At 44.2% G+C, this 139,046-nt stretch overlaps 1 protein-coding gene across 1 annotated transcript; it reads right to left on the reverse strand.

Annotated features, from left to right (window-relative positions):
• Positions 1-44,980: 44,980 nt before the first annotated feature.
• NT5C3B (5'-nucleotidase, cytosolic IIIB) lies at positions 44,981-115,904 on the reverse strand. Its single transcript, XM_069237659.1, has 9 exons — positions 115,731-115,904; positions 92,505-92,603; positions 82,695-82,764; positions 82,554-82,600; positions 81,442-81,527; positions 80,784-80,873; positions 64,240-64,402; positions 46,918-47,118; positions 44,981-45,545 (listed from the first exon to the last, which is right to left on the reverse strand). The coding sequence occupies exons 1-9, from the start codon at positions 115,731-115,733 to the stop codon at positions 45,435-45,437; spliced, it is 870 nt and encodes a 289-aa protein (XP_069093760.1). The 5' UTR covers positions 115,734-115,904; the 3' UTR covers positions 44,981-45,434.
• Between the last annotated feature and the right edge of the window lie 23,142 nt (positions 115,905-139,046).

Below are 139,046 nucleotides of genomic sequence, written 5' to 3' on the forward strand. Positions count from 1 at the left end.
AGCTACATGGTCAACACCACATACATTCACTAAACACTACTGTGTAGACGTGTTATCACAACAACAAGCCACAGTAGGTCAAGCTGTTCTAAGAACATTATTTAAAACAACTTCAACTCCTACAGGCTAACCACCGCTATTTTTGGGAGGACAAACTGCTTAGTAGTCTATGCACAGCATGTGTATCTGCATCTACACATGCCATCGAACGGAAAATGTCACTTACCCAGTGTACATCTGTTCGTGGCATGTTCTGCTGCAGATTCACATGCAACCTCCATCCTCCCGGACGCCTGTAGTTGCTTAAGTTAAAACATTTGTATATACATTTAAATTTGCATGGACATCTCTTACTTTATACCTATATACTCTACTACTCATTCCTTTACCCTTTATGGGAAACCAATCTCACAATGGAGTCGATGCCCATGCACAATAGACCTGAAGAGGAGGAGTCACTCGATCCCGTGACTCAAAAAGACTTCTTAGAAGAAAAACAACTTGTAACACTCTGAGCCCAACACTAGGGCCCATATTTATACTTTTTTTAGCACCGCATTTGCGGCCCTTTTTGACACAGAAACAGCGCAAACTTGCAAAATACAATTGTATTTTGCAAGTCTGCACCGCTTTTGTGTCAAACAATGGCGCAAATGCGGCGCAAAAAAATTATAAATAGGGTCCTAGATGTCAGAATCCATATGCACAGCATGTGAATCTGCAGCAGAACATGCCACAAACAGATGTACACTGGGTAAGTGACATTTTCCATAAATATATATAATAATTACCTACTGGCGTAGGTATAGTTAGGACCATGTTTTCATAGAAAAAACATTTTTTAACTTGCCTAAATCTTTGGCACAGTTTGACGAAGCTTCACACATTTTTTTAAAAAGTGCCCCAGTGATTCTTGTTGTGCATGGAAAGTTTTGGGCTGATGCGTCAAGTGGGGCTGAGAAAAAGGGGAGGAGAGGGCAAAAAAGTTGAGTTGAACACGATTACAGCCTGAACCTCTGGACAGAATGACACCAAGTTTGGCAGAAAGCTAGCTGTCGGTACACAGATTGTTATTTTAGTTATTTGGTGTAAATCTGTTTGGTAGTTTTATAGAAATTAAAGGTGAAATACATTTTTTATATCTAGTGCCTAGGATGCTTTGTGACAATTGCGGTGTATTCGCAAATGAGTGCGCGATCAGGAATGCTGTGATCAACCTGTCTAGAAAGTTGCATCTGCCATTTTATGTAACGGGACATGGTCCCGGGGGCTGAAAATAAAAATAAGAGGCATTAAAGTGTCAGGGTGGTGGTAGCCTGACCACAGGAGGGCAAAATAGGAGTGTTTGTAGGTGAAAATCTGACCTTACAATGTTTTTTTTTTTCATGCAGAGCGATGTTCGTGGATACGCCGCAATGCTCAGTGCGGCCCCCATGTAACGTCACGATGAATCAGCAAATATCGACAACAACAAAAAAATATATAGAGACTTATTTATAAACTAATTCATTCTCTCATAGTAGCAGTCAGACACTCAATTACCCACTCACAGACCCACTCAAACCCTTATGCACCCACTCACAGACCCACTCTAACACTCATGCACTCACTCACAGACGCATTCAGACTCTCATGAACCCACTGATAGACCCAGTCAAACACTGATGCACCCAATCACACATGCAGATCCTCATGCACCCACTCACAGACCACTCAGTCACGTACCCACTCACAGACCCACTCAGACACTACCACCCACTCACATACTGTGGCACCCACTGACAGATCCTCATGCCCCCGCTCACAGACCCACTCTGACACTCATGCACTCAGACCCTCATGCACCCACTCACAGATCCACTCAGACACCTACTCGCAGACCCAGACACACACCCACTCAGACTGACTCACCCACTCACACTCCTGGTCACATACACACTTGGAGCCTCAAACAGCCACTCACAGTCCCACTTAGAGACTGACACACCCATTGACAGACCCACTCAGACCCTCATGCATCCACTCATAGACCTACTGTGACACTCGTGCACCCACTCACAGACCCACTCAGACACTGACACACCCACTCATAAACACAGTCAGACCCTCATGCATCCACTCAAAGACCCATTCAGACAGTCACATTCCCACTCACAGACCCACTCATACCCTTATGCACCTACTGAGAGACCCATAGAGACCATCATGTACCCATACAGACACCCACTTGGACAAACTTTGACACTCATTGAAAGAGGATGTAAGAGAGTTATGTAGCAAATGAAAGACCTAGTCAGTCTGTTACACACAGTAACAGACACAGTGAGAGGTCTTAAAAGATTTTAGAGAGTAATTTTGAAGGTGATCTTCCTAGTGTGTTGTATAAAAATTGCTATGCATATACATTTTTAAACAGGAAATGAAGTAGTACACAGTAATAGCCATGTGTGGCATGGTTTCGGAGCCATATGCACCAGTGTTTAAATTAACATGTAGTAATTACAATTACTTCACGTTAAAAAAAAAAACCTCAGAAATCCACTGAAAAAAACGAAAGTTACAGGAATGTTATAGTTAGGAAATATAATTTTGAAAAAACGTACAAATTCACTAAAAAAAATTAAGGTTACAGAGATGTTATAGTTAGGAAATAGAATTAAAAAAGCCTTAGAAATTCACTGAAAAAACAAAAGCTACAGGGACGTTATAGTTAGGTTCTCAATTTACTCATACAAAACTGTAGAAATTCAGCCGTTATAGTTACCTGAGCTAACTATAACTTGCACCCCTATAATGCATTGCTTATAATCTCACATATTAAATCACTCATGATATGGTCACATCACTGATGACATTCACATAAATGCTTACACACCCACTCATACCCCATGACTCTCCTACTTATTCACACACCCATAACCCTACTAACGTAGACATGCTCATACAGTCACTCATACCCCTATACAATCATCCATTCATACACACTACTCACATACTTATTCACAGACCCATAACACTACCACCACATACACCCACCCACTAACACATCCACTCACTAAGCCATACAATACTAACTCAGCTATTGTCACAGCAATACAGATACTGACACACCCACATACTTATACAGACACTCACAGACCCACTCATACACCTGTACAACCACTCACATAAACTAATAGACCCACACAGCTACTAACATGCGCAGTCACACATACAGTCACACACTCACTCTTAGCCATGCAGCCACTCACACATCCACTTACTATTCCATACAATCACTAATACAGCCACTCACTTATGCATACAGATACTCATAAACCCACCCATACAGTCACTCACTCAGTCAATAACACACTCAGTAACTTATCCATACAAGCACTCACACACCCATTTACTCACCCATGCAGTCGCTCACACCCACCCACTCACTCATGCAGCGACTCAGTCACCCACTCACTGACACAAGTACTCACACGTCCATTCACTGTCTCATACAGTCACTGACACAGGCACACAATTATGCATACAGCCACCCATACACCCACACACAGTGACTCACCCACTGACTGACTGATACAGTCACTATCACTCCATCAGTCACCCATACAAGCACTCACACACCCACTCACCTGTACAGCCACTCACTCAACCAATGTGCCCAGTCACAAATCCACTCATTCATCCATTCAGTTACTTACACATCTACTCACTCTTCCATACAGGAATTGGCTTTACCACTCACTCGCCCACACAATTTCTCACCCACCCACTCACACATCCAGTCACCTACACTCACTGGATGATGTAATCAGTGATGTACTTTGAGATGTCATCAGTGATGTCACCTCCTCTGGCCAGACGGCTACAGAAAATGTACCTTCTTACTGGCTGCACCTTAAATATTTCTGTCTTGCAAACTTTCGTCGAGTTAGCTAAAACCTGCAGAACCTCACACCATTCTGTAATGGAAGTCTAATGCAAGCCTCTGCGCCCCTAAATTGCACCACCAACCTGACTCATATATGCTGATTAGGATTATGAATTATGAGGTTCACAAATGCACAATTCAGGCTTTTGGCCTGTGCCAGGACATGACCCAAAAGAGAGAACAAAGTGTAATGTTAGATTCTTGAATTTCTATAGCAGATGGGGACTCTACTAATATCGATATATCATAATTTTGGTTGGTTTCATCTCAACAGCAACGAAAAAAGGTTCCTTACAAAATATCACATACAACTCAGGATTAACAGTCTAAAAACAAAACCATCTAGGTTCTCAGTATTTTCTATAATATTTTCCAGGGAACACAACTGCAAAGCTATAGTCCCAACACAAACACCTATGGGGCCTGATGGCACAACTTAACCATATCTTACTCCATATAAGTGGAAAAGACTGCTTTAAAAGGCCCGACCCACCAGCAACTATTTATACAATGTATATACTTGGTCTCACTAATTAAATTAAAAAATGTTTACTCTCTACCATTAAACCTCCCGGGATCCCCCAAAACACCAAAGCATTCACCCCTGCCACAATTCTTATGAAAACTCTTGAACCATCTGTTCATCACCATGTACCAGTCTTCTCTTTACCCCTCCAATATCCATCTTGCCCTTCTTCATCTTGCCTTTCCCTGAGCAAGGGTCCTATTTGTTATATGTCTCGCCCAACGCTGAACTGGATTTGCCTTCCCCGTAACCATCCAACCGTGGGCTATCCTTCATCCTCCACTGCCGAGAGGAACCCCCTGAACAGGAGCTTCCTGCCCTCTTCTTCCCAGAAAAAGAAACCTAAAACTCCCTCAACCCCAGGCATTTCCAAAATTGCATGCATCCATTCCCTAAGTTCTAACCGATAATACTCGCCTCCAGTTAATGACAGGTGAACTCCATCAGACCTAAATTGCATATAGTGATCCATTTGTCACTGATTGTATAATGAAATTAAACTTTTACTGCACAAAAAACCCTTGTCTCACAATCTTTTTACAGTATTTCTTATTTGCATGAAAATTTAGCATGGGAAATTAGTACCAGCAGATCAGCTTTCATTACCTTAAAATGGCCTTCACCTGTCAGTGGTACAAAGTAATTCTTCCTAATATGCATAAAGAGGTCCAGACACACCATATCCTGAACCAGCTCTGATAGCAATGGTAAAAGCGGCTCCCACTGCATGCCTCTATCCCCACCACCGTACTGATTTTCTTCTTCCATCCAGTCTTAGCGTGCACCTAAAGGGTCTTGCGCCTGCATGCCTCACACCCACAATGTAAACGAATACCCCATGATCCAACAGCTAACATGATATGGCCCTAGAAGTACAACCTGCAGCAAAACAATAGGGACCAAGAAAATCAGATATCAACATAACACAGTACTCTGGGTAATAAATAATACAGCAAACTGGCCTTCACCAGCCAATGCAAAAAAATCTCAGTCTCTGTATAATGCAGTTTATCTGCCTCTATGGTAGCCCCAATCCTAGAGAAATGAGTACCAAATTGCCTGGGTGGTTAACCTAATCTCCTCAATGCCAACTATACCACTCTCAAAAACCTGAAAAGTAGAAAGCCTATTCCCATCTAGATGACAAAAAACCTAATTCGCAGACACTTCACAATCCTACTGAGCATTACGCCTTTCCCAGAACCTCCTTAAACCTAATCTAACAATCACTTCTATTCTAATATGTTTCAAATTGCTTAAACTAAATACTCAACAAGCCCATACCCACATTGACTTCATATATCAACAATCCTTTTCAGCAATCATTTCCAAAATTTGAAAAAGAATCCAAAGAATAACCAAACCATACACCGCCTAAACAGTGACACCTTGAAACAAGAATACCAGCACTGATCTAGCTCCTTTGAAATGCTTCTCAATAGCTCCCCTCAAACTGTGTCTCCGAAAATGTATTGTCCCCCCCTCCTTCACTCATCCTGCCAGTATCCTTTTCCAAACGCACCCAAATATGACATACCCCAAAAATAGTTACCATAAATGGAAAACCTACAAGCCTGAACTAGGCGCTGATGAGAAAACACTAGTAATGATATAATATACTGAACTGCATTGCTCCACCTTTACTCCACATTCATCCCTAAATTACCCTGCCCCGATCTTCCCCCCCTGACTCACTGATCACAAATTCTCACCATCCTTCTCTGTAATTCCTTGTAGAAGATGGCCGAAAGCAGTTTCTCGACCAAAGCCAGAATCTTCATTCCTCTAGAGCCCACAATTCTGGCTTCATGTGTTCTCTGCCTCTCCAATGAGCGCCAACAGAATCTTTGGCACTGTGAAGAAAAACCATCAATAATGCTATTGTCCACACCCGGAAGATGCCTACCCCTAAAAAAGAATTTTAAACCTCAAACAACCCAAAATAAAAACACAATTTAAGAACGCTAAGGTCATTTGCTGTTTGCTTATTAACTAATGCCACCACTGCAAAGTTAACAATAATAAAAATGTTTATTTTGTCTCCCTGATCCACCCCAAGCCAAAGCCAACACAAAAGGGGAAAATAATACTGTGTCCATGATTGATCCTACTCTTTGACTACTAATCTGCACACCATCTTCCATCCCAGAACAAACCAAAATCCCCTGCTCCCACTGTATCAGGAGATATCTCAGTCTGCCAGTACAGCTCAACATTAAATGTCAGTATAGTAACACCACGGATATTTGTCAAAAATATTTCAGTACCTAAAGATTTGCTCACAAACCTGCTGATAACTTCACACTATGATGCAGTAACAGCACACAAAAAAGTGCCATAGCCCAGCTGCCTACAAAAAAACCTTCCCGCTCTCAGAATTCTGGTCGCAAAATGTAAATGCCATAGCAAGGCTTGGCTCTTATGCAATTCTCACTTTTGTGCTCTCAACCCTTTCTCTAGCAGCTATACCATGTCAACCACCTTCTCTTTACGGAAGCATGTCTCCAGGTATACCGAATCCAACTCAATACTCAAAAATGTCAGTTTTGTACTCAGCACCCCTCTATCTTTTTGGGTGTCAATTGCACTCCCATTTCCCTTCTCAAATCCAGAAACTGATAACGCTCTTCCAGAAGCGCGATCACTATTTCTGCCTACAAACAGGATATCATCCAAGTAGTGTGTTACCTGCTGAAAGACTGTTAGCTGTAATGCTTATTGCAAAAACAAACTAAAAATTAAAACAAAAATACAGCAAGTAGCACAACCCATGGAAATAAATGTATCCACATAAATGCCTTCTCCTCTCCTAAACCCAAAACATTAGGTGTAATGGTAGTAACCTAAATGCTAATTTAATATCACATTTTGTAGGGCGCGGCCATGCTGGTGTCTAAAATGGCTGCCTACTGTGCAACTTCAGGGTTGAATCCACTAATTCCTGGTCCAAACAAGGCAATCCATTTGCATCATTGCCCATGACCTGAGGGTACAGCAAACTTTGACTCTGTGGGGTACGAGGTAGAAGGAGGCCCGACAGCAACAGGGGCCGCTGGTGAACCTGAGGCCATGGCAGCGGGTCCCCTGCTGTGTCGCAGGGATTACTGCCAGGCGAGGGACGTGGTCCAGCAATTTCCAGGTGGCCAGAAGTGCTGTGGCAATGAATGCCAATGCACATGACCAATGGCAGTCAAGTCCGGGATAATGAATCTCGTAGGTGGTGGTGGATGGGCCGTGACAGGCTCTATCTCTTCTGCGCACACGGTGCCTGAGCATTGTGAGTACCTACCTGATGCTACACTTAGCAATTGTGGCCACTGACTGTGTTCATTGATACTTCCTCCGGTGTGGCCTACCATCAGAGTACATTCACCAGACTTGGTCTAATGTGAAGCATTGCTAGAAACTGAAACACAGGGGCACCTAGGCATAACAGGCTAACAGCTTGGGACTGTGGCACGTTTTTCCCCTTGACGCTTGGTGCTCACATCGCTGGCTACCACCATGGGGAAAGACTACCCTAAGCAGGGTAAACTGCAATTCGAGCATAAGAAAGCATTGCAAAAGTCCACACAGGGATCAGACACTGAGATGAGCCTCTGAAGGTTCTTCACATGGAGGGGAAAACACACTATTTCTGGAAATCGGCTGCGGGCTACAGTCAAGTGGCGGCAAGATAGACTCTGTGGCCAGCAGACTAGATAGACTCACTGAGAGGCTAGAAAGACCAAATCTGAGTTTCAGTGCCACAGAAAAGCATATCTCCGATCTGGAGGATGACAGAGTGGCCAAGAGACACCGGATAAATAAGATGGAGAAGTTTCTATCCCAAGCTGTATCCAAAAACGAAGGTCAAAAAGCGTGAATCCTCCGCAATAATATACAATCCTCTGGCATATCTGAATCCACCAACATGGCCGCCTGAACACATTCATTGAACGACTGCTCATCAACTTGTTTGGCGCGGTTGAGTTCTCCTAGACCTTTCAGGTGCAGCAAGCGCACAGATCGCTTGAGCTGCGGCCACTCCCAGAGGCTCCAGCCCAACCCCTGATAGCCCGCATACTTAACTTCCGTGACCATGACATGGTCCTCTACCTGGCACGTGAGAAAGCCCGCTACACTGCCAGGGTTCCATATCTATCTTCTCAGACTTCACCCAATCGGTGTAGGAGGCCTACACTAAGGTGATCAAGTATGGAAATCTCTACCTCTCATTTAAAGATCGACCTGGATGGTAAAACCCATGTCTTCTCCAAACTCAGTAAGTTCTACAAAAAACACCTCAAATATAAAAGATAGAGTTGGGGGCCACCAGCGGATTAGAGCCCGATGTCGGCAGTGAAGACTATTGGAATACTGACTGAGTGGAAAATTGAGCCTGAACGATGGGATGAAGGTTACAGTTGCGGACTATTCATTAACACCATCACCAGTCTGCATCGCATTACATATAGACTCAAGTTACTCCAGTCTTTAACAGTTCTCGTTGTAGCCTCATACCTAAACAAATACATTTCAGGCTAGTCTGGGTGCGCAAAAACACTGGACCAAGGTATATACTGCTAGAGGGTGTCCTTAAGGGACAGAAAGTAGCACTCTTCAATGCATATGAACCAAATGTAGATGCACCCGAGTTGTTTCATGACATCCGATGGCTTTACAGCATGCAGACACTGCTACTGTACTATGGGGTGGAGATCTTAACTTTGTCCTCAATTTAGAAAAAGCATGCTACCAGAGTGCTAGGGGAGATTATGGAGCATCTTGGCCTGGTTGATACATGGAAGCTATGTCATAGTACACTTTCTCCTCAGCCCTAAAGGGTCACAATCCTGTATCGACTATTGACTCACTACACATTCCATTACATCCTCGATCACTGACATCACACACCTTCCGCCTACACCACACAATCACTTTCCTGTCAAACTGGAGCTCCATGCCCCCCAGTGCCCTCCTGGTGATTCCCCAGTGGAACACTAATCGGCGAGCTCTTCAGGAACGAACCGCGCGAGGCATTAGTGGAATACTTACGCTTAAATGAAGGCTCAGTTTCCATACACTACACACCTGGGAGGCCTTCAACTTGTACATTGGAGGCATAGCAATCTCCAAACACACGGGGGTGCTCAAAGTCATATGTACACAATTAACAAAAACTGAACAGGGAATTATTCCCCTAGACCTGTCTAGTACATCATCGACTCCCAATGAATATCTACATGAACGCCATCATCTATTGTAGATTTACAGAGAATACACGGACAATGAGGTAACATTGCTAGGTAAATATACAAAGACCCACCGACACTGTTAGGGTGAGACACAGGAGGACATTGTCCAAACTTCTGAGGGGCTACTTTTACTCAGTGCTTAATTTGTAAATAAAAAGGTGCCGGTGCCCAAAGCCCTCCTCTTCAACACGCGGCTGCTGCAATTAAATGTGCAAGCACAGGATACTGAGGCGCCGTAATCCTGAAGCCATCTCGGGCCTCATTAATCCATAGAAAACCACTCCCTGCCCCTCCGCTCACTCTAGCAGCTTTCTACTTTCTCTCTTTGTGAAGGTTTTTTGTTTTTCCCTTCCTCCATCTTTTCTATAAGTGTCTTTTGCTCCCAGCAAATGCTTGACGCAGAAGAATAAGCCCCGGACCTCAAAAGTAAGTGCCGGTGCTCAGCACCGGAAACAATAAGCACAAATTAAGCACTGCTTTTACTGAACACATATAACTGACTTACACACCGAAGCAACAGAAACACTTTTCATCAGTGAAGCCATCTCTGCCGAGTTTGCCTATTACTACGGTCAGCTCTACACCCCCTCCCCCCAACTCCCCCAGGGGCCCTCGAATCCCCCACCGTCATTCAGTAATATCTCAATGACAGTGCTATGGAGTGGTTGGACTATGGGCACCAGCAATTTCTGAGTATTCCTATCACCATTGATGAGATACTGACAACCATCAATAGCCTCCTGGGCCTTCAGGCAGCGTACTGAATGGACTGACAAGTGAATTTTTAGACGAGTCCTTCAAACATCTTCTTGTTCCTCAACTACTGAACGTTTATGCGGACGCAGTACAGACAGGGGTTCTTCACCTTGTTCCATTAAGCAGTGATTAGGCTGCCACCCAAACCTGGAATGGGCCCTACATCCTGCGCCTCCTATAGGTCACTGTCCCTTATCAAACCTTGACAACCAAATCCTGACACAGGTGATCGCTACCAGACTATTGTTATTAATGGAGCTAATGACCTCCTCAGCCTAGTTTGAACTCGTTCCAACCTCTGTATCATATTTGCAGTGCTGAACCCGGTAGCCCCCACGTCCTGGCAGCGGCGGTCTTGCTTGTGGAGGAAAAGGCTTTTGATTCACTTCAAAGACTTGGAAAAAGTGGGTACCACTACCAGCTTCACTGCACTCATTAGGTTACTATATACAAACCAGGTCGCTTTCATCCTAGTTAATGGCACACAGACTGACTATATTCCAATATATAGGGCCACCAGGCAGGGATGCCCACTCTCCTTTCTGTTATTTGTGCCAGCCATGGATCCACTTCCACACATCCTACAGGAACGCCATCTATCTAGAGGTCTGACCTTCCACACAGGGCACCTACTCTTGTCCATGTACGCAATTGATATCTTCTTGCTCATCAGAGACCCTGCAACCAACCTCTCAGCCCTCATTTGTGAGATTACATAATTTGGTCTCCACTCTGACCTGGTCATTAGTTAGACTAAGTCCGATCTCTTCCCTCTTACTGACAAGGATTCCTATTGATTTCTCTATCTGCTAGATCGACAATTTGGTTAAATCCCGAGGTATATTACTACATCGAGATAAAGACATAGGGCCTGATTTAGAGTTTGGCGAACGGATATCCCATCTGCCGTATTACGATCTCCATAGGCTACTATGGAATCGTAATACGGCAGACGGGATATCTGTCACGCTTGTGACGGAGTAACCCCTCTGCCAAACTCTAAATCAGGCCCACAGTCTTGCGTCATAACTATGGTCCTGTAATGGACAGGGTAGATAAAATTACCCTTACCCGTGTCGTTAGCAGGTAGAGTCACTATTATTAATACAACATACCCATTCTACTCTCCAGGGCCCTTTTTCACACACATTGCAGCACTCTGACCAAACTGATCTGGGCCAGGAGGCAACCTCGCATTAGCTGGAACGCGCTATCACTCCTGTATGCTGAGGAAGGCCTGGAAGTGCCAGACCTTGAGCTCTATTATGTAGTGGCACAGTGTCATTATGTCAGACAATGGTACCATCCTGCCCCTAGACTCCAGTTTTTTAAAGTCAGAATGTGACTGTAGGAAAGTAGCCTCTTTCTTGGCATGGTTACCCCTTTTTTCTGTCTGATGTCAGTGTGCTTGACTGTGTTCACAGGGATCCTGCTAACTCAGGGCCCCAGTGATTATGCTCTCTCTCCCAAAACTCTGTATCTCACCCACAAATACATACCGGTGCCTCTTTATAAGTCCCTAGTATATGGTACCTAGGTACCCAGGGCTTTGGGGTTCCAGGGAATCTCTATGGGCTGCAGCATATATTTTGCCACCCATAGGGAGCCCATGCAATGGTGTCTGCAGGACTGCCATTGCAGCCTACGCGAAAAGGTGCAAGCACCTTTTCACTGCCATGTTTCACTACACCAGGTCACTTATAAGTCACCTTTATGGCAGGCTTTCCAGCCCAGAGGGCAGGATGCAAAGTACCTGTGTGTGAGGGCACTCCTGCACTAGCAGAGGTGCCCCCACAAACTCCAGGCCCATATTCCCGGACTTCGTGAGTGCAGGGACGCTATTTCACACATGTACTGTACATAGGTCACAACCTATGCCCAGCTACATAATGGTAACTCCGAACATAGGCATGTTTGGTATCAAACATGTTTGAATCATACCCCATGGCTTTTGCAAGCATTGGTTGTATGATTCCATGCCCTCTGTGAGCTCCTTAGAGGACCCCCCCAGTATTGTCATTACAGCCTTCTGAGGGTTTACAGGCAGACAAAGCTGCGGCCACCTCCTACACTGGTTTCTGCCCTCCTGTTTGAAAAGCTCGAGCCCAGTAAAGCAGAACAACGGATTTTCTTAGGGAGAGGGGTGTTACACCCTCTGGCTTTGGAAATAGGCGTTACAGGCTTGGGAGGGGTAGCCTTCCCAAGCCACTGGAAATGCTTTGAAGGGCACATTTTGTGCCCTCCTTGCATAAACCAGTCTACACCGGTCCAGGGACCCCCAGTCCCTGCTCTGGCATGAAACTGGACAAAGGAAAGGGGAGTGACCACTCCCCTGTCCATCACCACCCCAGGGGTGGTGCTCAGAGCTCCTCCAGAGGGTCAGTGCGGTTTTGCTATCTTGGATTCAAGGTTGGCAGGGAACTGTGGGAGCATCTGAGTGGCCAGTGCCAGCAGGTGACGTCAGAGTCCTCCCTTGACAGGTGCTTACCTAGTTAGGTGACCAATCCCCCTTTCAGTGCTATTTAGGGTCTCTCCTTTGGGTGGTTCCTCAGATTCGGATTGCAAGAGTCCAGCAGGAATCCTCTGCATCCTCGACTTCGACTTCTGACCGAAGAAACTGCATCTGGACTCTTCAAGACCCTACAACCTGCAACAAAGAAGCAAAACGCCTCCTGCATCATCGTATCTCTGGCTCCTTCCAGCAACTGCAGCAATTTTCTGGTCGTGCATCCTCTAAGGACAGCCCGTCTTTAGGCTGCAACAGAAGAAAGAAGGAATCTCCCTTGGAGTGAAGGAGTCACTCTCCTGCTTCTGCAGGCATCAACTACAACCGGCTGCATGGATCCTCTCTCCTGCTGAGCTGCGTGGATCCTGCATCATGGGTGGTGGACTGAAGTGGTCCCGACGGTCCTTTCTTCCAGCTTTTGGTGGAGGGAAGACCTTGCCTCCCCACGCAAAACAGTACCCCATGCACTGCGTCCTTTGCAGCTGGCAAGGCTTGTTGGCATCCTTCCTCCAAGATCTTTATGCATCTTGAAGCTCTGGCCCCTAGCACTCCATCCTGCGACGCACAGCTTCCTGAGTGGTTCTCTGGCGGGGTGGGAGCCTTTGTTGTGGTGCTGCGTGGGCCTCTTCTGCAACTTTCTTGTCCCCGCCCTGTGGGACTCCTGTGTGCACTGCCCGGTCTTCTGTGGGCTCTCTGAGTCGCTGAGGGGCCCCTCTGACTACCCCTCCTGGGTAGAGTCCACCTGGTCCTTCCTGGTCCCAGGCCGTGCCATTTTCCGCTAACCACAAGCTTTGCGTGTTACAAGGCTTGTTGCCGGATTCCAACAACTCAAACACAACTGCATTCCTCCATCCGATGTGGGACATCACTTGCATCCTCCAGGAACCAGACTTCATCTTCTAGGGTGCAGTGCTGACTTTTCTTCTTCACCAGTGGTTCACCTTTGGCACCTTATCTGGGTTAGCAGGGGCTCCTGCTCTTCCTGGACTCTTCTGTGCTTCTTGGACTTGGTCCCCTTCTTCCACAGGTCTTCTTATCCAGGAATCCACTGTTGGTGTCTTGCAGTCTCTTCTGGGTTTTGCATAATTATTCTTCTCGTTTCTGTGTGTGTTCTGGGAAAGTTACTGTGATTTACTTCTGCTTTCCTGGTCGCTGGGGTAGGTTGTGGTATTTACCTTGGGGCTTTTCTAGTACTCCCAGCTCTCCTCTACACACTACACTTGCCTAGGTGGGTGACCAACTTTTGCATTCCACTTTCTTAGCATATGTTTTGTGCCCCCCGAGGCCCATTTCTAAATATTGTGATATTCACTAATTGCACTGTTTTCTAACTGTTTTTATGCCTATTTCTGCATACTAGTATATATAATTTGTGTATTACTTAACTCCTAAGGGAGTATAGTCTCCATGGTATTTTTGGTATTTGTGTCACCAAAATAAAGTATGTTTAATTTTGTAACACTGAGTGTTTACTTTCATGGGTGTAAGTACTAAGTGTGACTACAGTGGTATTGCATGAGCTTTGCATGTCTTCTAGATAAGCCTTGGCTGCTCAACCACGGCTACCTCGAGAGCCTGGCTTCTAGGCACTGACTACACTAATAAGAGATACCTGGACCTGGTATAAGGTGTAAGTACCATAGGTACCCACCACACACCAGGCCAGCCTACTACAGTGACCAACCCGGAAATACACCGCTCAACGTACTGCTTCCATCCAGACTTCCCTGGGACCCACAGGAAATAAAAACCATTGCAACAACCTTCTGGGGTTGGAAGAGAATTAGTCGCCATCTGGGATACCACATACTTTACTCACCAGCAATCCCCCTCTCGTGCAACCCATTGCTACCACCCACCATGCAAAAGATAGTACAACACACCCTGCTACACTGAGGAGCGAGGGAAATCCCCAGCACAAATTTGGGACATTAGAACAACTCACACATGACTCCATTCCCCCTAGATCGCTTCCTACACCAGAGACTATAACACTAAATCCAAGCTCGCCTACCAGGTTTTCCTGACCAGCCTACACTTCCCCCCCTCCCACATTGACTCAGATTGTACGCTCTACCAAAGCCACCAAATGGGTGTCCCGCATGTTCACAACAAATTCTAAAGCACACCCAGACTTCTCGGACTGCTCATGAACCACCTGGGGCAGGGAGCTGGAATTGAAATCACTGTGACCCAAAGGGCATACTACTGTAAAGCAAACCAAACTGGTGTCAATGAATCACAGACATAAACTTAGACACTTTAAATTCCTACACAGACTCTATTCCACGCCAGCAAGGCGAGCCAGGCTAGACCCCACCCATTCCCATGGATGCCCAAGCTGTTTGCATGAGGGGGCTGATTTTATTCACCTGACAGTGGAGTAACCCGGCATGAAGGCCTTCTGGGGGGGTGGGGGGGGGGCACCTGTCACACTGGTGCATCTGGTTGACCTGCAGCTAGACTCACACTTCTGCTCCCTCTCCTGGGCTTTGTAAAACCACTGGGAATATGCAGATATATCGCAATCGCCTTACATTGGGCGAAACAAAGAATTGCTGTTTGCTGGGAGTGTACCCATGTACCACGCAAACAAGTCTGGATATGAGACTTAGTACAGTTTAACACTCATAGCCAAGTCTTCGCTGACCTACAACCCCCGAAGTCCAGACCAAGAGACATCAGGAGGCCTCTGAAATAATTTCTAGCGCGTGTTACTGACTCAGATGCAGGCTCCAACACACGTCGATGGTGGAACAACCCCGGAATCATCTTTAGATGACCCACAGTAACGAGGCCCCCTTCATACTCAGACATGTTAACCAACCTGCTCCTTGCGGGTCCACACCTACTAAACTACACTGATCCGGGTAGATCCCCGTAAATGCAACCACTCCCATCCACAAATGTACGGTGGACTCACATGTACATTGTCATGTCGACTAAAATGCACTACTGTATAATGATCTGTGAACTACATATGCAGTAATGTATTACTGTTATGTAATTCCCACACCCTTTTCTTACTTTCTTAGTTTCTATTTTGATTTCCTCCTTGGTTGTAAAATAAAAAAAAAACAATTAAATAAAAAAAGTATCAAATTTTGTCATCTCTACCCCATTGTATTCCCACACCCATTCTAACAGTGTCAGCTACTGTTGCATATTGTACTGACAAATCCACATAAGAAATAAGCCATTAAATGGGTCTGCCCAGGAGAGGTGCTGTATTAATGCATGCATCAATTTAAGGGGGTGGCCAAAGTAGGCAATTGCCCAGGGACTCTATCTTCCAAGGCCCCCACAGAAGTGAACATTCTGTTCTTTTGACCTTTGTCTACGGTTTATTTCACTATCCAACCCACTCCCCCCTCTCTACCTGCTACACCCCTCATTTTGTCTCTGTTTACCCAGTGTCATCTTAAGGATTTTTGTGGTCCCGGGAAAGACATATAGGTGGTCATTATGAACATAGCGGCAAACGCCGCCCCGTCGGCGGGGGCAGTAACTACCGTCAACAAGCTGGGGGTCCAGACCACCAAACAATGAAGCACATGAGAAAAAAGTAGCGGTCTAGCCACACACTGCCATCATTGGAGTGGTGACGAGGACTGAGGAGGCCGCCCACAGGCCAGCAGAAAGGTCCTACCCGCCCACGAAATAATGAAGCACAAGACCGCCGTCAGTTCTGGGGCAGAAACCACCCCGTGGCGGAAACAAAAAAAAAAAAATGAAACACTCACCGGAGGTACACACAACATGCAGACGCAGACATGGAGAGAGAGTTGGAAATAATGCCAGTGCTGCTCCTTGCCATATACCTCCACGAATGTGACCGCCGACGAAGACGACGACGGTAAGTGCCGCAACCTAGTACACATGGGAAGAAAGGGCACAGTTACACACCCACCCCACCCACTCTGCAACACATTCCCAACCCCTCACACCATCCCACATTATACACACCAGAACAAGATGTACTTACCCAACACAAAGCAACAAAGACCTGCACCAAAGTACACAAGTGCACACCACGCCCCCACAACGAAACGATGAACAACGCCACCATATTGTGCCAACAGCACCACTGGGCACTCAAACTTTAATACAACTAGAAAAATGTAATGTCCGAATAAGGCCATTGGCCAGTCCATTCCGAATAACCTAAAGGGCCCCAATAGGCCGGACTTGACTCCCACATGTGCACAGGGTACTCCACTGTAAAGGGACATCAATGGGGCAGCCAGGCACCTCAGGGAACAGGGGCAGTGGGTGGCGGGGGTGGGTGACGTACATCTGGAAAGGGGGGGGGGGCTTGGGCTTACGTTTGGGAGGTGGAGTGGGGTGGCAGAGGGACCTGAGGCAACACAGGGCTTCTTCCTCCCTGGGGAAGGGGCACAGGAATGGGAAGGGCGGACTGGGGTGGACTTTGACGAGGAAGGAGTGGACTGGACAAGGAGATGGGCACGTTTAGGGATGAGACAGGGTGGGCCAGTGGGTTCAAACAGGTCAACACAGGAGAGGAAAAGTTTCTTAGTGGCAGTTGGGGTGGATTTGGAGGTAGGTCTGGGAGTGGAGGTAGAGGGAGTGCTTGTAACAGGTGTAGGTGTGCCGGACGTGGATGCAGGTGCCTGTAGAATATGCTGATGTGTGGTGGATGTGTGTTGTGTGGGTGTCTGCGACCGTTTGAGTGTTTTGGGAGGGAGGGGTTGACACAGTGAGACAAGACAGGCTGCCAGTGTACATGGATGTTGTCTGGGTGTCTGCAGGTCTGGTGAGTGTGCTGCATGTGTCAGTCAATGTAGTTGTGGTGAGTGCAGGTGTGGTGTATGAGGTGGATGACTGGATGTCAGATGTTGTGGTGACTGCAAGAATGGGGGCTGCAGCAGTGACTGAGGGTGCAGTGCTTGTGGGTGTGCATGTTGAGGTGACACAGGGAGGCGGGAGAGGTGGACACAGTGGGGGAAGTGGATGTTGTTTTGTGCGTGCCTTTGTATGTTGGGTGTGCGTATGCCTGTGGTGGGAAGTGTGGTGCTTGTGTTGGTCTGTGTGCTTCTTGTGTGTTGATGTGTGTGCATGGTTGTCTGCACGTGTGCTTGGGATGGGTGAAGGGAGTGGGATGCTGGAAGGGGTAGTGGTGGTTAGAGGGGGGACGGAAAGACCAGGGATACTGGCTGCCGTCACAGAGGATGCCAGAGCCTGAAAAGATCTCTGTGGGCCAGACATGGCATCGTGAATACCTTCCAGGTATGCATTGCATTGCTGCATCTGGGATGCTAGGCCCTGGATGGCATTCACAATGGTTTTCTGCCCTACAGAGATGGTCCTCGGGAGGTCAATAGCCTCCTCCATGAGGGCAGCAGGGCTGACTAGGGCACGGGATGAGGTGCCTGGGGCGAAGGAGACGCCCACCCTCCTGGGTGAGCGGGCACGAGCAACTGGGTGGGGAGCAACTGGGAGGGCAGAGATGGCATGGGGGTGGCGGAAGATGTAATAGAATGGGTGGGCCCACTAGGGTCTGCCACCACTAGGAAGCTCCCATCGGAGGAGGTATCAGAGTCACTACTGCCAGTGGTAGTTGCCTCCCCGTGGTACTCCCCTCTCCCTCCAACCCACTGGTCCCCTTGGCCTCCGCCGACTCTGCCTCCCTGGAACCGTGGGCTGCTGCATCCCCACTCGCCGGTACCACTGCTCCCTCGCCAGATGATGCTGATATACACAAAGGACACAAGAGCACAGGGATGGGGAGACAAAACATGAGAGAAATCTGTAAATACCAGAATTAATGTACATTCCTGGTTCACACACACTCCCATCCAGGTCACGCACCTACACGCACCCCTGACTAGTGGCCACTACCCCATTACCCACAGGAAACACAGACCTGAGAAACTGTGTGGACTACACACATGGGGGACCATGCCCAGCCAATGCACCCACTAGTCAATAAGCCCACAGAGCATCCAAGAGTACAGAAAGGTGAACACCCATGGGCCTAGATGGACCGGCCACACCTGCCCCACAGCATTTCCGGGTCTATGGGGAGGGGCAGGACTGCAGGAACACACCTGTCAGAGTGCCTGGCACTAGACAGCATACATACCACAGCACCCAAACACATCCATCAGAGTAGTATTAAACAGTGTTGGTACTCACCCCCTTGTGGCTGCTGTGCAGGCATACAGGCATCCGCCCCGTCACGCACATCAAAGCAAGACATCTGCCAACTCACCTGCTCCTCTGGTCGCCCATATAACTTGGCATACAGGGGTAGGACCCTGTCCACCAGCTTCTCGAGCTCCTCCGTGGTGAAGGCCGGGGCCTGTTCTCCTGTGACTCGTGCCATTTCAGTGACCAGAGTCAGGACACAGCAGCACACTTAGTGGAGTTCTGCCCTGCACGGGAATCAGGAGTCAAGTGTCATGGGTCTGACGACATGGCGTACGTTCCGCGGCGGTTTGCACAGTCACCGCCGGCGGCGATCATGATAGGCCCAGGCTCCCCATTGACAACCATGTAATCCAATGATTGGGTGCATGACAGTGAATACCGCCTTTCGCCATGGTGACTACCGCCAGCGGAATAATGTCACTTCCACTCCCTCAGACCTGGATGGCAGGAGGCTGTCATCTTGCTACCACCATGGAAATATATCCTGGCCAGGGTCCCCATTCAGGCCCTCCAATTATCCAACCTTAGTCGCTTGCTCACATGAGTGTCTGATCCTCATATGCACCCATCTTATGAAATGTTTCCGAACTGGAATGCCATTACAACAGAGTTGACTCTGCACACAGGTGCCTGACGTTGTACATAATACATAGCATCTGTGTGTGTAACCTACGTATTGCACATACATTAATACAGTAACAACATGTGTTGCACGTGTATGTGTGCCCCTCATATGTGTTCTTTCCTCCCCCATAGGTACAGACCCATGTGGCGAGGGAGGGCCCCATCTGTGTACAGACCTCTTTTTGATTTGGAAACCATGGATGATTGTCACATCATTGTCACCTACAGACTCAATCTTGCAACAATCCGTGACCTATGTGCTTTACTGGATCCTGTATTTAGACCAGCTAATCGGAATCAGCATGCCATCTCTACTGAAGTGCAAGTGCTATCTGTACTCCATTTTTTGGCTACAGGCTCATTTCTGGTGGTAGTGGGTGCAGGGTTCTCACAGCCAATGTTTAGCCACATCCTGTTAAAATTCCTGGATGCATTAGTCCAACACCTGCAGACATATGTCCAATTTCCCAAAAGGGCTGAACTCCCTGCCATCAAGTCTGGATTTTATGCCTTTGCCAACATCCCCCATGTGATAGGTGCCATTGATGGAACCCACATAGCTCTCATTCCCCCTAGAGAGAATGAACAGGTGTACAGGAATCGAAAGAACTTCCACTCCATTAACATACAATTGGTGTGTACTGCTGACCAGTACATTTCACATGTAAATGCCAGGTTTCCAGGATCAGTCCATGATTCCTTTGTCCTGAGGAACAGCAGTGTCCCACACTTGATGGGACAACTACAAGGGGACAGAGGATGGCTCATAGGTGAGTGTGTATGACACTGGATCAGTACATAGCTGACAACCAGCCTCTATGCAAGTAATGGCAGTTTGTTAAAGTGCTCTTTCACCCACTTTTGCAGGTGATTCTGGGTACCCCAACTTGCAATGGCTCCTGACACTGAGGAATCCCAGGACAGATGCAGAGAGGAATTATAATGAGGCCCATGGACGTATTAAGAGGGTGATTGAGGGCACTATAGGTCTCCTAACGGCTAGATTTCGTTGCCTCCATCTCTCTGGGGAATACCTGTGCTATGGCCCTGAGAGGGTGTGTAGAATAGTGGTGGCCTGCTGCATGCTGCACAACTTGGCTGTGAGGAAAGCTATCCCCCTTCTAGAGGAGGAGGGTGCTGTCCAACCGGACCTACAACCTCAGAGAGGGGATGAGAATACCGGTGAGGAAGAAGAGGGGGAAGATATCAACTCCAGGAACCAGCTGATCCGCCTATACTTCCAGTGCCTATGAGGTACTGTTCACTGATGCTATTGTCTTCCCTCCATAGTGTCAGTCTAACTCATGTGATTAGTGATGTGGTGTCTGTAGTCATTGACACTGTTAACTGAAGACTGAAGTGGCATGTGCCAGGGAACCCAAAATTGTGTACATTGTGATTTACTTCAGACACTACAGTGCGTGGGTTTCCCTTCCTGCAATAAAGGTATGGTTAGGAAATTGACTGGCTAATGCATACACACTCACAATTGTATACTCATTATGACAGCGGACATACGAATTGGTGTAGATGTGTTTTATTAAGTGTCACAAATTTGTTAGTTTGCCCATATCCATACTCTGGTGCATGGGCTCAGCTGTTGGTGGCAGTGGGTACTGGTCCATTTGTCCCTTGGTAGATGGTGTGTTGGTAGTGGCAGGTCAACATGGTAGCACAGTGGCACACAAGGGAGACAGTTCAGGGCAGAGTCACTTCCTAGCGGTTGCTTGGTCTTGGCTGATGTTCCAGTGGCATGTCTGGGTCTGAGGGCATGTTTGAGTGACTGGAGCTGGGCTGCAGGGCTAGGGGTGCTAGTCTCCTGTGTGTCCTGTGGCAGTGCCACCAGTCCAGTAGCTGCAGCAGATGTAGATGGCAGGGCAGTGTCCTGGCTAGTGATAGGGGCTTGCAGGTGGGTGGAGGTCTCAGGCTCCATCCTTTGGCCTCCTCTGGGCCACTGATGCCCTCCCATTGGCCCTGCCCCCTGTGCCTGTGTCCCCTGCACAGGTCTGGCAGTCCCACTTGCACTGGGGCCATCATCATCCTGCCTGTTGGTGGGTAGAGACTCTGGCCTCTGTACATGTGGTCCACCAGTCTGTGCCCGGGACACACTAGTGTGGGGTCGTTTGGCCAGAGCTGATGGTGGTGGCTGGGTGGTAAGGCGGTCAGTGGTATCCTCGGTGGGGCTGCTGGAGGGAGACAGACCAGGACTGTGTGACTGGCCAGGGTATTCCTCACTGTCCATACATCCCTCTCCAGTATCCTGAGTGAGGCCTCAGTCTCCATGGGGGTCCTGGCACTCCTTGGCCTCTCCATCCGGGTGGCATGGGTGGTGGTGCCTGTGGGGGGGGAATGGACATGTATTTTACATGTACTAATTCGGAAATGGATGCACAGCTCTGCCCTATTTTGTGCTTTTATTCCCCTGTCAGGCCATGCAGGGTCCTTTCATGGAATTATCCTTTAATTTTGCATGGGGGTTGGATGTGCATTGTGGGTGCTGTAGTGCCATTGTCAATCCTTACAGGGGGAGGGATGTGGGCCTTTTAGTGGGTTTGTGGGCATGCAAGGTGACTGGATGTGGGTGTTGTGGCCTGGGTGGGGATGTGGTCCTGGTGGTAGTAGGGGGGTGGCGTGGTACATGCATTACCGATGTGGTGGATATGAAGTAATTGTAGTCGACTTACCTGAGCCTAGTCCTCCAGTGGAACCAGTGAGGCCCTACGGTGGCAGGATGGCCAGTACCTTCTCCTCCCAGTCGGTATAGTCAGGGAGTGTAGGTGGGGGTCCTCCACCGGTCTTCTGTACCGCAATGTTGTGCCTGAATGCCATTGACCTCCCCTTCCTGCGCAGGTCGTTACATCTCTTGCGGATGTCATCCCTTGTGCGTGGATGGTTTCCCACTGCGTTGACCTTGTTGACAATCGTCTGCCATAACTCCATCTTCCTGGCGATGGTTGTATGCTGCACCTGAGCCCCGAAAAGTTGTGGCTCGACCTTCAATATTTCATCTACCACGGACCTTAGCTCCCTATCTGTGAAAGGTGGGTGCTTAGATGGTGCCATGGTGTGTGTTATGGGTATGTTGGTGAGGGTGCTATTGTGTATTGGTGTGTGTGACCTTTGTTATGTTGTGTTCAGTGTATGCGTGTAGTGTTGTCAGTCTCATTCGTGCAATTGGCGTTGCAAAGGATTGTTGTGCCAACGACAGCAACTCCTCTGCCTTGATCGACAACCTTGCCAAGCTCGGACTCAAACAACTTGTCACAATGCCCACACACTGAGCTGGCCCCATCTTCTCCGCCAGCAGCCACATCACCTTCACCCATACCACCGAACTCCACTGGACCGACCACCGCTGTGTCCACTTCACCTTCCAGAAACCCACCGCTCACCACCACCCACAACAGATCCCTCGCTGCAGCTCTCGAAAGACCAGCTGATCTCAACCCTTGCCCCGCCACACTGCTGACCTCAACCTCAAACATTGGTTAGACGACTGCGCCGACACCCTCGCTCCACTCAGGAAACCCTCCAACAACCGCACCAGCACGAAAGCACTCTGGTTCATCGCCGACCTTCAGGCCTCCAAGCGGGAGTGCCGGAAATTGAAAAGATGTGGCGCCACGAACAAACAGAGAGCAACCACGCCGCCCTCAAGACAACCATCCACAAGCATCACCAGCTCATCCGGACTACCAAAAGATCCTTCTACAAAGACTGCATCAACAACAACGCGCACAATAGCAAAGAGCTCTTCAGCATTGTCAAAGAACTTGCCAACCCCAAGTCCTGCTCCATCGACCCCACCTCCTTCGCAAGACCTCTGCGACTCCCTCGCCACCTTTTTTCACCGCAAGATCACGGACATCCACAGCAGCTTCGACTCCTCAACCCCCACGACCACCGCGGCCACCACTAACCCCAACGCACCCAGCCACACCAACCTCTTGAGCACCTGGACCCAAACCAACGACGAGGACACCACCAAGACCATGAGCACCATCCACTCCGGATCACCCTCCGACCCCTGCCCCCACCATGTCTTCAACAAAGCAAGCCAAATCATCGCCCCCCAACTCCGTGCAATCATCAACAGCTCCTTCGAGACCACCACCTTCCCGGAGAGCTGGAAACACGCTGAAGTCAATGACCTGCTAAAAAAAAAACAAGGCAGACCCCGAAGACCTCAAGAACTACTGGCCCCTTTCCCTCCTTTCCTTCCCAGCGAAGGCAATCGAGAAGATAGTCAATAGCCAACTGACCCGCTTCCTGGAGGACAACAGCACACTAGACATCTCCCAATCCGGCTTCCGTAAGAACCACAGCACAGAGACCGCATCCATTGCTGCAACCGATGACATCAGGACCATGCTCGACAAAGGCGAAACTGCTGCTCTCATCCTCCTAGACCTCTCAGCAGCCTTCGACACCGTCTGTCACCACACCCTCTACGCACAAGGCCCTGGACTGGGTCACATCCTTTCTTTCCGGTAGAACTCAGAGAGTCCGCCTCCCTCCGTTCCTGTCTGACGCCACCAAGACTATCTGCGGCGTCCCCAAGGATCCTCTCTCAGCCCAACTCTTTTTAACATCTACATGGCTCAGCTCGCCAACACCGTCCGATCTCACGGCCTCAACATTGTCTCCTACACAGACGACACCCAGCTGATCCTCTCACTCACCAAGGACCCCGTCACCGCTAAGATCAATCTCCACAACGGACTGCAGGCCATCGCCAACTGGATGGAGATGAGCTGCCTCAAACTGAACTCAGACAAGACTGAGATCCTCATCCTCGGCTCTAACCGCTCCACATGGGACGACTCCTGGTGGCCAGCCACCCTAGAAACCGCACCAACTCCCACCACCCATGCACGCAACCTTTGTTTCATCCTAGACTCATCGCTCACCATGATCCAGCAAGTCAACGCCGTCTCATCTTCCTGTTTCAACACCCTCTGCATGCTTCGCAAGACCTTCAGATGGATCCCCATCGAAACCAGAAGAACGGTCACCCATGCCCTCGTCAGCAGCAGACTGGACTACGGCAACACACTCTATGCTGGAACAATGGCCAAGCTCCAGAAGAAACTGCAACGTATTCAGAACGCCTCCACATGCCTCATCCTCAACATCCCACGGCACAAACACATCTCAGCCCACCTCAGAGACCTACACTGGCTCCACGTCAACAAGAGACCCCCAACATATACCTTTTCTTAGGCCCCCTAAATTCTCAAGATGACCCTGGTGCTCATCATCTACTTTCTTCAGTACCACTCCAGTGGTGATATTACCAAATTATCCAGTAGTTAGTCATAGAAGGGGTCTGCCACTCGGCCTTCTTGTATTTTCTTATCAATTTTCAGCTGAACTACCAGCAGTAGAATCTTTGCTGACTGCAAGTTATCTGCCCATCTCCTTCCCCTGGGTCCTTGACTACCTAACCTGAAACTCCCCCTAAAACCCCACTCCACCATGTTGGATACATTCCTATCAGGTGAGAGCTCTAACCACTCCAAATCACATCACAAGTAGATTAACTAGAGTACGAGCCTTTTTCCTCTAAGCTGATGTAGCTGTCCCAGATTCTTTCCCTGCTGCCACCGTGCTCCAAAAGTGAGTATCTGAAAACACAGCATTAGCAGTTACTTGCAACCACATTTTACAGATTCATAAATATTATTACAATTAAAATGCTATGCACTAGGTGTTTCCTGATATAATTTGATAGCACTTGCTTTATCTTAAACAAGAAATCATTCTGTAGCAGCCTATCTTATACCATGTGTAATACAGTTTTAAAATAATGACTTACATCTTCACAGTGATTTCTGTTACAAGCTGAGACCTCATAGAACTATAGGTACATACAAAAGCCCCACTGTGCAAACCATGATTTAATTCTGTGACTTTCTGGCCTCCCTTATAGATACCTGCAGTGATTGCATTAACCAATTAAGATTTCATAATGTAAAAGAGGACATTGCCCACTGATGAGTTTACCTTGCATTAATTTTTCATTTAAGATGTGTACATTATTTTATCGGCAGTTATAAGGAGGTGAAAAAAAGAATAATAGTTACAGAATATTTTGGGTTTTTTGGTCATGTCTGATCCAACCACCACAGCGTTCAGGATCATAGTTCTCATACATTTTCTTATATGAACTGCAAATGCTGTTTGTAAATGAAGACATCATGAAAAAGTGCTAAATAAAGTGCTAAATAAATAAAGCCGGGCTTAGTGGCTTTAATAAATTTTTTCTAATACATAAAGAAGTCTATTGCCTTTATAGTAACGTCTGTAAAACAGATGAGATCTATGATATCTGGTAGACTTTTCACAATGAACCAATCAGACCTATGCCTTTAACATTGGCTTGTCATCAAAGACAAATCAGACTTACTGTATTGAGCATTAGTTTTCCCATACAGCAACCATCAAGTACATAGTAACATAATTACAAATATGTACAAAATACAGTTGTTAAAACCATATAACATCCCTAATAAGGATGATCACATTCTAAATCTTCTATCCCCACAGTATGTTCAAATAGCCTATTGTGATAATCTGTGAGATTCCATTTTACAAAATAGCTTCCTATAGGCTTTGACCACACTGAGATAACAATCCGCTATTATAAGCCTATTGCCTTTAACAGATGCTTTTCACAATAAGCCGTGCCTACTCTTATAACTTTTCACAATTAACAGATCAACCCTATAAAATTTGGCATAACTTTTCCAAATGAACCAATAAGGCCTATAGACTTAAGCATTAGCTTGAAGCCATCACCCATAAAGGTCTACGGAAGTGTGGGTATGCTACCAAACATCATGCAGGCAGTTATAACATAATTTGTAAAAATTACAGTGGGAAAAACAATATACAACCCGTCTCAAAGTTTCCCAACGAAGATTATCGCAATGAAAATCTTCTACTCCCAGGGTTTGTCTTACGCAATGATGAACACAAAACACTTGCCTCCTATGGTAATCTGTGATATTTCATGTAACTAAAAGCCTGTCTACAGCCCATTACACACAATGATAACAATGCACAATTAAAGGCCTATTGACTTTAACAAATGTTTTTTACTGAAAATAAGCAAAGACTATTCTGTCATAATGTTTTATATTAAAGAGACTGCCCTATGGCTTTGGGCAAAACTTTTACCAGTGAACCAATCTGGCTTGTACCCTTTATGGTTGGCTTGTCACCAAACAATTCAGGCATATAGGCCTTCATTACGACCCTAGCGGTCCGAAGACCCCCAGGGCTGCGGTGGCAGTCTCACAGCCGACGGGCCGGCGGTATAGACCGCCACATTAAAAGTGTGGGGGTTTGGCCTCTGCCAAACCGCCACATCTCTCCTGGTACCGCCACGACGGTAGGACAGCCAGGATACACGTACACACACACCCACACTCATCCCGCATACACACATTCACCAATACGCATACATACACGCATTCACCAACACGCATACATACATGCATTCACCAACATACATAAATACACTCATTCGCTTGCACCAACAGACAAGCATTCACACAAACATACCAACACACACTCACTTCAACAATCACACACACATACACATGCGCATTCACATACCCACACACAACACCCCACACCCTCCCACCCCACTCCCCTATCGGACGATCGACTTACCTTGTCCGGCGAGAAGGTCGTCCGCCAGGGAACGGTACCCGGTGCTTCAACCGCCAGCAGCACCCCGCCATCAGGACACCGCCACATTGTATTACTGCTCGTAATACGGCAGGCGGAGTCCTTTTGGCGTGGCGGTGAGGGCTGTGGCACCGTCTCTGCGCCGCCGACCTCCAGCACGCATGCTGAAGGTATTTCCGCCCAAATTGTGGCGGAAACCCCTCAGTATTCGTAATATGGCGGTTGGAAGACCGCCAGCACTGGCAGTCTTCTGGCACCCGCAGCGGTCTATGTAAAAGAACTCCAAAGTCGTAATGAGGGCCATAGTATTGAAAATAAGCTTTCCAACATTTCACCATATAGTCACATGATTAGAAATGTAAACAACATAACATTTGGCAAAGAAAAATACTAGGTCTCCTCAGAGGGCCTAACAAAAAATGTCAGTGTAAATCTTTCAATCCCCACGGTGTGTCAAAAGGGCTTAACCAACACTAAAACCCTTGCACTACTATGGTAAATTGTGAGATTCTATGTAATAAAAGACCTCTTTACAGAATCATGATAAAGTAATAACAATTAAATGCCTATTAACATATCTTTTTCACAATAAATAAATCAAGCCCACTGCCTGTATCATACGTTTTCATAGTAAACAGATCTAGTTTAAAGTTTTGGTCATAGGCTTGCCACCATAACCAGCAAATCCCTTCTGTATTGATCATAAGCTATCAAAAATGGCAACCAGAGAATACACACCATAATTATCTAGTTAACCATGAACCACTGTTTAATAATGCCATAGTGGCATTTTGTGTCCTTATAGGGCAAGTTCTATCCATCACAGTGGCATGCGTTGGTTCATATAGAGCCTGGCTCAATCATCTGGATAAACAAGTGAGCACAGCGGTTACAGAGTAAGCACTCTTTCTGTGGAAGCACGTAGCTTTTGAGCAAACAAAATCTGTACTCAGATAAACCAGCATCTGCGCGGAACCACAACCCCACTTTCTAGTACTCCTGAAAGCTCTTTTTAGGTCTCGCTTAAAACTGCAGCTGTCACCAGACATAATGTGATCAACCCAATAAAATTTCAGTACTATAGAGAGAAGCTTTGCTTTCACACACGCGTTGGAAGCCAGTAGTAGATGGTTTCATTGGGCAGAAATTGTGTGCTTCCACAGAAATAGTGCTTCCCCTCCACACAGTTGTGATTATTTTGTCTATTTATTCAGCTGCATGAGCTATCAACAGCGTGACTGCCTGAGCTTCAACTTTCAGGGGCATACACATGACATTGTAATGCTGTTAAAGTGTCTTTGATAACCAGATCATTTACAATATTTGTTTTTCTGTTGCAGCAGCACAGCTGGTAGGAGGGCCATCATTAGCAATGTAATCCAGTGCCAGCAGCCTCCACTTCCATCACCAACTTTAGACATTAGGGAGTAGTTTTGTGTTTGAGAGCAGTATAGGATGCCCAGGGCTACAATAATCTACATGGATGTTTATGGCTGGTTTGACAATGCAACTGTTGCCTGACCTAATTTGATATAAAAAGAGCTTTAAGTGTACTACTGAGAGTAAAGCTTAGGCTTCACCACAGATTCCCCTGAGCACAGTATTTGATTGGGATGAATGTGTGCTTCTACTAAAAAGACTGTCAGTTATAGCACTTTTTGGCTTGTGGCAAAGCTTATACTTGATACAGCAGGACTGAGATGGGTATGGTGGCATGCCAATGATTATGGCTATAGGCCAAATCGGTTTATTATAAATGTTACGCTAAAGACACTAGGTCTAACATAATTATTGTGTTAAACATTTGTTAAAGTCAATAGGTATTTAAATGTGAGTCGTCATTGCTCTGTATTTAAGCCTACAGTTATTTTGTTACATGAAATGTCACAGTTTACCTTTGAAGGAAAGGTTTTTTGTTGTTGATTACCATCGCTGACAGACCCAAGGGAGAAGAGTTGCACCATAATAATTATTGAAAGAATTTCTTCCTAGCTGTCTACCAAGATCTTGTAATTAAAAAAATTAAAATGTTTAAATAATACATGCATCCAGATAGATAGATAGATAGATAGATAGATAGATAGATAGATAGACAGATAGATAAGTGACCTTTGGTTCAGCTCTGTTCTGCCATTGATCTATTTGAACTACTATCCATGACAGTGTACTGTATGGGGTAGTGGTTCAGTAAGGAGGTTTGTTTTCAGTTTCCTCCTTTAAGGTTCCCCTTTCATTTCTTTGCTTCTCCTCCTTTTTAGTTTAATAGATTTAAGAGGATACTGCATTGTTTCAGGCACTATTATGTTTCTTTTCATTTGGAGTGTGCCACATCCCAAGTGGCTAGTTCCTTTAGACCAAGAGACCATTACAGAAAGATGTTGTTTCATTGTTTTATAATCAGCACATTGGTCCTAAATGTGGTGACCATGCTGAAATTTTAAAACAACAGAGTATTTACAATACCTCTGCAAGATGGACACCTGTTGTTATGTTTAGTTTTGTTATTGTAAGCATATGCTTGCTGTGTTTAGACCTTTAGATAGAACAATGTTGTCTTTTTTTTACTTGTATTCTTTTAATTTGCCTTAGATATATTATTGAATTTGAGTGGACCTGTGGAAGACTCAGAAGGACTGTCTGCTGTGAGTCTTTCCCTCCAAGTGGTGCCACCCTAGCCCTGGACCCTTGGAGGTGGACCTGAAGGTGCGCTACCAGCCCAGCGGTGGCCTTAGCAGACCTGACGCAGAGTGACACATCACCCTGCAGCTCCTCAGAATCACCGATGTGCGACCCGTCTCGATGGAGGCCCTTGCATCACAGCCCTGCAGCCCACCGAACTGCTGCTACATGACTCATCTTCTACGCTGAATATCGCAATGCTCCACAACCTGTTTTTAAGGTGCTTGGTTCCCTGAACCCAGTCTGCCCTCCATTGCGGTCGGCCTTAACTTGTGACTTTTTTCTTGTCCGGCACAATCAAACTACTACAGTTGAAGCTTTGTGCTTTTAGGCACTATTTTCACCTAAATCATTAAAATCGCTTATCTCCGGTTCTACTAATTGGATTTTCATCGTTGTGGTATCAAATAATTTATTGAGTTTTATTTTGTTTTCTAAATGAGTGTGGGATTTTCCTTTGTTGTGTTTTCAGTTTATTACTGTTTGAAGTGCTGTATAAATAGTTTACACATTGCCTCTAACTTAAGCCTGACTGCATTTGTGCCAAGCTACTAGAGGGTCAAGCACAGGTTGATATGGGCTTTGCTTGTGTTTAACCCTGACAAAAACACAGGTTGCTGCTTATTTAGGTTTAATGTAATCCTACTTCCTACGAGAACACTTTCCTTGGTGAAACCTGATTTCCACCCATTACAGTTTGTACGCTATATAATTTTAGCAGTAATACTACATGTCAGTGGGAAAGTTTATGTCTATTTAAATGGAAAATGTGCTAAATGACATGAGCTAAGAAACATTCCTGCCCCTGCCCTGATGACAACGTTATTAGTGAATTAAGAGGCAAGTCAGAAGTCACATGTGTGCCCTATATGTGCTCTAGAGTCTTATACATGGAGCAAAATGTTATTTTACTAAATCAGACAAATACATTTTTTGTACAACACACATGATGAACTCACATGTTTGAAGGTGCTCTCAAATGTGATAATGAAAAGAAAAGCGACTGTGAAATACAATACAATCTGAGACCAGTTTATGGGTATAGAATATTATTTTTAGGTTGAGAATATTACTCAAGTCATTAGATCTGCAGATCTGGTAACATTTATATGATTTTTGGAGCCCCGAGGTTAAACCAATTTCCACTGTTTATGGAAATGCTGGTGGTTTACAAGAGGGCGCAAAAGCATTGAAAGCAGCGAGTAGTTATTGTAGCACATTGATGTTATGTGCACTAGAATCCTTGTGGTTCTGGGCAGGCTCTGAACAAGTAGTACTTAATGTGCGGGGGTGTTAAGGTGTGGTTAACGGAAAGTATGAGGTAATGAATAGTGCGTGATTGTATGCTGAGGAATAAAGTAATGTTTTACAGCCGCTCCTGTGTGGCTTAATTAATGTACATGCTCCCAGGCTGGGGAAGACGATACATCTGGTGACGAGTAGGGGAAAAGTACCCAGGAAGACAAGACTGCTCATCCTGGCAGTTTGCAACGAACTGTTTGTGCATGCTACTTGTGCCCAGAATTGATAAAGAGTGGTCTGTGACTGGCACATGTGGAGTCAAAGCTCTGCTCCAGCCTGTACACAGTTGCAGAAGAGATGAAAAGCCCTACAGAGGAGCACATTCAAAATACCCGCCAAAACTGCAGATGAGGCGGTCAACGAAGAAGCTGCGACTTACCCCAAATACAGAAAAATCATTCAGACAAAGAAAGAAATAACGATTGTGTAAGCAAGGTATGAAAAACAGAGAACTTATGCACTAGCAAGGGGCAATTGAAGTATATGGCAGCACAGGCTACAACAGCGGACTGTGCTTGCAGGAAATTTCAGGACCACCCTGCATGGCGAAAGCCGGCTGAACAGCATGTGCTCTCAATTGCAGCAGAAGGGCACGCAAGATACAATGCAACCGTGTTCCTGAAGCCACCGCTTTCTTTTGATACTTCTAAGAAGAAAAATATTGGTGACAGGTGGACTACGTGGTTTAAAACATTTGATAACTAAACAGATGTACTAGAGGAAGAAGATGACAAGATCATCATAAAATGTTTTAAAAACCTTGCAGGCGATGGAGTGAAAGAAGTACTAAAGAAAATGTCACAGACTGATGCAAAATCATACCAAAAGGTAAAGAAGCATTAGAGGCCAAGTTTAATCAAATGCGGAATGTCGACTGTGAAAGATATATCTTCAACCAAGCACAATAACAGGTTATGAAACAATGGATGCACTCATTAAACACTGCAAGTTCTGCAAATTTAGCGATGAAGAAGCCTCAGACTCATTGATGGCTGCCTTCAGACTTTTTGAGAGGCGCACGCTAAGTGAAACACACAGTCTTGAGAAAATGCTGATGGCTGTGTTTGCAGAAGGACAAGCAGACTGACAAGCTGCTGATATGGAAGCAGGAACAGCACACCATGAATCGGCATTGACTGTGAACAGAAAGCACGAGCATAAACCAGATACACGTAAGTCGATGTCTTCAAAGAAAACAATGCTGTGCTTTCAATGTGGATTTTCATTTCCCCATGAAGATAAATGTCCAGCTGTGTAAGACGATTGCAAAGGTTGTGTGAAAGAGAACCATTTCATAACTGTGTGCCAAACCAAATAGAAATTAAATGCATCATGACGGCAGGAGAAAACGGCTGTGAGAACATTACAGGAACATTTGCGCCATACTCCTAAAGCTGAAAAGAAACATCAGTTACATGTAGAAACCAGGCAAAATCAATCGTTATTGTACAAAAGTTCTTCAACGTCATTGTCGAGTACCAGCCAAGAAGATAAATGTGCACTGATGGTGTCTACCAAAAAATGGCATGCACATGAGGGGTTGGCTACCTGTAAAGAAGACCACAGTTCAAAAAAAGAACTCAAACAGAGTGACAAATATAATGTAGATTTTCCTAGTAAGTTATGAAGGAAAGTCTTAATTTTATTAGAAAACCCAGATCCGAAAGAAAAAAACAAGTCAGAAGCATTTGAGAAAGGAGGGATTGAAGATTCTGGCCCATTAAAAGAATGTCGTCTAAATATATAATGAGACGAATACCCAGGGTCCTGAGATGGGAGACCACTGGTTTCATGAGCTTGGTAAAACACCAAGGAGCTGACGAGAGACCGAAAGGAGGGGAAGAAAACTGATACGTTGAACCCTGCCACTGAAATTGAAGACATTTCCTGTGATCTGGATGAATAGGGATGGTGAGGTAAGCATCCTGTAGATCCAAACGAATCATCCAGTCGTTTTGTTGGAGGGTATCCCTGAGATGTAATATGGTCTGCATTTTGAAGTGGCGATAAACCACGAAATGGTTGAACTCCGTGAGGTTTATGACCGGTCTCAACTTTTTGTTTTTCTTGTGAACTAAGAAGATGGAGCTTTGAAAACCAGAGGGGTGTAAAAGAGTGTGTTGAATTGCATGTTTTTGAAGGAGAGATTGAACCTCTTGAGATACTAGTAGTTATTTCTGCCAAGAAATTTAAAGGAAGGGGACGAGATGTTTGAAAAGGAATGTCGTAAAGCTCGATAGATTAATCCTGAACTGTATTTAGAACCCATGGGTCTGAACCTATAGATTCCCATTTGTGAAGGAAAAACTTTAGGTGACCCCCAACGGAAAGATGGCCAAAAGGAACACTTACTTGCTATTGTGAAGACCTCTGGAAACATTGATTCCTTCCCCTGAAACCTCTGGTTCTCTGAGGGTAAAACTGGGGTCGGAAATCCTGTGGAGAATTGTAGGAGTTGTAGGAATTTTAGGAGCCTCGGAAACCCAGAGATCTTGGGTAGCGGCCGGTAGAGCAACTCCTACCTCTACCGGCCCTGGCAAAAACCCGACTGGAAAAGACTTTCTTTAAGGACTGGTGTGCCTTATCCAGGGATGCAAAAGTCGTTACGTATTTGCTCAGTTCTTTGATGAAAGAATCACCGAAAAGTAGTCCGGCGGCTTTCATGCCAGGATCCATTGAAGCTAAGTTTGCTAATTTAGTATCTAGTTTCAGTAGTAATCTTTTACGTCTCTCATGGGTCATAGCTGAATTGGCATTACCCAACAAACAAAAAGCTCTTTGTACCCATAAGGACAAATCTTCCGGATTGATGGACACATTTTCAAGTCTGGCATATTCAGCCAAGTCAAAAATCAATGATAGAGGACCCACCATGTCCAAAATTTTATCCTGGCACACAGACCAGGCCCTAGCCACTCCTTTCCGTGAATCTCTGCTGAATTTTGTGAAGAAAGTTAGCATAGAAGGGTCTATCGAGGGAGTAGCAGTGATGTGAAGAGGGAGAACAGGTCTAGGACATTCCGCCTTAAGTTTTGATCTAGTTTGTTTATCTAAAGGAGTGCGTAATCTTGCCGAAATATAGTCTCCAACATGGGTTGACGGAAACCATTCTGTGGAGTTAGGATGATGAGTCAGATTTGGGTCAAACACAGGATTACCCTCCAAGTCCAAAATGGATTTGGTTGAAGGGTTATCATTGCAGACCACCGGTTTCTGTCTCTTAGGGGGAGGACCAGACCAAGAGTCGAAATATCATCGTCATCATCATCAAAAATATTTTTATCTTTATCTGAATCATCATCCGTATCATGGATGGCGGGAATCACAATCTTTTGTGCACTATTAATGTGCTTTACTTTTCTTTTGCTCTTTTGTCCCGTAATTTTCCCCTCCTTGTTTGGAGGCCTGGGAGGAACTTCGTCCTCAATCTCGTGTGAGATAGACTCACTATCCAAAAGCGCAGATTTTTTGGGTGTTTGTTGATTTTTTGAAGCCACCGTGGCTTTGCGCTTACTGCATTCCCCCGCAGTTAGAGCCGATGTAGATTCTGACATATATGATAAAACAGAGTTTTCTAAAATTTTTGTGACCCTGTTCATGGAAAGAGAAACGGCTTTAGCAACAGTGGACTGGATAAAATCGTTCAAATTCGATTTGAACTCATCCTCACTGTCATTGTCCTGAAAAAAGGATGAAAAATCCATTTTTTAAGTGAATGAACAAAGAAAATCAAAGAAACCAGCAAAATTAGGGTTAAAATGGAGATACACAAAGAGAGGGTGTGTTTAAGGCCAAGGCCACACCCCTTCGGAGGAGAATGAGACGGCCACACCCAGAGACGTGTAGTGTGCTTGTCGGAAACGTTGGAGCATAAGCATAAGGTTTTGTCGGGGAGAAAAGGCAGATGAACGCTGACAAAAGCAGATAAATCCTCTGCTTTTAGTCAGCGCGTCACAAAGCAGCACTGAGGCGAGGCGTTTTAGAACGCCGACAGCAGAAAAAAAGGCACAGCGGGCGCCGGATGGCACCAAATGGGACCGCGAGCGGGGAAGAATGTTGCACGAAGCGATAAGGCAAGTTACGTCTAATACATACAGTGTAAGCAACAATAAGCAAATAATAAGGCATACATTTCTAATACCAGACAGCAAAGAAAAAAAGAGATATATAGAACCAATATATACTTATCTTGACTGCGAGCAGCAAGAACAGAGGACTGGTCGTGGTTTAGATAGTTATATATTGGTTATGTCGGACCCTGATTGGTCCGTTTTAGTCTGTTTTTGTTCCCATTGGCCCGATCTCTTTTCGGGCCTTTATGGGATTGGTGTTCTTCGTTTCTTGACTGTGCTGCTATTCAAAATAAAAGCAAGAAATAAGCATAATAAGAGCCTCCGGTCTTGACATAAAATGTGGCCACTTTCCCAAAATCAAGCTGAAAGTGAACGATCATAAAGTAACTTTCATCATCAACAGTGGTGCATCAATTAATATAATTCCAGTACAAAAGTTTAACAGTCTGTGCCCTGTGCCTCGTCTCACTCTATCAGGCATGAAGGTGTGTACTTGGGTTGCTTCTGAGCCTTTGCAAAGTCCAGGATCGTTCATAGTGACAATGCGACATAAAAAGACATTGGTGCAAGCCGTCATTCAGGTTCTAAAAGGGACCACGTTGAGTGCCTGCTTACTCAGTTTAGCCACTGCTGCTGACATGGGACTGATACCCCTCAACTACAACCTCAGTCCAAAATCATGAGCTGATTGCCGTTGTTAATCCATGGCCTGGCAAAACTCATGAAAATGAAAGTGCAGCTTCACTTCAATAAAGGCATTTCCTCAGCGACACTGCAAAGTTGCTTTTCATCTAAAAGCAGCTGTAGAGAAAGAGTTGGAAGCCTTTTTAAAACATGGCATCATTGAACGCTCCACAGGCCCTATGCCATGGTTTTTGCCTATAGTAGCAGTAGCAAACAAGCATTTACAATGCAACGGGTCTCGCGTTTGCTCATGTTAGAGCTGATAGTGTTGTAAACTCCTAACCCGACTTTTCACCTATCGGCAAAAGTGCATTTATGTACGTAAGCCGAAAAAGTGCAATTAACTATGTAAAGCGCTCGACTTCTGCCAAGCAAAATCGCGCTAGTAAATATGAGAAAAAGTAGTCCACGAGCCGGACAGAAAACAGCGAGCCTCGCATGTTTTCTGTACTTGGTCGCTGCGCTCGAGGAGGGCTAGCCACCGGAAAAGGCATGACGTATGCATGCCTTCGACTAATGAAAGCAAGCAGATTTTATTAGGCAAGCCCACTAACCAATGAAAAACACTGACGTGACGTCGACAGGGCTCCGAGCCCTTTTCTAAACACTAAAGCGTCTCGCTGCGATACGCATGCGCGAGCGCATGCAACGCAGGCTCGACCCTAGAAAGGACAGTAGCGGAGCGGTGCACATTTGCGTTGACATATGCTAAGCAAATAAAGCCATTGAAAGGGAGAGACAGTCTGGTCCACACACAGCCGACATGATGATGCAACAGACCTGAACCAAAGATACCATCAACTTGAATCGGAGAACTGCAGGTACATTCCAACCTTTTCAACTCATGTTAGTTTGTTCAGATATAATAGAGAGAGTTTTGAAGTACCTTCGGCTGCTGAGATATTTAATTATGTTAGTTACCCAGTAATCCAACCTGTCACACATGATTTCAATTACAGTGATGACATACTAGTTTTTGAGAGAACACAAAAGGAATATGACAAAGCCCTTACCCAAGTGTGCCAGCTATTTGCTGATGGAGGTCTCACTCTGAATGCCGTAAAGTGTGTGTTTCACAAGACCAAAGTCAAGTTTTTTGGGCACATATTCTCTGATGAGGGAATGGCTTTAGACACCGACAATGTGCAAGCACTATCATCCACTTGCCCCCCCACCCACAAGATGTCACCATGCTGCGATCCAATTTAGGCATGGCCAGTAATTGCTTAAGATACATTTGCAATTTTGCTACACTGAGTGACTCATTAATAGACCTGACAAAGCAAAATGTACCATTCCAGTGGTCTCCAGAATAAGACCAGAGTTTCAAAGATATTAAACATGCTATTGAGAATGCAACGAAAATGGCCTACTTTGACTCTACGTTACATACTGAAATAACGGTTGATGCGAGCCCAGTAGGGCTAGGGACAATCCTTGCTCAACACAATGGCCGTCCAAATGCTCAAAGACACATTATGGACTATGCCAGTTGAAGCCCGCCTGATGCAGAACGTGCTTACTCTCAGCCAGAGAAACAGAGTATGGCTGTGGTGTATGCCTGCAAACACTTCCAAGTATTCCTCTATGGAGATCGATTCACCATTGTCACGAATCAAAGCAGGCGTTGCTTACAATGTTTGGAAACCCAAAGGCTAAGATGCCCCTTTGCATCGAGACGTGGGAGTTAAGACTACAAGAATATGACTATGAAATTGTGCACAAATTGGGAAGGATCATTACAGTTCGACATCCAAGACAGCTAAAGCATATCTCAACTTTATTGTGCAATCCAGTACACCAGTGGCTCTATCTGTGGAACAAATACTTGCTGTGACCAATACAGATAAAGGCATGAGCATAGTCAAAGAACAGATTACCACACAATCATGGAGGAGAAGTACCTCGCTCCTTGCTGATGATGTTGATTTTCAAAAGTTCAGAAATGTGCAGGATGAGCTAGCAGTCACCCAAAAAGGCACACTATTAATAGGTCCGAGAATTGTCATACCTGGAAGCCTAATACAGCAGGTCATCATGCTGGCATATGAAGGACACCATGGTGTTGTAGCCACCAAAAGAGCATTAAGAGATCGAGTTTGGTTCCCTCAGCTAGATGAGTGAGTCGAGAGGGAGCTGAAGGCATGCTGCATGTGCATTTGTGGTGACAGAGTGACTTGTAACAATGTCTGATCTTCCTGTCCATGCCTGGATAGATAATTGCCGTTAACTTTTTCTGGCCCACTAGGAAAAGGACACCATCTGATGGTAGTCATAGATGAATACTCATGTTTTCCTTAGGTGAAAGTCCTATATTCAGCAACTCATGTGAAAGTCATAGAAGTGCTTGCTGACATCTTTGCAACATGGGGTATCCGCAAAATTAAACAGCCTGACCTTTAACAGCAAAGAGTTCAAATACATTCTTGTACGACAACGTCAAACACCAAAAGAGAACACCCCTTTGGCCTCAAGCCAAAGGTGTAGTTCAGTGTTTCCCAACCTGTGGTCTGGGGACCCCTAGGGGTTTGTGAAGCCTTCTCAGCGGGTTCGCGACTACTTAGAAAATTAAATTAATAATATTAACAGATTAATAAAGTAGATATAAATGAAGTGGTTAAATGTAAAATTGAACATTTTTAAAAGTACCGGAAATGTCAAGGAATTTGAAATTGGAGGCTAAAAATTAAATTAGTATCCTCAGATTGATTTGTGGGAGCCGTGCAGGTGCATCAAACAGAAAACAGCATGGGTGGTGTGTGGCTTCAATTCCATTTGGAAAAGCTCTCCAACCTTCCTATTAAAATGAAAAACTGTATTTTTTATTAATATTAGGAAATTCAATAAAATGTGTTACCATTTGTGTATGTGCTTGATGAATGCTTGCTTCTGTATTTTTTGTGCATTTTTTTTTGCGATTCAAATAACCAACAATGTTTAGGCTGGGCTCCCTGACTTTCAGTAGTGACTCCGTGAGGGATCTTCAGTTTCCACTAATGATACATTGGGGGTCCATAGACGTCAAACGGTTAAGAACCACTAGCGTAATCGAACGATTTATGGGCACCCTCAAGAGGGTCATTTAACAAGCGTCCATAGAGGGAACTGATCTGCACCAAGCCATGTGTCAGGCCCTCCAGGCCTATCGCTCAACTCCTCACTCCACAACTGCTGAAAGTCCAGCCACCTTGCTATTTCGGAAAGCCATCAGAACAGAACTACCTCAATGGACCCCGGATCGATCAGTGGGTGCTGACAAGATGCGAGACACCGACACTGCTCGGAAAATAAAATGAAAACATACCCAGATCAGCGTCGCCATGCCCAGGAGACAGTTTCTGACAAAGGGGACTGGGCATTTTTACAAGATTTTCTCTCCCCAGAATAGGATGACGATATTACCTAAGTTGTTATTTATCCTTAATGCGGGACCCTTTAAGATATGATAAGGAATGGCTGGGCAAATTACAAGGTGAAATTATTAGTTTTGTATGGGCTGCTAAGGGAGTACGCATATCATGGAAGAAATTGAGAAGGAGGAAGGAGAAAGGGGGATTAGCACTACCTGATCTTCAATATTATGCCTGGGCTTTTTTCATTAAAACATAAAAGGGGCCCTGTACGAATCAGGGACCTCAGAATTAGGACAGATATTAAAAGTCATGATGGAATTTAATGATAAAACGCGGGGGTTATATAAATTTGGAGACCCTAAATACTTTAAGAAGGAGAGATTCAAAATAATGCAGGACTCGGTAAAATTGTGGTATGAGGTAAGGAGGACCACTAAGTTACCATACTATAGTAAATACGCAACTCTTTGGGATTCGCCGGGCTCTCCAGAATAGACCAATGATACCCTGGCTTTACATTTGAAAGAGGCAGGACTAGTGCAATGGGGACAATTGTGTAACAAAGAGGGTTTAAACTCGTATGAAGATCTCAATATGGAGGTAGATGGGAACCTTTCAAACTTTAAATACTTGCAAATAAGGAATTGGTTAAAGAGTGTAAAAGAAGAGGTCGGTGATTCGAACGAGGTGGAAAAACTACTTCAACAAAATACTCAGCAGACCAAGAAAGAAGTGGCAAGATGGTATTGGACATTGTTGGAATCTGTTGACGGGATTTCAGAAGAAATTTGGAAACACTGTCTGCCAGGAGTACAGATAAGAGAATTATGGCAAGTATCTGTTACTTTGTTGTACTCTACAGTTAAACCCGCTTGTTTAAGAAGGAATCATCTGTTTTCAATTCACAGGGCTTTTTGGACGCTGGAGAAACTCTCCAAACTGAAGCAAGATGCTTTGGTTAGTTGTACAAAATGTGGCTTAGAACTGGCAGATGATTTGCACATGTTCTAGGAGTGTCCACAGCTGAGTCTGTTCTAGAAGGAGGTCTTACCATCAATTGGCCAGGTAAGCCCTATATGGGTCATCTTTGGTTGTCAGCTGGATTCAAGGAATGTGAATAGAAATAGCGCTAAACTTCTGTTCTCTATGATGTTATTGGCCAGGAGGGAAATATGCAAGAAATGGGTAAGCGCATCCCCCCGATGATGTCAGAGTGGAAAGACTCGTTAAGATATAACTATGTATTAGATACAAGGGAAGCGGATGAAGGGAGGAAGGATTATAAGTTCGGGGAACCATTAAGAAGATGGTTAAAGAAGTAATTTTTGGTTTGTCCTATGATTACATTCTGGGCCGGTTTTGGGAAATACACTGAAGGTGTGCACTAAAGCACTCCTAATCAGAGAAGTAGACCATTCCGGACCGAAGCCTCCAAGAAGAGGTCAAAAATCTGCTAAAGGATCTTTGGACAAGGCCTCCAAGATCGGATGTTGCCGGTCAAGTGAATGAGGACAAAAAAAAAAAGGAGACTGGGCATCGATTAAGTAGAAACACAGGCGGTTTGCTGCTGATCCAATAAAGGCTGTGGCGTGCAAAGAACATATGGTACCATCACTCAGGACACCTCACATTTTAAACATCTACAGAGACATGTCGAGTTCTGAAACCATACAGGAAGCGACCCCTCCGGCAGGTTCGGCTTAGGCGCCACAGCTTATGTCGCAGGATGTACCTTGATCATCTCTGATCACCCAAGCTGGCAGACAAGTGAGAGCACCTCATCGACTAATTGAAGAAATGTGATTGGTGAGGTCTGCCACCCTTTCATTTAATAAAGGGGGAGATGTAGCATTTTGATGTTATGCAACTAGAATCCTCATGGTTCTGGGCAGACACTGAACAGGAAGTAAGTTTTTTGCGGGGAGGTGTTAAGGTGTGGTTAATGCAAAGTATGAGCTAATGAAAAGTGCATGAGTGTATGCTGAGGACTTAAGTAATGCTTCACAACAGTTCCTTTGTGGCGTAATATGTTTATGTGCTCCCGGGCTGGTGTTCCCCTCTGGAGGGGAGCAAGAGGGTCACTCACTGCACCCGCCTGCGAGAGGATCTCATTCCTCTTGGAAGTGCAGGCGGGTTGTTGCCTGCACAGTGAAACGCAGAGAGGCGTTGAAGCAGCCGCTCCATATTTCACTTGAATGTGCTGCCTGTAGTCCAGTTCGACTTCAAGGCTGCCCATTCACCATAATAGGGCACACTTTCCCTGTTTGAACCTGGCACACCTGTTTTAAGGTGCGCAGTGGCATAAACAAGAAGGTGTGCTTGTACTGCAATATGGGCCCTTGTAGATTTCCTAATACCCAAAAGGATATTATGAACATTTCAGAAAAAGGAACAGCAGGAGGTGTCTCTCACCTCTTCTAAATGAATTATGTTCTAATAGAGTGGAAGTGTTAGGAGTCAGACAGATCAGTCTCTTATATCTGCAGATGATATTGAAGATCCCGACCCTGAAACCTCAAATTAGGACACACATAAACAGTGGAATTATACAGCATATTAAAATGTATTAGGTGCTGTTCTTAACCAAGTCAGGTGACTAAGAATTATTATCATAATATTACACAGCTCAGCACCAAAAAATGAAATAACTGAAAAACTAAATATATGCCAGACATTAATCATAAACCCTTAACTTATTAGTTAAATCCCTAAATACTTAGCTGACTCACAACTTGGTGTATCAGTATGAAACCTATCGTAATATTTTTTCATATTATTTGCTGAGTCAGGTAAAGCCTTCTTGCAAATCAGTATGCTTCATATTAGAGCCTTGATAATCAGTGGCTCTATTGCAACCTGTCAATCTCCCAATCCCACCCCAATGCTACTTTTTTCAAGCATTAAGATCAATGGAGCAAGTGGTGGCTCCCTCGCACTTGGATTCTGCATAGGATAAAAAAAGGTGCTCCTATTAGTTTATTTGGAAGCATACAGAAGTTACTACATTGTATCTTTTAATTCTGCAGACACAGAATTTGCAAAAGGTCAATTTGCAATTACATTTCTAGCTACCATGAAATGCTGCAGATAATGGAAATATTCATCTTGGCAACACGAATAGCAGAATAGTGATAACTTAGCACATATCATTTCAGACAACAAGAGAGAAGCAAGAAACCCATGTCAATGAAACCCCGAAACCAAGGCATAGTATTTCTGTCATACACTCAAACCCATTTAGTACATATCAACTATGTTAACAAGCAGCAAAGTCTGTGATATGTAACATCCCCAAAACATATAGAAAGACTATGCTACACAAGACAAATGGGCTGATTATGAGGTAGGAGGACAGTTTACAAGGTCTGCTGAACGTCCAACGGGGAGGTTGCCGCCATACTGGCTACCTCCCTGCTGGCCCCATTAAGAGTTTCCCGCTAGGTCAGGGGGTGGAAACCTGAGTTTCTGCCCGCTGGCCTAGCAGGAAACAGCCTATAGCATTGTCTCCGGCGTGTAATCGGGCCAGTGGCAAGGCTGTAGAGCGCAGGGTCCTTCAGAACTCTCCCAATGTTCACTGTCACAATGTTCACAAAGCAGACAGTGAACATTGCGAGGGTGCTGGGTAGGGTGTCCTGCACTGCTCATGCACTTGGAATGGGTAGTGCAGGACCCCCCTAGGGCCCCCTGCACCTGCTCTCCACCATCATTTTCATGGCGGTGGTACCGCCATGAAACCGCTGGCAGAGAAGGGAGTCGTAATCCCCAGGGCAGCACTGTTTGTAGCGCTGCCCTGGCATATTAGGACCACTGCCACCTCCAGACTGCCAAGATCTCCAATCCTGGCAGAGCTGGCGGTTCCCTGGCAGCCAGGGTTGTAATGTGGCGGTTGGACTGCTGATGTGGCGGTTGGACTGCTGCATTGGCAGCGGTGTGACCATCTGCGAGTCTGGCGGTCTAGTAACCACCAGACACGTAATGAGGCCCAAAGTGATGAATGCTATCACCACTTGCCCCAAAAATATAGTGGAGATGAAGCAGTATAGGGAGGCATGTGGGCTCCGGCTGCCTATCCCATTAATACATTTTGGAGTTTTGGAAGGTGCAGATGGTCTGTGCTAGTGCAAACTCTCCTCTAGGGTACTACTGCAGACAGGTACAGCAGCAGATTGTCCATCTCTGGTCCTGACCTACCAGATTTAGTATTCATATGGTATTTCTATAGCACAAACCTAGCCAATAGGCAGATGAGCACTGTACAAGGTGAGAGACAAGCATACAGTCAAAAATAGGAGAGGAGGCTGGGTTGTGATTGGTAAATGCATTGTAATTCTTTGTTCTTTAAAGAGGGGAGTCTTTGACAGTTTCCTAAATTGATGCAGCATTGAAGTGGTCCTGATGGATATGGAGATTTTGTTCCAGATCCTGGGTTTATAGATGGGAAAGGCCTGCTGTCTTGTTTTTTAATTGTTGTTGTAATTTCTGCAGTCTGTCCTTGCAGTGGGCATGCCAAGAACCACCAGATACAGCGAGTTTGTCTGCAAGATAATCAGGGGTGTGGGTCGTGATAGCTTTGAATTAGATGCTGCTGATTTTGAAGATGGTGTAGGTCGGCAAGGAAGCCAATCAAGTTCCATCACGATGGGGGTGGTGTAATCACATTTCTTCAGTCCCTAGAAGAGACATGGAGAAGGGCATTACCATCATACAGATGCAAAAGTACAATGGCTTGAGCAGCTGTTTCAAAGTTGCTGTGTGGAAGAGATGATTTGCCTTTCCTTACAAGAGAGAGCTGGTACAAGGCCATCTTTGCTTTTTGGCATGGTGTACCTTGAGAGTGAGAATGGTGTGAATCCAAGTGATTTGGTATGTGGTGAAAGTTGGGGTTGAAGTCGTCCAGGTTCATGTCAGTGAGCTGGGTTTGTACTGAATCTTGTTTGTTGTTCTTGGCAAAAAACAGGAATTGTGTCTTGGTTGGGTTAAGTTTCAGGTAGGTACTGGACATCCAGGTCTAGATGATACGCAAGCAGTGTTTGAGGCGTTAGATGTCTGAAGCAGAGCAAACTTTCAAGTAGTAGTGAATCTCAATGCTGTTATAGGTGAGTAAATCACCACGCAGCTCCGTGTAAAGGTTGAAGATGACAGAAGACAGTATGGAACACGCATGGACTCTGCAGGCATTAGGGATATTTTGTGACCTGAAGGTGTCAATGTAAACAAACGGAAGTCGGTTGGAAAGATAGGAGAACCAGATTACTACTACTACTACCATAGCTACCAACCCGGCAGTTAGAAGCAATGCAAAACCTACCACTTAAATATAGCTACTGCTACTGTCAACAGATGACCTTAAACAGCCTGTGGCACATTGGACTACCGACCTTTTGGTTTAATAAACCCTGCTAGAGGCATTCATACATGAAAAACTAAAAACCAACAAAACAGGTTATTATTTTGAATGTTTTAAAACAATCAATGTATTTTGCTATTTTACAGACAAATGACATGTAAAAGGAAACAGAGTGTCTAAAAGTTTCCTACAAGGAACAACCTATTCGTTTGTCCTTTGTTACAAACAAGAACACCAACAGGTATTCTTACCCAAATATAGAACAGTACATTAAAATTGCTATTCATTTCCAGGAGGAGCTGGAACTGCAGATGCACAAGAGGACATCCATCTGCTGGAGCACCTTCACCTCTCTATGCAAACTGCAGGCTGATGTGATAACAGCACAGACAATCGTTCTGTTATATATTATTTTAAAAAACGCTGTCTATCAAGATTGTACTGACAGCATCTGGAGCGTAAATGATGTCATCTCGTGCATGCAACCTTCCAAACGATTCAGTCCAGGGGGTTCAGCATGCATGTCAGGCAGTGGGAGACAGTTTGCTCTTTAATTCTTGGCTCCTATGTAGCGCAGAATTCCGTTGACCACATCCAGCGTCTCATCTTTCTCTAGCACAATGTCATAGGCATCTAAAAACATCTGGCGCTGCTCTTCAACCTGTGGAAACAGAACAGGACAAGCATGCAATGTTACTCGAAAGTAATGACGACGCAACCCAATACAATTCTCATTATGTTTTTGTTGTCTCCTAAACAACGGGCCAGAAGGTGCGGTCTCAAGCTCTGCAGGATACTTACAAATATGAGCGAGTGTTTGAGGTGAGGGTCACTGTTTTGTACTTAGCCACTGATTTGCTTTCTGGCATGACGCAGACAGTATACATGTGTGATGTAAGAGATCATTCTCTTTTCATGATGCTTCAGTAAACCTAGCTGTTTAATGCATAAGTAAGGATGACTGCTCTTACCAGTAACCCTTCAGAACCTTAGGTCCTGGAGACAGTATGTTCACTTTGTACTTTGGACTATGTGATCCAACACTTCTTAAACCTGCATTTCAGCACCGCATGGTGAACTGAACACAACTTCAATCAGAAAATAGACATGTTTCGAATAGCAACTGGTTTGATAGATTTATTTTGCAAGACCCATTTTTTTCTGTTTCAACGTTCCTTTGTGTTATTTCTAGGTCTTAATTTACTGTATATATATCACATATTTTACAATTATGTTTGAAAGAGCCATGTGAAATAATCCTTGGATAAAAAAAATACCTTCAATGGTTGATGTTTTTACTGAGCATATCAGTATTCCAGTGTCACTGCCTACATCACCCAGGAGAAAGAACCAAAGTAACAGCAAGTCAGTCGGCTACAAAGGATGTTTCAGCTTGGTTTTAGAAGGCAAAGCTAAGCAGTTAGCAGTGCCCAACACAAAGGTGCAAATTTCCTTGGGTTAAGATTGATCAGCTTCACATACAGATCTTGGCTGTATGATTTTAACAGGAAATTTTCAGTCTGGCGTTTCGATGAACCTGCCAATCTAATCAGTAATGTTTTTGCATTGATCATCCTATCCTCAACTCACATCGCACCTCCCAACAGAATGTTGGTCAAATCACTCCATTGATTCTACTTCGTAATTACAATTTAAACAAGGTCTGATTATTTGTATTTTGAAGCAAGATTTTTCAAAGATATAAGATTTTGTTAGTCAGTATCAGACTTTTCTCTATTTGTTGACGTGGGGCCCGAGAAAATTGCAAAGCCACCTGTCCTTAATTGTTAGACAGCACCACTGACAACACAAGACAGTTGCACATTACTACAGTGTTCTGTCTGATAGAATGGAAAGCCTGTGCGTCATAGAACCATTGCCCAACTAGAAGTAATCCAATTATAAGTAATCAATGGCTTAAATTACCAACCAAAATGTATGTGAAAGGTTCAAGTAAGTTAACACAGAAACGGTGTGCCACTTACTCAACACTTCAAATCCAGAGCCACCACCAGAGACATCACATCCCCTACCTTGTCATTCAGGTATCCGATTTTCAGGATGATCTCAGCATTGGTCACGCCATCTGCCATGGTCAGATCTCCCATTGTATCTCCCAAGAGAATGATATTGGTCCTGTTGGTCAGCTGATTGAAATGTTCAGTGTCCTTCAAGACAGAGTTGTCCTTGTTGAATGTGTGAATCAGTTCCCCTTTAAATCCGATCAACACACCCTGTACAATCAAAATAAAATGCAGAAAGACTGTAAGCACAAGTTAATAACTAGTGTGAGCTTAACAAGCTGTACTACTTAGGTTGCAGAAGCTTTTCATAGAGGGAGATGGGTCCTGCGAGATCAGGATAATGCTCAACCAAACTGTGGTCTATACAAGGTCAGAAGGATAGGGTTGTGTCAGTACAAGTCAGTAAAGTGTCTGACATTGGACTGAGTTTTGGACCAGCTCTTCGGCACTTGAGGAGTCCCAAGTGTATGAGGAAGCTACTTCACTACATTAAAGGTATGACCTCTCCTGAGGATACATTCACACGATTATGGTTGTCCAATGAATAAAAGACTTACGTTAAGTAGTAAACAAAAATATAACACATGAGGAAAAGGATGTGATAGAGGGCTGTAGCTCAACTCCCAAGTGCAAAAGGTGTTATCATTATCCATCAGTGCTGTTTTTCAAGGTGATGAAGACTTATCAACTAAGTACAAAACAAAAGTTACCCTGGGTGCCCAGCACTTTGGACTAAGGTGCGCTACACATATTAAAACACCCACGTTCACTGGGAGAGCTTCCTCTTTTAGCAGCAGCTTTCTTACTGGATTGAGACCCGGGGAATAGCTACAAGGGTTGCAAAAACAGGACAATTTAATACATTCAGCAGATAAGGCTAACTGTACAAAACAGCTGGTGAATTAAGATTGTGCTGAGTGCTGGTACTAGTAGTCAGCTGGAATCTCAAAACAGACCAGTAAATCTCTTCATGCCAGCCCCCAGTTATACAAAGTGATTTACTCTGCTGAAGAATGTGGCTGTGTCCACAAGAACATTGTGTGTGTTCCTCAGGAATGTTTTCCAGGCTGGATCACTGACAATGCCTCCACCCTGCAAACCCTAAAAGGAGCCCCATGGCCCTTACCCTACCATGTGCCATACACTATACGGCCAGTCCAATCTTGTATAATGTGGTTCATACAAGTCAAATCCACACAGACAGGCACAAAGCTCGGTCAGATAATCCAGTGACAGGAAATCCGCCTTTCATATTTCTGTGTGGACTAGCAAAGAAGGTGAATCCTGTGCTTAAAAGAAGGTGTCTCTACTACACTGTGACATTCGCTTGGCCTCTTACCTACACATACATTGAAAAACTGTGAAGAGTCAAAGGTAATTCATGACTTTACAATGGTAGAGGAGCAGATGCATGGCTGGGGTGACTCCAGGTTCTTTTTTTCACTAAGGAGTACAGTTCTGTTTGGAATCAATGCCCCACAACTAGGTTAGATAGCTAGCTTCCCACTGGCAGGGCATCTAACCTCTTATGCAAGTGAAAAACAAAAATCATACATAAGCTGAAGGTCTTTTCAAGTCCTATATTTTACAGCAAGGATAGGTAACCTATTTGTTGTCCCCTTCTCCCTCATTCAAGACCATAGCACTGGGTAAGACTACAGAAGCTGTGTCCTCCATAACTGATTAAAGGATCGAATGCCCAGTGAAGACATTTAGGTGTAATTTACATCACCTACTGCGGAGGTGTAGCTCAGCATCCTTCTGAGATTGTTAAAATCAGTGTTCATAAGTGGGAAAAGGTTCAATCAGAGCTCAACTCTGCAGAAGCAAAGGAAGCTTCATAGTGGATGGAAACCACATCAGTTCAGTTTGGTAATGCCATCCAGTGTTTAAGCACCAAGAGGTCATTTGGGTGAGGACTGGCATGGCCTGGCCAGAGACTGGGCCTCACTGATGAAAATGTCAAGTGTTCTAGGGGAAAGCCCCTCCTTATGGTTAAATGTTGGAATTGGCAGTTTGCGTTCCGACTCTATCAGAAAATGTGATGCAAAGGAAAATATGATGAAAGGAGAGAAAGAGTTAACAAAAGATTAATGTAGTGGTGCATGCATAACAAAGAGTTGTGGAAATCTCCACTTAGTTCAGCGGGGGCTAGAAGATTAGGTTAAATCCAAGATTATGGCAGGGTTTTCTACTTCACACCAGAGCTAGAGCTGTACAGAGAGTGATCACCTAGTCCAGGGCACCACTCACTACTGGAACACACATTTTGATGTAATTGAAGCAGAGGTAGTTTTCCTTCATCCAGCAGTACACACGTACAGCGCAGTATTTACTGCTGGTCATCTCATTATTTTTGCAGTAGATTGATGTGTCATAACCATATACTTTTAATTGTGGCTGGTGCCAGTGACCAAGGGCCAGATGTACGAAATTTTGGGTTTGCGACTCGCAATTTGCGAGTCGCAAACCCGGATGCAGGATGGTGTCCCTGACACCATCTGCGAATCGCAAGGGGGTCGCAAAGACCCACCTCATTAATATTAATGAGGTGGGTTGCATATTTGCGACCCCCTTGCGACTCGCAGCACTCACAGGGATGGTGGCCTGCTGGAGACAAAAGGAAAGTGAGTTGCAATACAAACGAAAAAATGAAACGTTTTTGTTTCATTTTTTTCAGAGCAGGCAGTGGTCCATAGGACCACTGCCTGCTGTGAAAAAAAAAATTCGGGGCCATTCACAAAGGGGAAGGGGTCCCATGGGGACCCCTTCCTTTTTGCGAATGGGTTACCACCAGTGTGACACTGGTGGTAACTGCGAATTACTTTGCGACCGCGTTCGCGGTTACAAAGCAATTCTATATTGCGATGCGAATCGCAAATGGGAAGGGGAACACCCCTTCCTATTTGCGAGTCGCATTCCCATTTTGCGAGTCAGTAACCAGGTTACCAACTCGCAAAATGGGAATGAGCATCATGATGTGGTTTTTGCATGGCGCAAACAGCTAAATTCGCTGTCTGCGCCATGCAAAAAGCTTGCTACATCTGGCCCCAGTCACAAAAATCTCAACAGTGAGCAGTGTGAACCCGTATGCATGCTGCAGGAAACCTGACTGACTTCAGTGGACGATTTCTGATGTCGGCTGCAGTTTTGAAGGATTAACTGGATACAATACGCTGCTTCAATCATTTTTTGGTCTATACTGCAATAAGATGCATTTTGATCCCAGAGTATCGATACTGTGTTATGCCCTGTATCCTGGATCACACCACTGCTTTCCTTTTTAATATGATCGAAAAATGAACTCTAGACTGGTACTTTTAAGGGTATGCAACATTAGCAGATATTTTACTCTAAAAGGGTACACCTAATTTTTCATATATATTTTAAAAGGCTTTGGAAAGGACTGTGGATTTGTTGCTATTTTGTGCCATTTCTCCTCTAGTGATGGTTTTAACAACTTTGAAAAAGGAAACATGTTGGAGGCTCGAACTATCGGTTGCACTACTGAGAGCACAGACTGGAGTGGAGGAGATCTGAATAACTGTTTGGCAGAAGCAACTGTTCTAAAACATGTAAACTGGTGTGCACTTCCCTGAGCTACAGGTGGATTGTGCACCATAACAACGAAGGATAAAGTCCTGTGGTCACATTGGACTTCCAATACTGAATGGCAACATTCCAAAGTCATGCTTTGATTGTAGCTTTAACAATTTTCAACAGATTCCCAACAATTTCCTTATAGACTCCAGTATATCATCTGTGGTTGAACAGATCAAGTATAGCAAACACTGGTCAATGTTTCTAACTTTAAGCATGTTAACAAGGGATCATCGTTAGAACACATAAAATGTCCACATCAATTCCCCTCACATTTAAAATGACAAGGACCATGGGTGTGGATCAAAACGGGGAAAAGGGAACCAGCCATTTCAGAAAAAATACATCTAGTTTAATCTATAATTCATGTGCGCATAGAAATGCCATATCCATATTTGGGACACTATCTGTCAAACAGGACATGGAAAGTATCATTCGAAGTCACTGGAAATATATACCAAATAAATACTGTGAATACTCTACATGTGCATATCAGAAATACACGTCTTGCACATTTCCAGCTATTATGCATGACAATACACATTCAAGCGATGTCCTAAAAGTGCTTCCAAATATGCAAAATACATTGCTGAACCTAGCATCCTAAAGCTAGAATTTTAACACACATCACGTCAATAACGATCTATGTAAATACATGCAAACAACACATCATCAACTATTTCATATACACCAGTACATACATTTCAACACATGATCCCAACGTCAACTATAACATACTGTAAACAAATAGGATCTTGCAATCAGAATCAAATGCAGCACACCCCAAACACGTCTTAATAACGCATCACTCCAACAGGCATATATGTATGTATGTATATGTGTATCTATCTATCTATCTATCTATCTATCTATCTATCTATCTATCTATCTATCTATCTATATAAATAAATAAAACACTTCAAAATTAAAATCACTTTCAGCCTGCAAGCCAGCCAGCATCTGTAGAACCTCCATCCACACAGGTAGAATAAAACAGCTGTCTACACGAGAAATACATCAATCCTTCTTCTACAGTTTTTACATCATCGGACTGCATGCTATGCCAAAACGCCTCCTGCCACTCTATTTCAAATTCAAGAATGAGAAATGTACACCGACTTAAAACTATTTTTTCTTCTTCTTTCTCCTTACCCAGTCTCTACAGGCTTGACATGCTGACTGAGTGTCACATGGCTGTCTGCCTTACTCACTGATACTGTATTTTTACAAACTACTTGCTCCTCACCCGATAGACCACAACCTCTCCTTCTCTCAAACCATATCACTGCAATGTAACAGTAACTAACCTCCTCTAGCCTATCTACTCATCAGCCAAGTGTACAAACTCTTATCACATCAAAATCTTATTAACGTAATCTACTGCAAGGAAACTGGAGCATGGAATAGTTGCCTCAAGAGCATAAGACTAGTACCAATAGCCAACAATAACAAAGATTTCGCTGTTATGAGACCCAGTAAGTACTCCACGTTTTGAAGAGTTTGTCGAGTAACAGTTCTTCTACTCAACTATGTTAAAAAATAAAGAAATAGAGTGGGATATATCTATGTGATTCGTTAGAGGAGGATCTATATCTCAGAGACCGGTTATAACAAGATACTTTATTATGTACACACAGTGCTGAATATCCTTCATGGCAACTGTCTGGCTTACCGTGAAATATAACTGAATATTTTGCATACAAATATGAAGTGCATCGAAAAAATTGCACGTTTTGAACCAACCAAGTTATAAATAAATTACAGATAAACAAAAGATAAAATACTTTACATTTAAAATACAGGTCCTACAGCAACTGAAAAGTGACAAAAAAGCACAGAAACAGTACAGAACAACAACATAAACCATACTATAAACACCAGCAACACTAAAAAAGACAATGTTTAAAGACATGCAATTAATACAACACACAACATGCATGAAACAAATGAACTACATGCATATTTTACACTATGACCCTTAGCTCAACACTACGAGCATCAAAATAAAAACCAAACTACTTAATAGTGGGATAAGGTTGTATACATTGACTGCTTCATTTCCTGACATTTTACTTTTAAATGAATGTTGGTTGTAACTTTAGATATATATTATAGATGTGTTTTTCAAGTGACTATATACAAGTGCAGTTATGATTCCAAAATGAAAACAAAAAAATCCTGAAATTCCCCAGGTATTAATGGCTCTGCAAACCATAGCTCACACACCAGCCAAGCAAACCACAGCTTTCTATTAACTCATTTTTAGACAAAAAGGTAAAAGTGTTTTACTGTTGTATGGATATGTGTGGTGGGTTAGTGGTAGGTGTGGTGGTGTATGACATTGCTGCTGTATCACCTTACATGCTAGCACGGTTATGTATGGCTTTCAGTTTTGTGCATCGGAAGTTAAATGCGTGGCCTAGCCACAGGCCAAAGTCTGTGCAAACCCAGTTTGCAACTAACCATTGCCACACAAAGGCCCATATTTATACTTTTTGACGCAAAACTGCGGCAACGCAGTTGTACGTCAAAACTTTTACCGCCGGCTAACGCCATTCCAACGCGCCATGCGGGCGCCTTATTAATGGAATGACGTTAGCCGGCGCTGCGGACAGGTGTGTGTAAAAAAAAATGACTCACACCAGGCAGCGCCGGCGTATGGGAAAATGGGGGTTGTGCGTCTAAAAACTGTGCAAGTCAGGTCTGAGGCAAAATTCAGGCCTCAAACCGGATTTGCGCCATTTTTTTTGACGCCCAACCTCCATTGACATGACTCCTGTCATAGCAAAGACAGGAGTCATGCCCCCTTGCCCAATGGCCATGCCCAGGGGACTTTTGTGTAGGGGGGCCCATTCTGGCCCCCCTATGACACTTAAAAAAAGTGAAAAAAATACTTACCCCAACTTACCTCAACTTCCCTGGGATGGGTCCCTCCATCCTTGGGTGTCCTCCTGGGGTAGGCAAGGGTGGCAGGGGGTGTCCCTGGGGGCAGAGGAGGGCACCTCTGGGCTCCTTCCGAGCCCACAGGTTCCTTAACACCTGCCCTGACCCAGGCGTTAAAAAAACGGCGCCCATCAGGCTGTGCGTCGTTTTTTAAGGCCTGCCCCCTCCTGTGCGTCAAAATGACGTCAGAGCATCAATAAGGGGCACAGGCCTTAAAGTCATTTTTTGGAAGGGAACGCCTACCTTGCATATAATTAACGCAAGGCTGGTTCCCCCTTCCAAAAAATGACACACATGGTGGAATTTTGACGCCCGCGGGGTCGGAGGTCAAAGTATAAATATGGGGCAGGGTTTGCGCCGATTGTGCATCAAAAAATTTTACGCACATTCGGCGCAAACAGTATAAATATGCCCCAGTCTTTTGCCAGATGCATGTGCAGTTTGAAGTTAAACACAGTTTTGGTATCTCAACTCTTTGTGCAAATTCTTCAAATAGTGCCAAAGGTATTACCAAATCAGAGTTTTTTTTAACCTGTCAAATAATTTCTATATTTCACGTATATGCGTATAAGTAATATTTCACAGTGGCTGCTGCTACAGTGTAGTTATACTTAAATCAGACTTTCCATAGGATAAGCATTCTTTATTTTCCCAATATGTTTGAAGAAGTTTAAAGAACCCTCACAAAACTTTCCAAAAAAAGCTCATGCACCTCATGGAAAGTTTCAGGGTGATCCGTTAAGGAGGGGCCAAGATAAAGGGGAAGTGCAAAATCACAATTTCTTTATGTAATTTCCATAGAGAAAATTAGACAAAGCTAGATCTTTACCCAGAAAGTGGGTTTTGTGTGATTTGGTGTACAAGCGTTCAGTAGTTTTTGGAGAAATTAAGGTTCAAAAATAGAAATATATTGACAATTGGTCTCTCTGGAGTTCTGCCGGAGTGGGATTTTACAAAATAAAGCACTGCGATTGGCCGAGCAGGCTCTTTCTTCCATTGGTCATTTCACTCCCGCTAGACTGAGATCTGTCCTTCTGAAGCAAGCTCTTTTGATAGGCTGCAAGATCAGAATAAATGCTGAGGCCACCATTACAGAACATGGGGATTCAGTGCCCGTGTTCTGAAAATATTTAAAAACAAGCAGTGGCAATGGTTTCACCTATGCAAGATCTATTGGCTTTTTTTAGACATGTTGCACCGCAACAAAGATAATAGTGCTATCACGTGGCCAGAGTTGACTTTATTATGGTTTTACTTTCAGCCATGCTGCATAGCAGCGCAGTTGCTGCAGGGCAACATGTCTTAAAAACATTGAGAAAGCCAAAATATCTAGCATAGGTGAAACTCAATGTTCTTGTTAATCCTTTAACTTTTTCCTTTTGTCTCGTTACAAGAACACAAAGGACATACCAGCATATTTCCAACTTTTTCCACTATCGGTCTCTCCTGAAACTATACTGCGATGTGATGAACCCTAATGTGGAAAGGTTTCTGCTATGTACATGCTGAATCAATGAAGTACCGGCATTGTCAAAACTTACATGGGATATGACTTGTTTCCTGTGCTCCGCTATTCCTGATTCTGTCCTGCAGGGGGCAGCACGTCATTGTGTGAAACAGAGATAGCGGGCCAACTTTTGTATCTTCTTCTGGAAGGCAGCCTTGTAAGGCAACTAGGGGTGGGTAGTAAACTCCACTCCGCTGCTTAGAACCCGGAGTTAGGGCAAAATTCTGCCCACCGCTGCGTAGCGGAGTTTACCAGAGCCCAGTACTTGAAATGGAAAATTAGAAGTGCAGGTACTATGTACCAGAGTACCTGCTTGATTCCGAGAAGTGCCCGTACTGTCCAATGAAAAGTATGACTTTTTACTTGAGAAGTGCGGGTACTCTCCCTCTCAAAATAATAAAGTGCTGGTACTCAGTACCGGCCCATTTAAACCACTGCCAGTGCCCACCACATTTAAATAGTGTCGATAAACCTCTCGGGAGAGCGTCAAGATTTACTGAAAAAGTTAAACCTGCCATGTAGGCTCCTGGTTTGTCAGAGATGGTGGTTGAAGTAGGACCACGGTTGTGTCACGGGGCAGGCTGCTGCAACCAGTGGTAGCGTTATATGCACTTTTTTGTTTTTGTTTTTTGGCGATTTTAAATAGCATGAACTCGACCTGAAGGTACTGGAGCGCTTTACATTAGCATCAGTTACGTTACACAAGGACACATTCATTTTTTTCGGTAGGCACAGGGAGATTAAGTGATTTGCCCAGAATCACAGGATGTTGAGCCCTTGCCGAGACTTGAACCTTTGACTCGGTACAGCAAAGAACTGTGCTCGTGCGCATGGTTTCTCTTGCCTAACACGAACAGGACGTTTATTGAAAAGCCTGGGTTTATTGAAAAGCCTGGGCTATACACGCTCAGATGTTGCCCTCCCCATGGGAACGTTCATGACATACTTGATGTGAGAAGCACAGTATGAAGTACAGGCATGTTTAGTGCACGCTAGCTTTGGCTCCAGTGCAGGCAATGATCCAATCCTATGTCGCATTACGCACTTCCAGCCCCGCCCACTCCGAAACAACTGTGCAGTGCGTCCAGAGAGCGGCTTCTTAAAAGCCGGACATCTAGAGCAGTGTTGTCCAACCTTTTTATCGCCGCGGACCGGTAAATGTTTGATAATTTTTCCATGGCCCGCTTGTCCCATTGTGTGACAAGCGGGCCACGGAAAAATTATCAAACATTTACCGCCCGCCACAGTGGGGCGGCCCGGTGCCGATTGATCCACGGACTGGCACCGGTCCGCGGCCCGGGGGTTGGGGAACACTGATCTAGAGGCTGTATGGCAGGAGCGGAGCGACGAAGATCTGGCCTCGCGCTTGTTGCTGCCTGCACTGCTGTTGCTACTGCTGGAGCAGGGGCCACGTACTTCGGGAGAGCATCTGCCCATTGTGTAACCCGGGTATAGAGGACACACACTTTTCTGCACACCAGACCTAGAGATAGGAGGCACACCAAGGTCTGCACACTGCTCACAGAAACCTCAATATGTGGGACACAGATATCCATGGCTCTAGGGAACAAACCAGTGTGTGCACACGGGCGTCTTCTAGGGAGGACACATCTTGATTCCACCTCATGCCTGCTCTAGCAGGTGCTTTTTCATCCCCGCTTTCTCCTGATGTCTCTGATTTTCTATATTTTTCTTCCTCCTTTCTCTCTTTTCTGCCCCTACAGGTCGCAGGCTGATGTAAAACATGGCTAAATCCCCCACAACGAGTGCCAACCAGTGCCTACCACTAAAAAAATATATACCAGCACAAATTAATCACTCATTTCCACTGCAAAGGTTTGAGCCAGTTGTGATTCGTAAACCCTTCAAAAGTATTTCTAATTAACGTGGTCGCTGGACTATCCGAGGTGGCAAGCCCACCACACAAGTCTAGGTGTTCTCTTTAAGACATTACAGAAGGTGTATTAATCATTCACTGTGGCGTGTTCTATGTATCGCTTCTAAGAAGTGATTGCCTGTCCGATTGTGGCGAATGTATTGTTTGTAAACAGGAGCCGCGTATAATTGAGTTAATTGTCCTGACTGAGATCTTAAGATTGTAGCTATGCTCAGTATATCATTTGTTAATACGCCTGTTACAAGACAGCCATATGAGCGATTGTGCCCATGGTAAGACTGGAGTATATCATCACCAGCAAGGTAGGGTTCAAACCAGAGGGTGGTGGGGCTTAGTCCTAATCTGGTTCATCCTGCTTGGTACTAAAATGCCTCCCCCCTCTAGTGCGCCCTCTCCCGTCCCGTAAACGATCATCAAGGGAAAATGGAAGCAAAGCTCGATAAAGCCTTTAATTTCAACAAATGGACTTTGTATCCCTTCTCCTTCATCCGTGCCACGTCAGAGGGCCTACTTGACCATCCTGCCATGGGACAGGCCAGTCTCCTACAAAGGAGAGGCGACGCCAGCTCGGCTGGAAGCAGCAGGGAAGTTGGGAGATTAAGTGCAGTTCCTTCACCACTATGGAAACTTCCAACCAGAGGACCAGGGCGCCAAGGAGGCTTGGGCGAGCAGACCTTTGCGCCATTCCATGGAGTTTTTATGCAACTCAGTGGAATTCCACGGAGTAAAACTCTGCAAGTTCCGCCCACCCTTATAAAACAACAATGGTTATTTACAGTGTACTGAAACAAAAGATACAGCACATTATTTGAGTTGTCTTTAGGCCATATATCAGCACTAATCCAAGCCCTAATTGGTGGGCTGCTCCAGAAAAGAGGATGCTAATTTCAGGATCTACTTGAAACAGGTAGATTTTATAACACATCAGTAAGTTTCGTTATCAACAGTAGGCACGTATACATCATTATTTGACCAATGCTAACTCGCTTAGGAAGCGCGCACACTTATTATACTGTTTGCTAATGTAGCCAGAAATTACTACATATCCCCAAAATGTGCTTGTGTTATATATTTATTTAAAGACCTGTGGTTTTTGTGCTTTCATTTATAAAACGTTTAAGTATTGAGGGATGTCTGTCTCTTCAGTATCAGCATCACTTGGGCCGTTCTGCAGTGTTCTGGACAATAATTCATCTTTGTGCACTGGGACCAAGCAGCACGGATGGGCAGGGGGTGGGAGGGACAGAGAGGGGTAGTGAGGGCAGCAAACACTTGCATTCTTTGCGGAGTTTTAGTATAAAACTAAAAAGTACCACAAACAGAAAGCTTTACTATGTTCATGCTTCACAGAAGACAGGAAAAGAAAGTGGAAGCAGGAAGTACAGATCAATGAGAAGCAAGATAATTAGAGTGATGAGGAAGACAATCAACGATAAGGGGCGTGCTCTAGGTCTGTTTTTAAGCTTTTTTAATGAGAGATTTTACACCATCAGCGCATGCTCTGTCTCAGCTGAAATTTAAATGCCATAAAGGTGGGAGGGTAAGGGTGCCTGGAACACCTGGCCTTTTGAAGTGATCCCTGAGAACGCCCCCTCCCAGTCCCTGGGCCCAAAATTTTTTTTAAAAAATGGGGGCCATTGTAATCCATAAGAAACTCCCAACCGACCAGGAAAATTAATTACAAAAAAATGTGGAGTGTTTTTCCTTAAGGTGTTGGTAGCCTGCAGGAGGTTGGATGCGGGGCCTGACTGAAAGCCAGGCCCTGCACCCAATCTCCACCCCACGCATGGCCAAAGGCTGTGCGAGACAGGGTGGTTGACTACCCATGGGGGTCGGTCACAGCAATAAGACGTTACTTTATGTTAAATAAAAATCTAGAAATTCACTGAATAAAACAAAGGTTAAAGTGACATATTTGGGTATGGTAATGTTATCTCACTTTACTTTAAAAAAAATCTAGAAATTCACTGAAAAAACAAAGGTTAAAGTTATGTTATAGTTAGGCATAGTAATAATATGTTACTTTACATTAAAACAACTCAAAACATTCACCAAAAAAACAAAGGTTAAAGAGACATTAGAGTAAGGTGAAAATCTCAGTTAAAATTTTACGTTTTAAACTAAAACCACTGAAATACACCAACTATAATTTACTGAGCTAACTAAGGGGGTTATTACAATTTTGGAGGAGGTGTTAATCCGTCCCAAAAGTGACGGTAAAGTGACGGATATACCACCAGCAGTATTACGAGTTCCATAGGATATAATAGACTCGTAATACGGCTGGTGGTATATCCGTCACTTTACCGTCACTTTTGGGACGGATTAACACCTCCTCCAAAGTTGTAATAATCCCCTAAAACTTGTGCCCCCACCATGCTTTGCTTACGACTTTAAAGACAGAGTCACTCAAGACATGTTCAGTGACATTAGTGATGACATCACTGATGACATCTCAAAAAGCATTATTGATGACAACATTGGACATGGTGGAAGAACAGGTTCTAGTTAGCTCAGTAAACTATAAATGGTGAATTTCAGTGTTTTTTATCAGTTTAAAATGTTACATTTTAACTGAGGCACTGCAACCTTTGATTTTTTATTTATTTATTTATACACACAAACACACACACACACACACACACACACACCCTCAGTGTAGTTATAGTTAGCACAGACTTTCCATTGAAAGTGCATTTTTTATTTTGTTAATAACTTTGGCTCCGTTGGACGAATCATCACAAAATTTTCCAAACTAAGTTCATCCACCTCATGTCCGTCCTGGAAGGTTTCAAAGTGATCTGTCAAATGCCTTTATATAGGCGAGCGCAAAGCGCTCTGTCCACTGTAGTAATCCCTCTTGGGCTTCCAACCACGCCCATGTCACATCAGTCACTTTCATTGGTTCGTGTTCTTGCCTTTTAAAATCTGCTTGCTTTCATTTGTGAAAGGCATGCATACGTCATGCCTTTTCCTGTGTTCAGCCCACCTACACAGCACCGGTAAACTACTAAAAACAGACGAGGCTCGATGGAGGGAACACTCTAGTTGTTCATTAGAACAATATGGAGGGGGAGAGGGAAGGGGCAGGGACATGCACTCTGACAACGGAGGGCGGGGGAGGGAGCAGGGGCAGAGGCAGCAAACTGACTATGCTGGGCAGGTGAGAGGGGCAGTGACAGCAGAAAATACCATGCAGGGCAGGTAGGAGATGCAATGGCAGAACAATGAACTACGGAGGGCATGGGGGAGGTGAGCAGGGTCAGCAAGCCAACCATACAGGACAGGCAAGAGCCTCTGTGGGAGCACAACAAACCAAGGAGGGCAGATATGAGCGACCATAGAAGGCTTAAGGAATGGGGTAGGGACACAGACTCGGACAATGGATGGCAGGAAAAGGGGTGGCATGGGAAGCAAGATGAATACATAGGGCAGGCAGAAGGGGTGCTGTTAGAACAATGGACCACGTAGGGTAGGCAGAGGGCAGTGGTAGCACAAAGGACCATGGAGGGCAAGAGGTAAAGGACACAGTCACCACACAGACAACGGAGGGCAGACAGAAGGGGCAGCATGCTGACCGTGCAGGGCAGTTAGGGAGGGACAGTGGCACCACAACAGACCAGTGAGAGCAGGAAGGCGGAGGCAGGGTCATTGTCACGGGCAATGGATACCAGAGGGGAGGAAAGCAAGAGCAGCAAGCTCACAACGCAGGGCAAACAGAAGGGGCACTGGCAGACCAAAAGATCAGAGGGCAGGAGGAAGGGGGCAGGAGCATGCCAAAGGACCGTCAAGAGTAAAAATAAAAGGGTAGGAGCACAAACTTGGAAAACAGAGGGCAGGGGAAGAGTGGCAGGGGCAACAAGCTGATACAGGGCAGGCAGGAGGGCAATGGAAGCACAATGGTCCATGCAAGGCAAGCAGAAGAGGGAGTGGCAGCACAGCAGACCCTGGAGGGCAGGAGGAAGGGGCAGTGGCAACACAAAATACCACAGATGGCAGGGGGGGAAGAAAGGGAGGGAAGGGGTAGAGGAGTGGAGTTGGACAACAGAAAGCAGGAGGGAGGGGACAGGGGCAGCAAGCTGACCACACAGAGAAGAGTTCATTAGTGATGTAATTAATGATGTCATTTAACATGTCAATAGTGATGTAGGATGTGAGGTCATATAAGCAGTGCATGGCGAGGGCACAGGTTAGAGTTAGCTCACTGCACTTCAGTGGTATTTGGTTTTTGTAGGAAGTTGGCTCTGTATGCACTATTTCAAAGTAAGGAATAGCATGCACAGAGTCCAAGGGTTCCCCTTAGAGGTAAGATAGTGGCAAAAAGAGATAATACTAATGCTCTATTTTGTGGTAGTGTGGTCGAGCAGTAGGCTTATCAAAGGAGTAGTGTTAAGCATTTGTTGTACATACACATAGACAATAAATGAGGTACACACACTCAGAGACAAATCCAGCCAATAGGTTTTGTATAGAAAAATATATTTTCTTAGTTTATTTTAAGAACCACAGGTTCAAATTTAACATGTAATATCTTGTTTGAAAGGTATTGCAGGTAAGTACATTAGGAACTTTGAATCATTTCAATTGCATGTATACTTTTCAAGTTATTCACAAATAGCTATTTTAAAAGTGGACACAGTGCAATTTTCACAGTTCCTGGGAGAGGTAAGTTTTTGTTAGTTTTACCAGGTAAGTAAGACACTTACAGGGTTCAGTTCTTGGTCCAAGGTAGCCCACCGTTGGGGGTTCAGAGCAACCCCAAAGTTACCACACCAGCAGCTCAGGGCCGGTCAGGTGCAGAGTTCAAAGTGGTGCCCAAAACGCATAGGCTTCAATGGAGAGAAGGGGGTGCCCCGGTTCCAGTCTGCCAGCAGGTAAGTACCCGCGTCTTCGGAGGGCAGACCAGGGGGGTTTTGTAGGGCACCGGGGGGGACACAAGCCCACACAGAAATTTCACCCTCAGCGGCGCGGGGGCGGCCGGGTGCAGTGTTAGAACAAGCGTCGGGTTCGCAATGGAAGTCAATGAGAGATCAAGGGATCTCTTCAGCGCTGCAGGCAGGCAAGGGGGGGCTTCCTCGGGGAAACCTCCACTTGGGCAAGGGAGAGGGACTCCTGGGGGTCACTTCTGCAGTGAAAGTCCGGTCCTTCAGGTCCTGGGGGCTGCGGGTGCAGGGTCTTTTCCAGGCGTCGGGACTTAGGTTTCAGAGAGTCGCGGTCAGGGGAAGCCTAGGGATTCCCTCTGCAGGCGGCGCTGTGGGGGCTCAGGGGGGACAGATTTTGGTACTCACAGTCGTAGAGTAGTCCGGGGGTCCTCCCTGAGGTGTTGGTTCTCCACCAGCTGAGTCGGGGTCGCCGGGTGCAGTGTTGCAAGTCTCACGCTTCTTGCGGGGAGATTGCAGGGTTCTTTAAAGCTGCTTCTTTGGATAAAGTTGCAGTCTTTTTGGAGCAGGTCCGCTGTCCTTGGGAGTTTCTTGTCGTCGTCGAAGCAGGGCAGTCCTCAGAGGATTCAGAGGTCGCTGGTCCCTTTGGAAGGCGTCGCTGGAGCAGAGTTCTTTGGAAGGCAGGAGACAGGCCGGTGAGTTTCTGGAGCCAAGGCAGTTGTTGTCTTCTGGTCTTCCTCTGCAGGGGTTTTCAGCTAGGCAGTCCTTCTTCTTGTTGTTGCAGAAATCTAATTTTCTAGGGTTCAGGGTAGCCCTTAAATACTAAATTTAAGGGCGTGTTTAGGTCTGGGGGGTTAGTAGCCAATGGCTACTAGCCCTGAGGGTGGGTACACCCTCTTTGTGCCTCCTCCCAAGGGGAGGGGGTCACAATCCTAACCCTATTGGGGGAATCCTCCATCTGCAAGATGGAGGATTTCTAAAAGTTAGAGTCACCTCAGCTCAGGACACCTTAGGGGCTGTCCTGACTGGCCAGTGACTCCTCCTTGTTGCTTTCTTTGTTCCCTCCAGCCTTGCCGCCAAAAGTGGGGGCCGTGGCCGGAGGGGGGGGGGCAACTCCACTAAGCTGGAGTGCCCTGCTGGGCTGTGACAAAGGGGTGAGCCTTTGAGGCTCACCGCCAGGTGTTACAGCTCCTGCCTGGGGGAGGTGTTAGCATCTCCACCCAGTGCAGGCTTTGTTACTGGCCTCAGAGTGACAAAGGCACTCTCCCCATGGGGCCAGCAACATGTCTCTAGTGTGGCAGGCTGCTGGAACCAGTCAGCCTACACAGAGAGTTGGTTAAGTTTCAGGGGGCACCTCTAAGGTGCCCTCTGTGGTGTATTTTACAATAAAATGTACACTGACATCAGTGTGCATTTATTGTGCTGAGAAGTTTGATACCAAACTTCCCAGTTTTCAGTGTAGCCATTATGGTGCTGTGGAGTTCGTGTAAAACAGACTCCCAGACCATATACTCTTATGGCTACCCTGCACTTACAATGTCTAAGGTTTTGCTTAGACACTGTAGGGGTACAGTGCTCATGCACTGGTACCCTCGCCTATGGTATAGTGCACCCTGCCTTGGGGCTGTAACGCCTGCTAGAGGGGTGTCTTACCTATACTGCATAGGCAGTGAGAGGCTGGCATGGCACCCTGAGGGGAGTGCCTTGTCGACTTACTCATTTTGTTCTCACTAGCACACACAGGCTTGTAAGCAGTGGGTCTGTGCTGAGTGAGGGGTCTCTAGGGTGGCATAATACATGCTGCAGCCCTTAGAGGCCTTCCCTGGCATCAGGGCCCTTGGTACCAGAGGTACCAGTTACAAGGGACTTATCTGGATGCCAGGGTGTGCCAATTGTGGAAACAATGGTACATTTTAGGTGAAAGAACACTGGTGCTGGGGCCTGGTTAGCAGGGTCCCAGCACACTTCTCAGTCAAGTCAGCATCAGTATCAGGCAAAAAGTGGGGGGTAACTGCAACAGGGAGCCATTTCTTTACAGTTTTTAAGCATTAGTTTTTAACCCGTTTAACCTATAACTATAACATTACTCTAACCATTGTTTTTTTGATGGACACACACACACACACACACACACGTACATACTCCCACACACACTAATATCCACATAACAAAACTGAAAGTTCATTACTGGGGGTTCTGAAATGAGACAAATAAGAGTGGTAAATACTGCTCCTCAAAAGGTACAAAGATATCAAGCTTGTTTTCTAGAATATACCAGTATAACTGTGGCTTGAAAGAAGCAAAAATATGAATGTGTACATATACGTGTGTGCATGTTTACATTTTCGGGTGTACCTATGTATGCACAATCTATATTCCCCTGTTTGGCAACGTGTCTGGTAAGTTGCACACTATGACGCGAAAGCACTTTCAAATAATACAGGAAACCAGTGCTGGACTTCATGACACTAGAAATACTTCAAACCACCCCAAGGCTCACTTACATTCTCATTGAAGTCCATGTAGTTAGAAATCACTTTAACATTGTCATGGAAAACCCCGGCTTGTCGGATGATTTCCTCTAGGATGTCACCGATCCCAGCCGAGAAAATAAACAAAGGGATATTACTGTGATAGAGTCCATTGAAGAAAAGATCATAACCTTCCCTGAGAATACAAAATGAGCAACATATGATGGAGATTAGTAGAGGATCACAAAACATTTACTTCGTTATCTTTATATGTGACTTACATACAGTCATAAAACATGCAACAGTTTTAATCACCTTAATTAGGAAAGTATGAATTTACATGAATAAGAAGCTGTCAGCCAAAGCCCAGCAGACCAGAAACTGGGTGAGTGAAAGTTGTTCAGTGGATGCCTCAAACCCAGTGTAAGAAATCAAGCTAAGGTCATTAATAAAAATCATTCGACATCAAAGGAAACCAACCAATGCCAGCAAAGAAAACCTACTGATGTCATAAACGAAGACCAAGTAACGCCATAAAGAAAACCAATGGAGAAAATGTAAAAACAAATCCACAATATCAATTAAATCCAACCAATGAGTTTCATTAACATTCAAGCAATGGCAGAACGTAATGAAACTCACAACAATGAATACCTAGAAACCAACATCATCAATGAAAACCAATCAAAATTATCACCAAAACCCATCTTAAATCTGGTAACCCCAAACACTTTCATCATTGATGACACAAACAAAACACATGAGGGCTCACGACTGGCAAAAACCAACCCCATCATGAAGAATACTTCCAGATAAGACCTTTGGTACAGAGAAATAAGACCTTTGGTACAGTGAAAGAATTCCAATACACCCAGACAACAACACAGTATAAAATGTCAACACTCAAGGTTAATTCCCACATTACTTACTGAGCATTCATTAGACAGAGTCTTACTGTTCTTCATACAATTCCTCAACTCAAGAGGGAATCCTCTACCCCTGGGAGAGGCATTTCAATTGATTTATAGACAGAAAGATAAATTAGGACTCCTCCACTTTCCAAATTCAGGGCCTAATTGGGACATCCCTATAAAAACCCCTATAGAGCTTCATAAGCAAGTACAAAAAGTGAAAATTCAGTTCATCATCAACTGACTTCTGGTACTTGGATAGAAATGGGAAGAGAGGGGAAGAAGAGAATCAGAACTGGGACGTGGAACAGTGGGACTCATTAACATTAGCAGTGCACAATAAGGACATTACCAGTTCATTCCTCTTCAGTGTCCCTTTTCACAATTTAAGAGGATAGTAACCAGCGGCGGCTCCTCCGTTAGGGCGGAGAAGCGTTGCCCCTGCCAGCAGCAGCTCCTTCAATTCCTTTAAGAAATTAAACGATAATAAACTGTGTTTATTATCCTTTTGTTTGTTAAAGGGGTGGGACATTGGGGATGATGAAGGGAGTGCACTGTGCACTCCCCTCAGTGCACATTCATGTTTGGCCGGCCGTCTCAGCGCGCCCAGCCAATCCTGCTCTGAGCTGCGTCAGGATTGGCCGCAGGGCAGGCTGGGAGCCTGTGCCTGCAGCGACGGGAGGAGGAGGAGTGGCACGGCAGCAGATCAGGTAACCTTTTTATTATTCATTTTTTAATGACATTTTACCCCCTCTCTCCCTCCCCCAACCCCGCATCACCCATTGTGAGCGCAGCGAGCCGTGACTGACAATAACATGAAATCATGAAAGACAAAACATAGGAGAGTCTGATGTATGCAGAGTACTGTGAATTTAATAACGGAAGCAAACCCGTTAGTGCGAGGTCTATACATTTTTTCCCAAGCCCCCAAGCAAAATGTTTTTAATTTGGATGCCCTCCAAAACTTTATGTTAAGGAGTGGATGTGGGTCATGGCTGGTGGGGGTAAAGGTTATTAAATAATTTCAGCAGTACCTTTTATACAACCCATAAACCACAGTCAATATAACAGTTAAAAAACAGCAAATGCACTGACTGAAAAAAGAAATAGATGAAAAAACGTTGCTCTTCATAACTGGGGTGCAATGAGCCCCTCACAACCTAGGCACCTTTTGCAAGTGCACCCGGTGCACAAACGATAGCTAAGGTACTGCAAAACAGTCCCTCTCCTCTCACTCTTTCACTCCTCTGCCCAATAGCCATTGCTCTGATCCCAAAGCAGGCTGCCTCTGGCCCTTTTAGTAAAACAAATAATAAGCCCCAACATTTCACCTCCCTTTCTACAGCGAGGATGCCCTAGGCCCTAATGCTGGCAAACAAAATGGGTCCCCACTCCTCTTCTGTAAAGTAAGATACCCCTAATGAGGCTGCAGTGGACCCCACACAACACTGGGGTCGATGCCACTGCACTTGATAGAACAATAACATCATGTAAATCAGCCTGTCTTCTCTATCTCTTCTTTCGCTCTCGTTCACTACACCAGTGCTCCAAGACCAGATGTTCAAAAAGGCTCCTGTTAAAAGAAAAAAAACAAAAAAAAACGTCCCCACATTCTAGCAGTCTGTCGGGTTACCGTTTCAAAGTCTGAAACAACACTAGTGCAGCAATGGTGCAATACGCTCTATATTAGCAAGAACTATGAACCCCATTCCCCTTTTGGGTAAAAAGACTGCCATAATTTAGATGCATTGAATTTCACATAACAATGGACCCGGTGTCACTGCACCTACTACTACCCCAGTGGACGTTATGGCACTAGGAAGCAGCTTGCTTCTGCTATTTTGTTTTTAAAAATTCTCAAGCGCTTAGGTCTTGCCCTCTACACTAGGCCACCTTTCTTGGCACTTTGCTACCTGTCCTACTTTGTGAAAAAGTAAATGAGCCCATGGATATCACCCACCTCCCCTTGTCTTCTCGGCCATTGCTCGGAGACCCCAGGGTGCCCTTTAGCATCTAAACCAGTGGTTCCTAACCTTTTGACTCCTGAGCACCCCCCACTAAATCATTACTGGAAGGCGGGGACCCCCAAGCAATTCGAACGATTTACATTTCAAACAATAAAACAGTAATTTGCAAAAAAATACACAAACAAGTAAACATCAAACAAATATTCAAATTACTAAAAATATAATTATTTTATATTGAAAAAATATGCAAAAATCAAAACAATTTAATGGGAAGGTTGGCGCTGCATCTCGGTGACTAACTTTTAAATATTTGGTCTTATTTAGGAAAGTTGAATCCTCGGGTCAGATTTAAAATTTCCAAAGCAATTTTTGTTTTTATTTTGTACGTACGTAAGATCCGTCTGAGGAAGCTTTTTCAGAGAAATATGTGGTGGGGAAAGGAAATAAAACCATAAGGGCCTCTCATCTCTTCATAGCCTCTCTGTCACGTGTAATTTATTTGTTTTATAGCACTGCTCATATCAGTGTAGGGTGTCAGAGCACTTTACAGTGGACTAAAAAGTGTAGTATTCACATGTCATCCACACTGGTAGGCATTTTCTAAGAGTGCTTGGTCTGGAGAAGCACAAACGTAGAATACATAACACAGTGGTTAGCTTTGACTTTAATAATAACAATGTATTTCTAAGCAAGCAAACCTTTTACAGCAGCTTAAGGAAGATAAAAGACTGGGGGAAAAAAAACTTTCTAATTTGTGCAATGCAGTTTGCATGCAGCTCTTTAATGGCAGTTCATAGCTCACTGTGCTAGATTACGATTGTAACTTATGAACTACACAGCAACAAACAAATCTCTTTGAGAAAAGCAGTAACCCACTATTCTATGCACATAAAATACTGTTCTTTGCACGATACACATTCTTTGCAGCAGGCTAATTAACCATCTGCACTACCTTTGAGTCAAAACTGACAGTGGACAAATCTCCCATCTCTCTCCAGCAGGTACATTAAACACTAGAGTTATCTTGACACTTTTATTTTTGCCCGAAACTCTGCAGTGTTTTTAAAACTGCTGCACAAAGGAAGTAATAAATATAACAAGCATTTCCAATGCAATAGGTCTGGCATTTACTTGTGTTGGAGTTATCGTCAATGTAAATTTATAATTGGACTTTTTTTGCCACATTAATTGTTCAACCCTGCTGCATATTTTGGTCCTTTCTGCACATAATTCCAGTGGCCTTGCATATAACTAAAGGGCTAGTGGGCCTCCTGGAATATTTTTGTTAAACAAGGCCCTTAAAATACGAACTACTCCCAGGTACAAAACATATTTACTTGGCCCGCAGTGCAATGAATAAATAATTGAACTGCAAGAATGTGTGCTTACTGGATCACTGTCCCTTTACTGCCGTCTGGGGAGTCGAACAAAACACCCATGATTTTTCACACATTTGAGGCAAGTCATCTCACATGATATTACTGATCCTCAGTCAGTCTTGAAGTGAAATATTAGTTATGAAATATTGACCACTATACAGCATAATCAACTGTAAGCTCTCCTCTAGCTTAGTTTTATAAATACACCCCAACACAGCTCAAGTTTCACAGACTCAAACGTGTGTGGTTCTTACAGTCAGGTTTCTGCTTTGTGTTCGCAGCACGTATCATGTTATAAAAATAAAACTACAAGTCCCAGAATGCAAAGTAGAAACAAACTAAATGAGCGAATCACATTTTGAACTATGGAGCTGGACAAATCTATGAATACTACTCCAATGGCTGCCTTCCAACTTTACGATATTACATTTGGAATGCTCTCTTGAATGGTAGTGTATCACACTAAAAACAAGGCAAAGACAGAATTTCAGCACCTTACTTGACTGTTTTCACCACAGACTGCAGCTACAGGTCATGAGCTGGGTTGGCAGCCTGCACAGGGTTTGGAAGTGGCCGCAGTGCACACATTTCAAAGGTATTTATTAAGGAGTTCAGTGAAGGTGTGTATTGCACTCAAACAAATAACAAATTATTCCTGGAGGCCTAAAAAAACAAACATCTTCAAAGCAGAAAATAGCTTTAAAGCGCTATGCAGTAACATGGCTGCTGCATATATATGTTCAAAAACTAAATACTGAGGCAACATCATTTTAAAGCCATATTGGGCCTACATATTCCATGACCAGCCACTCCGGGACCCTTCAGCTCACTGGTACAGCTGTTTTTTTTTCCATTTGCGACGATTTTCTGTTTTGAGTGCATCTAAAGTAAAAATGGCAAAATAACTCTGGCGATCGATGTTTACTGGAGAGAGAACGTGGTTTTATCTAGTGGACGCTTAGAGTCATCACAAGGTAGCACAGAGGGTTAATGTGCCTTCTACAAAGATCGTGTACCAGGTAAATCACAAAGTGCATGTAATGTAAAAATGTAAAAATAAATCTGGCAATTTATGTTTTTTCTGGAGAGAGAACATACTTTAGTCTAGTGGAAGCTTGGAGTCATCACAAGGTAGCACACAGGGTTAATATGCTTGTTGCAAAGAATGTGTACTAAACAGATCAGAGTGCATATGATGTAAAAATGTCAAAATAACTCTGGCGATTAATGTTCTTTCTGGAGAGAGAACATACTTTTCTCTACTGGAAGGTTGGACTCATAAGGTGGCGCAGAGGGTTAATGTTCTTTCTGGAGAGAGAACGTACTTCTGTCTAGTGGAAGCCAGGAGTCATCATAAGGTAATACAGAGGGTTAATGTGCCTGCTGCAAAGAACATGTGCTACGCAAATCACAAAGTGCCTATAATGTAAAAATGTCAAAATAACTCCTGCAATTTATATTCATCTGGAGAGCAAACTTACTTTTGTGTAGTGGAAGCTTGGAGTCAACATAAGGTAGCACAAAGGGTTAATATGCCTGCTGCAAAGAATGTGTAATAAGCAACTTACTATGCTTGGGCCACCTTTCTGTGTTGGGCGTGCAGGGGCACATCCAGGAGCGGCGTGGGTGTCATACTGAACAGCTGAGAACTGGAAAGAGTTGGTTGAGAGGATGACAGAGTACAGGACGAACGTGAAGTGCCTTGGTGACCACAAAACACACTGGCTTGGGTCAGCCTTGGCATTGCGCTAACAAAAGGTTATTTGTCCACGAGGCTGACGCACAGAGGACAGTAAAGGTCTTCGCCAAAGTTTCAAGCTTTGGCTAGTCGGAGTCATAAATCAATGCATCAGAGTGAGTCACATCTTTTATAAACTAAATGCCTGCTTGCTAGTTTTAGAGGAAAATAGCAAATTAAAAATACTACACAACATCAATGCAAAAACATGAAGCATGGAGCTGATCTGCGAGGAGAAAAGATCACAGGTGGGATTAAAGGCAAAACCGAAACCAGACTGGAGGAGGGGCCATCACACGCTGTAACAGGAGGAAGCGTGACGTAGTGTGATGGCTAACAAAAATGTTCTCTTAATGAAATTCCTTGCGAGGGAATTAAAGCACAAAAGGGAGGGACATTTTGAAAAATGGACCAATAAAAAGGAAGCATTTAAGACAAGCATAGCCTAGAACAAATGTCAAGAGTGGGTGTGGTTAAAAGCCCATATTGAATACAACATGTCTTGCAGATAGCGCTGTGTGCTGCCAAGCTCAACCTAAAAACATGCACATGTTTGTCAGAAGCCCTAGCTGGAGAAGTGCCTTCCTGCAGGCCCCGGCCTGTGGACCGCCTGGGAATGTGTCTTGGACCCCTGAGAGTCTGCGGACCACAGGTTGAGGACCTCTTATCTAAACAGAAATCCTTCGGCCTACACCTCTCGATCACCCCCTCAACTCAACTTAAGCATGTCTGTGAATAAATGAAGACGGACTAGAAATGTGCCACAGTCATGCTTCTAGACCAGTGGTTCCCAACCTGTGGGCCGGGGACCCCTGGGGGTCTGCGAAGCCTCCTCAGGGGGTCCGCGGCTGCTTAAAAAATGTAATAATATTAGGTCCCAGCTATCAGTAATGACTCCTTGGGGGTCCCCATGTTCCAATAATGATTCAGTGGGGGTCCCCAGGCTCCAGTATTGATAGAATGGGGGTCCACAGAAGTCAAAAGGTTGGGAACCACTGTTCTAGACCATCTTTATTTACTACTTCTTGCTAATTGATTAATGCACCCTGGGTATACAAATAGGGTTACCCAGGGGATGGAACCCAGAATTTAAAGACTGTGGCCCTCATTACAACCCTGGTGGATGGGGGAGAAGTGGCGGTAATACCGCCAACAGGCCAGAGGAAAAAATATGGAATTATGACCATGGCGGTTACCGCCATGGTCATCCGCCACTTCTCCACTCCGACCGCCAGGGCGGTGACTACCGCTGGGCTGGAGACTTTGGTCTCCAGCCCGGCAGCCGTCACCAGACTGCCGGCGGTATCACGACCCTGCATACTGCCATGGATTTTGGGTGGTTTGGAACCACCACGAAATCCATGGCAGTAGGCACTATCAGTGCCAGGGAATTCCTTCCCTGGCACTAATAGGGGTCTCCCCCACCACGAGTCCTCCCCCCACACCTCCCACCCCCCTGCCACCTCAAAAAGGTGGCAGGATCACCCTCCCCTCCCCAACATGCACAGACACACACCCCCTTCCCACACCCACCCGCAACATGCACAGACACACAACCCCTCCCCACCCCCACCATGCACAGACACACACCCCTACACGCACACATACCCGCACTTATACAAACAGACATGCACACAGACCGACCCGCACACATTTCCCATACACACAACACCCCCTGCATGCATACACGCACTCACACACCCCCTCTACATACTCACAAGCACACCCACATGCATGCACACAACACACAACACCCCCCACCCCTTCCCCTAACGGACAATCAACTTACCTTGTCCGTTGATCCTCAGGGAGGGGACGGGATCCATGGGGGCTGCTCCGCCACCAGCACCTTGTCACCAGAACACTGCCACACCGAATCATGGGACGTGATTCAGTGGGCGGTGTTCTGATGACGGGGCGGTGGAGGTGGAGCAACCTCCACTTCCCCGCCGGCCGCCAGTATGGCTGCTGGTGGCTCTCCATCCGAAAAAGGATGGAGGGCTGCCAGCAGTCATAATACGCCGCGCAGAAAACCGCCTGCACTGGCGGTCTTCAGCACAGCGGTTCCTCGCGGTCTTTGAAAAAGACTGCCGTGGTCGAAATGAGGGCCTGTGTGTTAAGGGTCTGATACACTGAAGACTGCATTCCAACCAAAGCTGCACAGGAGCCAACATCCAATCTGGAACGCTTGCTGGTGGAACTGGCTAACAGTGTATCCACTCCTCTTGCACCTACCAAGTATCAAAAAGCAGGCACAGAAATTCATGCCTCTTTATACATGGAGGAAACTACCAAACAAAACCACTGTACTGTTCAGCTTCAAGACTGTCAGGTGGAGAATGAAGAGCCTCTATTGGGAAATGGATCTCCACTGACGAAGAGGATGTGAAAGATCCATTCAGGAGTGGACTTATAGAAATGTAGAGGACACCAAGATTCCCTTGGCCAGAATGAAACTAAGAGGAAACCATTCTTATCTTCAAAACACTCTCAGGAATCGTGGAAAGGGAAGGATGCATACAGAATCCCTAGCCGTCTGTAATGCTATGTGTATTTGACCACTGACTCCATCTTGACCATTGACTATATTTTGTGCTTAGCTTCAGGTGCCATCACAGCAGAGGCGCAGAGTTTTAACACACCAAGGTTGTTTTCCACACAGAATGTTTTGTGCTTTTCTCACCAGAACAGGGTCATACCGTACTGGAACATAATATGGGGGGTGCAGACATGATAAAAGAGTCTCAGACTGGGAAGTACAGCTCTGCCTCTGGAATGCGCACTGGGCCAGGCCAGTTCCTTTGCTGTTTTCGACACAGAATATAGCCAACATTTGAATTGCATAACCGAAGGAAGGGGGGTTACTAGAATCATCCTCGTGAGTTGGTTTAAGGTATAAAAGATGAGAAAACTTGGCGCTGAGGTAGGACCCCACCTGCGGAGTGGACGCACTGCACTAGAAAATCCTATATGGGAAAGGTCTCCTGTCTCAGCTGTTATGGGTTCCCCAGCTTGGCACTGACAAGGATGATGGATTTAACCCCCATGGTATGCATTTTAATTCTTAATTATTTAGCTTATAAATATATTAACTGCTAATATATTGCACATCTTTGCCTGTGATTGTTTAAATGCTGCGATTATTTCTGTTTCTACACGTTATACTTCATTTGAGTTAAATGTTTATTTTCATATGTTTGTGTGCTTTTATTTGATATCTGGGAAGTGCCTTAAACAAATAATTACTCAGTCTAAGAGTGTTGTATTCTTTGGCATTGTTTTCTCTTAGTTTAAACAAGAGCAACACACCGTCATTGAATTAAAAATGCGTCTATCTCTGCAGGCTAGAGGGTCCGGATCTTTGAAGCATAATAAATGTAAAAGAATGCTGATCCTGGCTGCCTAAAGCTATTCGTGCAAGACCCTGGGGCTTGTACAGGGGATATTCTAGGCCAGCTGGAGGGCCCTCTTTCCTGTTGGAATTGCAAATGAGCAGGAGGGACTCAACTCAGCTCAACTAGCTTACCTTGCCTTCCATTGGCACTTGAATTAAAATGCCTTTATTTCAATGCAAGGTCAATACCGAAACACTGCATCGAGATTTGTGACACCATTACAGATTCTGCCTCTGGTACTTATTACTGAGACATGGTTAAATGAGCAAACCTTACCTACCCTTGCCATCGCCCTGCCCTTTGGCTATCAGATGTTAAAATGTGACAGAACAGGTCGTCAGGGGGGCCATAGCTATCATTTTTAAGGATATTTATATAGGGATCACTGAATCCCGTGCTTTCTACAGAATGCGAAACACTTGTTTTTTACTTATATCTTAATGAGCAGAGATTGTTGGGGGGAGCATTTTATACAGACCCCCGGGTTATAACTTTCAGTGGGTAAAAACCTACAGGCTTGGGTCTCTCCACTCATCTTAAAGTTTAAGTACTATTTCGTAATTGGCGATTTTAATGTGCATTTTGAGAATTCAGATGACCCCTTCTGTAAACAACTAGCAAATGATATGAGCATTAGTCAGCTCAAACAAAGTATTCTAAGCCCTAGACATATAACCGGCCACACTTTGGACTTACTGTTCTCGAACATGGATACCATACACAATATTGATAATGAGCCTTTAACCTGGTCCGACCATTTTAATATTAGTTTTTCAATCTCACTCCTGATTAAGCAACAACAGACCCCCATTTCTTCCCCTGTGCCTAAAAGGCTTGGAGTAAAATTAATGTTGAATCTTTTGCGTGGTACTTCCTCCCCCACCCCCCCTCCCCCCAACTCCCCCACCCCTGGGCCCTTGAATCAGACACTTCTCACGGTGCTTATTTAGCAGACTTTAATAGAGCGGTCTCTAAATCCCTGGATATATGCATCCCTAGGCATACCAAACCAACCCGCACAAAAACCCTTCTCAGGCATGGTATTTCACGGAGTTAAAACTTGAGAAGAACAAATTCAGAAATTCAAATTAGCAGAGAAAACATTGCGCCTCTCGAGAAATTTTGCTGATCGTCAAGCTTATAAATAACAGTTAAACGCCTATCATCAACAGCTGAAAAGAGCCAAAAAGACCCATTTCATTAAAAGACTGGAAGATAATCGAGGTTCCAGAAGATAACTTTTTTAAATTGTCAAGGAGCTCTCCAAGCCAGCTAGTCTTTTACAAGCTATCCCTCCTCCCAGAGCCCCACACTGCAAAGCTATCGCTAATTATTTTTCTGAGAAAACTGATACTATTTATCATACCCCAGCCCCCCCCCCCCAAAAAAAAAAAAAATCTCTTTCAAAGCTAGTTTGGGACAGACTTGGGCCACATCCAGATGCTAGAGTACATTTTGTTGAGTTTGCTAATCTATCGAGAGAACAGGTAAAAAATACAATGTTAGAAGTGAAATCAGGTTCCCCACTTGATCCTTTTCCTCATTTTATTTCTCCAGAATATCTCCTATTCTTAGTCTGCATTTCACTCAGATTTCTAACTTTTTTCTTGACAAATACTATTTATCCCGACTCATGGAAGCAGGCACTGATTCTCCCATTAGCCAAGAAAGCAGGACTAGACGTCTCAGTACTATCAAATTATTGTCCTATTTCTCTACTCACTTACATGTAGAAGGTTTTAGAAAGACTGGTTAACAGTCAGTTGACAACATTTTTTAGAAGATGATTTACTTGATCCTTCTCCAACTGGCTTTTCAGCCCAAGAATAGCAAAACCACCTTTCTGGCTGTCCCAGACAATATAACATTGAAAATAGATTGGGGTAAAGCTGTTGCCCTGATTCTACTATATCTATCGGCAGCATTTGACATTGTCTCGCACAGCATTCTGATAAGCAAACTCCATGAGGCTGGGCTACTCAGCTGCCTTATGGTGGTTTTGCTCATTGTTGATTAACAGCACTAAGTCAGTTCAGTTGGAGACCATATGATCTTATATTCACAGTTTCGATTGTGGTGTGTCACAGGGTTCGTCACTGCCCCTGACTTTTTTTAATGTGTGTGTTGCAGCACTTACTAAGCTGGTTGGGCAAGTGGGGTTTTGAAATTTGTTCATATGCTGATGACACACAATTGGTCATCTCACCAGGTGACCAACACAAAAAAAATCGGATACAACCTTTCTGGATGCCTCAGGGAGGTAGCCAGATGGATGAGGATTCATTGTCTGAAGCTGAACACTGAAAGAAAAAAAAAAAAAGATTCTACTTCTACTAGGTGACCATGAGATATGGGACCCATCTTGGTGGGCAGTTTCGTTGGGACCCACTCCTAAACCAAAAAAAGTGGTAAGAAATCTGCGGTTCCTGAATGATGAGTTTTTAACAATGTATGAGTAAGTTATCTCTACCTGTGGCAAATGTTACGGTCTGCTGAAACTCCTCAAGAAATTGTTCCTCTGGATTCCAGTTGATTGGCATAGAACCATAGTCCAAACCCTTGTGATAAACAGATTGGATTATGGTAATGCCCTATATTTCGGGATGTCAGACCATCTTTTTTCTCGCCTGCAGGTGATTCAAAATATGGGTGATGAACTTATATGCACCCAAGATAAGTTTGGCTCTGCTTCTGCCTGTGGGCCAAGAATTCCACTCCGCCAGCGGAGTTCGCTGAGTTTTCCTCAATCCGCATTTGCGTGGAGTTCCGAAAAACTCTGTGAAGTGACACGCCAACGTTAAGTTGGTGAGCGTGAAAAATAGCTAAGTTGGTGAGCGCGAGCAAGATTTCTGAACGCGAGCGGTCAATGTAGGCCGCACCCGCTCGCGACAAGAAAGCTGCCGCTCACATTGAGGAAGCTGCTGCTCGAGTAGAAAACCTACTCGGGCATCAAAAGGAAGTTAGCACCCTCTGGCAAAGGAAGTTAGCACCCTCTGGCGCTCCACGTGATGCCGTTCGCACTGATTTTACAACGCAGGAGAAACTCCGCAGAGTTTTTTGGGCACTTCACGGAGTTCCGCACAGCAGAACGCTGCAAACTCCTCCCAGGCTTACTTAAAACCCTGCATTGCTTGCCATTCATCTGAGGGGGAAATTCAAACTTTTGTGTCATGCACATAGGGCCCTTTATGGCACAGGTCCTGTGATTCTCCGATACAATTGGGGTCTATACGCCCACAAGAAGTCTGAGATGCGCCACACTTGCCCTAGCTCAAACTAAACAAGTGAAAAAAGCAAGAGCTGGGGGCACTTCTTTTACGTATCTTGCTGCCGCACACTGGATGGCATTCACTGCCATTAGACCTTTGCTGCACTATCGACCAGCTCGGATTCAGAAAGGAGCTTAAAACTTTTGTTTTTCCTAAATAATGATTATCTTATCCCTGCCTTACACAATAACTTATGCCTATGTTACACAGCTTGCCTTAGTGCAGAGTGTCGCGCTTTACAAAAACTGAAAACAAAAATAAATAAGCAGAGATCTAGGGGACTTATCCCAACCATCTTGCATGTCTGGGCAAACCAAACTGTTGGCACAAAGCAGTGATAATGGGAAACACTTATCTCACTCTTTTCATAGAAACATTATTCACTCTTGGAATGTAGAGTGCAAGATAAAGAGACGAGTAGAGAGTGGCTCTCCCCCACCCATTTCGAAGTCCCTTGATCTTATGGTCCCAGATAATTCATGTAGGCCACGGTACTCGCAAATATTTTTCCAAGGTCCAAAAAGTTTAGTCTGCGGTGTGAGCAAGGGCTGCACTGATGGTGGGTGGGGTGTGTAAGCAGCGCGTAGGACATTGTGTGGACCAGGAGTCGTGCTGTTATTTTGACGGTTTCATGCCATACTGCCCTCTAACATTAGCCCCTTGTCTCCAGCCGTGGCCCGTCCTTTAGGGCGGAGGGGCCACGGCTCCCCACCTATTGCCCCTCATGAAGCGTGCCTGTCAGCCTGACAGACACTCTTCATGTTCAGCTCAGGCAACCAGGAGTGAGACATGAGCGATTTGCGCAGACTCCTGGCTGTCTGAGCTGAACTTTGCTGGGCTGAAGAGGTCACAGCTCCTATGGGAGTGACCTCCTCAGCTCAGCAAAAGGTGCCTCGAGGACCTTCCCCTCTGTGATGAGGGGGAAGCGTCACCCATTGACTTCGACCTGGGCGCTTCAGGTTTAAGCCCTGAAGTGCCCAGGGCGAGTGTCAATCAGTGACACCTCGTCACAGAGTGGGGAGAGGTCAGCAGTCTCACTGACCCCAGCCCACTCTGTGACACCAAGACTGAAGGTAAGTGTGTGTGTGAGAAGGTAAGTGTGTGTTTTTTTAAATGAATGTTTGATGCGTGCATGTATGTTTGAATGTTGATGAATGTTGTGAATGGATGTGCGTGCGTGTGTGTGTGAATGAATGAGTGTGAGTGTGCTGCCCGCTCCCCTCCCTCCTAAAATTACTGGCCGCCACTGCTTGTCTCTAGAAAAGCCAAAGATTTGACAAACTTCTGTTATACTGTATCTTAGTTGCTATTCCTCTACCGCAGCCTCCTGTAAGCCTTCTCTGCTTGCTATCTGTACCTTTGGTGAGTTAAATGCATAAAGAAAGTAACCTCATCACTGCACTGGAATGAAAAAAAAATAGGGCTCACAATCTCCTTATGCCTTTAGTCTCTTATGTGTAAACATTAGAAATGCTTAGACAGGCTCCATTGAGATAGTGAATGCTAAAACAAAATTTAAAAAAACATTGACAGACCCCACCCCCTAGCGGAGTGTTCAATTTACTGAGGTGGACAGACACAAACACCCAACGTCCACTGCTAGACATGAGACATTAGCCATGGCATTATAAGACTTAACGTTTAACCCTGGCTGCTTTACCACTTTGCCAAAATATGCTGGTTGCGAACTCTGTATTTTAAGTATGGGCAGGTTCCACAGCTCAGTGGCATTTGTTTGGTGAAAGTAGTCCTGAGACTCACCATCAGACACATTTACACCCCAGTTGTTGTGTAATAAGCAAGATGTAAACCATGGAATCAGAAGGTATGTTTTTTTTAATCTCAGCCTCCACTTGTGACAAATTGTGCGCTCTTGGATAATCACTTTCTGAACATATTTCTCTGCTCCTTTTTTAACAAAGATAGGTAAAAAATAACTCAAACTAGGAACTTGTATTAAGGAGGTGATAAAGTAACTGTAACCCAACAATCATTTGATTGCACCCATTGGGGAAGATAATATCCAGTCTCATAGTCCGCTCACTAAAATATGTGTAGGGCAAAAACGTTATGAATTTTGAAACAAGGATTCTGCACTGTGATGTTGGTACTCGTGCTTCACCAAATTGTTTGATGATAGTCAAAATATGGCCTCCCTATGTCTTTGTTCCCTTAATGTTCATTACGTAATAAAGGCAGGCCAGCTACTGAAGGCACAAGCCAAGCTAGAGCCAGATGCCTGGGTCTAGCTCAGCTCGAGGTTCCCTTGGATCCTGGAGCACAAAATGAGCCGAGCCTTCATGTGACATTAGTCTGCCACCCACACTCTAACCTCATGTACCAGGAATTAAAGAGGAAGCATCAACTTGTGATGTAAAACACGAGAAAGAAAGAGGTACCCATCTAGTGACTGAATATCACAATGTGGAACCAGAACAGCTAGGATCAATCCAGACTCTAGGCTCTCTGAAATGCCCCTGGAGGGCTTCCAAAACACATTCAAAACATCACAGAGCCTAAACAGATTAATGACGAATGTGTCGATTGCATAGGAATAATTATATATATTTAGGTCTTGAATATGGAATAGATAAATGATTTAATCTCAAATGTATTGTGGCTAGTGCCAAGATGTAGTTCTTAATGTAGAAGATAATGAACAGCACAGCACCAGTGTGCTGGTGAGACAGGAGCACTCTTGATGCTGCCTGTAGCTGCATCCTGCGAGGATAGGGAGCTCATAGACATGGGTGGCGAGGTACAATTGTTGTCAATTACTGAATGCCAGTGACGTTCTTCTGGAGACCTATTGTCAACTTTTTAGGCAGAGGGATCACGGTCTTATCGATCTGCAGTGGGAGGGAGGGCGGGATATTGAAAGAATGATGACCTATCATGGGACTTCCGCAAACCAATCCACATGGCAGGATGAGTGGTGCAGAGACAGACCACACAGACACACACTGGCATCAGAGTATTTGCCCAGACCTGGAATCTTACTGACTTGCCTTCCTTTCAGAACACTTAATGCCACAGGTGTGCGCTTACACATAACAGGCGACACTAATACCAAACTCGGCGGGTAATAATAATGAAATGTTGAGTCACCTCTGCATGGGCTCAAGCACGCTGCCCATAGTGAGCCACAGCGGATTAATGAACCCAAAGAGCCATCTTGTCCATTTTAAATCCATTCTCTGGGGAAAAGTAACAAAGAACATCCTCCTTGACTTATGAACTGCTTTTGGATAGTTAGCTTGTCTCTTCAGGGACAAAGAGGCCTGCAGATTGATGCTTCTGGGTCTATCTCTGAACATTGTCTACCACCAGGAACTAAAGCACAACTGAGAAGGCATGTTGAAAGCGAGATACGGGAGAAATACAAGAAAGTTACCAGAGAACACTGATAGTATTTAAATTCTCGAGCATGCTCCAAATCAAAAAAGCTTAAAATAGCTTACTGTCAGTGTTTAATTTGTGCTTGTTGTTTCCGGTGGTGAGCACCGGCACTTATTTTTGAGGGCCGGGGCTTATTCTTTTGCTTCAAGCATGTGCTGCGAGCAGAAGACACATATGGGAAAGACGGAGGAAGGGAAAAACGAAAAAGCATCACAATAGAAAGCTGCAAGAGTGAGCTGAAGGGGCAGGGAGTGGCTTTATATGGATTGAAAAGGCCCGAGATGACTTCAGGATTACTCTGCCTCAGTATTCCGTGCACGTTTAGTTGCAGCAGACGCATTTTTAAGAGGAGCGCTGTGAGCATCGGCACGTTTTTATTTACAAATTAAGCACTGCTTACTGTGATCTGCAAACTCATGCTGAGAGGGCTGAATACACCTGTAGACTTGAAAAAAAGAATAAGAAAGAGAAAAGTTGTAATAAATGAAGAGTATCGCGATTAAAGAGGCAATCCCTTGCCTGAGCATGGCATCCGATTCTTTCACCACTGGGGTAAGCATGTCCTTTCGAATCTTCTGCTTAACCAGGATGTCATGTGCCTTGGTCCACCTGTGAAGCAAAAAATACACAGTGTTAGAGACAAAAACAGAATTTCTGAAACACTATAAGTCGAGCACAATTGGGGAGTTTCTTAGATGAAGAAGTTCCAGGATACCTCTTTGTGATGTGTAAAGATAATGCTCTGTTCAGCCCCAAGACAAATAAAGGTTTTAGAGATCAAAGTGGAGGACATGGTTGACACAATGCACCAAAGGTAACCCAGAAGCTGCTGCTGAGCCCGGGTAGGTTTAAGGATTCTTATCTTTATCAAACCTGCTGCAAGTTAAAAACAGGCAGCTACACCTCTGAGACACCAACAGTGTAAAACCACGTTCCTGGGCCTCCAGCCAGCTGCAATCACAGCTCTGATCTCATTGATCAAGGTCCAGAATATCTTGAAAGCATGTAGCCTCTACAATATTTATAGGCCCATGGGTGCAGAGTTGCAGAAGAAACCAAACATTCTTGGCAACACTGCTTTCATTTGGTGAACTCTTGGGCACACAGTCTCAACATTAAGAAGTGTTCAAAATCCCAGGCATTTACAACCTAAAATATAAAACAGGACATAGCTTACCACTCAATCATCAGTGGAAACTTTTCCTCAACGGACCGATTGTGGTCAATTTCCAAAGGATAGTAGAAATTACACAAATCCTTTAACTGTGAAAAATAGACAAAGTTATAAACACATTACCTTTTAATTTTAATTTATTTATATGAATAAAACTACTATAATGATACATTACTAGAACTATGACAGTCTTTCAGTGCTTTCTGTAAATTCCTGGCTCATTGTATCAACCTATACTGCTTCAGGGAGAAAGGGTTATCTTCAGAAAAGTTTAATCTTCAAGGTTTAACTCTGGTGGTTTGTGTCTTGTCTGAGTCAGACAGAGACGGTGTTCATGATTCCCCTCCCACCATTGCCAGTGCATCTATCGCCTGCTGGCTTACCTACTCTGAACCTGGAAGCTTGGAAGGCAGGCAGAGCTCCTGAATGCAGCTAGCATGCATTCCTAGATTCCTCTGGAGTGCCTTTCAGATGTACATCAGTCCTTTACCGATGATCGCAGGATCCTGAGCTACAATCGCGCATCCAAGGGCAGCCACTGAAGCTGAGCCAAATCTTATGCATCTGCGCCACAATTAATGCTGATAGTCCAGCTATGGCAGCTATGGCAGAATGTTGGCTACAATCAGGAGGCTTAAGTGACAACTAATGTCTTGGCCACACCTGAAAGGTGCTTTGAATGAATGCTCTGACCAACCTCGAACCCTACGTTATTGACTACAGAAACGATTAACTGCAGGTGTGCTAAAGTGGAGGCAGGGATACAGGATGCACCAAGCAACAGCCTAATGCCCTGTCATCCGAGCGTGGATACCCAGAGGACACTTCTGGATGGAATCCTCTCCTCCTTACCTCTCCGTTTGCATCTGCACAGGTTTGGAAAACCAAGCTGTGTTTCCTGACCATCCCACCCAGAGGGTGTAGACACCGATGCACAGAAAGGTTGAACACCCATTTGAAACCGCACCGCTTAGAAGCATTGTCTTGGAATACAATGTCCCAGGCCGTCTCTGCTGACACGTGCTATGTTTATATCACAAAGTACGGCTTTTGCCTGCCCTCTATTCACAAGTAAGTCAGAAAAATGCTGCAGAGGGGAAGCAGGAATACTGTACCTTCTTTTTGCAGTCTGCACTCACTAGTTGGCTGTTGTCCACAATATCTAGAAAATAATTAAAATGTCATTTAGTGCACTGCCATGTTCCGATTATTTTCATGCTATCATCCTTCCATACCAGTTCTGTAGCAGTACTCACTATGGCAGGTAGGGCACCGTTTCCCGTTGTAAGCAAACCTGGTCAAAGTCATATCAAAGTCGGAAATAACCTTAAAAAAGTAAGAGGAGAAATGGATTACACTGGGATAGAATGGAATCCTTACAATCAGTGCCTGAAATGGAAACACACAAATGCGGGTACTCACCAGCCCAGAGTGCCGGTGCACTCTCATTAAAAGTACTGCACCACGAATGAGAAGTGCTGGCACTCTCTCTTTCAAATTAAAAAATCGCAAGTATTCAGCTCCTGAAATTACCCTGCCAATTTTGTATTGTAGTGTTTATCAAATAGAAGAAGGGAGGGTAGATGGTAGAGAAACAAGCAATGCTAAAGCCAATAGGTCACGCCTTTGGGACCTACTGGCGATGCTGTACAGCATCAGTGAAAAAGCAAAATGCTGTGGGAAAAAAGCGCAACATTCCACTCACATGGTGCTATTTGTGTTTTTTATTTACTGATCCAAGATGGAGGATGCCGCTTTTATTGTAAAATAAAAAAAGCATTGTCAAACCCAAAAGGTCTCGTCTATACAAGAAGTTTGGCTTTGGCAATGTGTTTTGCCATGTTGTACACCAGTATGGCTGCTGTCCAGCATGGCTAAAGGTTAGTGGCGTGGAATGTCAGAGTGGAGTGGGGGGGGGGGGGGGGGGAGGTTAGAGTGTCGTAGCATGGATCTGTTGGAGTGTTGTAGAGTGGAGTAGATGGGAGTAGAGTTCAGGGGTTCAGTGGCAGAGAATGTTGTAGAGTGGAGTACAGTGGAATATGGTGGAGTGGTTGTAGTGGATTGAAGTGGTGGGGTGGATTGGATTGGAGTAGACTGGGGTGGACTGGATTGCGGTAGAGTGTGGTAGATTGAGTGGAGTTGACTGGTGTGGGGTGGACAGGAGTGTGTGGATTGAAATGGGGTGAGGTGGATTGGATTAGATTAGACTCTAGTGGGGTGTACTAGAGTAGAGTGGGTAGACTGGATTCACTGGATTAGAGTGGGGTGGATTGGACTTTAGTGGGGAGGATTCAATTAGACTGGAGTGGGGTGGACTGGAGTGGGGTGGGCTGGATGGATTGAATTGGAGTGGGGTGGACTGAACTGGGGTGGAATGGATTTGGATAGAGTAGGGTGGATTGGAGTAGAGTGGATTGGAGTGAATGTGGTGGATTAGAATGAGTGGAGTGGATTGGAGTGAGTGTGGTGGATTTGAGTGAGTGGGGTGAATTGAAGTAAGGTGGGGTGGAGTAGATTGAATGGAGTAAGGTGGACTGAAATGGGGTGGACTGTATTGCGTTGCGGTGGGCTGACGTGGAATGGATTAGATTGGAGTGGGATGGATTGGAGTAGGGTGTGTTGGATTGGATTGGATTTGGGTGGATAGGTGTTGATTGCATTGAGGTGAGGGTGAAGTGGGGTGAGGTGGATTGGGGCGGGATGGATGGACTGGATTGGGGCAGGGTGGATTGTAGTAGAGTGGACTGGATTGGGGGAGGGTTGATTGGAGCGTGGTGGGCTGTAGTGGGGTAGGCTGGATGGATTGGATGGGAGTGCGGTGACTGAACTAGTGTGGGGTGGATTTGGGTGGACTGGAGTAGAATGGAGTGGATTGGAATAGGGTGGACTGGAGTGGGGTGGAGTGGATTAAAATGGCGTGGGGTGGACTGGGGTTGGGTGGATTGGATTGGATTGGGGTGGGGTGGATTGTATTGGGGTGGATTGGGGTGAGGTGGGTGTAGTGGGGTGAGGAGGAGTGGGGTGGATTTCATTGGGTGAGGTGGGCTGGATTGGGGTGGGGTAGACTGGAGGCAGCGGATTCGATTGGAGGGTTGGGGTGGATAGGAGTGGGGTGGATTGGATTGGCATGGGGTGAACAGGATTGGAGTGGGGTGGAGGTAGGTGGCTTCACTGAGTGGAGTGGATTGGATTGAGTGGGGTAGATTAGGGTGGGTTGGGTGGATTGGATTGAGTGTGGTGGATTGGAGTGGGATGGATTGGAGTGGGTGGATTGGATTGGATTGGGATGGGATGGATTGGAGTGAGGTGAGGTGGTTTTGGAGTGGATTGTGGTGGATTGGACCGGAGTGGGCGGACCGGATTAGAGTTGGTTGGACTGGACTGGTGTGGGGTGGATTGGATTGTAGTGGGGTGGCTTGTGGTGGATTGGAGTGGGGTCAATTGGAGTGGGACACAGTGTTTTGGACTGGAGTGGGTTGTCTGGGATTGGAGTTGGGCAGGTTGGAGTGGGGGGGATTGTTTTGGATTAAAGTTGGGCAGATTGAAAATGACTGGAGTGGGGAACATTGTTTTGGATTGGAGTGGGCAGAGTGGAGTGGACTGGAATGGAGTGGGGCAGGCCGTTTTGGATTGGAGTGGGGCAGATTTGAGTGGGGTGTACTATTCTGGACTGGAGTGGGGCGTTTTACCCACTCCAATCTGCCCCACATTAATCAAAACCAACTAGCCCCACTCCAATCCACAGCACTCCACATTGTTTTGGATTAAAGTGGGGCAGACTGGAGTGAGGTGGATTGGAGTGGGGCAGATTGTTTTGACTGGAAAGTGGTAGATTGGAAAAGGGCAGATTGTTTTGGATTGGAGTGGAGTGGAGCACATTGCAGTGGGGCAGATTGTTTTGGATTGGGGCATACTGGAGAAGGGAAGATTGGAGTGGGGCAGATTGTTTTTCGGTGGTGCAGATTGTTTTGGATTGGAGTCTGGCGAATTGATGTGGGGCAGATTAGATTGTGGTGAGTTGGGAGGATTGGGGTGGGTTGGAGTGGCTGGGTTGGGGTGAGTGGTTTGGATTGGAGTGGGGTAGATTGTAGTAGTGCAGATTGGAGCTGGGTGTACTGGATGTACTGCACTATTATGTGTCAGAGCATCATTTCAGAAATTAAAAATAATCAAGAAACAATTTCACTTTGCAATATTTAGTAGAAGATAATCCTCATCTTTTGGGAACAGCGCCCACAAGCAAAAACAAAATACATGAGTGCAAGTGAGAAAAGACGACTTGGCAAAATAAAATAAAGTTACCTATAAAAAATAAAACTTTGTAATTTAGTTGCCAGTCACAAGCTTTCTGTTTGCTGGACACTAGAAGTTTACAAAAAACAAAATAGTACCTCAATTACGTCAGGAGCAGCGGACAGGCTCTGATTAAGTTGAATCAATTAGTGCTTGGTCCCTGCCCCAACACAGAGGAACGGAAATTATGCCAGGGCTGCAGTGACGAATTACAAGGCTGTGGGCCAGGCACGCCAACAAATGGTAAGCAACAGTGGGCTCCAAACCTTTTACAGTACACAACAGTCTTGCAAGAAAGACACATGCGCTAGCGCATGCACTCGCAGGCTCGACCCTAAAGATGAAGAAGCATGAAGGCACCAATTTTTTTTTTTAAAAGGACCACAGAGATGTGGTAATGGAGGAGGGGATTTCAGGGAGAAGGAAAGCAGTGCACAAGGTGAAAAGCAATACTGTGGAAGTGGGAGAAGCATACATGGGCAAGGAAGAGAGAAACATGGAGCGCATGGGGACAGAGAGGAAGTACTTAAGACAGCAAGCAGCACACATGTGACAGAGCTAAACACGGTATTGCAGGCTGGTATTTGGAAGGGCAGTATATGAAGAAGAGAGCGGGGAAACAAATGGAGTGCTTAACAAAAAAGTTCCCAAAAAGTGAGCAGTAGAAGGATATGCCAGGCCATCAAACAGACAGTCGAGAGTATATGCTCCAGGGAAGAAACACAGGATGAGCACGCTGGGACAAGGGAAGCCCATCCAGTAAGAAAAAAAAAGAGTGATAATAAAGCCAACCAATAGTAAGGAACAGGTGGGCTGTAGGCTTTCTGAAGTCTTGGTAAGCCCTAAATAGGTCTTTCAAAACCAGACTGTTTTGTGCTGTCTGGTTGTTGAGGCCTAAAATGTAGGATGAAGGTGTGTTCCTTCCCTGGCGCATAACCCCTTTACCATCCATTAAGAGTACAAAAAAAATAGAGAACAATTTTGAGAAAAAGTATACAAAAGGAGAAAAAAAGTACAAATAAATTTTTAGCCAGAGTAGATGAGGCCATACAGTGATGATGGGTATAAAAAGGAATATGTAGCACAGAACTGTGAAAAAAACACTGAAAGTAAAGAAGTCTAGCTGAAATTATAAGAAATGACCAGAGGAAAAAATGTGAAAACTATTAAACAAGTACTCGCTGTTAGAACTAGCAGCTCTTCGCATGGTTTCCCTGTACTTTTTGCTTTTGACTCCCTGTTTTTGGATCCTGTGCTGTAATGCGTTTTAGCTGGTTTTGATACTCTGGGCACTTTAACACTGCTAACCTGTGCTAAAGTGCAAGTGCTCTCCGTCTAAATTGTATTGGTGATTGGTTATCCATGTTTGGCATATTATATTTACTAGTAAGTCCCTAGTAAAGTGCATTAGAGGTGCCCAGGGCCTGTAAATCAAATGCTACTAGTGGGCCTTCAGCACTGATTGTGCCACCCACATGACTGTAAACATGTATCAGACCTGCCACTGCAGTGTCTGTGTGTGCAGTTTCAAACAGCCAATTCCACCTGGCAAGTGCACCCACTTTCCAGGCCCAACCCCTCCTTTTTACTACATGTAAGTCACCCCTAATGTAGACCCTTGGTAGCTCAATGGACATGGCACAGTGTATTTAAAAGGTAGGACGTGTACTAATGTGTTCTACATGTTCTGACGGTGAAATACTGCCAAATTCATTTTTCACTATTGCAAGGACTATCTCTCTCATAGGTTAACATTGGGACTGCCTTTAAATGTCTTTTAAGTGTAGTTTCCCATTGGGAGCAGATAGAGATGTGGAGTTTGGGGTCTCTGAACTCACAATTTACAAATACATCTTTTGGTAGAGTTGGTTTTTAGATTGTCTGTTTGAAAATACCACTTTTAGAAAGTGGGCATTTTCTTGCTTAACCATTCTGTGCCTCTGCCTACCTGTGGAATCCACGTCTGGGTCAGACTGACAGTTTGTGAATTCCCACTAGACAGTGACACAAAGGAAGCTAGGGAGTGCCCTGCATATCCTGATGAGTCTCCTGGGCTAGAGTGGGGAGGGAGGAGCTGACACTTACATATGAAAGGGCTGTGCCTGTCCTCACACAATGCAGACTCCAACCCCCTGGAGTGTGCCTGGGGCCTGGCCAGGGCAAGGCAGGATCTTGTGAACAATAGAGGCTTTCCTTTGAAGTTCAAAGGCAGAAAGGGGTATAAGTAGTGGACCCAAAACCCCAGAATTTCAGATTACTTCTGAATCACGAGGAACCTCTGCCAAGGAGAAGAGCTTGATGCTTCAGGAGGACCTGCCACACTGCCTGTTGCTTTGCTGTGCTGGCCTGCTGCTTGTGCCTGAAGAGGGAAAGAACTGGACTTTGCTTTCTGAAATCTTGCTTGTGAAGTTTCACCAAGGGCTTGGACTGAGCATGTCCCCTGTTCTGAAGTCTCAGGGACATCAAAGACTTCATCTGACAGTGCCTGGGCTTCTCTGCTGGGAGCCCTGACTTGCTAAGTGGCTTCAAATTCAGTCCCTGTACCCTTAGAAGTGGAAGCTGGTAACCTGCGGGGGGAAATCCACGCACACCTGTGTCCGCGGCACAAAAATCTACGTACAGACCACCCTGCGGCTGAAAATTCGACGCAGCGCCTGCCTCGTGGTTGGAGAAACAACGCAGCGTCTGTTCTCACAGCGGATTCTTCATACAGCGCATCAGAACCACACACGGATCTGGATGTCAAAGTCTTCAACATCCCTGCAAAGTCCCAAGGCTGCGCACCCGGTATCGAAAAACTGCCTCCCTTGCAAGAAAAAAATCAACGCACAGCCTCCAGTGCGAGTAAAGAATTGACTCACAGCGATTACGGAATCGACACATCTCTTGCTTTTCTGTCACACCGTCGCTCTTGAGGCTTTATTTTTTACACATACCAGGTACTTTGTGCTAAAACAACACATCCATTGATTTCTATGGATTAAGAATCTTTTAATGTTAAAAATTCATATCTTTGCTTGTGTATGTTGGATTTTTGTCGTTTTTGGTCTTGTTTAATTTAAATAATTATTGGCTATTTTTCTAAATTGGTGTCGAGTCAGTTTGTGGTGTTGTTACTGTGTGTGTTTTGCACAAATACTTTACACATTGCCTCTGAGATAAGCCTGACTCCTTGTGCCAAGCTAGCAAGGGGGGGAGGAGGGGTTATCGGTGCTCTGTATCTCCCTTACCCTGACTAGATTGACGGTCCCTGCTTGGTCAGAGTGCAAACTGAATGCCAACTAGAGGTACCATGTCGAACACTCACAATGCTAATAGATCTGGCTTAGGAATTAAAGTGTGTTTTGTGTCATTAACAGATTTGGGCACTCAAAAAGTCATCATACATGGACACTGTCACATCTTTGCACTTGTGGATCCATTGGTCCATCCACCGACTTGTGCTTGCCTTCACTTTGACATAACCACAATAAAACACACACAATATCAGCAACCTATGCGTGATAAACTAACAGAATGCAAATAGAAAAACAAGAAGACATGCAATAAGAGTTTATATGTTCACCATGGGTTGGAAAAACAAAGGAGAGATATACGTCAGAACTGCATCTATACCATATGGATGTAGGCCAGATTGCTCTCCGGTCATGCGTCAATGTGAGAATGTTGGCAAGTACAGTAAGTGGGACTGAGATGTTTACAGGATCATCTGCCCCCTAAGAAAGCCCCCTTTTTTCCTTTTTCAGTTCTCCATTGAGAAGTGAAAACTGTTTGATGGTTGCAGTCCCTCTTTGTAGGCTACTGTTAGACTTTTCACAAAATAGTCCAGAAAGACTTCATGTTCTAAGGCATGAAAGGGTTACGGTCCTGAATCCCCACAACTCACCTGCTCTATGGAATGTAAATAAAACATGCAAGGGTCTTGTTCCATGACGTAGAGTTGAGAAGCATGAAAAGCATGCCCTATAGTGGCTCCTTGGGAACACAGTCAATGTGCAGCATCGTGGACCAACTCTAGTTCATAGGAGATCTTGCAAGTCATTTCCATACATCAGCCTAATGTAGCCGAGTGGAGGCTTTAAGAAGCAGTGGAGCAATGCCAGAGTTTGTGAAATGTTCACTTGGTTCCTGTTGCAGAGCCATTACCACTAAGAAACCACCAGCCTGGAGCAACTGAAATAACCAAGGGGTGAAACTGCTGCAAAAAGCCTATTTCTCCATCTTTCGGTTCACAAGGCTAATCCATCTGATGTCTGAATTTGGCCAACAAGGAACCCATGGGATATGGAAACACAACATAAGTCAGCTCATAGCACTGGGCTATACTAATGGTAAATGTGCACTCACAACTTAACATAGGTAATTTATTGGGCTCAGACAAGCTCAGATTGGTTATGCAGTCTAACTGGAGTTCAGCCTGGTGCTTTATGTCTCTGATCTGAAAGTGCAAAGTGTTCTTTCAAGATAAACTGATACACAACTTTAGTACTTCATGATCCTTTCTTCTTTAAACACTTGTATGCAAGCCAAATTGTGCTATAAGTTGTATATATACCCTTGCAAACACCTTTGACCTGAACAACGTATACTATCCATATAGCTGTAACACCGTCCTTTTTTTGTTCTATATATACACACCATGTTTAAACAAACTGTATTTTAATCTGTAGTTTAAAACGAATGTAATCTACTGAATTCTGCCTTCCTATAAAAATGCCTTTTTTTGTTTTGTGTATATGTGATTTGGATGTTTAGTTTATCTACTACCTTCTTTGTGGATTTAGCCATTGTTCAGAGAACTTTCTGGAGTATGGTACTGGTGCTAGGCATTGTATTAACACTTCCTAGATCCTAACTCAGCCAGGGAATTCTTGAACGTAGGACCTTGAGGCCAGTTTCACAGAACAGCTAATACTTTGGTAACTTTCAGTCCCTTTAAGGCAGGGATACTCAAAGTACGGCCCGCGGGCCTCATGCGGCCCCTCTGACCTTTACATGCGGCCCCTGGGGCACCAGGAGCACTGGCAGCTGTTTGCGCGACTCCGCATTAACAAAAATATTAAATAGACATACAATCATTTATTTCAAACTTAATTGGTGTTAAAGAAAGGAAGTAACTAGGTACTCCTGCACTTAACTTTAGAAACTCCTTCATTTTTAAAGGCATCTTGCAGCATAAGTGTAAAACTAAGACAGTCTCTTCAAAATTAATTAAGTGTATTTAGTTAACATGCAGAACCTTTTCGCCTTAGTACAATTTATTTTATCAGTGCATTGAGATGTATTCATTTTAAAGTGATAGTTTTCAATCATAAATTTGGAAACATTCATTATTTCCCTTACCCTGAGAACACCACCAATAGTAAATTAAAGAGACAAGTCACTTGGTATTTCCACTTTATGGGTGGTCTGGGTTCCTATCATACATAAACAACATTATAGTTTATTAAATCAAACATAGAAGCAGGTTGTGTGCAGTGCACACCATGAATCATGTATTTCGAGGTCATCTTAAATGTGATAATGCAGCAAAAGGAGGGAAAGTGACACTAAACAATTGCCTAGGATCACAACATTTGGAAAAGTGAGTAACCCGGGATTAATTCCAGGTTTTCTGGTTTCCCATTGTTTTATTCACCCACTAGATGTATATCCTTTGCTTCCCCTACACCTACCTTGCCACCAATCCCCCTAGTCACCCCACCCGACTGCCACCACCCTGGCATCAATGCGGCCCCCAGGCAAGTCACAGACCAAACTTTTTGGCCCCTGGAAAAATGTTTGCGAGTACCCATGCTTTAAGGTTAGCCTTCCTTGTGTGACTTCAGACTGTTAATCGTGTGGTTTCCACTCCAATCCAGATGCTCGCTTTATTTAGTATACTCTTTTTATTCAAATTCATCAATCAGAACATGTAATGTATTTCTACAGTGTGCAAGCATACTCTCATTTCATCATCCCCTAGTTCATGAAACTAAACTCTTGAGGTTTTGGGTGGCAGCTTTCTGTTACCCAACTGTGGCAAATACAAATTACAGGAGGTGTCTGATTTCGCTTAGCAGGATCCAGAGCTATTAGTCAAATTTTATTTCCACTGGAAGAGGAGGAAAAGCTTACAGGTGCCTATAAAATCTGCAAACTTCACCAAGTAAAATTCGTCATCATTCTATGGACCAAACACCGTCCTAATCACTTGCGAATAGTTCCTGAAGACCACAGGGAACAAACCAATTTGATACTGTACTGATGGCAGGTGACTATGAGACATCAATCTTATCAAGTTTGTATGTAAGCTGGTCTCTACAGGGTCCAACAGAGCTAAGCGATTTGACAATATACCTTTAAAAAAATGAAATTCACGCATCAAAGCACATCACCTCTATGTTCCCTGCTATTTAGTGAGATATGAAAATGAAACTAAAACCTTCATCACGTGGAGGGCTTTTAAGAAACAGCAAAGTGTGGAAGCAGGCAGACACACTGAAATCCAATGTAACTGCACAAAGCAAGCTCAGTCTAGAAGGGACCAAGTAGGGTCTGTGTAGTAGAAAAAGAGATGGCTCTTTATTCAAGATCGTGACTAATGGTAAAGATCAGCAGTAGAAATATGTACCTACAGGAGTACCTGGCCTGCTCAGGCTCTCTGTCCATCTAGCGTAAATACCAGTGTAGTACTCTTGGCGATATACTAACCCTCCAGTAATTATAGCGTAGTTGAGAAGGGGCAAAACAATCAGTCATGTAGGAAACATAAGCAAGGTAAAATATCCAACCTGTAGTGTCTGCTCGCCTCCTTTTCGTAGGGACATGATTTTTTCTTTCACCCGTTCTGCATCTTTCATCACCACAGTTTTCTTTTCCAATTCTGCAATCTACAAAACAGTTGAAAAAATCTTCAGCCTTCCAAAAGTACAAAATGACATATCTCACAACGTAATAGAGCTGTATAATAAATGTCCCTTTAAATCATGCTCCCCTGCGTAGCAACCAAAGTGAAAATCACCTGTGTCCTGGGCCAGTACGAGCTTTGTGTTACTTGTGAACCTAGACAGGTCGCCAAGCAGTTAAAGCTGAGCTCCACTTGTCACCTTACATGCATCTGAGCTACCAAAGTACGGAAAACATCATTTTGGAGTCTGCAAAACACCTTCTTTAGAAAACATATTGACTGCAACATTTTGTCATCATATGCCAAGCACATGACATTTGATTAAAAACACATTTTGTGATGCCTATATGCATTTTTAAGTTTCAGTGTGCACTTATTAAATTTTATCAAAATACACTCGAGTAAGCAATATCAGTTACCTGTTAACTATGAGGATGCGGAGTGAACAAAGATTGTGAGTTGATCCCTGAGAATCCTCTGAGGAACAAGGGATTACAAAAGAACTGGTAATTCCAGGCCCAAATCCACAACTGTTTCCTCATTCTCCCCGGTCATATTTCCTCTAGAGAATTAATCTGCTTTCAGCTGCCACCATTTCTGGTGGAAATATTAGAGGTCCGTGGTTCTCCAAGGACTTCATCATTTCTGAGGGGGCTGGTAACAGGGTACCAGCCACACTGGGAATTACAAGCCATACACAATGAGTGGTTTAGTGTGTTAATTATTCAATAAGGAACAAACTATGGAATTGCTCACATAGGACTTTAAAAAAAGGTAACAATATTAGGAGCAAAAAACAAACCAATATGTAGTCATTTTCCAAGATGTTATCTTATGATACATTAATACTAGCTTCAGCACCTAACTCAAAAGCCAGCCCTCCTTCCTCCCCTTCAGTAACTTGCTAAAGACTTATCTATGCTGTTTCTCCCTGGCCTAACCTGAGCCTTCCAGAACAGCTTCACTCCATTTGTGGTTATTCTCTCTCTCCTCTCTGCCTCTTCATGATAAACTCTACTAGCTGTTATTCCCTCCCAGCATGTTGTTTGTGTAGATGGTATGTTAGATGGAAAGTGTCTAAAGTTTGGGCACCGAGAAAATGTTAGATAAAATAAAACTCTAAATTCATCATCATCATCATCCTCATCATATCTTTATTGCATGAGTACTTAAAATCGTTGCAGATTAGACATAATATAACAAAAATAAATAGAAAAAGGTGTGTATATGCATTGCGCTACCAGCAAAGCATTTCATCGCAATGAATTACAGTATGTTTAGATGAAAGAAACACGCTTTCATTATAAAACATCAGCTAGCAATTCATGATATCCCACTAAAAGTGTGCTGCTGTCAATGGCTAGCGTTACAAGTATGGACAAAATCACATTCCCTCCTGAAATTATAAATTCCGCCGAGGTAGGAACATTAAAGTGCATTCCATTATTACCAATCCTTCCTAAAGTTCAATAAATGTCTTATTGAAGTCATCAAGTCTTAACCGATAAAACCATTAATATTAAAAACCGTTTGTGCAACTATAAAACTTGGAAATCAGGAGGTGCAAATTAAAATACTAGAACATGATGAGTTCCTAGCATCGTCAAGATAAAATATTAATTTATAACTGATTAAATAGTTAAAATTGAATCTAAATGGGCATGGAACTTTCATTCAGTTTTACTTGCCGCTGCAAGATAAATTTCCCAAATTTGGACAGTTCTGCTGGCTCCCTTAAGATTAACACCAGAGTTTTAGCCTCAGTACAAGCTCTTATCCAATGACGAAAGGAAGAGGAGCTTTAGTAAATTGCGTTGTGAATTAATCAGTACCGGGCAGCAGTATAATAGGTGGATGAATGTTTCTGTTTTGTAGCCACAGAGCCTGCAACAGTTTTTTGGTAAGAGAAAGCCATTTTGGGTTCAGTTCCTTTAACTTTAGGCCGAACAGTCTAGCAAAAGCAATCTGCGATTATTTGTGCCATATTGTTCTCTATCCGATATTAGCATTATAAGTGGCTCAGGGTCTGGGTACTTAGGCCCACATTTTGAACATGGCAGTTCGGCCTGCCATGCTGGCAGTGGCGGCTGAACCCGCCAGCCGGCATGGCGGGCCGAACCGCCATATTATGGACATGGTGACGGCCGCCAGCAGCAGCCGTCACCCGCTGTCAGGCAGCCTGGCGGCGGGTTGAAACACCATCCGCCAGGGTAGCTGTGCTACCATGCGGATAATGTTTCATTTGTCAATATTTGTTAATATTTTTTAATTTTCTAGGCTCTCGCGGACCCCCTGAGAAGGCTTCGCGGACCCCCAGGGGTCCCCGGACCACAGGTTGGGAACCACTGGCCTATATTATTCCTGCAATACCAAGCTTATTAATGGGGCTTGTGGTCGCAAATAAGGGAAGAGACTAGTGGGAACCCAGGACTCTGGCAACAAAGATCTGGACTTAGAGTAATGAATGTTATTAGTAAGTAGTCGGACCATTGCCTCCTTGCCTGTATTCCGAGTTCGAGTCATAACAGATTGAGACTATACCTACACTCCCATCCACTACCTTGTCAACTAGATCTACCAAAACAAATATATGGACATAAAACAGCACACACATTATTGAGAAGAGAATTGTATTTGTTCATAAAATAGGACTAGTTGGAATCTTCCTGATGCATTTTGAACCAGAAAGAGAATGGATAACAACCTGGCTCTTTCCCTCTCTTCGAAACCAGGAGTTTTGCGCCTTTCTGTAACACTTTCTCAATTGCCTGAAGAAGCGCCTTTCTTCACTGAGCACAGCTAGGCATAGAAGTGGGATGGAAGTTTTCCAGTGTCTCGCAAAAATGGATGAGATAACCACTTTCTATAAGTTCAGCAGCTAAGCATCTGAAACTGGAAGACTGCCATTCAGTCAGAAAGTTCATTTTCCGACTTCCCACAGGACCTGGAGAATCTTGATTTGTTACGGTATAGTCAGGTTTTTGGAGGAGGTAGGTAGAGGGGAGGTGTGTGAAGGCTGATACCAGGTCTTTTCTGAGGAAGAGGCCCCCTAACCATGGCCCCTACCCCAAAAGGAATGATCAGTGCCTCTCAAAGTCTGAAGAGAACCAAAAACTCTTTGAGTGCCCCAACCACAGCCTCTGCTGGGAATACAGACTGATATTATAAGCTTGCAATCCTTCACAGATTTGTTGACCATCTATTCTAGTTGAGATTCGTGTAGCTTTCCCACTGTCAATAAGAGATGCATAGGTAGATTTTTCTGGAAATGATCAGCTCATTACGATCTTATCCATACGTGCAGATATGCTGCTACTGAAGCTCCAAAAGCAGTATCTGCACGTGAGCAATCAAAAGAGGTGTCAGATTAAAAAAAAAAAACACCTTTTACTCCATCAAGGCCAATGTAGCTGTTCAGTCAACACCATAATTCATCAGATCTGCCAGTGTTTGGAAGTCCAGAGCGAGTGTGTATGACATATGTGCTTGCTCAGACAGCAAAATTGGAAGCATCGTCAGCATTCTTAAAAGCAACATCAACCTTCTCTAGCAACAGCACTTGCTACAGAAGCATTATCTGACATAATAGTTCCCTGAAAGTACAGGCCTGTCATTAAGGAGTCTACTTTTACAAGTGATGGGAGTCCTCAATGAACTGTGCCAGAGGGTAGCGTCTCATGAGACACCTGGGGGATGCTGGACGATCAACCTCCTTCCACTCTCTTCAACAAGTAGTAGACTTTCATGGTCCATTCTGTGATGCCATAGGAAGAAATCTTACTCTTCTTCTACAGAGTTTGTAAAGGACTTGCTGTATGAAGTGGTCGCCAAATAGACACACCAGTGCAGAATTCCTGAAATCTCAGGAGTCCACCACTGTCAGACAAAACCTCAGCATCAGCAGTGGCTCACAAGACCTAAAAACACCTCCTACTGAAGCAGGGAGAAACACTTAGAAAAAAAAATCACCAAATTTTGATTAGTATTTGTGATAAGCAGAGGGGCGTGATCAGGTCCTTAAAGCAGGTCATACTGACCGACTGTAGCTATGGACACAGCTCAAGCTCGCTAACATAGAATTGAGGCAAACAAGAAGTAACACGGAAATCAACCACTAAAGCAGGGCAATAAAATGAATCTGTATTGACATATTGGCTAGGGCTCTTCCACAGTAACTCATACGCAGAAATTATAACTTAACTTCTTGCTAAAGCCGGAACACAGCCAGCGAGAAATAAACAAAGAACAAATCTCACCTTCAGCATAGACCTACTGGTCACTGAGAAAGGACAAAACAAGCATTGGCAAAGCCAATAGGTTTCGCCTTTGTTTTTTCTGTTGCATACTATCTTAGTAACTGGATAATAAATATTAGAAAAAGGTTTTAAACATTTTTTGCTTTAAATTTGATAAACTGTTAATAGTTGTTTATGTTGTGATGCATGATGATTTGATATCCCAGGGTTCCAGACTTGTTATTTGTACTTTATTTAATATGGCACTGTATTACAGTATAGTAATGTGTAGTTAGTAAAGTGCCACTGCACCTGCTGCACCATTCAAATCATGCCCCTTTTAAATGATAGGTAACCACAATTATGACTTTCTGTATAGTAGTAAAATATAGCAATTTTTGGTGCTTAGAGGACTTATGACAACTTTTGGCTCCAGTGCCACTGCACATACCCTATTGCAAGATGGCCGACATGTATAAACACATTGACTTGCATTCGGTTCATCTTTTCGCATTCAAACAATAAGAAGTAACCAATCAACAAAATACTTCATTCACGCATGCGATGGCAAAGACAGAACAGAAAGCAGAACAGAAGAGCAGAAAGCCTGCTAGCCCATAAAAAGCAAGTAAATTCAAGCGATGTTGGAGCGACGTGTGAATAAACAAACGGGAAGTACGTAAGGGGTGAAATAGGGGCGGGTTCTGAGTCCTTTAAGGATTTTTTTTAGTAACTTAAGACTTCACAAGCACAGTGCAAGTGCTTTGCAGGTGAAACCTAAAAACAGGAAGCGTGTAGGGTTGTTAGTCCCTCCTTAAGCAGTAAGGTGCACAACTAGCCAGTCCTGCCTCAGCCCTGCTAAAAGTCATGCATAGCAGGTTAGGTTACAATATCATAGTGCCTATCACACATCTCTGCACTGAGAGGCATTGTCACGCATCATTAGCCCCTTAGTGGCTAGAGGCGCTGCAGCTCTAGCCTCAGTGCAGTGGTAGCTCAGTACTGAATTACCGCTGCTGTGTGGGTCTCAGGCACCCAGAATGGCAGCCAGACCAACTGTTAAAGAGAGGTATCCGTGGTTGTCAGATTCACAGCTGGGCAGAACTTGTTTACTTTGTCTCACGGTTTCACCCTGACACCTGCAACCGAGTTTTTATTATAGCTCATCTGCCAAGCTGTTTACCTTTGAAACTACTGTAATAAAGGAAAGGTTTAGACAACTCAAAACAATATTAATGTGTTTCTATCTTGTATTTGTTCCTCTAGGTTTATATTATAAAAAAGGGCAAAAATACTATATTCTGAAGGTTTTTCCCTTTTTCGCTAGTATTGACATGATAATACTAGCCAGCCAAAGAGAGGTATCTGTGGTTGTCCTGGATACACATACATCTCAGCCCGGGCCCAACCTGTTCACTTTGGCACCTAGTTTTCTCTGCGCACCTGGTAATGGACTCTATTTGCTCCAATTCTGCCTCATATTTGTTTTTAATACACATAAGCCAAGTTGGCTTCCTTTAAAACTCATTTAAGACAAGCTTAGACAACTCAAAAACACCTTTAGTGTGTTGCTATTTTGTATTTGTTGGGTTGATAAACAGACTTTTTGAAAGAATGCAGCGTGCATGGGCATTCCAGGGCAAGGAACAGATTTTCGCTTATACACTAAATGACCAAGTTGCCGTACTAAAGAAGGTTTTATGAAGAATAAGGAACAATGAGCTGACTCTGCAAAAAGACATGTGAACATTTTTCAAATCTAATGTTGAATATTTACGGCAATCTATTGGGGAATGTGGTGTGCAATACAAACCATTACTTATCACAGTCATCTCAAGATCACCAGCACCAGGTAACAAGGAATAGTTTACATCCTTCCTTGAAATGTGTGACTTTCGTTCCAAGTTCATCAAAATGTATGAAGAAAAAGTTGAGCTTATGTGTACAGTAGTTAAGAAAAATGTTGAGGAAAGTAGGATTGCACTAAAAAAACAAGCATTTGCAATGCAAGGGGACTTGCATTTGCTTGAGTTAGAGCTATTGGTGTTGTAATTTCATAACTGGACTTTTCTTGCCACATAAATTGGTCAACCCTGCCTCATTATTTGGTCTTTTTCTGCCACATAATTCCAGTGACTCTGCATATAACTAAAGCACTTCTGTTTACCTTCTTCCTCTATCTGCAGGCAAAAATGAAAATGTTGCCATTTAACAACCTAATTTGAATCGGCTGTGCTAATTCCAATAGAATACTACTTTCACCAACCCACCATCAGAGTTGTTGGCTGGCTAACACAATTCCCAAACAAAAGACACATGATAGCCACAGAGTAAAGAGAGTAATAAACTAGAAGAATCACCCAAAGTAGAAATAACTAGAAATAAACTAGAAGGGTCATTCAAATAGTCATAGTGTCATAAGGAAGTTAAGTTGGCCTGAATCATGGTCATAATTGCAATAAGAAGAGATTAATAAAAACATATACAATTATCATATAAACCTAATAAAAACCTTTATCAGAAATAAACTTTTGGCATTCAACTGTAATGCTCAGAACAGCCACTAGAGGACACCACAATAAAAATAGCATTTGTAAGAAACTTGGTAATGCAACCATCTAGTTAGCCCCTAGAGGACATAACCACATGAAAAGAAAATTACCAAAAGTAATGCAGTGTAAAACATATATTTAACCCCTAGAGGGCATAGTGCATTACACATTTTCTGGTCTAGGAGGCCCACGGCAATGATAGTACAAACAAGACTCTTAAAACACAAATTACTCTCAGCTGTAAACAAATGTTACAGCCATGATAGAGGTTAAAAAGACACTGAATGGTGGGAGTGGTTATTATTTTGGGATCCTACTAACCTAGTGTGGGGACTCAGGGATGATCTAGACAGAAAGAGCACGTTGAGAATTTGACAGGCTGAATTGAAAGACCATGATATATCTTGAACTGGTACTGAAAACCAGGCAATTATTGTGCAGGACTGTGTCAGGAGGAGGGTCATAACCCCTTCCTGGTCTGGATTTGAACAGTACGGAGTTGTCTTATTCATTAATTGAAGACTGGATCTTATGTACACGAATTATATCTAAACATTTCCTCTAGGTGCACACGATATGGCACTATCAGCAACCATGATGCACTTCATGGTGTGCACTATCCATGCTCATTTACAAATTGTTAAAAACATAGGACAACTAAAAGCAACAAATGCGGGTGGAGGAGATATGATCCACATTTAAAGCATATGGGGAGTACTGTGCGAAATAATCAGTACTGGTGATGCGATTGCTCCCTAAGTTGCTGTTGTAGGAGATATAGTACTTGCAGCAACAAAGATGCACAGTATTGGCAATCTGAGATTTAAATTGACCTTAAAATCACAGCCAAACTTTTACTCACCACAATGCTGCACTGGCTCAATCACACTAAAATCCATTATTGTTGTGTTATTCAAAAAGAAATGATGGGGCTTAAGTTAAAAAGGCCTCACTAATCAGTCAGCAGTTGCTTACAGTGCCCCTCGGCAATCGGCTCGACAAGGCCTGAATAAAAAGAAGACACATATTTCACTCAGATTGTATAACAATCCAGATAGTGTGCCCCAGAGTTCACAGCCAAAAGCCCCCCGTCGATCCCCAGGCAGTTAAACCTATTTAACGCAGCAATTACAAATTTTGTCAACAAACTTTTCAAGGTTGAGTTATCAGGATTTAAAGACGCAATGATGGCTTGCTGGCGTGAGCAGACTCCCAACTAGTTCCACTCTCCCTATAACCTTAATATGCGCTCCTTTAATAGCACTGGGGAAAGACACAACATGTTCAAGGGAATACTTACAGCGACCACAGCCCCTACAGATAAATCCAGCCGAGGACTGTCGCCATCTGGGTTAATGTTTCACGAATCTCCAGTCTCCTAACCTATAGAATAGGTATGCGCGAGATAAAGGGCTGGTACATGCTAAGAACTGCCCAGACATGCTTACGCTTAGCAAGAAGAGCTCTATTTAAATTATACGACCGCAGCCAAACACATTTTCTGATGCCTGCTCTGAATGCTGGGTGGCTCAGGCTGCTGGCCCCGAGATCTTGTGCATTCAGTAACTGGAGGCAGTCCTCAAGGAACCAATAGTGTGATTGCCCGATCCACTAAAGCTGATTTTTGGTCCACAACAATGCGTCTAAGGAGCCTGCTTGGATCCATCGTAGCTTGTGGCACAGATTGAGATATGAACCAGCACCAGCTGCTTGCTGGTTTGGAAAGCCAAATTCCAACCTGATCTGGGCTGGAGATGAAAGTTTTGGCAGCTGGAAAACCCTTTTATATATCTTTGTGACTAGGTTATTCAGCATGCTGCTGTCCTTGCCCACTTGTATTTTTCGCCCATAGGTCAATGATGGAGTGATCTTAGCTCTCATGACTTCCAGCAGAAGGGAGAGGCCTGGCCCCTATAATGATTTGGATAGGTTTGATAAGATCACCTGAAGGTTCATGGCTTTTACTTCAACATCTTCCCGCTGCTTCACAAAACTTCCCTTGCCATTAATACACAACCCTAGATAATTAAACGTTTGATCTGAGGTGATATTACTGCTGTTATAGTACCAACCGCCTCCTGGATATTTTTTCCTGCCAAATGTGACAATATTTGTTTTCTTCAAGTTCACCTCCAGGCTATTTGCAGCTGTAGATGCATACAGTTGGTTGAGAAGCCACTGAACCGCTACCCTTGGGAGGCTGAACATTACCAGGTCCTTGGCATACAGCAGGTTACTAATCCGTGAACCTCCAGTCTTAGGGGGTGACAGTTGGTTGCATCGAGTTGTGGTGATAGATCCACAATAAACATATTAAAAAGCATGGGTGCTAGCACACATCCTTGCTTCACACCCCGGGATGTGAACATTTTCTTGGAGAGTGAAACACCATCTCCCAGCTTGAAGTGGCTCTAGGTATTAGTGTGCAATTGAATTTGAGCCTCCAAGAGAATAGAGGGGATCCCTGTTTTTGTAGTTTGGCCTTCAGAGCACCCCCTTGGGACCCGGTTGAACGCTGCCTTGAGATCCACAAAGCAGCAGTATAACATAGAACGTGACGTTGTTGCCTTATCCATCAAAGTTTATAGTGCCATTAAGTTGGATAACGTGCCAGACTTGGGCGTAACCCCGGTCTGATGCACTGGAAGTAGCCCCCTGGCCTCAGCCCACAGCCGCAGGTCCTCTAGAAGCAAGCTGGCATAATATTTGGCCTCATTATCGAGCAGCACTATTAACCTATAATTGCTCCGATTAGATCTTGAGCCTCCTTTGTAAATCGGATGAATAATGGCACCATACCATGATTTGGGAATCCTTGAGCATCCTAAGCAGTAATCAAAAAGTTTAACATGCTGGCCCACCCAGAAGGTTGCATCCTGTTTAAACAATGCCTGGGGCAAGAGTATCGGTGCGAGAGGGGCAGCATGGCCCTGGCCGAAGCATGCAAATATACTGGCTCTTGGGCTTGGAGGTTCCTTGGTGTTGCAATAATGATTAGCGCACCCTTATCCAGAGGGCTAGCTTCCACCTCAGTAGCAGAAAAGTGACCTGTAAGAAAAAAATGCCCATTCTGCTTATGTAATGTTCGCACGCCATGTCCCCTCGACCCGTTCGTTTGTTTATTCACTAGCGCCCAAAGATTTCTGGAATTGGAATCTTTGCTGGCACAGAGAGGTTTTGCGCCTTTCCTCAAAGGTTGCCTGCCTATAGGCTTTCTGTGTCTGCTTGAATTCATTGAGTGCATCCTTTGATCCAGGGTTCTTTTGAGTTTTCCTCATGGCCTTATTGCAGGTTTTCTTTACATCCTTGACCAAAACTTAAGTAATAGTTTGTTTTGAAAAGTCATGCCACCGGGTTGGCTGATGGAATTTCGTCAACAGTAAGGTAAAGGGGTGAGCCCCCACCGAAATTGGGGACTCATAGTTCACTCCAGCTGTGTCTAGATGCTCCGCACATTCTTCCATTATAATGTCACTAGTGGAACTACTCCATTTGAGACATTTAAGATTTTCTGTGCGTATTCCTCTACATGTGGCTCTTGCCTTAGTATGATGAGGTAGATTGGATGTTATGAAGATGGTCTGTGAGCAGTGATCACTCTCTATCTGTGGTGCGATGCAATATTTTCCAATAAAAGGAAACATCTCTATGTTACAAAAGGTGTAATCAAGAAAAGAGCAGATTTTCCCATTAGTTCTCGCCCAGTTTGGAGGGTTGTCTTGCGGGAGACAACCGTTAAGAGCTTTGTAGCCCTTGCTGTTAAGCTGCAGGACTAGATGATGTTCACCCAACAGGCTAAGTGGACAACCTCTTGGCTTAGACGGTTCAATCATCAATCATCATAAACAGGGCATTACTTGAATGGAGCCCCTTCTATGTCCTCAGATATTTCTTTAAAGAGGTTTGTGTTAAAGTCTCCTGTAATCAAGCACTAAGCCTGGGGGTGATCCCAGGCTAAGACACACAAACTTTGTACTAATCAATAAAGCTTTACTCTCTTTTCCTTTGCAGCTGGATTAATATAAACATTTATCAACAGAAGAGCACAGTGTGGTCTCAAGTAGCTAATCTTGATTCCTTGAAACAAGTTGTCCAGAAATTGTATTTGGTCAACTGGTTTAATTTAACTGCAGTGTAAATAGATAACTCACCCTTTGATCTACTATTTTGATGCTCTCTGAAGGCTGGTTTCCAGAACTTGATATAGCCTAAAATCACACAGCTTACCTCAGCCCAGGTTTCCAGCAATGCTATGAGTTCATGGCAAATTAGAAACGTAATTAGGTCCGGAGATTGTAATTTCTGAGCCATACTGTTATAAAGAAGAAGCTTCCATTTTTTAAGTCAGACTTTATTTTCCAGCTCTACTGCTCCATCTTCCATGCTCTCCACACAGCTCTCTCTTCATGACTAAACCTCCTCAACATTCTACTGTCAACTCCTGTCAACTGTCGGAATGTTCTACTCTACAGGGGAAGGGAAGGTGGGACATACTACAATCTATAATAAAACTTACAACCTATTTTAATACAAGCATGTTTACAGAGGAATAATTCCAGCAGTAATTACATTCTGCAGAAAAGATATTACAACACATCTTCCCTCCAAATAACATATGAGGAAATATGTTTTCCAATGCCCTTCATGAGAATTTACATCTGAGTTCATCAGGTACGATTACCTCAAGTGTTGAATTCACAGTCTTTATGCCAAATGGGAGGTTTAGTCTGTCTGCAACTTGTTCTTTCATTGCAGTCTTCTAGGGCACAACCATGAGGATGTTTTCCCCTTTCACCAGCTCCATCGAAACTTTCTCCACTGCCTTCCAATCCTATCAATGCTCCAACATTGACCATTTTCCAAGACAACCACATTGTTCTTAACCTTAGCAATACCTATAGGACCAATACATTTGGTATCTCTCATGCCTGATCTCATTCCACCCCCAAATAATTCTTACAAATAATTGATCCCCCACTTTCCATAGTTGTCGTTTCACACCATGTATGACATCATACCATCTTTTATACTTATCTTGGTGCAAAGATAACTTAAGCTTAGTATGCGGGACTGAATGTTCACTTCTTTCTCCTCCACTTAACCAGGAAGGAAAGGTTTTTGTACTCGGTTTCCTGCCCTTTAGTGCTGAAAATGGGGAACTTTTAGTGACAGAGTGTGGAGTTGTATGGTAAGCCCATAGTATGTCTCTGATTGCATTTTCAACATTTAACTGACTGACACTAGCTAATTGGATACATTCCTTGATCATACAATTGGTCGTTTCAACCAGGCCATTAGCCCGAGGGCAATAAAGGGCTGTAGTGAGGTGATTTACACTGAGGGAGGCAAGGAAATCCTTCATTGTTAAGGATGTTAATTGAATCCCATTATCAGTAATAAGGGTTGCTGGTATGCCCTCAACAGCAAATACATATTTAAGGAAATTAATAACCGACTCAGTGGTAATTTGATTGACTAATTTTGTAGTGACCCAATGCGAGTGATAGTCAATTAACACAAATGCAAATCTTTTGAAAACACCAATCATGTTGATTGGCCCAACAATATCCAAAGCCAACTTTGTCCACGGTTTATCAGGAATGGATACCGGAGAAATGGGGACTTTACGAACTACTTTAGTTTTGTCACTGTGCGCACAAATGGAGCAGTCTTTAACCTCTGCTTCAATCACAGAGTCCATATTAGGGAACCAATATTGTTCCCTAACTCGGGATTTGGTGAGACTTCTGCCTAAATGACCCTCATGAGCAAGCGTAGTGATTTTCTGTCTCAGACTTATAGGAGGTATTAACTTATCATTCCTGAATACAAAGTTTCCATTTTCATTTATTTTGTATCTTACTTCCCAGTAGCTTTTGATGATACCATCAAGATCCTTCCCAGATTCTGGCCATCCTTCTTTGGCTAGCAATTTTAGTAAGGATAAAGACTCATCTGGTTGTTATGCAGAAATCCATTCTTCATTATTGATCACAAGTGTAGAAACTATCATTACAGGATACTCTGAGGGCTCAAAGTCCTCCCTTATGTCTAACGGGACCCTAGATAGGAAGTCAGCCGCAGTATTTTTGTTGCCAGGAAGATAATCAACCTTAAAACAGAAGCTTTCAAATCCTAAGATCCACCTAGCTATCCTAGGAGTGCTGTTGTAAGACCCCTTCGTGGAGAACACATACACTAATGGCTTGTGGTCTGTACGTATGTCAAAATGCGTACCCCACAAAAATAATTTAAAATGTTTAACTGCCAAGTAACATGCCAGGGCCTCTCTTTCAATGACCCAGTAGTTGGATTCTGCCTTGCTTAAAGCCCTGGATGCAAAAGCTACTATTCCCTCCTTGCCATCAATGACTTGCGATAAGGTTGCCCCCAATCCCAACTTGCTGGCATCTGTAGTGAGAATGTTTTTTATTTTATGATCAAAGTTGCAAAGGTAAGGTGCTGTCAATATGGCCTGTTTCATCTTTCGGAACTCACGTTCTACCCATTTATAGGGGACGCGACTTTTCAGAAGCTCTCTGAGATCGAACGATATTTCCGAAACATTCCTGAAATACTTTGCCATGAATTCCGCAAGACGCAGGAACGATTTAAGTTCTTCTTTATTCTTGGGTGCCTCCGCTTTCCAAACTGCATCCACTAGAGAGGTTTTGGGTTTGAACCCATCTTTTGAAATGATGTGCCCTAAATACTCCACGAACCTACACTAATTTGGCATTTTTCCTTCTTTAGTGTGAGCCGAGCTGTTTTCAGTTTACTTAGAACTCTCCTCAGATTTATTTTGTGTTCCTCTACTGTGTTTCCATAAATTAAAATATCATCTTGGAAGCAAAGGGTTTTGGGAGCATCCCCTAAAATACGCTGCATGATTTTTTGGAAAACAGCAGCAGCTGACGCAAGCCCAAAAGGAATTCTATTGAACATGAAGGAGCCTAAAGGGGTGGTAAATGCAGTAAGCCATTTAGAATCAGGGTGCAATTCTACTTGATGATATGCATTAGAAAGATCACGAACTGAGAAACATACTGCCTCACCCACGGTACTTAAAATTTCATGAATTCTAGGAAGGGGGTGTCTTTCAACCCAAATATTCCTGTTTAAGTCTCTTAAATCAACACATACTCTGATGTCACTGCAATTATTCTTTTTAGCAATAACAATGGGAGATAACCATTCAGAGCTTTCAACAGGTTATACCCAAAGACTCTAATCTCTCAAGTTCTTTTCTAAGAGCATCCTTAAGTAAATGGGGTATTGGTCTGGTCTTATGTACTATGGATTTAAACTTGAGTTTTAATTTGATCTTATGTTGTAAGCTTTTCAGTAAACCCAGTTTCTCACTAAAAACTTCTGGGAACTCCTGACAAATGTGTTCATTCGAGTTGGGTGTGTCAATAATCAACACTTGCTCTGGATTGTTCGGGTCCAGTTTAATTCCTAACTCCCTCTGATGCTGCCAACCCACTAAACTGGAGCCCTCCTCTACCACATAAATTTTCCCTACTGTGGAACGACCCATGAATGAAATAACAGCTCTGAACATGCCTTCAAGAGGAATAGGGTCCTTGTTGTAGCCTTCGGGATTAATGTCTGGTTTTGATAACTTGGAAACGTTCCCATCACTAACTTTGTCAAAACCGAAGCGTTTATGGTAGTGAAAGGTGAGCAAGAATCACAATAGACTTTTATCGGAATTTCATCAATGAAAATCCTACACTCCGGGTATTGAGAGGGAGCAAACCCTTCATTTTTAACTTGTAGGACAATCTTCTTAGCCACTTGAGAGTTCTCATCCAACTTCTTACTGTCAGAGGGTCTATCAGGTCTGGACATATCCCTTTGTTGCATTTCCTACAGATGGCTGTTCTGACTTGGCAGGAGCTCGAGTTAGCTAGATGGCTGCTGCTCCCACAACGATAGCACCTCAAGCCCGAATTTGAATTAGCGTTATTTGGAATTAATTTATCTCCACTTTTTACCTTGAGAACCTTCTCATCCCCTATGTTCTCTTTGATTTCAGTAACCTGTTCGAAGGAAGGCGGGGATCTAATCTCTTGTAAGCAAATTGCAGTGTGCTCGATGGATTTTGCTATCTCAATTGCCTTGTGCAAATTTGGCTGTTTTTGTAATAATTTCTCTTGTATTTTTTATGTTGTTAGTGCATCGAACTAATTGGTCATGAATAAGAGGATCATTAAGATCCCCAAAATCACATAATGTACTTACCCCTCTTAAAGCAGCAACATAATTAGTTACACTTTCTTGTTTTCCTTGAGTGCAACAGAAAAACTTATGGCATTCTAATACCACATTAACTCTGTCACCAAATTGTTTTTTTAATTTAAGGTATGTAGTGACATATTCATCTTGCACCTATCCTTCCGGTATATAAGGTTCAGGCAATGATTAATACATTTTTCTACCATGTGTTCCTAGATTGTGTAATAATATATGTTGTTTTCTCAAACGGTTGAATTTATCCCCCCTAATGGCAATTAAATATGACTCAAATATTTGTACCCATTCTTTCAATGGAACATTAGGTTCCCCAACTTCATTTAAAAATGGAACTGGTTGGGACATTCCTGCGGCAGCCATCATAACAGCTCTACAACACAATATGCAAATGAAGATAATACACAATATTAACGAAATTTAAGTAATTGCTTAGTTACATAAACATTCAACTAAACAACATGGAATAGATAATTGACAACCAAAAATAAAAATTCGGTTTAGTTTTTGTGGTATATTAGAGGAAAGAACTTAAGGAGAAACAATCTCCCACTATGCTGTACTTGTAATTACAAAGGTGTAAGAAAAGTCAGGGAATAAGCTGTGCCTGTCAGCGTTTCATGTTACCAGGCTTTCTGAAACGCTGTTCCCGTCAGCAAGTGCCGATCGTCGTGTACTGTCTAGAAAGCTGTGCCTGTCAACGTTTGCCATTGACAGGCTACTTGGAGTGTTCCTCACAATTATATAATTCCACAATACTTTTTTTAGGAAACTGTGCCAGTCAGCGTGTGTGCCGACTGCTGTGACTACACAGAAAGCTGTGCCTGTCAGAGTTTGCCATTGACAGGCTACTTGGATCGTGTTTCTCAAGAGAAGAACTCCAGGAGGAGAAAAGGAGACTTTCCTCAAATAGACAAACTCCAAGAGGAGGCCACGCCTGCCTGCGCCAGCCACAACAGGCCCGAACTTCCAGCAGAGGTTGAGCTCGTCCGCGTTGTTACTATGAGAACCGGCAAGGTGCCGCCAATTCGGCTGCCAATGAATCGAGCGTCCTAGTTAAGCGCGAGACACGTTCCACCAGCTCTAAGAAGGTAAGGCAGAAAAGCAGCCCTTAATTTGGGTACATAATAGATTGTGCTTAAAAGCCCATTAGTATAAATTCGTAGAGTGTAAATAAACACGTTATAGTCACAGAAAGATTCAACAGCGCTAATGATCATAGATCCAACCACCACGAGGGTAAAGCGTTATTCAGAGTAATTATTATATATTCTGTGAATTTTGTAACCGTGGTAAAAGGTTAACTGACTGAAGTTTCTTAAGGCAATGAAATTCAGTACTGGAGCTTGAAGTTAATATTTTCTTTAAAATTCTGTGAAACGCTTATTGTAGCGAGTGAATAAAGTTCCGTCAAAAATCTCCGTCCTGTATATTTGTATAAGTAAATATAAGTAACAGTACCTTTAGATTGACGGGAGCCAGAAGGATGAAGGAGTACCAAAAAGGGGTGGAGATGAGAGTGCCCCCTTAGGCACTTAACTCGTCGCCAATGTTATAAAGAAGAGGCTTCCATTTTTCAAGTCAGACTTTATTTTCCATCTCTACTGCTCCATCTTCCATGCTCTCCACACAGTTCTCTCTTTATGACTAAACCTCCTCAACATTCTACTGTCAACTCCTGTCGGAATGTTCTACTCGACAGGGGAAGGGAAGGTGGGACATACTACAATCTATAATAAAACTAACAACCTATTTTAGTACAAGCATGTTTACAGAGGAATAATTCCAGCAGTAATTACACTCTGCAGAAAAGATATTACAACACATACCATTTATGTTCCATGAGCACAGGGATAGCAGGGGTAATTGGGCCGTTGAGGCTCCCAGGGGACAATTCAGTCAGAGCACTGTTGAGATAAGGCCACTTCCAAATTGTCTCTATGGACTCAGTTATTACAAGCTTCTGCTCACTGTGCGTTGTGATAAATGTTCAGGGATGCATTTTCAGCATTGAGCATGGTTTCTTCCTGATGGACTCTCTTGGGGTTAATGGCTGCGTGATCGGAGTGGGATATCTATTTCTCTTAAGGGGGTAATCTCAATGCCCTAGGAATAGAATATTTCCAATCTGGCCAATACTGAGAGGGCTAAGATCGAAGATGATTAGAACAGTAGACTAATATCCGAGCTTTGCAAAGCTGTATCCGGCTGAAGGCACAAAGTCCAGCGGGGGTTCTGCTCCACCTTTGATGGTTCCATTATGGTACCCTGTTGATGCTGCTCCTGGTGACCATTATGTGAGCTCTTAGGTTTACAAGTTGACTCCATTGAGAGATTACACAGTCCTGGTTGGTGGTTATCATGTCTGACCGGGTACTAGATGGGTTACTGTTGACTGTATTGAGAGGGTCAGTTTGTTCGACTAAGACACCTTGAGCAATTATCTGCCTATGTTCATATGGACTTGCAGCAGCTGCCATTACGGTTTCTTCATTGTTGTTTTTGTTTCGGTGGCCAGGCATTTGGACCTGCCCTTGGGCACTTGGACCTACAGGGGTGGGCCTTAGCGCTGGAGCTCCTGCACCTTTGCTTGGAAGGATGGGTGGTAGGCTCAGCTCAGCAACACAGAGGCATTGCCACAAATTTGGGTCAGCAGAAGTTGAGTCGATAAGCAAACTCGATGTTAAGCTGACGACAGCTGTAGAAAGCCGGGTTGAGAGCCAAGCTGAATGAGTTGTGGGTTTTTACTTGTAAACAATGGGAACAAGTTGCAAGTTGCAGATGAAGTGTGACTTGTTCTTTTGTTCCGTTGCTTGTGAAGCCTTTTCCTTTCTCTCTTGCTAAGGGGGCAAGATGGCGAGGAGTCTACAGTGGCTGTTCCCCCAGGGTTGGCCTGCTCTTTGATAATGAAGCCTTTTTTTTAGAGACACCGACCCGGATGAGATCCCTAATAGCTCGAGCTTGAAGCTCCTGGCCCTGATGCCCCTGATTGCTTCAAGTCCGAGGGGCCAGCGTTTGTTCTACTAAGGTGTTGGAAGGACTGTTTCTTATCCCAATTCACTGCTACTAGGGGGCCAACCCAAAGGGCAGGCTGGAATGTCTTGAACTCTCTGTGAGGCTGGCCTAGCAAGATCAAGAAGGCTCAGGGTCGACTTAATACCCTCAGGTTCCATGATGGAAGTTAAATAATTATCCAGAGTTTTGCCATTTATTAGTACTGATGCTAGGGGAGCCACAACTGCTGACTAGTCAGGATATCCCACGCCATCAGGGGGCCTCTTAATTTCTGCCTAAACTGTACTAAGAAACTCTGGAAGCGAAGTCAAACTTTCTATAATTGGGAGCAGCAGCAGACTGATTAAAAGATTGGTGCTTGCTTGCTCTCTGATGATCAACTTATTTAGATTAATCGAGCTTGCATACAATCAAAACCATGAAAGTTGGTAGTGTATTCAAAAGGTCAACTTGTACATCCAGTTTATCTGAATGATAATTTAAAACAGAGACCATAGATTGTAGTGTTTGTAAAAGTTGTGACCATATTAGGCTGAAAGAGTCTGTTGTGGAATCAGATGCAGCTTTAGGATGGGCACCCAGGCTCGCTATGGGATCCTGCAGAAAAATGATAAATCCAAAAGAGATTGATCGTTAAGCTCCATGATGTTAGGTACATGCATGGAATTCCCTGAGACATCTGGAATAGGTGATTTTTTTTTGTTTACATAACAATGGCATAATGCTGCCTCTAGGGGCTCGAGTCCATTGGGCACCTGGTGGACTGTTGGTGCAAGCCACTCTTGCTTCCTGCTGGGGTTTGCTGGATTGGAGGGCATGCACATTCTGATGAAGAGGTTCCTTCAAAAGGAGAAACAGCTCCTAAGATGATATGTGAATTACCGCTGTTTATGACTATTGGCGAAACATTGTGCCCAAACGTTCTCGATTGGGAGGAAGACTGTTGCCCTAGTTGCTGGTCGAAGGCTAGATGTGCCAGGGTGCTAACTTCGTTCTTTGACTCCGCAAGGTGAGCGTGCACACCCCCTGCCTCTTGACTGATGGCGGAGCCAATACAGCCCATAGAGAACAACACTGTTGAAGGGGAGTGTACCATGGCTTGGATTTTAAAAGGTTAAAGGCCTTCTCGTTAAATGCTCCAAACTGCAGTTTATGGGGGTGACACTCTTGTGTCCTGTTGATGTGATACCGCTGTCAGCTGCCCTCTACAAAGAAGGTTTTTTAAAAAAAAAATAAGCCAAAAGCGTTGACTCTCAGGAAGCCAGGGAGCCAGCCACCTTGCTAGTTTCCTGAGAAAAGGTCACAACGTGACAAGAAGACTTAAATGGTTCTATGCTTTTAAAGTTAACAGGGACAGCAATCCAAACACGGCTCAGCTGTGCTCTAAACCTGACGGAGATTGCTCCTTGATTTCACTGAAGGGCCTGGAAGAGCCAGACCTATTCTTCTTGAACTTTTGGGAGATTAAAGGGTTTCTCATTGTTTTGCTTGACCTCATGGCCCTCAGAAACAATTGCCTGCTGATGGAAGCGCTGTCTCACCTTCTCTAGACAAGAATTATCCGCTGGACCCAGCGGAAGTGCACGAGCATGCTATCAACCTCCCTTAGTTAGCAAGGGTGGAATCAACGACGGGAAGGCCACTTCCAGTTGAAAATGTCTTGGCTTGCCTGGTGATGCAAGCGGCCGCCTCGCCTCCCCTTAACAGTGATTGTCCTCTGGACCCCGGGGGAGGGGCACAAGCACGCTATATACTTTCTTCATTGACGACAGCTGCAGAGAGCCGGGAGGAATCTGGGCGATGAAAGAGTAGCTACAGTTGAGTCAAATGTCTTTAGAGTTTTAAACCACTTTAAAAGAGACTTTACTGCCACCTTGCAAACAGACAAGCCCTTCACGGGGCAAGGTGGACACACAGACTGCCCACCTACCACTCCTAACCTCCATGGGTCCCAGAGGACAACTTACGCCACCCGTCGCCCAACCCGCACTCACACCCTGCTTTCACCTCCTGGTAGCTCCTACTGGCTGGTGTCTGATGGCGCCCAATGGCTTGCAATTAAGTACTCCAAGCAGGCGGCTGGGGGGACGGCAGGCAGCAGCAAGAAAACAACACTACCATTCCTTGGGGGGGGAGGGGCAAGGTTGCACCCTGCCTGCCCTGGGTGGCTCTATTGATGCTTGGGTTTGGAGGCACATTTGCACGAAAACACCAACGCGTTGGAAAAAAACTAATAAGTACGGGAGGGTCAGGCCCCTCGTGGGGAGAAAAAGGGCAATAGCTAGGGCAGCGGCTGGAGCTACAGGCTGCCGCAGCAGTCACATTAGTGTGACGTAGTACCGCTGCAATGTCCCGGATGCAGAAATGCTGCTGCTTCAGGACAGGTCGAGCTGTGTGAGAGTGCATGACTATGAGCTTGTTTCGGGAAGAACTACTGATTATGTCTCATGCAAACTCAGAGTGGCAGAAACAAAGTACTCTGTGACTGCATAAGAATTACTGGCTTGTATGTGGGCTATTGGCAAGTTAAAAAGCTTCTTGTGGGGAAAGGAGTTAACTATCCGTACCAAACAAAAGCTATTTGTTAGTATTCTTGAAGCTGGAGGTTCAGGAAGAGTTTCCGTACGTATTGCAAAACTGGCGTGCAAGCTAAGCCACAGTATCAATTCAATTTACAACATGTATCAGGAAAGTTAAATGTGTCTGCGGATTATGTCTTGTTCCCCATATGATGAAGAAGAAAGGGACAGATGAGAGGATTATGAAGCTTTAACAGTGGCATGGTTGTCAGATGACAGTGCTGCCAATGGGTCAGTAACCAGGAGTAGATGGTTAGAGTCTTGAAAACTGATGTAGTGTTGAGTAGAGTAAAGCAACACATCATCGGGGTGGCCATGTGAGTATCCAACACTACTAGAAAGTGACAGATAAGCTCACAATTGAAGATGGGGTCGTCTTTTGTTGTGAAGTGCTTGCTCATTCTTTTTCCTTAATAGGGCAGTTGTTTACTCTGTGTTTGGAGGGTCATGTGGGCATGACTGGCACCAAAAAGATATCAGACAAGGCGGACTGGTAGCCATCCATGCCTCACTGGACATTGATGTTGGGTGGTGTGTAATGTACATGTTAATGACCAAAATATGCAGCTGCCCCATAACGTCTGTTGAACTGCCAGAGTGATCTTGATATTAAAGCTGGCATTAGCTTCATTGTCTACCTGACATGTTATGCCACAGTCTTGATGGATTACTTTAGATGGATTGAAATCAAATTTGTTTCTCAGCCCAGCACTGTGGAAGTTACCAATTTTCTCACACGTGTCTTTTGTAGCAAATGTTTCTCTAGACAGCTACTCAACGATAATAGAGTACAGCTGATCTCTCATGCGATGGTACATTTTCTCAAGAGGATTGATGTGGAGAATGGAAGATCCCTACTATATCGCCCCCAGATCAACAGACAGATTTAAAGAGCCAATTATCTAATCAAGGACACCATTCAAATGGCCTTAATTTCAATATCCATGTAGAAGCTACACTTTTAGGACGAGGCTTTGGTCTTACTGTACAACTCTTCGTAGCACTATGTAAAAAAGTCCTATTGAATTGCCCCATGGGCTAGCGACTGCTAGACTACAGGATGAGTAGTGTTAAATGATCAAGAAGAGATGCACTGCCGCCCTCCTTTAAAATAGCCAACGTTGGAAGTCAACAGTAGTGTTTCAGCAGAGAATGTTCTCAGGACTGCTTGTTCCCCAAGTGTGAAGGAACGCAATTGCCAGGGATACACCATTCTGTAAGGAGTTCAGGAAGTGAAATGCTGCATTTCCTTCCAAGTTCAAAGACTCTGCGATGGCCTGAACTACTTCTTTAAAGATGGGACAAGATGCAGCAGGCTGTATTTTGTATTGCAATTATTCACATGCAGTTGTATTAACATCTATGTGCTCTTTGTAATTATCCTTACTCCAGTCCCTCTTTGCTGTTGTGCACTTCCCCATGTACTGTTGGAATGTTGCCAACGTTTTATGACGGTTGAAACTGGCAGTTATTGGGGCTCCTTTATCGTGAACATGTGTGTTCCTCTTCCCTCACACGGGTATCCTCAAGAGCTGTCTTCCTTAATGCAATACAGTCTGATAAAATACTGGTCAGCTGGCAACTCTAATGATGAGTGGGTGGTATGTGTGTCTTTTTTTTACCCTCCTTCCAGCCTAGTTACTGCAGAATTTGGGTCTGAAAAGTTCTTTCAAAAGGGATCAGGTAATAATTACAATATCTATTATTTATCTCTTTACCATTGCTTGGTTTTACTAGCAAGAAAGTATAACTAAACGTGTCACACATTTCACAGCAGAATGTTGCCCATATTCACACTGAAATCATAGAAATGTCACATACAAACTACCTGAAAAAATGGCAACTATGCTGGCTTTGAGGTCAACAATGCTTTGCATTGTGGAACCTGAAGTTTATATGTTCCTATTATGTGTAGGCTTAAAAACCCCAGCATGCAAAGTGGCTGAAAAGCAGAGCTTGATTTGTGAAAAAAATTAAGTGCCTGTGCCCTCATCAGGAGGCCAATTCCACTTGCACCATTCAGTGCCTCTATCAGCGCTGCCTAAGACAATACCAATACAGCTACTAACCATCACACTCCTACAAGAGTGACAATTCAGTCAAATTCGCCCCCCAACGCTATAAGGATTGCTAGGGTGCATGTGGTAGTCATTTACAATATATATTTCACTAAAAAACAACTATTGTGTTCTCATCTCTTTAATTACACAACCCGAAGGATCATGTGGCAGACTTTCATAAGTGCCGGTGTTGCAAATTAAGCACTGCTGAATAGCCGAGACTGGTTGAAAGTGACACAAATCGCACAGGCCAACCTGGCAGCTATAGATAAGGCAGAAGGCGAGAAAATAGTAAATTGCAACTTCTCGGTTAAAATAAAACGCATAAAGATCTCTGGTTTAAAATGAAGCAGAAACAGCTCATTGCGAAAATTAACAGGAAGAGCATAGCTGTGTGTATTTTCCTCACTCACCATTATTCTCTTGCTGGGGGAAGGGCAGAGTAGTCTGAACAACCGGAAAGCAATGACTGACGACAACGAGAAATAGCGACACTAACTGAGAAGCACACAAAATTAAATATATCAAAAGGTAGTCGGATGAGGTTTTTCGTTTCCTGCACACGAAGACAGCGGACCAGGAAAAAAGAATGAAGCGTATGCTGGGGAGGCGGCACATGCTCCACTGCCATCTTGGAATGAAGCATATTTCCCTCTTTCTTGAAGTTAATTTACAGACTCGAATATGGCTATTTATTTTTTGCTGAGTACCTGAATTACTGTTTAGTACAAGGACAGAAAAAAAGTTAGTAAACGTTAAACTGAAGTTTTTTTTTCTAAGTTTACATTTTGTACTGTTGATTTTATTCTTATTTGAAATTTAGAGAACGTTGCTTGAGATGCGGCATTTTCGGCGACACGTCTTTAAATTTGGTTTCACTGTTTGTGTGTTGGGAGATGCACCATGAACGTACACTTGTCCTTCTTTGGTGTCCATTGCCATTGCCTGCGGCTGTGCTCTGTATTATTTACTCGGAAACATTTGCAGTGTACAGCTCGAGGAGGGGGCGCTGAGAATAAGCGACTACTTCCGGAACGAAGACAACATGCATTTGGGAAGCACAATTTTCAGATTGTCTACGTGTGATATTTACATACAGATTGGCGCATACGTGTTAACATTTTAGAGGAGGAAAGTGTTGGATGTTTAAAAAATATTCGGTAGAATACATGTCTTTCTCCCATGGGCGTCTTTTGAAGCAGAGGCAATTTCAGGAGGGAGGCAGCCAAAATAAACACATTCAAAAAAGACAAGTCACTAAACTACTTCTATTTTCTATGATGATTGACAAACTCATAACCATATTAACAACAGGCTTGAGGGCTGAAGTCACCACTTTCCAAACTGGCCCAGCTTTCAAAATGCTCGCTGCAGTGTTCTGCGCTTATCACAACTGCTCACTGCAATATTTTAATTTGCGTTTCAGAGCACGACGTGATGGTTACGTCTGTGCAATCCTGTCTACACCTTTTAGAGAAACCTTCATGCAAACATTTTCGAAGTGAGAGATTTTGAAAAGAAATCAAGAATATATATTGTCCCCACAGGCTTATATGAAACAACAAGTGCTTAATTTAGGCCAGTGGTTGCTGGTGGGTGGTCTAGACAGCTGCGACTCCTCGCAATAGCCGAGGAGCGCTGCCCCACTGGCTCAGAGCCAGCAGCTGAAAAATAAAAATATATCTTATTATTGTTTAATTTTACAGGAACTGGCTGAGCCAGTTTGTGCAGGGAGGGGCTGGGCCATGGGAGGGGAGAGGAGGAGGGGTAGAGTGCACTTAAGTGTGCATGTGAGTTTGGACTGCTGTCTTATTAACATGCACAGTTAGGTTTCTCCAGCCAGGCTGTATTTGACAGCCGGGTTGGACAAACAGCACAGACTCCCTGTGCCTGAGCGAGCTGTAAACCAGCCGGCTCAGGCCAATCCCCGCAAAGCTCGCAAGCTTGGTAGTAGCATGAGAACAGTGTGGGGATTGGACAGGGAGTCGCAGAAGCTGTTCCATGGACTGCTGGGACCAGGAAGCAAAGGAGCATTAGGCGACCAGCAGCAGCACCACATATTATTTTATCATAAAAAAAAATATGCACTCCACCCTACGTGCGCTTCACCCACCCCACTGCTTTTTAATTGTGTCGCTGCCACTGGACCCAGCTACTTATTTTTGAGGACTGGCACGTATTTATCTGATATTTACCGAGTGAAGAGTGGGAAAACACATAGATTGGAAAAACAGAGGAAGAGAAACACCATAGCCATCACAAGAGAAGAAAGCAACAGCCTGCAAGGGTGCGATTAAGGGGAAGGAGTGTCTGATAGTTAATTAAAGAGGTGTAACTTGGTGTTAAGACTTACAGACTTGGTATTCCATGCTCCAAGAGCTTCAGAGCAGAGCTTTGAGCACCAACCCGCTTTTTTTTTAAATAAATTGAGCAATGGAAACAAAGCCAATTTTAGGCGGGAGACACCTTAAATAAAGCCATGAATTGGGTCTATTGGCATTTATGGACATACATAACAATGTCAAATTAACAAATTAAAACAGCAGAAGCGTAAAATAGCTCTGGGCTTCTTACCTCCGTACAGCACTTGTTCTGTCACCCATGTACTAAAATGTGTGATATTCAAGTAGTAAACATCTGACAAGTACACTGCAGGTGCAGTGACAATGAGAGGCACACTGCTCCACAAGCATAACTTTTTAATATCAAGCTAGAAATAAGTGAATCCGATTTCCTTGTTTGCACTATGGCCTTTGAAATATTTGCTGCACCACTGCAACTAAAGTGACAAAGACAATAAAAAGAAAAGTACCAACCTCCCATGTCATCAGTGGTACCTAAAAACACTCAGGGATTTATATCTAACATCAATTTTCATGCTAGCAATTTTACCAATGTTTAATGGGGAAAAAGGTGAAATTCCGAACCTCAGCCAAGCAAGGTGCTATTCGCCGTGCTAAAAACACAGTTATGTAAGGTGCTTAGGTATGGCATGACTTAACGTTGACTACTAGAAGGCCGAAATGCATTCCATTGGGGAATTTTAATGCACTACTAGGTACTTTATCACGACTACAATGAATTGAGATGATAAAAACTGTGAAATAACTAACCTAAAGCAAGTTGATTGAATTAATTACATTTTGATTGTCGATCATGATCAAAAGATTTTGTGCAAATGGATTGATTTGTTTAAAAAAAAAAACAGCTAGTTATCAGAGTGTTGCTAGAAGGGACATAGTCCTGCATAGAATCAATGCTTTATAGACATTTCAATTTGCATGTTGGATCAGAAGGTGTCACCCTATGTGCACGCTATTACAAAAATAAACTTGTTTAACAGCGGGTCAGCAACTGGAGCGCACTGATACTAATGTTCAAGATTTGTTCCCAAATGTTAGATATGTGTTACAAAGATGCCATTCTTTCAAAAAGGCTGCTTGTTGTTTATATTTCATTTAAGGCATGTTTCATCTAGCTAAAACGGCACTCCCTTTCTGCATCACCCATAGCCACATACAGTCTACAGCATACACAGTGTAAATGCAAGAAAAATATTTGTATCCAGCTCAATTGTATTAATTGGATAGACTCCAGGACAAAATGCTGACCAAACTGACAGAGATTCAAAACAGTCTGTATGCGGCTGCAGGTGGTGCATTAGCCCACTGAGTTGCCTCCCCTGCTAGCAATTTCAGATTTCTTCATGTTGTAGGCCAGAACTTGGTGATCTCCAAAGGAGTGATCACTGCACGTGTTTTGATTTTTTTTTCTAGGAAGCATTTTTGTGATCCAGCTAAGCTGGGGAGAATTCACTTTGAAAGCATTGTAAAACAATGTAACTCAGTGGCTTGAGCATCCCCATCGCAGGATTCATTGAGATACCCTCAGGAATGACACTCAGATTTTAAGTGGGCTTGTCATTCACTTATCAAATAAAGACCCCTATTATTCGAGTCAATTCACTTTGCAAGATATGTAATAGGTAAATATCCTGCTTTGTGTTTGTTATGACCAAGTTGTGGGCTTCCCTGAGCTGCCAATGATCTGAATTTAAAACAAGCATTGGCAAACCCAATGGGTCTTGCCTATCCAAGTGGCATTGGCTTAGGTAATGTGTTTTGCCATGTTGTACACCAGTGTGGCTGCTGTCTAGCATGGCTAAAAGTTGGTGGTGTGGAGTATTAGATTGGTGTGGAGGAGTAGAGTGTCTTACAGTGGATTTGTCGGAGTGTTGTAGAGTGGAGAAGAGGAAGTAGAGTGTCATAGAGGGGAGTAGTGTTCACTGGTTCAGTGACAGAGGGTGTCGTAAAGTGGAGTGGGGTGGAATAGATTGGAGTGGATTGAGGTAGTGGGGTGGATGGGATTGGAATGGAGTAAAGTGGGGTGGATTGCATTGGGGTAGGGTAAAGTGGATTGAGTGGAGTGATAAGGGTGGGGTAGATTGGATTGGAGATGAATGGGGTGGAATAAACTGGAGTGGGTTGGATTGGATTCTCTGCATTGAAGTGGGGCAGAGTGGACTGGAGTGGGATGGATTGGACTGGAGTGAGGTGGGTTTGATTGGAGTGGGTGGACTGATTGGAGTGGGGTGGACTGAAGTGGGATGGAGTAGGGTGTATTGGACTGGGATAGTGTGGGATGCATTGGAGTAGAGTATAGCAGATTGGAGTGGGTGGATTGAAATGGGGTGGGGTGGTGTTGACTGGATTGGGGTGGCCTGCAATGGAATGGATTGGAATGAGGTGGTGGGGTGGATTGGATTGGGGTGTGGTGGGCTGCAGTGGGATGGATTGAGTTGCAGTGATATGATGTGGTTTGAATTGAGTGGGGTGTATTGGATTGGGTTGGATTGGAGTGGGGTGGATTGCATTGCGGTTGGGTGGATTGGAGTGGGGTGGTGTGGATGGATTAGATTGGGGTCGTTGGATTGGATTGGAGTGGTGTGGACTGAGCTGGGATAGGGTGGGTGGATTTTCTTGGTGTAGGGTGAATTGGAGTAGGGTCGATTTGAGTGGGGTAGGCTAGATGGATTGGAACAGAGTGTGGTGGACTGAACTGGGGTGGGTGGGGTGGATTAGAGTGGGGTGAAATGGAGTGGATTGAAATGGGGTGGTGTTAACTCGAGGGGTGCATTGGAGTGTGGTGGGGTGGATTGGATTTGGGTAGTGTGGGGTTAATTAGATTAGAATGGGATGGACTGGCATGGGGTGATGTGGATTGGATTGGATCAGATTATGGTGGATTGGATTGGGGTGGGGTGGATTGTAGTGGGGTGGACTGGATAGCAGTGGATTGGATTGGGGTAGGGGCAATTGGAGTAGGGTGGATTGGAGTGGAGTAGGCTGGATGGATAGGACTGGAGTGCAGTGGACAGAACTGGGATGGGGTGGGATGGATTGGATTGGGGTAGAGTGGGGTGGATTAGAGTAGAGTGGGGTGGTTTACAGTGGGGTTGATTTGCGTGGGGTAGGCTGGATGGATTGGACTGGAGTGCAGTGGACTGAACTGGGATGGGGTGGGGGTGGATTGGATTGGGATAGAGTGGGGTGGATTAGAGTAGAGTGGGGTGGTTTACAGTGGGGTGGATTTGAGTGGGGTAGGCTGGATGGATTGGACTGGAGTGCAGTGGACTGAACTGGGATGGGGTGGATTGGATTGGGATAGAGTGGGGTGGACTGGAGTAGAGGGGATGGCTTAGAGTGGGGCGGAATGGAGTGGAGTGGATTGGGTTGAAATGGGGTGGGGTGGGGTCGACTGAAGGGGTGCTTTGGAGTGGGGTGAGGTGGACTGGATTGGGGTGGTTTGGGGTTAATTGGGTTAGAATGGGATAGACTGGCGTGGGGTAGACTGGAGTGGGGTGGAGTGGGTTGGATTTGATTGAGTGGATTGGATTGAGTGGGGGGATTGGATTGAGTGGGGTGCGTTAGGGTTGGGGTGGAATGGATTAAGTGTAGTGGATTGGCTAGAGTTTGGTGGATTGGATTGATCGGTGGATTGGATAGGGGTGGGTGGATTGGATTGGGGTGGGGTGGATTGGAGTGGAGTAGGGTGGATTGGAGAGGAGTGAGGTAGATCAGGAGTCGACAACCTTTTATGTAACAAGAGCTACTTATGTTCAATGAAAATCCTCCCCCAGCTACTAATGTCAGTGATGTAGTAGTGACCACACCATCCAAAATTGTCAGCAATGATCACATCAGTGCTTTAGGCAGGATTGCCAGCAGTAAAGTAAAAAGGTATTATCAATTTGGAATGTCTCAAAATAGGTAATACATACCAGACATAACTGCAGTGCCCCTGGCACCAAGGTAATAATGTAAGTAATAAATCTCTCCAACTCAAGTAATAGTTTTAAATACATTATGAATATCCAACCATTTTTCTCCATACAACACTTATGAGTACTGAAAATACGCACATTTTCATTTAGAGTATATGATTGTTAATTTTAGTATACATATAATAATCCAATCAAGCAAAAGCTTCTATTTTAGTAGCCTTGGCTGCACACAAGAGAGCTACTCACAGGGTGCTGGAGAGCTATTTGGTAGCTCACAAGCTTGCTGGATACACATTGGGTAGATCACTGGAGTGGTTTGGGGTGGTGTGGACTGGATTGGAGTGGGGTGGATTGGATTGGAGTAGGGTTGGGTGGATTATTTGGAGAGCGATGGCCTAAATTGGAGTGTGGTAGATTAAGGTGGTTTGGAGTGGGGTCGTTTGGACTGGGGTAGGGTGGATTAATGTGGACTGGAGTGAGGTGAATTAAAGTGGATTGTATTGGAGTGAGATGGATTGGGGTGGTGTTGGTGGATTGGATTGGAATGAGTTGGATTTGGTAGCGGTGGACTTGAATGGAGTGGGTGGAATGGAGTCGGTGGATTGGTTGGATTGGAGTAAGGTGGGTTGGATTGAAGTCGGGTGAGATGGATTGAAGTGGGTTGGATTGGAGTTGGTTGGATTGGAGTGGGGTGCACCGGACTGCAGTGGGGTGGGTTGGTCTGGAGTTGAGTGGATTGGGGTAGGGTGGATTGGATTGGAGTGAGGTGTATTGGATTGGAGTGGGATGGGGTAGATTGGACTGGGCTGGATTGGGATGGATTGGATTGGTGTGGATTTGATTGATGTGAGGTGGGTTTGTGTGGTTTGGACTGGATGGTAGTGGGATGGAGTGAATTGGGATGGAGTGGGGTGAATTGATTGGAGTGGGGCAGATTGTTTTGGACTGGAGTGGGTTGTTTGGTATTGGAGTGGGACAGGCTGGATTAGGACAGATGGTTTTGGATTAAAGTGCAGCAGATTGGATTGAGGCAGATTGGAGTGAGGCAGATTGAAATGGATTGGAGTGGGGCAGGTTGGGGGGGACAGATTGTTTTGGACTGGAGTGGGGCAGACTAGAGTGGGGCAGATTGTTTTGGATTAGAATGGGGCAGACTGTAGTAGGGTGGCTTAGAGTGGTGTGGTGGGATTGTATTGGGTTGGTGTGGGGGTGGGTTGGGTGGGAGTGGGGTGGATTAGAGTGGGGTGAATTGGAATAGAGTAGGACTGGACTGGATTAGGGTGAGGTTGATTGGATTGGAGCGTATTGTTGTGGATTGGAGTGGGGCGGAATGGAGTGGGACTGATTGTTTTGGATTGGAGTGGGGCAGACTGGAGTGAGTGGTTTCGAGTGGGTGGATTGATTGGATTGGAGTAGTGTGGGTTAAATTGGAGAGGAGAGAGTTGGATTGGAGAGGGTTGGATTGGATTGGAGTGGGGTAGCTGGATTGGAGTGGGTGGATTGGATTGGAGGGGATGGACTGAACTGGGATGGAGTGGGGTGAAATGGGATAGAGTGGGGTGGATTAGAGTACAGTGTGGTGGATTGGAGTGAGTGGGGCAGATTGGAGTAGGGTAGGCTGGATGGATTGGACTATAGTGCTGGGGACTGAACTGGGATGGGGTGGGGTGGATTGGAGTAGAGTGGGATGGTTTGGAGTGGAGTGGATTGGAGTGGAGTAGATTGAAATGGAGTGGGGTTGACTGTAGGGGTGCATTGGAGTGGGGTGAGGTGGACTGGATTGGGGTGGTGTGCGGTTAATTGGATTAGAATGGGATGGACTGGTGTAGGGTAGACTGGAGTGGGGTGGGTCGGACTGGAGTGGATTGGATTGGATTGGTATGGATCAGATTGGGGTGATTGGAGTGAGAGGATTACATTGAGTGGGGGGTGATTGAATTACGTTTAGTGGATTGATTTGAGTGTGATGGATTGGATTGAGTGTGGTGGATTGCAGTGGGGCAGATTGTATTAGGGTGGATTAGAGTGGTGTGAGGTGGATTGGGTTGGTGTGGGGTGGATTGGATGGGAGGTAGGTTGGATGGGAATGGCGTGGATTAGAGAGTGGTGAATTGGGATGGAGTAGAAGTGGACTGGATTGGGGTGAGGTGGATTGGATTGGAGTGAGGCGTATTATTTTGCACTGGAGTGGGGCACATTGGAATGGGACAGAATTGAGTGGGACTGATTGTTTTGGATTGGAGTTGGGCAGACTGGAGTGGGTGGATTGGATTGGAGTAGGGTGGGTTGGATTGGAGAGGGGAGGGTTGGATTGGAGTGGGGTGGATTGAAGTGGGGTGGATTGGATTGGAGTGGGGTGGATTGGAGTGGAGTGGATTGGATTGGGGTGAGGTGTATTGAACTGGAGTGGGGTAGATTGGACTGAGCTGGATTTGGGTGGATTGGTCTGGTGTGGGATGAACTGGATTATGGTATAGTGGCTTGTGGTGGATTGGAGTAGGGTGAATTGGCATTGAGTGGGTGGAATGAGGAGTGAGTGAGGACATATATGCATGAGCAGATATGCCCCTGCTATGGCTCTGTCAATTCTGAGACATAGTAAATATACAGGGAAGCCATTTTAAATGCATGTTTTGGACACTGGTCATTACGAGTTCCCCAGCTACATGATGGCTTTTCCGAATCCTGGGATGTTTGGTATCAAACATCTCAAAATAATAAACCCTTAGTGATTGATTTATTAAGACATGCACACAAAAGGCACCTTAGAGAAGCCCCCTGAAAACCTACCAGCTACTATTGAGTTGACTGACTGGTCCCAACCAGTTCAGCCACCACAGGTGTGTTTCTACCCCCCCCTCCTTTCCTCAAGGTGACAGCCAGGGCTCTCAAGGGTCTGAGACAAAAGCCTGCATTGGGAAGAGGTGTTACCTCCTCTCTCAGTAAAGGGTGGACATTAGAGGGTGGGGAGCTTCAAAGGCCTTGCTGCCTTTGTAATGCGACCAGGTCTCTCCAGATAGCGGAGATGACCAACCCTCCCTGTCCTGACCCCACATTTCGTGGCAGCACAGGCGGGAAAGTTAATTAAATTAGGAGGAGTGCCCACTTTATGTCAGTCCTACCCCTAAGGTAGACAGGCTGAAGTGGACACTGCCCTTTCAAATTCCTCCATCTTGTTTGGAAGGAATTAAGCCACTAGGGTTAGGGTTATGCTCACTTCCCAGCAGAAGTGGTCATAAGAAGGCTGTAGTCACCCTAAAGGTGGTCAGCCCATTGACTACCACCTGGCACTCCATGTAACGCCCCTAACTTGAGTATTTAGGTGGCACCCCTGAACCCTAGAACTCAGATTTCGACAACCTAAGAAGACCCAGACAAAGAAAAGTTGCACCTGCAGAAGGTGAAAAGAAGAAGCACCTGACCTGGAACCAGCCCCTCTAGCCTGCCTGCTGACATTGAAGGAGCCAATTCGTCCAGCTTTCAATAAAGACTCAAGTCTCCTGTAGGCAGCGGACTTGCCCTGCAAGAAGAAGGTGAAGCCAACCAACGGTGTAAATGTGGTTCCCCAGAAGCCCAGAGACTGAGTCCAGTGTGTCTCACCAATCTTGGAATCTCCCGAGACGCCTGCAACCTCTGCACGCAGGCCCCCTCTCCCACAGGTATGTGGTGAGAGAAAATGCAATGTCTCCAACAACCACTGTACCTGTGACCCCTGACCTTAGCTAAGGTGGGTCATCAGTGCCAATGATGTCCCCGGCTCCTAAGAGCTCAAATCCACCCTGGGTCCACCCCTGCCAGACCCCCGGATGATGCCCGCAGCCTCAACACGCCAGACTTCCTGACCGCGAGTGCTCACGGATGAAAAAAACAGACGCCTAAAGACACCCCTGCATCCATCACCCCTGGGCACAGGAGAAGAGGACCAAAGGTGCAACGACGTCCCCGAGCACCCCCAAGTCTACTACTTACCTCCTTGTTGTCCCTGATTGGCTTCCTAGCCAGAGCCTGCAGCCTGTTTGTCACGAGGTCCAACTCCCATAAAGAACCATTGGGCACCCAACGCCTTACTGCACCTCTGCACCCAGCCGCCCCAGTGCCACCCGGTGTGACCTGTTGGTGTGGTTCTGATCAGTGCCCAGTACTTACCTTTGCTTCCTGAGATTGGCTTTGTAAGTCATTGTTAACCCTGTGTTTGCTGAACATTGTTTTCGTCCATAGGATAACATTGAGAAGAACTCTGAAAAGTGCACTGTGTTGATTTCTGAAACTGCAAATTATTTATACTTAAAAGTCTGCTTACCTGATTATAAAGTTCTTAGGTTTGAAACATATATAAAAAGAATTGTTATTTTTCCAAATTGGTCTTGGATTTATTCTTTGAGTACGTGTCTCATATATTGCCTCTGTGAGTACAACAAATGCTTAACACTACCCTCTGATAAGCCTAATTGCGCACCCACACTACCACAAAATAGAGCATTAGTCCTACCTACTTTTGCCTCTGCAATACCAATTGGGGGTCTACTAGACTCTCTGCACAGTGCACTTCATTTTAGTGCACTATACAGAGATACAACTTCCTATATTGGTGGCAGCGGTGGGATCTGTGACTTTGCATTTGGTGATACCACTTGGTCAGTAGGAGACTACACAAGTAAATCCCCAAAATTGCCTTTAATTAAATTGCATTGTTCGAATTAAGTATTTTTCCAAATTCTTAAACGTACTATTAGGGCCCTGGTTTAGGTCCCTGTAGCTTAACAGTAAAAGTTTAAAAAACGTACTTCAGTTAGGATTGAAAAAATCTGTGTTAGGATTTGTTCTCTAGCTAAAAAAGGTCCCCACTTTGGTAAAATAATGAGTACATCAGAGGACAGGGTTGTGGAGCTCGACCTCACTCCTTACGTTAAGCTTTTTCACAAATAGTTAAGGACCCTCTTTAAAGAGTACAAATTAAAACAGGCTCAAACCCTACCAGTATAAAACTCCAGGAGCTACTGGCAGACTATGAATAGGCCCATCCTGCCAATGTGACCACTAACCCTGTAGACCAGTGCAGTGCAAGTGAAGAGGATCTGGACCCTCCAACACCTAAGAGATTGGAACCTGTACTACAAGTGTCTAAGATACCTCCACCTAGAGAGGGGGACACACGTTCCTCAAGGTACATAGAAAGACTCTCTGAAGAGGAGATTCTTTTAGAGAGGTTAGCTAGGACTTGCCTTGGAAGCTAGAATCCTAGCAATAGAGAAAGAGAGATGAGAAATGGGTTTAGCACCCATGGATGGTGGCAGCAATTTTATAACTAGGGGCAGAGTAGAGCACTTTGACCCTAAAATCCCTAAAGGGATTGTCCCCAAATATGAGGAAGGTGATGATATCACTGGATGGTTCACAGCCTATGAGGGGACCTGAGTTGCCAGAAAACTTCACAGACAGCATTGTGGCTCTCCTCTGTGGGAACTGTTCTCAGGAAAGGACAGAGATAAACTCCTGACACTTGATGAAGCAGATGCAAAGTCCTATAACCCCATGAAGGATACCCTGATTGAAGGATTTGAGCTTACTCCTGTGGAGTACAGAATTAAATTCAGGGAGACTCGAAAAACCCAGAGTCAGTCCTGGGTCGATTTTGTAGACTTCTCAGTGAAGACACTAGGTGGCTGGTTAAAGGGTAACAATGTGCATGATTATGAAGGTTTTTACTATTTAGTAATGAAAGAGCATCTGTTGAGTAATGGTGTGCAGGAAAAGCTACATCAGTACCCAGTAGAGCTAGGTCCACTTTCTCCTCAAGAGTTGGGGAGAAAGATAGTCCACATGGTAGAAACAAGGGTGGCCAAGACGTCCACTGTTGGGGGAGACCACAAAAAGGAGGCCAAAAGCCACCCTCTCCCAAGGGAAAGAGGGTAACCAAAACAAGGGCAAAAAACAAGACATCTTCTAAAGGCCCCCAAAAGCCTGTACAGGAGGGTGGGCCCGAGACTCTTCCCAACCCAAGGGTGAGTACAAGGGTAAAACATGGGATCCCAGAAAGGCTTGGTACCATACCTGCAAAACCAATAGACATTAAACTGGAGATCTCAACTGACCTAACAAAAATAATGCCTCTAGTGCACCTGCAGTAAATGCAATGGTAAGTCTACAGATGGGATTCCAAGTATTCCCTGTCTATGTCAGTGAGCCTACTGAGGAAACTTTAGTCTCAGAGGGTGGGATGGATGTAGCTGCCTTGGCTGTCTGGCCAAGTAATCTGGAGAGATACAGACAACAGCCTCATTTTAATGGGATTCAAGTTGAAGCACTGAGAGATACTGGTGACAGTGTCACCATGGTGACTGAGCAACTAATGTCCTCAGAACAGTATCTGACTGGTGAGACATACACCGTCCTCAACGCTGACAATAAGGCTAAGGTACATCCCAAGGCGATGGTAGCCTTAGAATGGGAAGGGGTTACTGGCCTGAAGAAGGTAGTGGTATCTCCTGCTATACCCGTGCAATGTCTGCTAGGTAATGATCTGGAGTCCTCAGCATGGGCTGAGGTAGACAAAAAACCCATGCAGCTAAAACGAGAGCACAAAGCAAGGCCAGGGTGAAAAAGTGGAGTTGGAGTCTGGAATAACAGTCCACCCTACCAAGAACAAAGGCAAAATGTCTGGGAAGACAGCTTCCAATCAGACACCAGAACAGGTCCCCTCTCCTCAGGGGAAGACCTGACAGCCCCAGAGGGAACTGAGCCTGAGGAGCTTGGGCCTTACACGGCAGAGCTCCTAGTAGCATGGGGACCTTCTAGGGAGGATCTGTGCCAGGGACATAGGACCTGTCCCACTCTTGAAGGCCTGCAACAGCAAGCAGCGGATCAGGAAAAGGGAGCTGTCACTGGCTCCCACTTGACCTATTGGGAGGAGGGATTCCTTTACACTGAGGCCAGATTCCTTAAACCTGGTGCCACTAGGAGAGTGGTAGTCCCCCAGCAGTTTAGAGAGTTTCTCCTCACTTTGGCCCATGATATCCCCCAGCTAGGAATCTTAGCCAGGCAAAAACATGGAGCAGGTTGGTAAATCACGTCTACTGGTCAGGCATGTCCCAGAAGGTAAAGAAGGATTGTAACTCCTGTGCCACATGTCAAGCCAGTGGCAAGACAGGTGGCAACCCAAAGGCCCCCTTAATTCCACTTCCAGTGGTTGAGGTCACCTTTGAAAGGGTATGTATTGATATTGATATTGGTATTGCACCTGGCCACCCGGTGTGACCTGTTGGTCTGGTTCTGATCAGTGCCCAGTATTTAACTTTGCTCCCTGAGATTGGCTTCATAAGTCGTTGTTAACCCCGTGTTTGCTGAACATTGTTTTCCTCCATAGGATAACACTGAGAAGAACTCTGAAACTGCAAGTATTTATGCTTAAAAGTCTTCTTACCTGATTACAAAGTTCTTGGGTTTGAAAAATATATAAAAAGATTTTATTTTCTAAATTAGTCTCGGATTTATTCTTTGAGTACGTGTCTCATTTATTGCCTCTGTGAGTACAATAAATGAATAGCGCTACCCTCTGATAAGCCAAACTACTCACCCAAACTACCACATATAACATCAGTAGTCCTATCTACTTTTGCCTCTGCAATACCATTTGGGGACCCACTGGACTCTGCAAAGTGTAATGCATTTTAGTGCACTATATAGAGAGCTAGCTTCCTACAGTTGGGTATATTGGATTGAGGTGGAGTGGAGTGAGGCGTATTGTTTGGGACTAGAGTGGGGCAGATTGGAGTGGGGCAGATTAAAGTGGAGCAGATTGTTTTGGATTGAAGTGGGGTAGACTGGAGTGTGGCCGATTAGAGTGGGCCAGATTGTTTTGGATTGGAGTGGGGCGGATTTTAGTGGAACAGATTGTTTTGGATTGCAGTGGGGCAGATTGGAGTGGGGCAGATTGTTCTGGATTAAAGTGGGCAGATTGTTTTGGATTGGAGAGGGCAGATTGTTTTGGAGTGGTGCAGATTATTTTGGATAGGAGTGGGGTGAACTGGAGTAGGACGGATTAGATTAGGGTGAGTTGGGAGGGCTGGAGTGGGGTGGGTTGGAATGAATTAGATTGGGGTGCGTAGGGTGGGGTGGGGTGGATTGGAGTAGAGTAAGGTGGGGTTGATTGGGATGGGGTGGTTTAGGGTGTACTGTACGATTATGCATTAAGGCATCATTTCAGGAATGACACATAATAAAGAAACAATGTCACTTTGCAATATTTAGAAAAAGATAACCATTATCTGTTGAGAAAAGTGCTCATGAGCAAACACAAAAGTAAACATGAGTGCAAAGTGAGAAGAAGATGACTTGGCAAAATAAAAGAAAGTTAGCTATGAAAAATAAAACTTTGCAATGTTATTTGTCCTGCTCTGCACATTTTTGACAGTCATGCACCTTCTGTTTGCAGGGCACTAAAAGTTAAAGAAAACAAAATAGTACCTCAGTCACATTGGGAGCAGCGGACAGGCACTGATTAAGTTGAATCAATCAGTGCTTGGTCCCTGCTCCTCACAGAGGAATGGAAATGATGCCAGGCCTGCAGTGACAAAGTATGAGACTGTAAGGCAGAGTGCCACGCAAGCCAATAAATGGTAAGCAAGAGGCAGGCTCCAAGCCCTTTACCGTACACAACAGAGTCTAACAAGCGAGACGCCTGCACTCACACATGCACTTGCAGACTCAACCCTTAAAAGAGCTACTCTTTAGCCTCAAGAACCGTGCACTTGAAATCCCACCCACCTCTGGAACAGTATAATTGTTGTCCTCTCAACACTATAAACATGGTGTTGTATGCCAATTCGTGAAATAAAGATATGTTCCACTCATTGATGAAGCTTATAATGCAATTTATCTTATATGATGAAAGATTACAAGAGCTTAACAGCCAGCTACTTTTCCTCATCAAGTCAGGTACCAACTGCCGCTGTTTAAGCAGAATGACGCCAGAGTTGAAAGAATGAAACACTGGTAACATTCTACATATTATCCTAATAAACATAATATAAGAGCATAACATCTCCATTCCTATAAATAAAAAAATATTTAAAAAAACGATCAAATGTACTATCACAAACAATTCTATGTATTAAGCGAAAACAAAATTACACAGGTACCGTTATACTTACAAGTAAAAGTACATAATTTTGCAAAAATTGGAACTCATATTACTAGTTTAAATACAGCCTTCTTGCAAATAACAAGTTTTTTTTCTATATATGCCCATCAGTAACAGACTTACTATTATCCTCAAAATGTTTGAGATTACTTTGAATCATGGGTAATAATAATGATTCATACTTTTTAGTCAATTTCTTTGCAATTACATTTTTTTGAAAATCATCCAGAAAACAAAATTTCTTACGGCCCACCACCTGCCATCCTTTAATTTCACTGAAGTGCAGTTTTAATCACTTGGGAAGGGCCATCATATTGAAATTGAAGTTAGGATCTTGGGGATTTCATATTCTTGATCATAAACCAACACACACTTCATTTTGTCTCAAAGCATGTTTCTTATCAAAATAAGATATAATTTTATCCTGAACCTTGTTGACATTCTCTTCAAATTGTTTTTATATCAATATCAACCACTCTTTCTTTTTTGTGTAGGAAAACATTTGTCTTTTATCCACCATGGAACAAGCCCAGTATTACGCTTCCTACCCCTCAACAAAGAAAAAGGATTAATTCCTGTGGTGCTGTGAGAAACAATATGATATGCCCATATTTTATTTCTCAAAAATTCTTTTATATCTTTATCACATGTAAGGGCAATTTATATGCCCTCCTTTAATATTCTGTTAGCCCTTTCCACAGCTCCATTTGACTGTGGACTATACAAGGACACAGTATAATTAGCCATTCCTCTGTCTTTTAAAAAATAAATCTTTTGTGAAACAAGTTGTAATCCATTATCACTGACCATTTCCCAGGGATAGCCGTCTAAAGGATTTTTTTTCTAAAAACGAAATAATTACCTCAGTATTCATTCCACGTACAAAATTATAATGAATCTGTTTTGAAAAATAATCAACAACTACAAGTAAAAATTTGGGATCTTTTGGTATCATACTCATAGGACCTGGAAAATCCAGGGCAACTTCATCCCACAGCCTGTCTGAAAAAGGTGTAGGGAGTATAGCTGTTTCCCTAAGCTTCCAATGCTTATTGAACAATAAACATTCCTCATATCTGTTGACAAAGTTTTCTTATCCATGTGAGGCCACCAAAATGGTGTCCTGAGTATTTTTGTTGTAGCTGTTGATCCCAACTGCCTACAATGAGCAAGATTTCTAATCTTAGATCTAAGATCAGTGGGAGCAACAACTTTGCCTGCTCTAAGTAAAATTCCAGATTCTACAGACAAATGAGAACTAACATGATAGAAACCAAGGGGCATATTTACAAGAAAGTGGTGCATCAGTCCAGATGCACCACTGTTCCTGCGTCACCCCTGCCCCACCTAACGACACCATGGTCCACCGTATTTACAATACGGTGGACCATGGCGATCGTTAGGACAATAGCAACAAGATTTTTGATGCTATTGTGCCGCTTTGCTCCACTACCGTAAAAAATGTTGATGCTAGTGCAGCAAAGCACAGGGAGGCCCATTGAATAAAATGGGTGTGTCATTTTAACGCCTGCTCTGAGCAGGCGTTAAAAGTTTCGGAAAAAATGGCACAGCGAAATGCTGTAAATTTCACTGCGCCATTTTCGGAGGCCTCCCTGCATCGGAACGACCCCCCTTGCACCCATTATACCTGGCAGAGGCATAGTGTGTTGCGCAAGGGTGTACAAAATGACGCAATGCTAGTGCCACTTTGTAAATATGGTGCAGGAAAAAGGCCTCCTTAACGCCGCCTTAGCGTAAAAAAAAATGACGGTAGGGCAGCGCAAGGTGGCGCTAGGGGCTTGTAAATATGCCCCTCAGTATTTCTACACTCATATTGTTTTGTAAAGGCCATCCATTGCTTAAAAATTCAATGACTTTCAATATGCAAGTACCTTTTTGCATCACAGACTTCCACTCCTCTTCATTAATGGTACTATTGCATTCCATATATCCTCAATAGCCACACCAGCTATTATACATTGTTATCCAAAAATGTCTTCACTAATCTTATCTACTTCTTCAGATACAGGAAGCCTAGAAAGACAATCCACCTTGACATTGGACTTCCCTGGAATATATCTAGTATCAAAATTATATTGTTGTAACTTGGATAATATACAAAGCAGTTCCTTTAAGTCCCAACAAATACAATAATGGCTTATGATCTGTGCAAAGAGTGAAATGAGTGCCCCAGAGATACGTTTAAAACCTTTCTATAGACCATGCACAGGCTAAGGCTTCTGGCTCAATAGTACTATACGTCTTTTCTACATCTGTTAACTTTCTGGAGGCAAATAATATGGTACTTTTAATTCCATTAATATTCTGGCACAACACAGCAACTAAGCCGACAGCTCTGCCATCAGCAGTAACAACACAATCATGACCTGAAATAAAGGTTTTTAACACAGGACCACTCAAAATAATTTCCTTTATCTCTTGAAAAACTTCCTGTTGTTCTTCTTCCCACACAAATTTTAAATTTTTCCTTAATATTGTGTTTTTAAGGTTCCATGATAGTGGCATATTTTTGAACACACTTAGAATAATAATCACGAAGACCTATAAAAGATCCTAACTCTTCCTTGTTTATAGGGCACCCTACTTCTTTCAATGCTTTGAGTAAATTATCCTTCAGTTTGATTCCTTCCGGGGTTATCATGTGACCTAAATATTCTACTGTATTAGTTAAAAATGTGCACTTATCTTTTGCAACGGTCATACCATATTTATTCAAGATATTTAAAATCTTATCTAAAATGCAATTATGTTCCTCCATACAGTTATAGCAAAAATAAGTATGTCATCTTGGAATGCTTGAACTCAATGGACATTCGTAAACAAGCTGTACATTAATTTTTGAACAACCCTGGCTAAAGGTGCAAGCCCAATGGTAGTCTAAGATATTTAAAAGCACCAAAAGGATTTATAAACATGGTAAGAATCTGTGATTCTTTGAGTAGAGGAACTCGATGATATGCTGCTCTAAGATCAATATTACAACATTTTTTGGCCCCACCCAAAGTAGTAAAAAGTTCATGAAACGTAGGCAACGGGTGACAATCTACCACTATATTTTTGTTCAAAGACCTTAAGTCTACACATAATCTTATCTGTCCATTTTTTAGCACTTCCTCAGCATTCACAGGCTCTATAATCTTGTCTTTGCACAAGTTTTCTAAATGCTTTTTGAGTTCATCTCTTACACAAAGAGGTACATCACGCACTTTATGTGCTACTGGTACTGCATTTTTCTTCAAAATAATCTTGTGTTCATACCCCTTTACTACCCGAACTTTGTTGGAAAACACTTGCGGTTACTTAAGTAGAATTTCTTCTATATCTTTGTTTTGGGTTATCGACATGACAGGAGTATTGGTCCTTGGTTTTAAAACAATTCCTAGTCTGTCTTGGTTTATCCAACCCATAATGTCACGATTACTGACTGCAACATAAATTTTAGTATATATACTTTGTCCAGAAAAACTTAACCTGCTTTCAAATTAACCTAAAGTCTTAATTTGAGTATCACCATAAGCGACATACCTTGCCGTTGTGGCCTTTAAACACTTACAATATAGCTGGTAGTTAAACTGGGGATTGAGGTGTAAATACAAATATAGCTGGCAATTAAACAGGGGACTGAAAAGAAAACTCTGAGTTTTTTTCCATATCAATAAGTTAGATTGAAAGTGGGTGATGCCTTTGGAGCTATCAAAAGCCCATGCAGGAGAGCCTGAGCCAGAGGCAAAATGTATTTCATGTTAAGGGAACCCCAGAGGGGAAAAAAAAAAACTCTCAGAGTGTAGCTTGGGAAGCATTTGCTTATCAGCTGGCACCGGAACAGGGGAAAATGGTTTTGAAATGTGCACAAACAAATAATTTGTCATTGATCAATGGTTGTATTTGAATTATGTGTTGATTAAGTGTAATATGCCACTATGTTTCGTTGCATTTTGTCTTTGAATTATATGTAAAGTAGTGCATTACTGCATTAGAGAAGAAAAAGTGTTTATGTGGTGTCTCTAAGTTGTCAACAGTTCTTGATTTTATTCTATATCTCTCTCCCCATCCACCACTGCATAGCGCTTTTTTGAAGGATCCAACGGTTGTGTTTATCTTTCAGGGTGTAAAATTGTGAGGGAAGGTCACAATGGGCAGCAGCAAGTCTAATGGAAACGTAATGGTGGTAAGCCCTTGAATGTTGAAAAAAACTAAAAAGTTGTTAAAACAGCTGACCGGAGAGAAAGGTTTTAAATTACCACCAGATAGCCCTGCTGCTCAGGTTCTAGAAGGTACAAATTTTCTGGAATATGTAACACCTTTCTGCGTGCTAGTCTGGACTTGGAAGGGGAATAACGGGAGGTGGCCTAGATTTGGTTCTCTTGAGATGGATGATATTGAACACTTGACAGTGACTGTAGAATTTTAGGGTGACTCATCATTGGATTCACACTATACAAGTGATTGCTTGCAGCAGTGGCTTTCAATTGCTAAAAAAAAAAGGTCTCCTCTAAAAAATAAAAGTCAAGGAAAATGTCTCCACAGAGTCCAGAGACTGTTCTGCAGTAGCAGTGGTGAACAGGGAGTGCAAAAACCTAATAAAAAGGAGCTAGAACTAGCAAAGGATTGGCCCACAACATATAGCCAATTTTTATTACAATTAGGTAACTATGTGCAAACAGAGCAACATTTTTTGTCACTAGGTAACCACTGTGGCTTGACAACAGCTGAAGTAGACAGAGTTAAAGCAATACCAAATGTCACTACTTCTAGAAGGGCTGCTGCTCTGCTGTGTATTTGGACTCACCGCCAAGTGTATATTGACATAAATACATTGAAGAAACTGTTTATCGCCTCCAAGCCTCAAGGCGTTTATGTCAAACTAAGGGAAGGAGCAGACAGCGAGCAAATAGCTGGTAGTACATTGACTGAGGAGGAGATCCTGTTGTTAACCGAGGAAGAAAGAAAAAGACAGACATTGGATGTGAATAGTGAATTCAAATCTTGGACCATAGGTAGAGACAACAATGAGAGCAGTTTACCCATCACATGCAGGCCCCTACATACACTGTGAAAGAAACAGCACACACAAGCAGGCACTGGGTCTAAAACCAGGCTTACCACGTGCCCATTATTTCAATTTATACCTGGAAGGTGATTTAACTAGGGTATCTGACATGCCACCTAGCCCCAGAGAAGGCTGTGCCACAACACCGGTACTGAATAGACACCTATCATTTGGAAGGGACATGCTGCTTGCTTTTGAAACCCCTGCCCCAACTTTGACTTTTGGTATAAGGGAGAAGGAAACGACAATGAGGAGGAACGCGAGCAGTTAGCTCACCTAAGGAAGGAGGCAGATAAAATCCAGGAGGAGGTGAACACTGAAAGGGAGAAAATACAACGTCAGGATAAGCTAGATAACAGAGAATGGCTGATACACGGTCCCACACACAGGTGCTAAAGGGAAAGGGTACAAACTCATGTATTGTTGATGTTCTATCAAATAGTAAAATGACTGCAACAAAAATAATGTTAGGCGAGACAGCAAAGTTAAAACCATGGACCCCTTTGGAAGCAGCTCAAATGACTAAGGATGCCCCAGACCTGATCACAGCTATGGACGTCACAGATAATAGATTGATGAATTGGTTAGAGTCTGTCAGGGACACAATCAAAGGCTTAGCAGTGAAACATGGTGATTTTTCTCAAGTCACAGCCACAATGCAGAAGTCAAGTAAGTCAGTGGCTGATTACATCCTAAGGTTCAATGAAGCATGGGCTAATAGTGCAGGGGTACAGCGCACAACAGAGGCATATAAAGTATTGGCTACTCAGACAATTATGAATGGATTATTAGCATCTGTGGCCCACAAATGTAAACTGTACCTCCCTGATTGGTCTAATAAAGGATATCAAGATTTGTGCAGACTTCTGATAACTATGGAAGGGAATTGTATTTTCAAGGTAAAAAAGGGCACAGCTAAAAATGATAAAGTGATGATGTTGCAGCAAGTACAAAGAGTAGAGGAGCCAGAGGGAATGTACTATTAGGAGGCACAGCATAGACAGGATGAAGGACAAGGATACAAGAGAAGAGACAAGAGAAGGGATCACTGTTATTTTTGCCGAGTGTATGGGCACTAGGGCCAAAATTGTGAAAGTTATAGAGGTAGAAGGGATAGAAATTACAGAAATGACAGTTATGAAAAGAAGTATAGAAACAACAGGTATGAACGGTTTGACAGGGATGAGGTCCAGCCATCAGCACAACCCATGCCTAGAGACATCAAGCAAATACAGCACTCCCTGAGGAACCCTTTCCAGGAATAAGATGGATCAGCATAGGACCACGCAGAGAGAGAGAGAGAGATGACCCAACCTGCAGAAAACCAAGCCCAGTGCTTTATGATGAAGGTATCAGACACACCCGAGGAAAATCCCATGTTCCCAATTAAGTTAGAAGGTAAGGAAATTGGGGCCAGGTGTAAGAAACAGCTTGCACGTCGCAGACAGCGAATTTAGCTGTTTGCGATGTGAAAACTGCACTTTGCAATGCACAAAACCCGTTTTGCGATTCGGTAACCTAGTTACCGAATCGCAAAACGGGTTTGCGAGTTGCAATTAGGAAGGGGAGTCCCCTTCCTAATTGGGAGTCGCAGTGCAATGCCAGATTGCTTTGTGAGCGCGAACACGGTCGCAAAGCAATCGCAGTTGGCACCCATTTGAAATGGGTGGTAACCCATTCGCAAAAGGGGAGGGGTCTCCAGGGGACCACTCTGCTCTGAAAAAATGAAACGAAAACATTTAATTATTTCGTTTTTGGAATGCATCTCATTTTCCTTTAAGGAAAACGGGCTGCATTACAAAAAAAAAAAAACTGCTTTATTAAAAAGCAGTCACAGATATGGTGGTCTGCTGTCCGCAGCAGGCCACAATCCCTGTGAAAGCCGCCACTCGCAAGGAGGTCGCAAATTGCGACCCACCTCATTATTATGAATGAGGTGGGCCTTTGCGACCCCCTTGTGAGTCACAGATGGTGTCGCAAATTTGAATCTACCTACATCTGGCCCTTGATTTTTTAATAGACAGCGGTGCAAACCTATTAGCAGTAAGAAACAAGTTGGGTCCTAGTAGTGGCAAAACAGTCACTACTGTAGCTGTAAATGGAATGCTGATGTGTGAAGAGTTATCAAAACCCCTACCAGTTTCTGTTGAGGACTTTACTATGACCCATCAGTTTCTCCTGTCAACAGATGCACCTATCAGTTTGCTGGGAATTTACTTACAAGTACCTGAGGACAGGTTAGAATTGGCTAATAGCGCACTTACTGCTTGCAAATTAAGTGAGGATTCTGTGCTATGTACAAACACTGTCTTTTCTCTTTCTTCCACTCGCTACCAATGGACTCTGTTACATGGAGATTTCTACAATGAGATGTTTCAAGAGCTGTTTAAGTACAGTTCCGACATTGAGAGTGACTTGGGGCTAGATGTATGAAAAGTTTTTGCACTCGCAAACGGTGCGAATCGCAAAAATTGGCCGTTTGCGAGTGCAAAAACGTGGTCTGCGATGCCTGAAAGGCATTCGCAGACCAAAAATAAGAAATCGCAAAAATTGCAATATTTTGCACTGCGACCTGGTTTTGCAGGTCGCAATTTGCGATTCGGTATTTCCAGTAAGAAATTGCGAGGCGCAAAATGCGATTCGCAAATTCCAAGTCGCAAATAGATGCATAAAAAAATCGCAATTTGCGAATTTTTCCAGAATGGCATTTTGCACATGCAAAATACCACTAAGTGAAACTAGGTGGTAACCAGGTGCAACCTATATAAAGAGGCCCAGAACGCCTCAGACTCTTTTCCACAATGGCTGCACTCTACGTCATGGCGAGGAAGATGAGGATCTTGGCAGGTTGGAGGAGAGGGAGGAGGAGACAGGAGTGCATTTTCAGAGTGCTCATTACACTTTTTGACCTGACAGAGGAGGAAATATTTGATAGGTATAGGTTGAACTCAGCCATGATACTTGATCTGATAGCTGAGCTACAATCCATACTGCAGCGCAGAACACTAAGGACCCACAGCATACCCACCCATGTGCAGGTATTATGCTCCCTACACCTACTTGCCTCAGGGAGCTATCAAGGGGTCATAGCAGCAGCTGGAGGGGTTTTCCAGAGTACCCTCTCCAGATTTTTCAATGCATTTATCAACGCCATGCTAAGCAAACTCCAACAGTACATCAGATTCCCCACACCCCACAGGAAATACAGCAGACAAAAATAGAGTGTTACCAGATAG

This window comes from Pleurodeles waltl, chromosome 6 (genome assembly GCF_031143425.1).
Source record: "Pleurodeles waltl isolate 20211129_DDA chromosome 6, aPleWal1.hap1.20221129, whole genome shotgun sequence".
Taxonomy (NCBI): domain Eukaryota; kingdom Metazoa; phylum Chordata; class Amphibia; order Caudata; family Salamandridae; genus Pleurodeles; species Pleurodeles waltl.

Excerpts from the sequence above, each read along its gene's own strand:
- NT5C3B (XM_069237659.1), bottom strand. Across the intron at positions 82,601-82,694 it reads ACGGTGCCCTACCTGCCATA|ATATTGTGGACAACAGCCAA; the intron begins GTGAGTACTGCT and ends ATTATTTTCTAG. Across the intron at positions 47,119-64,239 it reads ACATGGACTTCAATGAGAAT|GGTGTGTTGATCGGATTTAA; the intron begins GTAAGTGAGCCT and ends TTGATTGTACAG.